This window comes from Eptesicus fuscus, chromosome 9, assembly GCF_027574615.1.
Source record: "Eptesicus fuscus isolate TK198812 chromosome 9, DD_ASM_mEF_20220401, whole genome shotgun sequence".
Classification (NCBI taxonomy): Eukaryota; Metazoa; Chordata; class Mammalia; order Chiroptera; family Vespertilionidae; genus Eptesicus; species Eptesicus fuscus.
The window spans coordinates 71,034,212-71,178,390 of NC_072481.1; the positions used below are offsets into that span (position 1 = coordinate 71,034,212).

At 49.1% G+C, this 144,179-nt stretch overlaps 1 protein-coding gene and 1 pseudogene across 7 annotated transcripts; both read right to left on the minus strand.

Annotated features, from left to right (window-relative positions):
- Window positions 1-4,053: 4,053 nt before the first annotated feature.
- LOC129150321 (60S acidic ribosomal protein P1-like) lies at window positions 4,054-4,461 on the minus strand (annotated as a pseudogene).
- A 3,538-nt stretch (window positions 4,462-7,999) lies between these two features.
- On the minus strand, window positions 8,000-121,418 carry BCAR3 (BCAR3 adaptor protein, NSP family member). 7 transcript variants are annotated; one of them, XM_054721384.1, is made up of 12 exons: window positions 121,189-121,418; window positions 110,784-111,111; window positions 86,316-86,355; window positions 36,245-36,373; window positions 33,351-33,793; window positions 31,004-31,107; window positions 29,279-29,934; window positions 23,817-23,932; window positions 18,663-18,834; window positions 15,596-15,707; window positions 12,809-13,021; window positions 8,000-8,629 (listed from the first exon to the last, which is right to left on the minus strand). In XM_054721384.1, the coding sequence occupies exons 2-12, from the start codon at window positions 111,098-111,100 to the stop codon at window positions 8,451-8,453; spliced, it is 2,481 nt and encodes an 826-aa protein (XP_054577359.1). In that variant the 5' UTR covers window positions 111,101-111,111; window positions 121,189-121,418; the 3' UTR covers window positions 8,000-8,450. The 7 variants fall into 7 exon arrangements, with proteins under 7 accessions (XP_054577359.1, XP_054577364.1, XP_054577360.1 ...); XM_054721389.1 differs by lacking the exon at window positions 121,189-121,418 and adding an exon at window positions 120,157-120,310; XM_054721385.1 differs by lacking the exons at window positions 110,784-111,111; window positions 121,189-121,418 and adding an exon at window positions 102,552-102,617.
- Window positions 121,419-144,179: the final 22,761 nt, after the last annotated feature.

The window sequence follows — 144,179 nt, forward strand, 5'->3', positions numbered from 1 at the left end:
TTCAAACAACTCTTATAGAACATCGATTAACATCTAATAGACACAATTTAAGAAATGCTGATGCACAATAGGAGGACATTTTACAACAGAATCACAAAATCTTAGTTCTGGAAGGATCTTAGGAGGTCATCTTATCTTTTGGACAGAAGCACAACTTAGCCATAACGAAAGAAGGGAACATGCTTTTTTCAAGCATGACCTCTTCCTAATTTCACAGGTTTGGTTTTTATTTATGTACTAGAGGCCCAGCACGCATGCCCCACCCACCACTCTGTCGTGCTCGCACCCTGCCCACCATCCCGCCACACTCCCAGCCCCACCGACCTGCCTGGTGTGCTCACAGCTGTGCTCACAGCAGCGCCTGCCTGGCCTCACCCACCTGCCTGCTGCCCCACCAGCCGCCAGCCTTGCTGCGATCAGAGCCTTTGGGCCACGGGAGAGAGCTCAAGAGATGCTTCATGCACCTCATGGTGACCGGTCATTTGGTCGTTTTGGTCGTGACGGCCTCTTGGCCTTTTATTATTATTATTTATTTGGTAAAACATTCCATATTTAACAATTTTCTTTTTTAGAGTTACCCCAAGTGCTTCTTCCAATAGTGTATTACTTTTTTCTTTTCATTATAATACTTTGTTTTCTCAGGAAGGAACCTGGAGTCAGAATGCAATAATTAAATGACTTAGAATGTTTTTTTCTTTGTCTTAGGTGTACAGTGTAGTGGTTATATGGTTATATAATTTACAGAGTGATTCTCCTGATAAGTTTAGTACCCACCTGGCACCAATATTATTGACTATGTTCCCTCTGCTGTATTTACATCCCCATGACTATTTTGTGACTTCTTACTCCCTTCGCTTTTCTTACCCATCCTCCCACCCCATCCTGATAATCCTCAGTTTATTCACTGTGCCTGAGTCTGTTTCTGTTTTGTTTTGTACACTTATTTTGTTCTTTAGTTTCCACATATAAACGAAACTATGGGGTACTTGACTTTGACTCATTTTCACTTCGCATAATACCCTTTAGGTCCATCCATGTTGTTGCAAATTGTAGTAAATAACTTTTTTTTTAAATAACTGAGTAATATTCCATTGTATATATGTACCACATCTCTGTCTAGTGATAGGCACTTGGGTTGCTTCCATATGTTGGCTATTGTAAATAATATTGCAGTGAACAGAGGCATGCATATATCTCTTCAAATTAGTGTTTTGGATTTCTTCAGATATATTCCCAGAAGGGGAATTGCTGGATCATATGATAATTCTATTTTTAATTTTGGGGGGAACCTCCACACTTTTCCATAGTGGGAGTGGCTGTACTAACAGTGCACGAGGGGTCCCTTTTCTCCATATCCTCGCCAACACTTACTTTGTTGATTTATTGACCATAGCCATTTTGACAGGTGTGAATATATCATTGTGGTTTTAATTTACATTTTTTTGATGATTAGTGACATTGAGCATGTTTTTATATGTCTGTTGGCCATCTGTATGTCCTCTGTGGAGAAATGTCTATTCAGGTCTTCTGCCTATTGTTTAAATTTGATTATTTGTGTTTTGGTGTTGAGTTATATGAGTCCTTTATAAAATTTGGATATTAATCCCTTATGGGATGTATCATTTATAAATGTGTTCTCCCATTCTGTAGGTTGTCTTTTCATTTTGTTGATGGATTCCTTTGCTGTGCAAAAACTTTTTAGTTTGATATAGTCCCATTTGTTTATTTTTTTCTTTTGTTTCCCTTGCCTGATGAGATATATCAGGAAAAAAATATTACTAAGAGCAATGTCTGAGAGTCTGCTGCCTGTTTTCTTCTAGAAGTTTTATGGTTTCAGGTCTTACATTTAATTCTTCAATTCATTTTGGGTTTATTCTTATATATGGTAGAAGGTGCTCTAGTTTCATTTTTCTGCATGTATCTGTTCAATTTTTACAGCACCTTTTATTGAATACACTGTCTTTACCCCATTGTAAATTCTTGCCTCCTTTGTCATAGACTGATCGACCTTATAGGCGTGGGTTTATTTCTGGGCTCTCTATTCTGTTCCATTGGTCTGTGTCTGTTTTAATGCCAATGCCATGCTGTTTTGATTATGGCCTTATGATATAGTTTGATATCACATATCATGATTTCTCCAGCTTTGATATTTTTTTCTCAAGATTGCTGTGGCTATTTGGGTTCTTTTGTGGTTCCATATAAATTTTAAATGTATTTGTTCTATTTCTATGAAAAATGCCATTGGTATTTTGATAGTGATTGCAGTAGTCTTAAAATGTTAAACTTTTTTTCTATCATGAGTACAGTATATGCTTTCATTTATTTGTAATTTCTTCAATGTATTGTACTAAGCGTTAACCTCCTTGGTTAAATTTATTCCTAGATGTTTTTTAAAATGCAATTGTAAATGGAATTGTTCTCTTAATTTCTCTTTCTGATAATTTGTTTTTTGTATATAAAAATGAAAACAATTTTAGGATATTTATTTTGTATCCTGCTACTTTGCTGAATTCATTTATCAGTTCTAGTAGTTTTCTGATGGAACCTTTAGAGTTCTCTATAATATTATGCCAGCTGCAAATAATGACAGTTTTACTTCTTCCTTCCAATTTGGATGCCTTTTATTTCTTCTTTTTGTCTGATTGCTGTGTCTAGGACTTCCAGTACTATGTTGAATAAGAGTGTTAAAAGTGAGCATATCTGTCTTGTTCCAACTCACACTTTTAGTATGAGTTGAGTATGATATTAGCTGTGGGTTTGTTATGTATGTGGTTCATTATGTTGAGGTATGTTCCCTATTCCCACTTAGCTGAGAGTTTTTATCATAAACTAGCAGCCCGTTTGCACGAAGATTCGTGCAATAGACCTTCATTCACCTGGCTGCCTGCACCAGTTTTCTGCCGGCACCGGGGACCCAGGCCTTGGCTGTGGCCACCGCCTTCTGCCTTCTTTCAGGGTCGGGGCTTGGCCCCGGGTGGCGGCCTTGGGCTCTGCTGCACCCCAGCGTCCCTGCTACGGATCTTAGGAGCCGACCCCCGGTGGTTGCCTGCGATCCGTGCAGGCCCCCTGCTGGTGCCCAAGGCCGGGAAAGCCTCCGGCCGAGGCTTTCCCGGTCTTGGGCTCGGCCACACTCAGCGTCCCTGCTAAGGATCATAGGAGCCGACCCCCTGGTCGTTGCCTGCGATCCGTGCAGGCTCCACTGCACCCCAACGTCCCTGCGACGGTTTCCTGGTGGGCGTGGCTGGTGGGTGTGGCTGGTGGGTGTGGCTGGTGGGTGTAGAGAAGGTATGGTCAATTTGCATATTACTCTATTATTAGGTAGGATGGGTGCTGGATTTTGTCAGATGCCTTTTTCCCTCTATTAATATAATTATATAATTTCTATCCTTTGATTTGTTTATTTGTTATATCACATTATTTGTGGATATTGTACCAACCTTGCATCCCAGGAATAAATTGTACTTGATCATGGCGTATGATCTTTTTAATGTATTTCTGGATCCAGTTTGCTAATATTTTATTGAGAATTTTTGCATCTATGTTCATTAGGGTTATTGACCTATAATTTTTTGTCTTTGTAATGTCTTTGTCTGGTTTTGGAATCAGAGTAATGCTGGCCTTGTAAAATAAGCTTGGGAGCCTTCCCTCCTCTTGAATTTTTTTGGAATAGTTTGAGGATAGATGTTAATTCTTCTTCAAGTGTTTGGTAAAATTCACCCGTGAAGCCATCCAGTGCAGGACTTTTGTTTGTTGGGAGTTTTTTTTTATTACTGATTTGGTTTGGTTGGTAGCAATTCGTCTGTTCAGATTTTTGTTTCTTCTTGATTCATTCTTGGAAGATTGTATGTGTCATCCAGATTGTCCAATTTGTTGGCATGTAGTTCGTAGTATTTTTTTTTTATAATCCTTTGTACTTGTTTGGCGTCAGTTGTCACTTCTCTTTCATTTCTGATTTTATTTATTTTTCTCCCCGAAGGACTGAGCATCTTACTGGCAGCTGGGGAAAGGTTCAAATTTACCCCCGCCCTCCGCTCCCCTAGCAGAGATCAGCTTTTTATTGAATGTGTTACAAGAGAGGTTTAGTCAAAAAGACCAAAGCATTTGTCATTACCAGACTCCCCCAGATTCTTTCTTTGCTTCCACTTTCTTCTCCTCAGCTGGGGCAGAGGTGGTAGAGGGGGCAGGATCTCTAGCCCCAACACCTGCTGGGGCAGGTCCACCAGGCCTTACATTGCTGATGAAGCTCCCAATGTTGACATCGGCCAGAGCCTTTGTAAACAAGCCTGGCCAGAAAGGTTTAGATTTACACTAGCTGCTTTTAAGGAGGCCATTGATCATATCCTCTGTGACTGTTATCTCATCATCATGCAGGATGAGGGCTGAGTAGATGCAGGTGAGCTCCGAGACAGAAGACACGGTATGGGCGAGGGCTGGGCAAGTGCTTCTGGGCACGATGCTCATTGCTGGATGAGGTGAGGGTCTCACGTGGGCTTAGCTTCCACCGAAGGACTGAGCATCTTACTGGCAGCTGGGGAAAGCACTCTTTTTCCTTGGTGAGTCTAGTTAAAAGTTTATCAATTTCAAGTTTATGTTTTCAAAGAACCAGCTCTTGGTTTCATTAATCTTTTGTATTGTTTTTTAGACTCTATTTTGTTTATTTTCACTCTGATTTTTATTATTTCCTTTCTTCTACTCACTTTGGGCTTTGTTATTCTTTTTCTAGTTCCTTTAGGTGTAGCATTAGATTGTTTATTTGAGATTGTTCTTGTTTCTTGAGGTAGGCTATAATGCTATGAATTTCTGTCTTAGGACTGCTTTTGCTGTGTCACATAGATTTTTGGGTCATTGTATTTTCATTTTTATCTGTCTCAAGATATCTTTTGATTTCTTCCTTGGTCTCATTGTTAACACATTCATTGTTTAGTAGCATGTTATTTAGACTCCATGTGTTTGTGTGTTTTTTCAGTTTTCTTAGTTTCTAGTTTCATACCATGGTGGTTGGAGAAGATGCTTGATATGATTTCAGTTTTCTTAAATTTATTGAGACTTGTTTGGTGGCCTAACATGTGGTCTATCTCAGAAAATATTCCATGTGCACGTGAAAAGAATGTATATATTGCTGCTTTATGGTGAAATGCTCTAAAAATATCATCTGTTCTGTGTCATTTAAGGGTGCTATTTCCTTGTTTTTCTGTCTGGAAAAATATACCATTGATACCTGTTGATATCAATGGTATATTAAAGTCCCTACTATGAATATATTACTGTTGATCTCTCCCTTTATGTCCATCAATATGTTTTAAAAATATATATTTTATTGATTTTTTACAGAGAGGAAGGGAGAGGGATAGAGAGTAGAAACATAGATGAGAGAGAAACATCGACCAGTTGCCTCCTGCACACCCCCTATTGGGGATGTGCCCACAACCAAGGTACATGCCCTTGACCGGAATCCAACCTGGGACCCTTGAGTCCGCAGGCCGACGCTCTATCCACTGAGCCAAACCGGTTAGGGCAGCACCTTGTTTTCTTAATCATTCAGATACTCTATGTCTTTTGATTGGAGCATTTAGTCTATTTACATTTAAAGTGATATGTATATAGTTATTGCCATTTTTATTGTTCATATTTATATCCCTTTTCCTCCTTTTTCTTAAGTCCCTTTAACATTTCTTGTAATACTGGTTTGGTGGTGGTGAACTCCTTTAGCTTTTTCTTGTCTGGGATGCTCTTTAGCTCTCATTCATTTTTAAATAAGAGCCTTACTATGTAGAGTAGTCTTGATTGTAGGTTCTTTCTTTTTATCACTTGGAATATTTCATGCCAATCCCTTCTGGCCTACAAAGTTAATGTTGAAAAATCAGCTGACAGTCTTATGGGAGTTCCCTTGTAAGCAACTGTCTTTCCTTTACTGCTTTTAAGGTTTTCTCTTTATCTTTAATCTTTGGCATTTTAATTATGATGTGTCTTGGTGTGGGCCTCTTTGGGTTCATCTTGTTTGGAACTCTCAGCAGTTCCTGAACTTATATGTCTACTTCCTTTGCCAGGTTAGGGAAGTTTTCAGTTATTATTTCTTCAAATACTATTTCTTCTCAGTCCCTTGCTTTGTCTGTTCTCCAGCATTGTTACACTGAATGTTGTATCATAGGTCTCTTAAACTATCCTAATTTCTAAAGTTCTTTTAGCTGTTTTGAATGGGTGTTTTCTGCTACATTGTCTTCTATTTAGATGCTGATTTGATGCTCTGCTTCATCTAATGTACTGTTGATTCCTTCTTGTGTATTCATTTCAGTTATTCTTTGTTTCTGAGCATTTTTATAACTAGTGTTTTGCACTCTGTATCTGATAGACTTCTTGCCTCCATTTAATTTAGTCCTTTTTTTCTGGAGATTTCTCCTATTTCATTTGGGATACGTTTGTCTCTCCACTTTGTTTTATCTCTGTGTTTGTTCTATGTATTAGGTAGATCTGCTACGTTTCCCAGTCTTGGCAGGGTGGCCTTATGTAGAAGGTGTCCTGTGGGACCCAGTGGCACAGTCTCACTGATCACCTGATCCAGATGCTCCAGGAGTGCCCCTTCTGGGGTTGTGTGTGCCCTCCTGTTGTAGTTGAGCCTTGATTGCTATTAGCACTTCAGTATGTGGGATTAACCCTCAGGCTGACTGGCTGTGAGGATTGACCACAGAATATGAGATGCTGTGTAGAATCTGACCCCAAGGAGTCGGATTTACCCCAGTGGGGTCTTGTGCCTGCCAAGACCTCTCTTTGGGTGTGCCACTTATGGAGCTAATCAGGTGGTGGCCTGTTTTGGTCTGAAGCTGGCCACCCAGGTGTGTTGGTTCTGGGGCCTCTTGGGAGGGGCTGGTGCAGGTCAATGTCAGATGCTGCCTTTGACCAGCTACCTGTAGGGAGCTACAAGGTGATCTGCAGTTGGTAGCTGCCTGTCCTGGGCCTGGATGTTCATGGGAGGGGCCACACTGCAAACTGAGGGTGGTGTCACCTGGGCAGGTCAGCAAAAGGCCCAAGGCGCCCTGATACCCACCTCTGCCTGCCAGCTGCCCAGAAGGCTCAGCTGCTGACAGACCCTTGGGCAGAATGTGAGTTGGGCGAGGCAGGGTCTCAGGGAGTTGTCAGGGTGGAGCTAATGGAGTTCACCAGGCTAATACAGAATCAGTTTTAGTTGTGTGTGTGTGGGGGGGGCGGGGAGGGTGGTTGGGGGTCAGAGGGCTCAGCACAGAGACAATGGTGGCTGTCCCTCCAGCTCTCTCACTCTGGAGTCACACAGTTAAGTTTCTCCCTCTAGGTATCTGGCATCCCAGGCCCCCACCCCAAGCCTGACCAGAGGTATGTTTTTTAAAGATACACTGCAGCTGGTGGAGGAGGGCAGCATAGGGGCAAAAATGAGGGACATCTGCAATACTCTCAACAACAACAAAGACAGATTGCAACTTGTTGGAGAAAAGTTGGATATAAAACTCTTGTGTATGGTCTCAAAATTATTTAGAAGATCAGAAGAAAAACCAAATTGGTGTTTGACAGTTGGTGGCAGAGTGATTAAGTTTATTTTGTAATCTTGTATTCCAAATTTTCTACAATAGAAAAACTTAAGAGGGATACTGATAAACTAGAAAGTACACCCTTTGGGAAGTAAAAAATCTAGAAAACTTCTAATAATCAGCTAGAGGAAAAACAAGAGTCGACTGTTTTGAAACACTTGTGATGGCATGAAATATACTGGCTTGTGGGTGCTCACTCTGTGCCCGGTGCTGTGCGGCACACGGGGCGTGGGGAGGTGAACTTGCAAGCCCCACAGCTTGATTTTGAGCCTATGTCTTCCTCTTTGTATCGCTAGTCACTGTCTCCTAATTGTCCACATCAGACCATTATTTTTTGTTTACTGTCAGAATCTAGTGGCTAGGGAGGAGGGTGACCCAGCAAGGTTAGGAGATAAAGTTATTGTACTATGATGGTTGTTTAATAGTAAAGAGTCTGGATACAGTTGTTTCACAAAAAGATATATTTTCATATGGCTATTTACATTTTTTCATAGTTAAAGAATATCATACAACTGATACCGTCTGAAATGTTTCATGCTTTTAAATTCTTTTCTATTTACACTTTTCTGACATGGAATTAAAACTAAAATGGTTAAATACCTCGGTAATAGAAAGCAACCAGTCAACGTAGCTAGTGTCTTCTCTTAAATTTGCTGATCAACATTAGCAATAGTTACCTTAATAATAAATTATCTTTCATTTAAAAATCAGTAGTAATTTTAAACAACTCATAAATAAGTGTGCTCTGTGCAATTTACATGTTTAATATCCTGTGGATACTAAAAGCCTGTATGTTGTCAGATTTGCACGTTATTACTTCTTCAAATGATAAGCTTTTCCAAAGAAGAAACTGGAGAAGCTTGAAGCAATATCTGAACGTTCTCTGGAGAGTCATCAAAGCTCTGCTTGCTTTACAGGAGGAGGCTCCAATTTACGTGAGAGGGCAGTTAAAATCTGGTTGAATTTCTCATATCTCTCTGCCTGATTGACTTGTGCGCCTTTGCTGCCCCATAGCAATCGCATTTGAAATTCAGTCTTGATGATTTCACTCATTTCTTCATCTGGTTGAAAACCTAATATGGACAAAACAAAACAAAACGTGTTTTTTTCAGTTCTGCCTAAAACAGTGTAGAAAACAGACGGAAAACTCGCTCATTTAAAGTAGGATCAAAATGAACTTCATCTCTCAGAACTTTTAAACAATCCCCCCAGGAAAAGCACAGGATCTGCTGTATGTAAGGGAGGGCAGAGTCCCACTCTCACGGACCTGAGCACCTGTAGAGAAAGGGTAACAAGTAAGCTCACTAAGCCACTGTGGGTTGTGCTGTGAGAAGGAGTGGTCCAAGTACCTGTAGGCTTGTACAACTTCATTGATGTATCATGTACATGTCATGATTCACCCATTTTAGCTGCACCACCATCACCACTAGTTAGAGAACACTTCCGTCACCTAGAAAGTTCCCTCGTGTCCCTGTGCAGTCAGTCCCCATTCCTACCTCAGACCCCCACCAACCACGAATCGGCTTTTTGTTGCTGCTGTTTTGCCTTTTCTAGAAATTTAATATAGACTTATATAACATGGACTTTTCTTTGTGTCTGGCTTCTTTCGCCTGGCATGGTGTTTTTGAGATTATTCCATGTTGTTGTGTGTTATCACTGATGCATTCCTTTCTATTGTTGTATTCAGTTACATGGACATGTGACATTTTGTTTATCCGTCCACCAGCAGGTGGGCATTTGGGTTGTCCCCAGTTCTGAGTATTATGAATAATGTTATGAACATTTATGTATATGTTTTTGTGTGGACATGTGCTTTTCATTTCTCTAAGAGTGGAAACACTAGGGGAGTGGTCGGCAAACGTATTAGTCAACAGAGCCAAATATCAACAGTACAACGGATTGAAATTTCTTTTGAGAGCCAAATTTTTTAAACTTCTTCTAACGCCCTTCTTCAAAATAGACTCGCCCAGGCCGTGGTATTTTGTGGAAGAGCCACACTCAAGGGGCCAAAGAGCCGCAGTTTGCCGACCACGGCTAGGGTATATGGTAAATATATGTTTACTTTTAAGAAACTCAAACTCTTTCCCAAAATGGCTCCACCATTTTATATTCTAATCAGTAACACGAAGGTTCTATTTTCTCCACAGGCTGCCAACCTTTAGTATTGTTATTCTTGCTAATGACTAATGCTTTGAAGATCTTTCCAGGTAGTTACTTGTCATTCCATATCATCTCTGGTGTGTCTATTCAAATCTTGTTTGTCTTCTCATTGAGTTCTAAGAATTCCTTATATATTCTAGATATAAGTCCTTTATAGATATAGAGGGGCAAAAGTAGGTTTACAGTTGTGTATGTGAAACAGTTTATTCTTGTATTATTATTTATTAATTATTATTTTCCATATGAACAACTATAAACCTCCTTTTGTCCCATCCTGTATGTTTGTCAAATATTCTCTTCTAATCTGTGCATTGCTGTTTCACTTTGTTACCAGTGTTTATAAAGAGCAAAATTTTAAATTTTGATTTATCAGTGTTTTCTGTTATGGTTCATGCTTTTTGTATCCTAAAAAAAAATCTTTGCCTAACCTAAGGTCACAATGAGTTTCTCCTGTGTTTTCTTTCTTTTAAAAAATACATATATTTTAAAAAATATTTTAAAATTGATTTTAGAGAGAAGGGAGAAGGAGAGATAGAAACATTAATGATGAGAGAAAATCATTGATTGGCTGCCTCCTGCACACCCCCCCACTGGTGATCAAGCCTGCAATCCGGGCATGTGCCCTGACAGAGAATCAAATCGTCATTCCACTGGTTCTTAAGTCGACACTCAACCACTGAGCCACACTGGCCAGGCCCCTGTAGTTTCTTATAGGAGCTTTCCACTTACTTTTACTTTACTCATATTTTGGTTCTATGATCATTTTTTTATTAATTATTGTGTATGGTATGAGGTGAAGATTGTTTTTTTGCATATAATATTCAATAGTTCCAGCACCATTTGCTGAAAGACTATATTTTACCCAATGAATTACCTTGACACTTTTGTCAAAAATCAAATGACAGGCCTGGCTGGGTGGCTCAGTTGGTTGGAACATCACTTGGTACACCAAGAAAGGTTGTGGGTTCGTTTTCCAATCAGGGCACATACCTAGGTTAGATTCCCAGTCAGGGTGTGTGCGGGAAACAACTGATTGTTGTTTCACTCTCACAGTGGTGTTTCTTTCTCTAAAAAACCAATAAACACAACCCTAGCTGGTTTGGCTCAGTGGATAGAGCGTCCGCCTGAGGACTAAAGGGTCCTGGGTTCGATCAGACAAGGGTACATGCCTGGTTTGTGGGCTCGACCCCCAGTGGGGGTGTGCAGGAGGCAGTCGATCAATGATTCTCATCATTGATGTGTCTCTCTTTCTTTCCCTCTCCCTTCCTCTTTGAAGTCAATAAAAATATATTTTAAAAAAATCAATTGACTAAAAAAAGATTGAAAAAAAGTCAGTTGACAACTATATGTGTAAGCCTATTTCTCAACTCTCTCTCCTCTTCTCTAAAAGAGAATTATCTGGTCTACTTAAGGCCAAGGATGCTCAGTCAACTCTTAGAGAGGGGAAATCTCTAGCCAAAGAGTCACACAAGCATGTGGTTCTCATCCTTATTTTTTTTTCTTTTGAGAGAGAGAAACATGGATGCAAGCGAAATATTGATTGGCTACCTCCTACACGCCCCAACCCAGGATTGAGCCCGCAACCTGGGTATGTGCCCTGACAAGAATTGAACCAAAAACATTTTGGTGGATGGGAAGACACCAAATCAACTGAGCCACACTGGCCAGGGCCCTCATCCTCGATTATTGCTGGAGTACTGCGCTCTGTCATTAAATATATTCCCACCATCTAGATCAGAGGATCTTGGTGGATGAGGGGATAATAGATAATTTTTAGTCCATCTTTCCCTGCGATGCCAGAATATCTTTGACAGATAACCAACCAGAGGGCAGGTGACAACTTCCCTTCATTCAGTTAATATGCTTTGAGTCCCTATTCCGGGCTGGGTGTCGGGGATATGATGGTGAGCAAATATCTACCCTTAGCGGGTTCACAGTCAGGCCCAGCAATGGGAACTTGCTCTGTAAACCTGTAGCAGGATCAACCAAGAAATACCATCAGACACCTTTAAAGTAATGTGCAATAGAACAACTTCAAGCACGCTTTTGGCTTAGGCACCATCCAATGTAATACATTTATTGGCTTTATATAAGCAGGCACTATACTATCTGGTGAGTTATGTGCTTTTACTGTTTGAATTCTACACTGCTAATCTTGGAGAACTTTCTGAGGGAAAAAAAATGAAACAGGTATATAATGCTTACACCTCTATCAGGCATAGTGCAAACTGTTTAGTCCTAATTTCTGGTTCCGAGGCGACAGCTTTGTTTTAGGATGAAATAATAAACCTCTCTCACCCCATTAAGTTCTTAACCTTGTGGATCAAACTGTTGGCTCTTAAAGAATTTGGAAAAATTATCTGGTGAGGATGAGAACCTAGTCGACCCTGATAACTGCCTCAGTCAAGTCCTTGTTCTTGCATTTGCTTCCTAACTGGTCTTTTTGCCTATAAGCCTTCAGCCCTCCCACCTTCCTCCACGTAGACGCCAGATCTGAGGCACCAATGTGACCATGTGATGGCACCCTCCCACCTTCCCTGGCTCCTCTTCAGCCACAGACGTACATGGAGGCCTCCCCACTTCCTTCGTCAGCCTGGTTGGCCATTCCTCAAGACACACTTTGACCCAAACCCAAGTACTTGTGTTTGGTACTTTCCCCCACGCTCTTCTAGTGCCTTTGCTTGTGTTGGACCCTTCTACGCTAAGAGCAGGGAGCTCCGTTCCCAGCGTGACTGAGAAGAGGCATGCAGATAAATGAAGTCAAGTAAAACTCTGACTCCTTAGGTTGGCCCATCATGTTTTCTAATAGTAATTATTAGAGGTAGGCAAGCTGACCAATGCTTTCTTGACCTTTTCTCTCTGTTTATTCTATGCCAATGACTCAACAGAATACTTACAAAGAAGAGAGAAGCAGGATCCTTAAGTCAGTTAGGAATTCAGAGGAAGTAATGACCAACCATGGAGGAAACAGAATTCCCATGCCTCAATCTTTCCTACTTGGTCTTTTCTAATTGAGAACATCCATGCTCTTGTATTCCTTCATTCCAATGACTATTCCGAGTAGACAGCGGCTTATAAAAAGCAGCTCTTACCTTCCAGGATCCTCTCGGCGTTCATCCGGTAACTGTGTGCAGCCTCTGCCATGCGTCGGGCTGTTGTCAAATGGTTCATCATAATCTCACAGCTTTCGTTGTTTTTTTCCCACGTGTCGGTTCCTTCAAAAAGGACAGCCTGTCGTTCCATTAAAGTCACAAGAGGCATCAGCAGGGGGACTGATATATTGTTTGGGAGGACGCACGTGGACTCTGAAAAACAAGGGGTAACATTTTTTTCCAGATCATTTTTTTTTCTCCCAAAGTTAAGATGGTGAGGTAGGAGAATCCTAGTCCCACCTCCTCCCTGGACACATTAAATCTGCAGCTAAATATGGAACAACTTCCTCTGGAAAAAGGAACTCCTACACATCAGGCCAATGAGAGAGGCCCACGTGGAAGCATGTGGGAGAGGCTGGGACACAGTCTCATCATAAACCCCAAGCCCGGTACAGCGACCCACAGTCTGGAGGGAACTCAAAACCCAGAGCTTCTCCCTGAGGAGCCAGGGGTTTGACCCCCACATTGGGCACCCCAACTTCTAAGACCTGTGCTGAGAGTCAAGTCTTCAAAAGCTCTAGCTTTAAAAACCAATGGAGCTCAAGTCCATGAGACCTAGAGACTATGATGATCTGAGAAATAGCTCTTAAAGGGCTCACATGCTCTGAGTCACCTGCCCCGCGCTCAGCGAGAGGGCTGTCATGTAACTGAGCCACATCTAGGGGCCTGCTAGCGGACAGCCACCATCTTCACACTCGGCCTCACTCTAGCCAGCGGGTGCCTCTTTATTTTTAAAATACCAGGCTCCTCCTCCTTTTTCTTCTTTTTTTTCTTTCTTTTAATCTTCACCCAAGGATATTTTTTATTGATTTGAGAGAGAGAAACAGCGATTGGTTGTCTCCCTTACGTGCCCCGACACCCTGGGTATGTGCCCTGACCAGGAATTGAACCCACCACCTCTTGGTGTACGAGATGACCCTCCGACCAACTGAGCCACACTGGCCAGGGCTTTTCTTCTCTTTTCTGTGGGAGCCATCTATAAGCTCCTCCGCAGCTTTGCTCCAGCTCACTGGTCTCTCTCAGAAAGGAGCTCACATCCTTGTCTGGCACCCGATGTTTACGGCTGCTGCCAGGGGACACCTCTGCATTGCCAGGCTCTGGTGGCCAGTGGGACTTATGCCCATGGGTGCCACAGGACTGTAACCGAAGGAGAAAGAGTTCTTAAACAGCTACTGCCCCCAGAGCACAGCAAGAGGCAACAGTGGCCTAGGAGCTTATCATCATAACTGCAGCCCGAGAGGCAGGTTTTTATTAAATATACATCTGAGGGTTGATTGTAATCCTTTGCAGAGACCTCAAAGGGTGGGCACTACTTTGTGCTCTCCCCCTGCTGTGGACTAGAGCACCGTATCTCCCAGAGGAGCCTTAAGTCAGTTAGTAATTCAGAGGAAGTAATGACCAATCATGGAGGAAACAGAATTCCCATGCCTCCAATAGCTGGAGCCCTGGTTTTTGCAGCCGCCACCCAAGGAATTCTCCCTGGTCACGTGACTCAGGGGAAGTTGTGTTCTTGGGTCCCATCGGATCGTAATAACTGGAGAGGGAGTGCTTGGCAGGCTCCCCCTTCCCCGCCCAGAGAAGACTGGAAAACAGCCCCATCTTTCTGTGAAAGAGGCCGATTTGCTTGTCCTGGAGCTTCACCCTGAGGGATAGGTTTCGGGGGTGGCACACGACTAGGAGGTGTTCTCCGGGAACACAGGCTGGTGGATAATACCTTTGCACTCTCTAATACGTCCATACGACCCAAAGCAAACTACAGGTTCAATGCAATTCTAATAAAATTCCCATTTTTCACAGCAATAGAACAAACAATCCTAAAATTTGTATGGAACCACAAAAGACACCAAAAAGCCAAAGCAATCTTGAGAAAGAACAAAGGTGGAAGCATCATGCTCCCTGATTTTAAACTACGTTACAAAATGATAGTAAGGAAAACAGTATGGTATTGGCATTAAAAACCCACTGCAGACACATAGAGACAGGAATAGAAAGAGAAAGCAGAAATAAACTCGCACACAGATGGTCAATTAATTTACAGCCAAGGAGCCAATATTCATACAATGGGGAAAGGACAGTCTTCAATAAATGGTGCTGGGAAAACTGGACAGCCACATGCAAAAGAATGAAACTCAACCACTATCTCACTCCATACAGAAATTAATTCAAAATGGGTTAGAGACTTACATGTAAGACCTAAGACCATAAAACTCTTAGAAGAACACGTAGGTGGTAAGCTCCTTGACATTGGGCTTGGTGATGTGTTTTTGAATCTGACACCAAAAGCAAAGGCAACAAAAGCAAAACTAAACAAGTGAGACGACATCAAACTAAAAATTCTGCACAGCAAAGGAAACCATCAACAAAGTGAAGTCAGCCTACAGAATGAGAGGAAATATTTGCAAATCATGTATCTGATAGGGATTAATATCCAAAATACTAATAAAGAACTTACAGAACTCAATAGCAAAAAGACAAAAACAAAAACACCAATCTGATTTAAAAAAATAGACAGAGGGCCTGACTGAATGTTTTTTTAAAAAAAAGATATAGATGATCAAGGGATACATGCTAGGAAAGAATGCTATCCTCCATTCGGGACAACATGAATCCTGCAGGTAACGCCGGGGCTCAGAACATGCCCTGCTCAATGCTTTGACCAAACCAGAGCAGACACGACCTGTGGTCCTATAGGCACCGATGGGGCAGCTCAGCTGACCCTGCGCTCACCTCGGCCCTCGTGCAGAGTTTTGCTGAATGGCTTCAGTTGCTTCTCGTAGAGGATGGCGGTTTGGGTGTACTGGCGCCGCAGGGCAGTCCACGTTTCTTCTAGCCTTGTAATCTGGAAGAAAGAAAGGTGTTGCTATTTTGTAAAAGGTCCTTTTTAAAAAAAATTTTTAAAATACATTTTTATTGATTTTAGAGAGACAGGAAAGGAGAGGGGGAGAGAGAGAAACATCGATGTAAGAAACATCGATCTGCTGCCTCCTGCACACGCCTTAATGGGGATTGTGCCCATAACCCAGGCATGTGCCCTGACTGGGAAGCAAACCAGCAACCCTCTGGTGCATGGGATGACGCTCAACCAACTGAGCTACACCGGCCAGGGCTAAAATGACCTTCTTGCTTAAGTTTTAGAATGGATGATAGATGCACATGTTAAAAAAGTCAAAGCAGTTGAAAGGAGCGTACAGAGAAAAGTTAATTCCCCACCCTTGTCTTTGTCTGCTGTGCTCTGAAGGCCCATCCCAGGGACAACTCCTCTCATCAATTTCTTGTATGTGTATGTATGTCTGTGTAAACACATACACTCTACTTGCAAATAAATAAATGCACGTCATACTACACATATTTTTTGTTCCTTATTTGGAAATCTCTCGTATAAGTACATAGAAAACACCATAGAACAGTCTTATTTTGTTCAACTTCTGTATTATGTTCCACTTTAAGGATACACTACATTTTAACCAGCCTCCAGTTTTCAATTACAAAATTCCCTCGTGAAGATTTTGCAAATGTGCACACATGTGACAATGTGTGGAGGATACATGTCCGGAAGTGGAACTACCGGGTCAAGGAGTGCAGGCGTTTTAAAGGTGGAAAGGAGCTGCCAGCTGTCTCCCCTGGAGGCTGCACCGAGGAGACGCTGTGGGGAGGCGGGGCCAGCATGTCCATGGAACTCCTAAGTAGTGACGTCTGAGACACAGGGGACTGCCCAGGCCACTGCCCAGGCCGCCTCTCATTCCTTCACATTTCTTGGAATAATGTAGTCAACACCAACATGAGCTCCTGACTCTGACTCTGCCCTGAGTCAGACGGTCCCCCACGCACCATGACACCGCAGGCCTAAGCGTCTGAAGTTTCTACATGAAGCCAGGGAGGGAGGAAGGGCGCTAATATCTAGGGAACGAGCGCCAGCTCAGGCATCTGAGGAATTTCATCTGGTCCTCGCAATACCCTATGAAGCAGGTATTCTGGCCTCAGGTTACAGATCAGACACCAGAAGCGATGAGGGCGCTTGCTTGAGGTAAGGGACAGAGCCGAGCTTCATGTTACGGGCCTCTCAGAGCGCCTGCGTGTTCCAAGTGAAGGGGAGCAGGGACCACACCAGCAGATTTTCTGGGAAGGAAAGGATGTGGGCTGGTCTTCCTCCGGCCACCCACCACGCTGCCCTCTCCCCCCACCGCCCCTGCTCCTCCTCGGCCTCACGCTTCTCCTTTCTGAAAGAGCCCTTGTCTCCAGGCCCAGCCCATCGGCTGGATGCGCTCCTGTGCGAGAAGCTGGGAGAGAGAGCGGCCGTGCGGCTATGGTGCAGCGGCGGGCTTGGATGGTGAGACACAGACAGGATGGGATTCCTCTGGGGTTTCCGCGGGGTCTACCACTTCCCTCCGCAATCAGTGCTGACTCACCGGGGCCCTGAGCACCTGGAGGCTGTCCCCTCATCGCTGAGGTGCCCCAGAAGGGGAGGGCGCCGCCTACAGAGGCCTGGTAACGTGCTCCGGGATAAGACCCTGACCGGGGAGTTTGATGTCACGGACAGCAGCCATGTAATGCCACCAAACGCCCTCTTTGCCACTCTCTGAGGGAGCTCTGGGCTGGAGGGCGACTCACACAGCTGAGCTTGTTGGCTCGGCTCTCAAAATTGTACGCAGGTTCGGATAAAGAGGAAATAAATCTCATGCCAACTGAAAGCACCTGAACGAAAAATTAGAACTCCTGATACTGCGGAGGCCAGTATGTCATGAAAATATGGCTGAGCCTGCCTATTCCCAGCATCAGCCCTACCAAATCCCAGGGCCTCTAGAGAAGTTTGTAAACTCTGGGAATATTACGTTCTACTTGGAACTGACACCCCCTCCCCAGTGTATACGACGAAAGAACCAAGTTGTTCAACTTCTTGTTTCTCAGGTGACCTTGCTTTCAAGCAGGAAATCATGTTCCTAACAAGCCCCGCCGGACACGTGTCCGTAGCTGCCTTCCCGGGGGCGACGCTGGGCGTCAGCGAGGGCCCGGGGTGTCCAGGGCAATCGGGCTCTGAGCAGCCACGCTGGGTGGCGAGCGGCTGTGGGCTCCTGTTTGCAGACGGGGCTTACAGGGCTGCAGAGGGGGTCCCCCACGCACCTAGGGCCGCAGAGCACAGCCGGGAAGCGGGATCTGCGCGAGCAAGGCCACAGGACCGTGCTCCTCTCTGCGGTCCGTTTGATTTCAAACACACGTTTGCAGTTTTGAGACACATCCTAAAAACAGCCCGTCAAAGCAGATCCAGTCAAAGCGCCCGATTTCAGAACCTCTCCCTAGGGGGCTATATGGCAGATGGTTCAGAAATCTGGAGTTTTTAGTAAGAGAGGCTGTTTTAGGTAACCTGAGGAACATTCCAGGAGATAAAGCACTCTGGGGATTCTCGGCTGTAAGCTCCCCGCGTGGCTGTTCCCCAGTCACTGTCCCACACTGCCCGCGCGCTTGGCGACTCAGAGGGACGCAGTCTCTCCCTTACCCGGCACACCTGCGCCAGGCGCGTCAGCCAGGTTGGTTCTTCAGGAACCCGATGTTGAGGGTGACTCTTCTTATTGTGCATCAGAGAGAAAGGGTGGGCTTTCGGCCATTACCCACTGTTTTTAAAAACCGCCAAAATACGTAGGACCCTATTCTTGGTTGCCCCCTAATCAAAGCAGCTTTCACTAGGATTCCACTTACCCTTTGAGACGGACTGACGCCCTCCGGGATTTGCTGAGCCCGGGCTCGCGAACAGGAAGTACACACAGGCCCGCGGGGCTGCAGGAAGCGAGTGGAAACGTACCTGCGGCATCTCCAGGGCTTTCATGATGGCCGAGAAGGAATAGAGGTCCCCCATGGAGTCCTTCAGCTCCACCGCCACCTGGATGACCCGATTGAGGGTGGCTGCTCGGTCCTCCAAAGTGCCCGTGCAGCCCAGAATGTCCACTGCAATGCCGATGGCCATGGTGCTGTGTCTGCGAGGGAGGAGATCGGTGGTCAGCCCCAGGGTCCACAGGAGGAGGAGGCAATGAAACCAAACCAGCTAGGAAACAGATTGGCTTTGCACCACGAGCTGCTCTCGCCCTGAGATGAGCCGGTAGCTCAGAGAGTTTGGCTGTGATTTCTCCGGAGAGCACCCCACGGGCTGAGAGGGCGCTACGCAGAGTCCAAAGGACAGATGCCCGGGACCTGGCCTTGTTCAGGCTGGATCTGGGGCGGGAAGAGGGCCCTCCTCAGGCAAAGTGCACGGGCTCCTTGTACCTTCCGCCATGAGAGCTCTGAGGAGATAGCAGGACCCCCCAACACACCGGGGACTCCCCTCCTCAGGGAAGCACCGGGCCATCTCTGCCGAGCCCCCTGCATGGGAAATGGAAAGGACAGGAAAATGAGAGAATATGCTTGATCCAGGATGACGACAAGGGTGTCAGAACAAAGGAAGGAACAAGGAGCTAAGAAGAGAGTGTCTGCGGCTCTGGTCAAGAGGCCAGAACGTGAGTGGGGATGTGGACGGAGACGGAACAGAGGACTGGCAGGATGTCAGTAAGGTCAGGCTCTAAGAAAATGGAAATCTTGTTTGTATCTGCCAACAATGCAACTATATAGGTTGACCTCACAGACCCAGGACAGGAAGCAGCGTGATTTTTTCTCTACATGACAATGGGGCTCAAAGAGATGAGGGGTCACACAGAGTCTCCATGGGCTGATGAGGGGTCACACAGAGTCTCCAGGGGCTGATGAGGGGTCACACAGAGTCTCCAGGGGCTGATGAGGGGTCACACAGAGTCTCCTATTGGTGGCAGGCAGCACAGACTGAAGTCCCTTTCCTTCCCTCTGAAAATCAGGGTTGTGGAGTTGACTGCACTGGGCCAGAATGGCCTCAGTTACATTTCCTCCAGGCTGCTACAAGTGCTGGAGGTGAGGCCCCAGTTCATAGTATGGTTACAAAGATACACGTTTGAAAGTCCGGGCCACCTTGTCCTGAAAGCTCACAGCTGAGGATGCCACTCCAAGGCCAAGCTGCTGTCTTGTGCCCGCAGGTGTGGGACCCTCTCGCTTTCCTTGGGCAAAGGGTGGCATGATTCACCTCGTGCCTAGCATTACTAGTTTCCCTTGTTGGCCAAAGTCCCGCCTAGGAAAACGTCTTAGAAGATTTATTTGAGCCAAACTGATGGCAACGGCCAGGAAGAGAAATTTCAAAGGATTGAGAAAATGCTCCAGAGAATGGACAGTTTTGCATCTTATTGTATACATTAGACTCAAAGGAGGAGGTGTAAGAGGGGTTCCATGAAGTCCACTGGTGGTAGATTAGGGCAGCAGGAGAACGCAAAGCGGGCAATCACCGGGATTAGATAAAAAGCAAAGTGAGAGGCACATGCTTCTCTCACAGGGGTGGGTAGGAGACAGCTGACATTTACAGCACAGAGAGACGGTATGTGGGCAGCAAGATAACAACGTGTCTCCTGCTGGTGCCAGGGGCTGTGCCTTTGAGGGGTCGGGAAAAGAAAATTACTCTGACATTTCAAAGGTACGTTATCTTAGATGCACAGCGATAAAAACTTCCAAGGTAACTGCTGACCTTTGTCAAGGAAGCTACAGGCTTAGGATGTGACTACCCACTCTGACCCGCTTTTAGTTAGGAATTTTTATGGTCAGACCATCCTGTGTGGCTCCTTTAGGTCTCCGGGTGTGTAAGGCCGCCACGGAGCTCATCCTCCTCCACACTCCTTTTCGTCCACACGCTAATGTTTGTTATATAAGTAATGAGCCCTGTCCTAACCAGTTTGGCTCAGTGGATAGAGTGTTGGCCAGCGGACTGGAGAGTCCCAGGTTTGATTCCGGTCAAGGGCGTGTACCTCGGTTACAGGCTCGATCCCCGGCACCCCGTGCAGGAGGTAACACAATTGATGTGTCTCTCTCACATCAATATTTCTCTCTCTCTCTCCCTCCTTTCCATGCTCTCTAAAAATCAATGGAAAAATATCCCTGAGTGAGGATTAACAAAAAATAAAAATAAGTAAAAAGTAAGTAACGAGCTCTGCCGTCTCTGTGTTTGTACATACTCAGGGTGGGGCACAAGTAGGTACGCAGTTGTGAGTACGTGAAACCGAGTTTTGGCTTGTGTCATTTATTAATTATTGTATTATTTTCCACAGAACAACTGGAAACCTCCTTTTGCCCACCCTGTAGGCATGTGTGCTGCTTACTCGCAGTGTGGCCTTAGGGTGTTATCTGACTGCTCCATGCCTCGATTTCTTCATCTGTAAAATGGGGACAGGAGCAATTGTGAGAAATAGAGACTGTGTGTGGGTATAAAAATAATCCAAGTGCCTGGCATTGGCAGGCACCCAGCAAACAGTACTTGCTACTACGATGATCTCTGTGGGTACATCTTTCCCTCTGTGTCTTGGTCCATTTTTGCCTGTCTCTTTCCTTTATTTATCTCCTTCCTGGTTTCTTGTCTTTCTTAATTAATGGATCCTAACATAGAATTAAAGCCTATTTTTATCATCTGTTGTTTATTGAAGAGTTTTGTTACCATTTTCAAAAAGTTAAGATTGAGCCAAACATCTTAGATGTTTCTTTTAACAAATAGTAAACTAATGTTTCATGTTGCATTTAGTCTATTTTTTATTCAGTGTTTCCCCCCCCCCCTATGTTTTAATAGCCCTTAATAAAAGACATATTTTCTACTTCTTTAAGACCTGGCATTACACCAATGGTTAATTGGCTAACTCTATCCATTCATTCAACCAGCATTTGCCCAAAACCTCCTGCGTGCACCACTATGGGAAAGACACCCGCCTGGAGCGTCTGCTCCAGGGGCCACAGGGGCTGGCAGCAGGGGCACTGACTGTTATACGAAGGGTATGTCCACGCAGTAGGCCTGGGATGGGCTAATTGGTAAATTAAGAAATAAAGGGTGGTTTCGTATTTGATTCTGAAACGCAGGAAGATGATGTAATTTGGCCTTCCAAGGCCACTATACCCTTGACCTTTGTTTAAACACATTGTAATGAAGAAACCGGCTCCCCAGACCCACAGGCTAGCCATGGGCAGGAAACAAGCAGGAAGTGAGAGCAGAGGCAAGTGGCCATCGGGAGAAAGAGGAAATGGATGTAGACGAGAGTGGAAGTCTGAAAATCGCCAAAGGAGAAGCCCCAAGCCTGCCGACCTCAGCCTGGGCCGCACGCCCAACACACCTGATGAAACCGATCAAAGGAGGCCGGGAGCGTGGGGAGTTTTCAGACTGAAAAATGTGCCACAGGAGAAAGGGGGAAGTTGGTGGCACCGCTCAATTCTGCTGAAGCCGTGACCACTGAGCCCAGACAGCAACAGAGGAGAAGTTAGTGGACCCGAGACGCCAGGCCCTGGACTTGGGGAGGGAAGAGGACACCAGGAGAGAGAGGTTAATCTAGAAAAATCTGATCAGGAAAGTAAAGAAATTCAGAAGTCAGACCTACAATTGCCCAATGGCAGTGGTCGGCAAACGGCGGCTCGCGAGCCACATGCGGCTCTTTGGCCCCTTGAGTGTGGCTCTTCCACAAAATACCACGGCCTGGGCGAGTCTATTTTGAAGAAGTGGCGTTAGAAGAAGTTTAAGTTTAAAATTTGGCTCTCAAAAGAAATTTCAATTGTTGTACTGTTGATATTTGGCTCTGTTGACTAATGAGTTTGCCAACCACTGGCCCAAAGGCATTCGACAACAAGGATGCCTGAACAAAGTCAGCGTCTCTGGTCTCCTGCCTCCCAGAAGCCTCCCATTCGGGTTCTGGGGTCTTCTGTGGGATGCATCTGTGGCTGTGAAGCCAAAACAATAGCGGCATGGAGCCATCTCATCTGCTTTGAAGCCGGTACCCCTGAAGGCAGTGGTGTGGAGCCCCGGGGCACCTGAAGGCGGTGCTTCCTTTCTAGGGCGGACATCCTCGGACCACACTGCCCACTGGCCACGTGTGGTTACTTACACTTAAAACGCTGAACAGCGGAACAAAACGTTTTGTCCCTCCACATGTGGCTGCCATACGGAGACCAGAACAGGTCAGCCATCACAGAAAAGGCTGGGCAGGGGCTGATGGACTCAGGGCCTGGCTGACCATTACAACCCACACATGTGCCGTGGCAATGGGAAATGGGTTGGAAAAAACAGAAAACTTAACCAGATAGTCTTGCCCAAATCAACTGTCTTTTGTGTGTCAGAAAGGCCAACTTCTACGCGAATACTAGAAGTGCTTCTTTTCTTAAAAATATGCCTTGCGCCGAGACTGGTTTGGCTCAATGGATAGAGCGTCGGCCTGCGGACTCAAGGGTCCCAGGTTCGATTCCGGTCAAGGGCATGTACCTTGGTTGCGGGCACATCCCCAGTGGGGGGTGTGCAGGAGGCAGCTGATCGATGTTTCTCTCTCCTCGATGTTTCTAACTCTCTATCCCTCTCTCTTCCTCTCTGTAAAAAATCAATAAAATATATTTTTTAAAAAATGCCTTGCTATTTCCGTCTTTCTAATTTCTAAACATCTGACGTCCGTGTGTGTGAGTTGACAGGGACAGCCAGGGCCCTGTCTCTTCATGAGAAGAAGACAGGGATTCTACAGGGGCCGGAGGGGAGAGGGTCCGTGTGCCCTCACCCTCGGACCTCTGATCCCCCATCTGTCCACCCGTCAAAGAAAATGTTCAGACTCTGTTCTTCCCAGCCTGTCCCACAAACTCCCACTTGATTCCGAAAGCAGTCCGGAACAGACGAACGTGTTCTTTGTTCCCTGACTTCCTCTGTGCTGTCTCTTTGTACGTCTCCAGGAATTCTCTGGCTGAGCTTCTGGGGAAAGTTGGCCCGGGCCACACACACCCCCCCCCCCCCCCCCCCCCCCGAGGGGAGCGGCTCTGGCGTCAGTGCTGGGCCTCTCCCGGCTCTGAAGAGAGACGGGGGACTGAGAGGGCCAGGAATGCAGAGGACAGCGCTGCTCACCTTTCGATGATGTCCAGACGCAGCTGGTGGCCGTACGGCAAGGTAATGAGCTCCAGCCCTGAGCTCACGCCCATGTTCTTCCTCATCTCCTCCGAGACTTCAAGAATCCTAGCGACCTGTCGAGAACACAGTTGAAATACACGGCATCAGGAAGTGGGCTCGCTGCGAACAGGGGGTTAGTGTGTGAAAGGAAAGACACTGAGCTGGACAAGGGGGATGTGCTGAACTTGCTGCAGTTCTATTTGAGCAACAGCCTCTGCAAAGACAGTATTTTTTTGTTTTTAAAAATATATATATTTTTATTGATTTTTTACAGAGAGGAAGAGAGAGGGATAGAGAGTTAGAAACATCGATGAGAGAGAAACATCGATCAGCTGCCTCCTGCACACCCCCCACTGGGGATGTGCCCGCAACCAAGGTACATGACCTTGACCGGAATCGAACCTGGGACCCTTCAGTCTGCAGGCCGATGCTCTATCCACTGAGCCAAACTGGTTTCGGCTGAAAGGACAGTTTTAAATGTGATATTTGGGGGATTTTAAAACACATACTGGAATATAAAACCCGGGAGGAAAGAACCAAAATTGTTCTGCAAATTTGGTGTTTCTGGCCTGCGAGAGCACAGAGCCGTTCCTCCGGCTTTTGTGTAAGGCAGGCTGGTCCCGCTGTGACGCTCGGCTGCGGACAGCAGCGTGGGCTGCAGTGGATCCCCTGCGTGGGAAAGCGGAAGTGCGTCCCAGCGGCCCTCTCTGCATGCCTGGCCATTCATGTTCTCACTTACGGGCAGGCTGGCTGCTATTACCCCTAATTACGCCTCTCCGGGCTCCGTAAACGCATCGTACGTCTGGAAACCATTAGAAAAGCGTACAGAGATTTGAAACCCGAGGCCTCCCCGAGAGGGCTTTTCCTTCAAGAAAATCTTTGTTTGTTTGTCCCAGCCAGCAACCCCCATCTCAGTCCCAGTGTGTAATCACATTCATCAGAACCAGGTATTAGCTGGCCTCTTGCAGTTATTACATGTTACCTCAACAGGTTGCAATGGAGTCGGTGCCTCTCTAAAATGGGAACCGCGATGCAGCGGCACCCTGATGCGAACAGCGCAACCCGCCAAGCAACGGTCTCACCACGCCTGGACACAGGGCCCGTGCGCGGGGCACTTCCTCCCTCGCTCTGTGGAGCTGTCCTCCAGCGCAATGATCCTGGGCACATGAACAGTCCAGATGCCTTCGTAACAGGCTCCAAAACACATCTGGAAGTTCAGCTGTTATTATTAACCCTGACCCTTAACTTCTGTGGTTGAGCAAGGATCCGCTGTCAGCCCTGGGAAACGAGGCTGTGGGAACCAGCTGTCCAGCAGTGGGCCCCAGAATAGGATGCAGGATTCGTACCAGGCTCCCCGAGCCTCAGTTTCCCCTTCTCTAACAGAACCGCTAAGTTCACCTCTCTCACGGACTTTTTGCAAAGGCTCAAGTGAGCTTAAACCCCCAAAGAACTGTTTGAAATCGGCCACGTAGGAGGGGGAAGAATTCTGGCTCAGTCTCTGGAAAGAGATTTACACCTTGACCATGGCAAGGCAGCCCAGATGTGCACACCAGCCACCTGCGGTCACACACACTCCGCTTGCTTATTTAGACAGCTGCCCTGTCGGAGGCTCCAAACCCAGCACATCTGTGGAGCGTCCTCCAATCCACACACTCTGTGGAGCGAGATTCAGGGGCCCGTCCTGGATTCGGTTTTGTTCTGGAAGCACCAGCATCCGGAGCGATCCCTGCTCTGACAGAGAAGGCTCTGGTCTGTTTTCCTTCCGTGTAAACCTTCAAATCCCTGGTCACCTTCCCGGGATTTGATCAGAAAATGCCTACACCCGCTTGCCCTGTGGCTGAGCTATGGGACAAGGGGCCCTGCGCTCATGGTGCAGGGCCTGGGTCAGGTGCCCTGGGAAACACCAGGGCAGTGCAGACGGAGGGACAAGCAGTCTCGAGCACTGACTATGAGCTGGACCCGGCAGGACGCCATCAGAGCCCCATGGTGAGGTGCCCCAGCCTCCCTCTGCTCTTCAGATCCGAGCCCCCTGGTTCTCTGAACGCTGCCTGCTCCTCCTGCTCCTGCTGCCGGAGCTGCTGCAGTGACCCAGGGAGCCCGGCGGGGCACGCCTGGCCCTCCTCCCAGCTGCCTAGGGACCATCTGAGCTGCAGGGAGAGCCCTGGCTCAGCTCACCATCAGAGGAATACTGACGGGCACTGCGTCCTCGCAGGCCTGTCGCCCTCACTGAACTGCAAAGTGCTTTGAAGATAGCAGCCTGGCGTCAACCCCGAAGTAGAGACTTCAAAACATGGATGACCTACCAGGACTCTCACACCCCCCCTCCCCCCGCGACCTTCACTGCCCACACAGAGCGCGTCTTCCCCACCACGGTTTCTGACGTTGGAGTTTCTGCATGTGGGTGTCGTCTGCCGCCTGGAAGACGCTATTTGCATTCTTCATCCGGCCAACTCCTATTCAGCCTTCAAAACTCGTCTCAGACATCCACCTGACCCCCTCGCTGCCCCATGCTCAGGACCCTGCCTCAGGGGCCCCACAGCTCCTGTGCCTTCCCGTACAGAGCACTTCCCACCTGCATTGTGGTCTGAATTCCTGTATCACTGTCCCTCCCGCTCTCCCGCCGTGACCTGGCCCAGCCCAAGGGAGGCACTCTATCCGTGTGAATACGTCACACTGCTCAACACTTGCTTAGCCTCATCCTGGCCAGGCCTGGCATGGAGGGCAGCTGGTTTTATTCTCCTCCTTTTATCGGCGGGGAGAGAAAGATCAGGAGAGGGAAAGAGGCAGGATTACATTCAGGCAGCTCATCCCCAGAGGCCACGCTCTTAACCACCGTCCCTCACTTCTAGCCACTGCGAAGACAAGTGGGTGGGAGAATGGTTCCGGTGACTGAGGTCAGGGCGGTCAGTGCCCATCTGCAGGCTGGGGGTGGGATGTCTCAGTGGACGCCCACCCCAACCCCGGGAGTGGGGTGCAACATTGCCGGGCAGGCAGCCTTGAGGTGCTCAGGACCACCTACTGTCCCGATGGCCTTTCTGGGTGTCAGCCTGGGCTGTGTGCACGGGTGGGGACCAGCTCTCAGGGCTCAGTGCTGCCCAGCACGTTCTGAGCTTTGGGGTGGCCCTGTCTGGCTGCCGCTGCATTTGGGGTGGGTAGTAACAGCCCGTGTTTATTTCCCTCAGAGTCACTGATTGTGCTGCTTTGTTGGCAAAGCCCTGGTCAGTGGTTCCAGGAAGAGGATAAGGAAATGACGTGGACTCAGGAGGGAGGAAGGAAGACTAAACAGCCTCGCCCTTGGGGAGAGTCAGGCAGGCTCCTGCTCCCCTCTTGGCCATGGGGGCTCCGTCTTCCAGGGGTGACTGAAGGCAGACGGGGGAACGGGGACTCACAGGACAAAATGCAGAGAGAAACGGGACAAGAAAGAGGGTGGCTGCATGTCCCTTCTGTTGCAAACAGACACAAGGTCTAGTTTCATGGCCGCCAAAGTGGGAGAAGGTTCTAGACCCTCCTGCATCAATGCTCAGCGTCTCACCTCCCACGTTACCACCGAGCCCTGCTTGAGGCCACAAGGAAGAGGGTTCATTTCCTCGGGGGAGTTAGGCAGTTATGTGAATCCAGACCTGTTTCTGCGAGGAGCTTGCTTTCCCGAGAACCTGGGCCGGTTCGTGCCAGGCTCAGGGCGAGTGACGTCCTGGAGCAGGAACTCTAAATCCTCTTACTGTCCAAACAGGTTTAGCTCGCTTTAAAGTGAGAGTCTGACCTGGTGATTATCCGACCATTTGTGAGCACTGCCCAGGGACACTCAGCCAACCACGTAAGCTCCCCGAGCAGCCCCCTCCTGGCTGTCCTCTCAGGGCCGACACGCGCAGGCACGACACACACGCACACACACACACACACGCACGCACACACACACATGCATGCACGCCACACACATACCCCTCCCAGGCCTGGCATGAGGTCCACTGAGTGACCCCTCAGCCCTGTTTTCAGGAAGGCGTTTGTTACCCCAGCACAGCCAGGCAGGGAGGCTGCCTGCCGGCCACGTGAGCCCTCAATCAGTTAGGAGCTCCCTGGGGGAGGGGTGGGGGGGAGGGGTGCTCAGAGACCACTTCCTGCCATGACTTATGGCCTTAATAAAAGGAAATTTATTTTGGAAAAGCCAGTTCCTAAATAAGCCCTGACCTTGGAAGCTAATTGATTTCACGGAGCTGCAAACGAGAAAGGGCTGCAGCTCTCAGAAAGGCCTTATCTGTTGCTCAGATGCAGGGACCTGTCCCTTCTGCCGCGGAGCAGGCTGGGCCACGCCGGCCGGAGACACCTGCTTTCCAGAAATCTCTCCCTGAAGGGTGAGCCTGCCCTGGGCCACCTCGGAACAAGGGACGCCCATGACTAGAAGACACGCTCCCTTTAAGGAATGAGGGCGATGTAAACATACACCTGTGTGGTCACATGGAAGGACAGGCACAGAGTGCTGGTGGGAGGGAGACTCGGGGTTTGGAACCGTACGTGCAGACGGTGCCGCTTTTGTGGTGAGCGACCAGACCTGCGCGCCATTATTCCCGTGTCTCTGCTTGCAGAGTAAATGTTAGCCAGGGCGATCCCCAGAAAACTGGATTCTGTGTGATTTTAATCTTTTCTCTTAATCTGTATTTTTATAATTTTTCTAAACTGAGCAAGTGTTACTTATTTTAAAAAAATCAAGGTAACTTTTAAATGTTTATTAGCCCAAAGACCATTTAGTAACAATAAATATATAATGTGCGTATATATATATATATAAATAAAAATAACCAAGCTCTGCTCCTCCAGAAACTACACTTTCACCTCCATCCTCTTTCCTTCAGACTTGGCTTTACCAGTTCTGGCAGACGTGAGGTCAGGGGAGAATTCGGAAATCAGCCCCAGCCGGGAGGCTGCGGTAGCAGCTCCACACACCGGCAGGGGTTGGGGAAGGAGGCAGGCGCTGGGCAGCAGCCTGCCATCCCTCTGTCCCAGGTGAATTTTATGAGCTTCCTGCCTGGGCAAAGGTTATCTTGGCCGGTGGCTCCCACCCCTAAAATAAATCCCCACGCTGGTGTGATCTTCGGACTTCCCGTATGAACAAAGCACTTCAACTTTGCAGGGGTGGGGAACGTCCGGCCCACGGGCCGTATAAAGCCTGAGAAATCATTTGGTCTGGCCCTGCCAAGGCATTAGGGGTGCGTTAATTAAATATTTGGCCAAACAGAGCAGAACTAATTTTTAGGTTGATGATTTTGTATGGCCCTTGAATGATGTTATAAATATCCAAATGGCCCTTGGCCGACAAAAGGTTCCCCACCCCCGACTTACAAGGGTAAGGTGGAGTGAGGCGCAGACAGATGCCCGCTTCCAAATGTTCGCCAGTCAGAACAAACCCCACCCACCCGGGCCCCTACCTTGCAGTCCACGCTCAGCATGTGCCGGGCGATGACCTTGGGGTCGTTGCTGGTGAACAGCTCCTTGGCTCGCTTCAGCATCGCTGTTTCCAGGGGCTTGTTCTCCGGCGGAAGGAGCTTCGACACGAAGTCGTTGGGCCTGAAGGAGGAGGCAGTCTCCAGGAGGGGCAGCGCAAACTCGGCCTCGGCATCCTGCCCCTGGCCCATCTGCGCCGCTGCCGGTGGCGCCCGGGGCCTGGCCCTGTCACTGTCATCAAGAATCAGGTAGTTGGTGCCAGAGTTCCGGGGACCCGGCGCCCCATTCTGCTTGGCCTTCAGCAGCTCCACGTAGCTGTCCTGGGCGCAGAAGGGCGGCCTGGCTCCCCGGTCACAGCCTGTGGCCGCGGCGGGGTTCAGTTCACAGTAGTTGGCCTCGGAGGGGAGCCAGGGGGATGGAGACGGGGGAGCCTTGAGGAGGGGCGCCTTGCAGGGCTTGGGGGGTGGCTTGGGGCACAGCTGGCTGTCTGAGCCCCTCAGCGCCTCCCCTGCCCTGGCGTCCGAGGAGACCCTCCGAACCACCGCCGGGCTCAGCGTGGGCTCGCTGCCCGTCCTGAAAACCGGGGAGCTTGGGCAGGGGCTTGTGTCCACACCCGAGGATTGAGGGGGCATCTTACAGCCTGTGGAGGGTAAGACAGGGTCAGAAACAGCTCAGCTGTGGGGAGAACACACAACAAACAAGAGTGACGGCGCCCCAGCTCTCAATTCACGCCCTTGGCCATGAGTTTTCATCCCCAAAAGGTAACTCAGTGCGACCACCCATGCCCAGTCTAGAGACGTCTAGGACATTCTGAGGGCAAAGTTGGCCCCACCCCACAGTTCCGGGGGAACTGAAGCCCCAGGGACTCCCGGCAGCTGGGCTGTCACAGAAAGTTAGGCCGGTCAGAGCCGGAAAACACATGGACTCTGGCAGCGAGTCATTGAACCGTGCCCTCAGAGACCCGTCTTTAGCCACCTCGCACACAGGTCTCTGCTCCCTCAGCACCAGGGCGGGCCCAGCCTGCTCTAAGGGAGAGCTAGACACCCACTGGGAAGGGGGGGGGGGAAGACGGTGCAACAACCCGCATCGAAGTAGTTTAAGGAGCATTAGGAAAATCACCTTGTGGTCCCAAGGAAGGTCAGGTATAAAAAGAATGAGAGCTAACCCCACGGCTACTGATATAATTGCTTCCTCGGTTTCCCCACACCCCACACCTCCGCACTCCTCTGGCTGTGAAAGGAGAACGGAGAGGAAGAGGGGTTGCTAGGCAGTTGCTCCTCCACGCGCCCCGGGGCCAGCCCACCCGCTCTGGCCTGGGAGTGGACCACTTAGGCAGGCGCACTCGTCATGAAGACCCACGTTCGCGCATGGGCTTGGAATCAGAAAACCTGAGTTCAAATGCTGGCTTACCCGCTTACCTGATCGATGCCTCGGGACAAGGCACTTAACCTCTGTGCCTCAGTTGCCTCAGCCTCGAAAAGGGAATAACCACGCTCGCCTTGTCACGAGGCTCAAAAGCTAGTACATGAAGCCCCCAGCTCAGGGATTCGCATCCGGATCTAGTCCTACAAACCTCTGCAGGCAGAGCCCTATGTCCTTCCCAAAGGAGGTGACCAGATGGAGCAGAAAAACAGCCTGAAGGAAATCAGGGGAACACTGTCGCCCCCCCGCTTCCCCCCCCCCCGCCCCCGACATTCCCAGTGACCTACCAATCGGCAGGTAGCTCTCCGATTGGTGGGCTTTGAGGGACAAGGCTCTTCTGTCCTGCATGTGATCCAGGCAGGCGGGCTGGCTGCCGCTCTTCTCTTTATTTCTGGAGCAAAAGACAAGCCGGGCAGAAACCTATCATTAAGTCATAGAGCCTTTAAGCAACGCCGCGGAACGATTGCTCAGAACCAGAGAGCCTCCGCATACCCCAACAGGCCAGGAATGTCTGCGGGTGAGAGCACTGCTGATGGGGCGATTATGACATGACTGTGCCGTGGGCTCCGTCCCGCAGCCCCGCCACCCAGCCAGCCAGGCCAGGAGGCCTCCTCTGGGCCGTCCCAATCAGTTGATCAGAGCAGGGTAAAAGTTTCAGAATATTCTCAGGAAAACCTGACAAACTGAAACGTGCACTTTTTACAGAGCCTAACATTCTTACCAAGGAGGAGCGACTTAATTACCTGCCATTCCCCCATTATGTAACAGTGTCACAGTTTCCACTTCAGTGTAAACCTCAGGTCCCCCAAATACTCCCCAGGCCCGCCCGGAGGCCGTCACACCCACAGCCCCCTCCCTCGGGCTGGGGGTGGCAGCTGGGAGGCGCAGAGCGCAGGCCCGCAGGGGAAAGGTGGGATACACTGCACACAGCTGGCTAGCGTTCTCCAGGCCTTTGCCAATTCAGGTGGGAATGTCTCCAGCACCGAGGAACAGAATCTCCTTTTTGCTGGAAGAGAAAGCACTATACAAGTTGTAATGACCTTTCCTCGGCCCTCCTACAAGCTTACGTTACAGAAATCGCAACGTTTTTCCTACCTTTTCAAGCACCAAAGAAAAAAAAAAAAAAACCGATTTTTTAAAAAAAACCACCACCCCAAATTCCCAGCAACAGAGAAATTCCAGCAACCCCTCAGAGATAAGGCAGGGGCAGAGGGCAAATTCCAAAAGGCAATGGCTTCTGAAAAGTGATCCTTAAGCAGTGATCACCGGGACAGTCAGACTCCGCTGGCCACACACCAAGCTGGAATGCAACCTGGCTGGGCACACACCTTTGCCCAGGTGGCGGCCCGCCAGCCAACCAGCGGCCGGAGTCAGGGACGCGCAGGAGCGCGGGGGGGGGGGGGGGGGGGGGGGGGGGGGGGGGGGAGGGGAGGTGGGCAGGACGCTGGTCATTACTGACGTTGAGCCTACCCCACCCCCACGGCCAGACACTTCTGCGCCCGCTGCCTGTGCCCAGAGGTGACAGAGCTTCGGAGCTCTGCTCTCCAAGGGCGGGCGGAGGAGTGCTCTGCTAGGCCTGTCTCGTTCACGTGGAGGCTCTCCCAGGCTTTCTTCCATTGCTTACCTTAAAAAAATAATGTATTTTAAAGCCCGGGCTCCGAAGGCAGACCAGGGGCCCTCCTCCCAGGGCCAGACTCAGCGGGGCCTGTGTGTGTCGACCACCACCCGCTGGCCCTGCCATGGCATTAACTCCCTGCTTGTCAGCTGAAGAATCCCCAGAAGGAACAAGAGAAGAGGACCCAGCACTTGAACATTTTAAGGGATCTCCAGTCTAGTCTTATGACCATGGGAAGGAGAATTCCTAAATACCTTAGATAAAAGTTCTTCCTCCCTGCCCTGCCCGGGTGGCTCAGTTGGTTGGAGCATCGTCCCGTACGCTAAAATGGTTGCCGGTTCAATTCCCGGTCAGGGCACATGCTTAGGTTGCGGGTTTGATCCCTGTCAGGGTGTGTATTGGAGGCAACCGACTGATGTTTCTCTCCCTCTCTCTCTCCCTTTCTCTCTCCCTTCCTATCTCTCTAAAATCAATAAAAAACATATTATTGGGTGAGAATTTTTTTAAAAAAGTTCTCCCTCCCTTCCTGCAACTGCCCTCAGTCTTGCATTCTACTTCCCTCCAGAAATAATAATCATTATGATTAACGCTTGCCTAGCACTTATGTGCTGTTCTAAGCACTGTGCACACTGAAACCATTTAACCCTCACAAGCCCCATCTTCCCAGGTGAGGCAAGTGAGGCCCAGAGCAGGCAGGCAGCTTGCCCAGGGTTCACCAGGTGAGAGGCGGGCCAGCATTCACGTCCAGGCAGGGGTGGGGGTGGGAGGGGGCACAGCCAGATGCTGACTGACATCTACTAGAGCTTCCTAGTAGCACAGCTGTACTTTGTATTACTCAGAATCCTGTGTTTCACTTGTGAACTTTTGAATTCAGGAAATTACTGTTTATGACATTTCCTCCTGGTCCATCTGATGAGTATCTTTCCAAGGAGGGCGAGCTCCTTGTCCGCCTCACCAAGCCCGGACACGGCCGGAGGGCCCCTCCGCGGTCCCGACACCACCCGGAGGCCCTGACCCACCTGAGCAGGTTTCCTCTGGGCAAGCTCGGCTCGCGGGCCTGGACGCTGCCCGTGGTGAGGCTCAGCCTCTTGGCCACGTCTGGCCTTCCCTCCACCAGGCTGCCCTCCCGGGCCAGGCCAGGGGGCGTGCCGTAGCGCTCCTCCAGGCACCGCAGGGGCACCGTCCTGTTGATGGGCTGGAAGATGATGGCTCCGCTCTGCTGGGAGATGGGCCGCCGGTTGCCCACGTAGCAGCGCACCAGGCCGGGGATGGAGTCGAAGCTCTCCATCTCAAACTGGTACTGCACGCGGCTGTAGGCCTCGCTGAGCCGAAGGACTGTCCGCTGGATCTTGAAGTGCTGAGCGAGGTTCTTCCACTGACAGGTCAGCACAAAGTTCCCGGGGCTGGACAGAGAGTCTCGAACCAGGAAGTCGCCATCTCGCTGCACGAGGTTTTCTGACACCTTGGGGGCAAAACCGTGAGTGAGGAGCAGGAAAGCAAGGCCAGCTTACATTCCTTTTAAAAACTGTATTTCTCCCCCCTTCTTTGGGCCAACGGAAGACAATGCCGTGTTGTCTCTACTCCCTCAGTTGGCTCTTGACTTTTCAAAAGTCTAATTCTTAGAAGACCCAGCCATTCATGCTGGCCACTCAGTATGTGCCAAGTCCTGCTGTAGGCTCCGGGTTCATAGCAGTGACTGAGGCAGACTGGAGACCCCACTGCATGGAGCTTCTATTTGGAGTGGAGAGCTTCTTTTTAGTGAGGAGGGTATGGTATGTCAGATGTCATAAAGTGAAGGAAAAAGTACACTAGGAGGTAAGTGCCTGGGAGGGGATCGGGCGATCGCCGTCACAAGGTGGCGCATGATCAGTTCCCAATTGAGTTGGTGCCACAGGTAAACGACGTGGTTGCCGAGGAAGGGGGCTTGGCCAGGAGAGGTTTTAAGGAGGAGGCAGGAGCCCCGCTGGTCTGAAGGCGAGGGAAAATTTGGATGGTGCAAAGGCAGTGCTCCACGTGGGGCTCAGCATGAGCACAGGGTGGGGCTAGCAAGGGGCAGGGTGCTTGGAGGAGGAAATGATGGGGCTGGAGCAAAGGATCTGCGAAATGGGCGGGCAGGGCTGGGCTTGGACAGGACCCTGGCCAGATGGAGGCCCTGGAACAAAGTTGGGAGGAATATACATCTGCATCCATAATATATGCAAAGCACAAGTACAATGGAACACAGTATTTGATAAAAAAAAAAATCGTTAACTATGAGGACGCTGACGTTTATAGAAAAAGGAGAATGTACACTGCGGTGCAGCACGATCTGATAGGCAGTTGGCCCGGGTTTGCATTCTGGCTCCGCTGTGTGACTCTGGGCAAGTTACCTAATCTCTCTGTGGCTCCGTTATGGGACCTGAAAAGTAGGGATCATGTGACTACAGAGCAGCAGTCAAAATGGAAAGGAGTGTTAGCTATAACTATCATTATTATTGTTACAGTGTTCAGTTATGCAAGCTGGAATGATGCGGAGCTGAAAATTTACACTCACGGCAAGTGGAAACAAATTTTATGGTCGAGATAGGGAGAAGCATGGCAGCGACAGTCACAGATTTTATAAAGTTTGATCATTTTTCCAGGCCATTCCAACATTTGATCAGTTAGCTTAGAACAGTATGCCACCATGGCTACTTTAAGTTGCATCTTTGCCTTAAAAATATTTTTTGTCACCCCCCCCAAATTTCCATTTCTTGGAATTGAGCCTGAGGAAATAATTATAGTTGTGAACATAGCAGTTATCTTACAGGATGTTGGTCAGCATGCCCAATAAATAATGGTGCATGTGTACAACGAAAATGCACACAATGTAGAATGGGAGTATTTGATAGCTGGAGAAAATTCTCAGGGTATGCCATTAAGTGGAGAAAGTGGGCTTCCAAAAAGTATATGTGGTGTGATGTCATCCTTGATTTAGAAAAGTCTGGGAGGATTTATATCAAACTATTCACAGTGGTTATCTCCAGGAGGGAGAATTATGGGTGAGGGGGTAATTTTCTCCCTTTTTTGCTCCCTGTATTTTCTACAATCAAATTTAAACTTTTTAAAAAAAGAGAGAAAAAGTTAGACTAAGGATTATTTCTTTGATAAGGCTGAGAAATCTGCTTCATTAAAAAAAATAACTCATGACATGATGCCCTTCCCCTCACCCCCACCCACTCCTTTCCTGTCATGTTGTCTTGGGTAAATGACTGGCGGGTCAGGTTGTCATAAAAGCCCAAGGAAAATTCTGGACCTTGGTTCTGTACTTGTTTTGTTTTCCACTTTCTATATTATTAAGCAAACAAAACCCCATTATTTATGGCTGTCGCTCAAACAACAATCACAAGGTACATTCCAGGCCATGAATCTGTGATCACTGATCTGGTCCCTCTTCTCCCCCATCCCTGGGCCAGGGGTCGGGCAGTGCACAGGGGGCGTTGTTGCTCTGCGCCGCTGCCTCAATGATACCCCTCTCTTTATCGGAAATTAAGCCACTGCCTCAGAAAGGAAGCAGGCTCCGGAGGCGTGAGGCTGCAGGCAGCCAGCCAACAGTTCAATCATCGGCACCACAGCCCGGCCTTACTTCTCAGGTACCACCCTGCGGTGGCTGCCTCCTGCCTGCCCCGTGTTTGCAGACCACAGAACACCTGCCTTTTCCGCATCCACTCGCTGGGCGTGTGGAAGTGTACTTTGGTTTTCTGACTTTCGCTTTTCCCAAGGTGTCCTTAGAGGCAGGCCGAAGTTAAGCCACGGCAGGCCGTTTTATAGTATTTGTTTTTGGCTAAACGGGGGCTCTCTCCTACACGGCCTTGGTGCGTGACCCTGCAGGGTCATCGGTCTGGGCACTGTTTGAGAACAGCCGGGTGTGTGCTGGCAGGGAGGAGGCAGGTACCTGTCGGGGGATGCGGCCGTGGTACCAGGCGTGGCTGCGCAGGTCCTCACTGCTCAGCAGCAGCTCCTCCTCCAGCTCCTTCTTCAGCCTCTCAGGGGTTCTGTCCATGACGTGCCTCTCCTTGGAGAACTGCAACACAGAGTCCACACTGACCTCCCGCCCTGCCCACGCCCGCCAGGCCAGGCCAAGCTGGCGACGACTGCCCGCCTTACGGTTGGCTGCTCTGCTGATCAAACCTGAATATGCCCAGAGCCCTGTCCAGGTAGGGGAGCCTGGATAATGATTACAATTAGCTGTGACCTTTCATTTCTCTGGCTGTAAGTGTGCAGTATAATGTCCACCTGCACATGGGGACTGTGATAGGAGAGATGGCCACGTTGTGCCTTTATCTACTCAGGTAGCAGTTAAAAACGTGGAGAGCTGGGCAGGGGCACCAGAGAGAGATGTGCGGGCATGAGGCACACTGAGGCCGCAGAGAGCTTCCTCAGCGCTGTCCTGGGAACCGAAGCCGGGAAGGACAGCCGTCCCCAGCTGGCTGGTGGTGACAGCTCTGGATTCGCTGCTGTTGGCAAATCCAGGCCAGGAATGGAGTCAGCCTTAGAGAGACTTTCAGAGCAACTGGACAGAGTAACTTTACGTTTCTTGAATCTAATAATAGAAGTCGACGTCTACATTTTGTATGCCTTTTTAATTTCATTTTTCTAATATTTTATTTTTAAGTCAGATTGGAAGTTGAAACTTTAAACCAAAACAGACAGCTGGTCCTTCACCTCAGATAGTCTGAGTCTCTGCTCTGGGTCATCCCCAGGCGGCCAGGGCAGGAGGTCTGGGTGGGCAACACTGGCTTCCAGTTTAATTTAGAAACCACACCCACTTACGACCTGTGAACTGCACTGGGACATCTGCCCGGTTCCCAGCAAAACCAGGCTCAGGGACGGCTGGCTGAAGGTCATGGGAGCAGGAAAAGGCTGTGTCCTTGTGTTTTCCCAAGTTCCCCTGCTTGGCCTCAAAAGCCCTAAGGAACTAGCAAGCTATCCTTATCACACTGCTCGGTCCCTGAGCGGGGACAGGGCCCAGAGGCCTCTCCACCGCAGAAAATGAAAACAGACAGGGTTTCCCGGCTGGATTCTTATCCCGGTCTTTCTGAGCATGTGAGCCCGTGAAGGCACTGGCCTCAGAATGACTCAGGGGCCACTTTCAAGGTGGGGCTCTGGCTTACTAATTGTTTACTTCTCCCTCCTCCTCTCCCCCACCATTGTTCTTCCAGTGCAGGCATGGGAGGGTTTGATAAGCTGAATTCACATCAGAGAGGCTGCCATCGGCTGCCTGATGCCCGCAGGCGTCAGCAGTGCTGTGGGTTCTGTCGGCTCGGACCACTGATCATGCACAGGTGCCCCTGAAGACAGCTCGCTGGGAAGACGGGAGTGTAGAATGTAGACGGTCCACTGGGCCACGTCTACTGTTAGTTTAGTGTCTGTCTCGCTCCCACTAGATTTTAAGCTTCACAAGAGCAGGGACCCAAGTGCCTTCTTCCCATCTACCCCCAAGCAAGGCCTGAATGTATTAGGCACTCCGTCCTCCCTGAATGAACACATATGCCAAGATGAGGAACCTCTATGACTTTCCTTAGTTATGAAGATCCTCCTCTTCTCTCTCCAATGATCTGAAGCCCTAGTCTGGCTGGGCATGTTGACACAGAGCTAACGGATGACATCTTCAATCTCCCTCTCTCACAGGGAGATGTGATGACTCAGCTCTGGCCAAGGAAGGGTCCACTGCAGTGCTGGTGGGACATCGTAGCTGAGCCGTCATGGCGGGAGCTGCAACACCATCCTGAACCCCGAAGAGGAAGCCACACCCTAGGGGAGCACAAGGCGTAGGCTAGCTGGTCCCTCACACTGCGGGGTCAATATCCCAGCCCCGGATTGCCCGCCTCCAGGTCTTCCATGTGATCGCCTGTCTTGTTTAAGCCTGTTATTTTGGGTGTTCCTGTCACTAGCAGCTGAACTAAATCCCAAGGCTACTGTGACCCTGGCCCCTATTTAGCCACCCTGACAGTCTGTATGCCCAGCTTAAATCCCTCGTGCTGCATCCTTGGTCAGAGCTCTGAGACATGTAGAGATCAGCAGAGCCTATCCTCCATGTAACCCTCCGATGAAAGTGTACTCTCTGTATTTCTCCGTCTTCTTCCTCTCTGATAGCCAACAACCAGATTGCTGCTCACTGTCCCACCCACTCTTTCTTTCCCAGCATCTCTCATAAATTGTAAGGGTGTTTGTTGTTGTTGTGAATCCTCACCCGAGGATATTTTTCCTCTTTTTCTTTGGAGACAGTGGAAGGGAGGGGGAGAGACAGAGAGAAACATCGATGTGAGAGAGACATAATGATTGGTTGCCTCCCACATGTGCCCCAACCAGGGCTGGGGATCGAGCCTGCAACCCAGGTACATGCCCTTGACCAGAACCAAACCCAGGATCATTCAGTCTGCAGGCCAATGCTCTATCCACTGAGCCAAACTGGCTAGGGCTGTAAGTTTTTGTTGTTGTTGTGTTTTTTAGCATTTTATGTGCAATAATCTTTCACTCCAGTTTTTGAGATAATACTGTTTTATACTCGCTACCAAAAATATAAAGTCAGCTATCTTATTACTTCTATCTTAACTCCTTAGAGGAAAATCCACAATTACTGTTCTCTCCCTGTAGACTCTGTAGATGGGGCACTATAGGAAAGTACACAGAGAGGAGAGAAACAGAGACCAGTAAGACTGACCTTCCTAAATAATTCAGGAGGGAAGACCAGACTTCAAAAAATATGCCCTTGCCCAGCCAGCGTAGCTCAGTGGTTGAGCGTTGACCTATGTACCAGGAGGTCACAGCTCAATTCCCAGTCAGGGCATGTGCCTGGGTTGCAGGCTCAATCCCCAGTGTGGGGCGTGCAGGAGGCAGTCAATCAATGTTCTCTCTCATCATTGATGTTTCTATCTCTCTCTCTCTCCTTCCTCTCTGAAATCAATAAAAAATATTAATATTAATTTCTTGCATAAATTGTGAAAACTTAGGAGGTTACACAATTGCTCAAGTTGTATTTGAAAGAGAAGGGAGGGGAAGATACAGGGAGATGAAGAGGAAGAGCAGGAGAGGAGAGAGTGGGGAGGAGGGGGTGAGGGAGGAGGGAGGGAGGGAGGAGGGAGATAGCCCCAGAGCACAGGAGCAATTGGAAAGAGCTCTTCATTTCCAGCCAGTGGGGGCTGGCTCTTCCGCATTAAACCAGCTGGGTGGCTGCTGGGCGCTTCCGCCTCAGCAGGTGATGTGGGCACTTTCAAACTGAAGAAGGCAATTCACCCACAGGTGGTCATGCTCCTCATTAAACAGTGGTTTGATGTGGTTCCTTTGGGGATGGATGCCTGCTAGAACTTTCACTTACTGTTTTAATCACATATACGAATGCAACTTTTATTGTTTTTCCCAGTGCCTATGTTTTATGAGGCCTTGACCTTGCCAACTATGATTTTGCTGCTATAGATAAGTCCTTTGATGGGCTGTCAATCCCATGGTTGGTGAAGGGTGACCACCCACCGTATTAGAAAATTGATAAAATGTACCCACTTGTCTCTTTGAGAGCGCCGTGACTGATATTTGTGCTCCCTGGGGACCAGGAATGAGATTCCTGCTTCATGGGACGGGTCACACATTTGATCCAATTCTGTTGGTTTTCCCCAAACAACCAAACTTTTGCTAACAGTGACCCTTCCACTTACCGGCTGCCCTCTGGGAGGAATCTGAATTTCTCCCCGAGATGCAGCCGTTTCAGTCATGGCCTAGACTACCGTAGTTTGAGATCTTCTGGACCATGAAGTACATTCTAGCAATTAGAAGTAACACAATAGCTCCTCTGCCTTCGGCAACGGTTTTATTCACCTGTGTGATCATCCGTGTCCTCTGAAATTCTGATTCTACTCATGCCAAAGACTCCTCCCGCCCTTCCTTAGGCTACCTTCTGAGGCAAGGGGAGGAGAGAGGTTTGCACTGACGTAATATTCACATGCATTGTTATTTTATGCGTAGCCCAGAATTAAGCAGGAGAAGCGACAGAATAAGAGGCAGGACTCAACACTCCAACAGCTTCCAATTTTGGGAAAATAAAGAGGACACAAGCACATCATGCAGATCCGGTCCGGTTCCCCATAGCCTTTCCTCCCAGCTCGCACTTCCCCACTCCTTCACGTTGCTTTCTGTAGACACCTTCTGGATCCAGTGGGCCTCAGAGACTGGCCGGACCCAAATCATTCTCCATTCCTCTGTCGGCATGGGATGTCAGCATGGGGCGTAGGCACGGGGCAGTGGGCATCTGGGACAGGGGCCACCGTGACACCAGAGCAAGTTTAATACAGCTGTGCTCCCTCAGAAAATTTATACCGAATGGACACGCAAACTCACTGGCCCTTTGGAGTTGATGTTCTTCCACTACCAGACCGAGAGAGACAGCAAGACAACTCACGAGGAATCAATCCTTCACCCAAATGCCCTACATGCTACTAATGACCACATTATAGCAACAACTTTTCTCCAAACTCAAATTCTCTATTTGCCCCTAAATTTGAACGTCATTCCGAGAAGGCGAGTCTGACTCCTTGTTTCAGAGTTTCCCATGGTGAGGGGAGCAGGTCACAGAGAGGGGAGGATGGAGACAGGGTGGGTTTGCTGCCCCAGCACGGGCTGCACCCTACACAGCAGCTGAGGCACAACCTCCGGAGGAAGGGAAGTTGCTGGGCTTTGGATCAAGAACGCTCTGCCCACAGGTCTTGCCAGGTTCATTCGGGGACCAAATCCACCCACAGCCACCGTGAGAGAGAGATGCAGGCAAGACCCACATCTCCTACTCCAAGGCTTGCCTGAATTTGATCCATCAGGAATGTGGGAGTGGCCCTTTTGGGGTGGGGTGTAAGAAAAGGTGCTATGTATATAGATTAAGTCATAAGCCTACCTTGAGCAGGAAAGAAAAGAAGAAAGGGGGAAGAGAGGGCAAGAGGGTAACTATGTATCCTGGTTACCCACTCGCATGGCTCCCAGTAGCTTTGGGCTGACGAGGAAGGGAAGTTGGTAACGAGGGTGAATGTGGAGGAGGCCCACACTGTCACACCAAGTTGAAGGTTAGTTAGGAAATTCGTAAGTTGCTATAATTGTTGCTTTTCATGGCAATCCGAGTCTAGCTATACCTTTCCCATGGCCAGCATTTCAATGACCCTGTGCTGTTACCATCCGTGTTTAAGAGCGTGGCCAGCCCACCCCTCCGCCCCCACAGGCACTGTGCCACTGAGGGCCTGAGTGACGGTGCACAAATGAGTTCACCTCTCTGTGAAGCCTCAGGCCCCTGGTCTGCCAAATGGGCATAATTCTATGTGCTGAGATGTTACTACGGGTGAAACGGGTCTGTGGCCGTAAAGCACTGAGGACACAGCTGGCACGCAGCCCGCACTGTGAACCGTTGTTACAGGCTTGCATCAGACTGCGGCTCCTCTGGCTACACACATGAACAGCTCGTGTTCCGCTGTTTGGTCCGATGCGTGGAGGCACAGGGGGCCCTGCTGGAAGGGAAGCAGTTCGGGAGAGCAGCCTGGCACTTGTCTCGGTGCCCGCCGGCTGCCGGGCAGAGGTCTCCTCAATCCTCTCAAGGACCTTGCCACCGCCTGCCCCAGATCTCTGGTTCAGTGACAAGGCCAGGACGGGTCCTAGCTTGCCAACGTTGGCCGGCTCAAAAGATCGTGCTTATCTCTCTGAATCTGGAATGAACATCTCTGCAGCCCCGTGTGGCCCCCAGCAAGTCTGGCCTTGACAGGCAGGAAGAGCCGGAGCCCAGGAAATGGTTGGGACACACATGCCAGAGGCTCAGAGCCAGCTCCAGGAGCGTGCTGGGAACCTCAGCGCACACAGAAAGCCACGTTTCAACAGCCCTCCGAGGAGGGAAAAGCCGCTCTAGCCTGGGAGGAAGGGGCTGCGTGGCATTAGAGCCTGCATTTCAAATCAGGCACAACAATGGGCCCGAATTCATGGGAGGCTAGTGCTCCTAAGTCCCGGACGAGGGAGGGAGTGCACGGAGCATCTGTGGGAAAGCCCAGAGGAGGCTGCACACACTCATTTGCATGTTGGAGACAGTTGAGGGGATTAGAAAAAGATGGCATCTGCATTATAATTAATATTGATTTTATTCTGTCCCTCCAGGAAGAAAAGCTTCCCAGTTCCCACAGAATTTTAAATCGTGCACATCACCAGCAAAGACCCAGTCCCCAGGCCCGGGAGTTGGGGGGTGCAGGCAGAAAGAGAAAGGCTTGGGGGGGGGGGAGGGGGAATCAGGACTAAGCAATTAGCCAGCCATCGGGCCTCCAGCGGGGATGACAGCCCTGGTCCCTACCCTCATGGAGAGCCAGCGCGTCTGGGAAGACCACACACAGAGGAACAGCTCAACCATCCCTGAGCTGGGGAAACACACTGCCTGGGTCTCATCCCTGCCTCCAGCTCTGCAGCCTGAGCAGCTCACTCACTTCTTTGCCATTTTGCTTTCTCTTGTATCAGAAGAGAAAAGTCCCTGTGTTCCACCCCCACCCCCAACCCCCCGCCCGCGAGGGGAGGAGAGGATGAGGAATCAGGGTTAGCCCTTGAGGATAACCCTTGAGAACAGGAAGGGTATTTGGCGCATGTGAGGTCAGAGGAGCTGAGCTTGGCTGGATGGAGGTTCTGGTTGGGAGGAGGGGGTTGAGGCACACAGAAGCACGACAGTGAGTGTGTGCGCATGTGCATATGATATATACATATCACCTCTCCTCCCACAGGAGAGCTCCACACTTCCTCCAAGCCTGTGATTAAGATTCATCCTTCTTGCTTATTACTGGTTGACCTGGGTAAGGGCCCCTGACCCAATCTGTTCTGGGATTCAGAGTTCTTTCTGGGGTTTTTCTCAGTGGAACCGAGTAAAAAAGACACTCCACCCACTCTGCTGACAATGTCACGAGACCTGAACTATGCAGGTTGCTTCACCTCTTGTTCCCTGCCAGAATGTGCTGAGAGAATGAAGTCAGGATGCCGAGAGGAGGAGGAGAGATGGAGTGTCTGGTGGCACGCACATGGCTGAGCCCCAGCGGATGACATCAGCCAGCACATTCCCCTTGTGGCCTAAGCTGGTCTGCACTGGACTCCTGTCACCTGTGACCAAAGACGTCCCGATCCAGGAAGGCAGGGACTGGACAGAGGAGCCTGAAACTGCGGGCTGAGGGGTAGACGTTCACACTCCAGAGAGAGAACTGGAAAGCTCTGCCTGGTTACTGGGTGATCACTTACTCCGTAAGTTACATAAATGTCCAAAAACTATGTGGCACACGTGAAACTAGTAGAATATTGCATGTCAACTGTAACTGACAATTTTTTTAAAGAAAAAAAAAATCTCTGTCCGGGAAGGCAGCAGGTACAAAAAAGATGCTTTCAGACAGATCAATCGCACCGCAGTGAGCGGGATGGACTGGCTGGAGGTGGGGCTGCCGACAAGGCGACTTAGGAGTCTCCTGCCAAGTGCTGCTGCTGAAGTCTCCATCTCCAGACCTTTGGGTTGGTGTCCAGGTAAGAATATTTACCAGAATCCACTTCGGAGCTTGGATGTCAGTGTGGATGAATGGAACTCATCTTCCCTGCCAAGCCCGTTCCTCCCTCTTCTGCTTTCCCTGAGCTTCTGTAGTAGCTTACTAACAATGCCCTCACCCCCATGTCTGGTCCTCAACCCGCCACCTGCAATGCTCCGAGTTATCCTGCCCCCCTGGCTCAGACACTCACGGGGTGCCCAGCGAGGCTGACAGGAGTCTCTTCCAGCGCCCCTGCAAACAAGTGAATGGGCTTCGTATGCCTAGTCCCCACTCCCCCAGACCTGGTCCAAGGGGGACACAAACCCCCAGCCTGCCATATCCTCCCAGAGCCCTGAGCTTTGAACACATTTCTCGGAGCCCAGAGAGCTGAACCCCTGTCCTTGCCATATACTGACATCTCATGTAGGAATTCAGGCCTGAATTCAAGAGGAGGACCAGACAGGAGAGGGCCATGGACCCCCAGAAATAACTGGTAAGGGAGCCGAGCAAGGTTCTGTCATTATGCAGTGGTGTCCATGAGTCAGCAGATTTGGGTCATTTACATTTTCAAGCCTTTATTTGGGCCCACGGGTTGCTGAGGTGTAGGGAAATATTGGTTATGTTCTGAAGGGCTCGCAGTCACCCACAAATAAAACCCAAAGCCTTCATAAGGCTTCTCTATCCGGCCCTGAGCTCCAATCCTAATTAATGCACACGGACACAGAACCCCGACGGCAGGGACCTCACACAGCTCCCGGAACACACGGTTCCTGTGTCCCTCCTTCATGCCTCCGTCGCATGGTGCAGGCTGGGGAACGGGGAGAGAACAGAAGAGAGAGTGAGGCAGGCAGGGGCCTCGAAGACCACAATAAATTAGTTGGATTTTATCTAAGCGGGCAGGGAACCCACCAACAGACTCTACACAGTGGGCAATGCGTCTGCTGCCACAAGCTCTTTGAGGACAGAGGCCATGTCTTTGTCTCCCAGGGTCTAGCTCAGGGACTAGCACACAGCAGGTGCCCAGCAAACACTTACTGACCAGAACCAAGCTTGCCTTCCCCATCCTTGTCAGCATCCTTGTCAATGAGTGGGAAGAAGGTTGATCAAGAACAGGTGGCCTTGGTTAACTTTCTAGTCTCCTCTTGTTTCTTTATGCACCTAGGGATAGCAGTACCCACATCCTGGGACTCCTGACCCAACGCACAGAAAGCACCTGGCACACAGTAGGCTCTTGTTTGGAACAATGTGGAATTTGAACCCCCTTACAAAGATGACGCCCAGCCACAAAAATTGCTTCACTAATTTTTTTTTTTAAGATTATGAAATCTATTAAAAGGCCTTTGATCATTTAATTTTGATGGAATAAAACTAGAAGTTGGAACAGTCAATTTCTACTTAGGCATAAATTTGTTTATTCTGTTCATTTCAGTTCAAACTCACTAGTTCTTGGGATTCTGAGAAGCACTAAATGGTTCCATCTGTGCAGGGTGACATCGACCACCTGTAAGAAGGCACTTTCCCTGGGTGGCAAGCACTTTGCATGCATTTGTCTCATATTAACCAGTACACGTGGTTACAGTTAGCTCCAGCTGACTCCCACGCCCTCAGCACATGGGTGACATAGAGTCGCAGTGTGAGAGCGCAAGAAAGTTTCACGTCTTTCACAGGCTCACAGGCCCTAGTATGGGGATTAGGTGTCCTTCAGGGCCTTGGAGGCTTAGTCAGAAAGTTTTTTCTTTTAATTCTTAAAAAAAATTTTTTTTCAATTATAGTTGGCAATCGATATTATTTTATACTAGACGCCCAATGCACGAATTCAGCCAGGGGGAGGGACCATGGGAGGTTGGCTGGCCACGGGAGGTTGGCTGTGGGAGTGCACTGACCACCAGGGGGTAGCTCCTGCATTGAGCATCTGCCCCCTGGTGGTCAGTGTGTCATCACAGCAACCGGTCAAGTGGTCAATCGGTTGTAACGGTCACTTAGGCTTTTATATATAGAGATTAGTTTTGTGTGTACAGCATAGTGGTTTGACAATCATACACTTTACAAAGTGTTGTCCCCAATATTTCTAGTACCCACCTGGCACCATACATAGTTATTACAATATCACTGACTACATTCTCTATGCTGTACTTTACATCCCCATGACTATTTTGTAAGTACCAATTTGTGCTTCTTAATCCCTTCACCTTTTTCACTCAGCCCCCACGATTACATTTTTTGTTGAATTAAAAAAATTATTTTCTAGTCATTGACTCTATGATCGAAGTGGGCAATGAACTGCCTTGAAATAAAAAAGAGGAAGGGATTGTGTGCATGAAAAGAGAAGGAGAGAAGAGAGAATGTAGAGGGAGGGATGGAGAGAGGGAGCTTCTGGGCTATGTTATCCGAGTTAGGGGTGCTGGGTCACAACACCCAGAATGCCATGGGCTCTTGAACAAAGCCTCTTTCTTCTGCCCTGGACCAGCTTATCAACGGAGGGAGAGGTCAGCAACAGTCCAGACCTCTCATCACATCGTACCAAACAACCCCACAGGCCACGTGTTTCTAGAAATCTCATCCAGAACTTATGATCACAAACAAAGTTATGCCTGCCTGGCGTTGTGGATCATCATGTAAAATTGCTCTAATTTCAGAGGCAAGCCCCTGTCCCTGATGAGCTGGTGGGAAAACCCTCAGGAGTGTGCTGTGAACAGCCAGCAGGTGGCCCAAGCTTGGGCGGGGCGAGAATTCAGAAAGACAGACTCATCTCAACCCACTGAACGCTGGCGAGACCTGCCCTGACAGGAAGCCTACGTCATCGCAGTTCCTAATAAACGTTGTAAACATAAGAAAAAAGCACACTTTCGATAACCATTCCACAACGTGTTCTGATGCCTTGCTACGGTTGCCTCGTCTGGGATCATCTTGCAAGTAAATCCACCTAAGAATGAGATTCTTTGGAGATTCAGAAACTCGGCCCCTTTGAAGCCTTGCTTTGTGTTGAATCTCAAGCAGTGGGCCAGGGTATAGACAAATTCCAAAGTATATCCAGGGCTTTGAGAGCGCCAATTGGTCTTTTTTACCATTGAAAAGTTGCATAAATCGAACCCCCAGAATGAATAAAACTCAGTGACTTCTGCCACTCTTAACCCTGCCCACAGGCTGAAAAATGAAAGTCCAGTTCTCCCCAAGTTTCAAGTCCAGCAACTTTAGTACAAACCCTTGTGTGTTTTAATCTAAGGTCACATGGAAGGAAAGGGGATGGCACTTGTGGCGATCCTAAACCTTGCAAAGAAACAATCACATATTGAGGTCTGTGTCACCTTTCATCGACACTCTCGGGCTGTGTGGCTTACCTAAAATATTTTCTTATAATCCAAAGATAAATGAAGAAGGGCTTCAATTTCCTAATCCAACTTACCCCACTGGGGTGCCAGGCTAGACAAATACAGTTTCTCATGCTACCAACTGTGATGAAAGCCAAAGTCTTCACTTAAATAGACAATTAACTTTGTAAGTAAGAGTCCAAAGAGAAAAGAAAAAAAAAAAGGTAAATCCCAATTTTCTCTCTCCTATTTGGTAGACACAAGAGCGGATGGTGGCAAGAGCAACTGGGCAGTTCAGCCTGGCTCAGCCTCGTGGTGGTCACCATGGCCTGGCCCCTGGTCTGGGACCTGCACGTGGCACTACATTTAAGGAGGCGTCCTTCATGCCCAGCCTTTAAAATTTTGTTTGATTAAAACAGTTGCCTGGCAGGTGGCAAGACAGTGTCTTGAGGAAAGGGTGCCGTATTCCAATTCGCACAGAGACACTCTGTGCCAGTAGGGAGGGGACCCAAGGGTGTCCCCGGGGCCTCTGCCTTTTGGGTGTGGGCTCCTGGCAAATGGGGACTGCTGGTCTCACCTGGGTCCCTTGCCTTGAACCTGCTCCTTTCTTTTTTTTTTTATATATTTTATTGATTTTTTACAGAGAGGAAGGGAGAGGGATAGAGAGTTAGAAACATCGATGAGAGAGAATCATCGATCAGCTGCCTCCTGCACACCCCCCACTGGGGATGTGCCCGCAACCAAGGTACATGCCCTTGACCGGAATCGAACCTGGGACCTCTCAGTCTGCAGGCTGACGCTCTATCCACTGAGCCAAACCGGTTTCGGCAGAACCTGCTCCTTTCAAGCCTTACATTAAAGCTCAGCGCAGCGGCCTTTGTAGGCAGCTTCCTAACTCATACGTACACCACCTTGGTGGCCAAAGTTCTGCTGAAATAATCAGGAGGCCAATTTTAATCAAGAGCCTTCCAGGCGCTGGAACACTGTGCCTCTGATTAAGCTCAAGGACTTCCTGAGAGCCTGCTGTGGCCCAGCCTCGTGGGCCAGATCTGAGGGAGGTGCAGGCGTGGGAGAAAGGCTCCAGGGCCTGACAGGGTGACCGCCTCTCTGAGAGACAAGACATCTGGGGAGAATGTACAGCAGTGAACCGCAAGCAGCTCCGCCGAAGTCCTGGGTGTTCTCTCCCCCTTATCGGGGCAGCGAGGGGGCCTGGGCCCGCTGGAGAGAAATGAAGCAGTAGCAAAGAAATTTCATAACATCACACTAAGTTTCAGGTTTCTGATGCTCATGTTTAAGGGCCTTGATGATGTAAATTTCGCTTCTTCCAAATCCTAGAAAGAATCTCATCTTCAGCAAAGATCTGCAGATGGGTTTTGATGCCATTTGCCACATTTTAATTAAATCCATGCAATTTATAACTTTTATATGAGATTTGCACTCCAGTGCCATTAAAAACTGATTTGCCATTTGCTGCTAAATTAAGATGTTTCGTTTTCCTACTATATGTGTTTTTTCTTTTCATAGACAAGTGAAGACCCTGCGCAGATGGGGAAATGCCATCGAAACCCCTCGAGAGCCAAAAAACTGAGAAATTTCATTTTGTTCATTATCAAACCTTATCAAAGGCTTATCAAAAGAGGCTCAGAGGCCATGGATGGGAAATATGGAGAAGATATCTATGGAACACCCTGCTTATTGAGATTCTGAGAAATTCCCATTAAAATTCAGCTCTCTGTGTGTGTAAATGAAAAAGACTCATTTAATTTTAATTTGTGCAGATTGAAGCCTGAAAGCAGCGCACCCCTAAGCAGGCAGCAGTAAGTTGATCCTCCATGCTAACCTAATTATATCAGAATCCCTCTGATGGGGACCCACGGCTGCCTTTGATGTTAAATTCCTGTTGCCTTTTATCCCCAGTCATTCTCTGGGCAAGGTCTCCTCCACACCTTCCCATCCTTCAGGATCATAAAGCGATTGCTTTTGAAGCTCGGTTTTATTTTGATGGAACACCAAGGGACTGCAAATTATTTTTCACTGAAGGAGGCGGATTTCGGTTTGAAAACTGCTGGAGGAATTCTAAGTTTGACACAAGGCAGTACACCCAACACCAAAATGGCGTCGTTCCTTCACAAAGGTTTCCCACGTGTGGGAGAACCTGCTCCGCGCACTCATTACACCCGAGCTCCCCGCTCCCCTGCCCCAGTGGGTTTGCCCATCATGTTCCTCACCCTCTTGACAAAGCATTATTTACCCCTGGGCTCACTCAGGGCTCAGCTCCAAGGGGGTCTCACCTTTCGCTGGTCACAGATAAAGTGAAACACGATGACATTTTCAATAGGCCATTTGTTAACATCTTGCTGTGCTGAAAGCTGCGGCCGGTACCTTCTCCTCTAGATCAAATTTAGATGATGGCTTCCTGGAGCAGCCCACAGAGGAGCAGACATCCGAATCACCCCCACGAGGCCATCCTCTGCTCTGATTCCTCCCAGCGAGATGTCGAATGCACCACACTTAAGATGAAGGCCGAAGGTCACCGGTTCCACTTAAAGGTTTATTGGGCGGGTGGAACAAAGGGCTTCAAGCAAAAGCTAAGTACAAGTTCGACCACTTTGCTCCCTTTAACCATGTCCTCAAGTGACTTCCGTTAATACCTCTCTCTCTTACCAGGTTGGCACACAGGCTTATTGAGACAATGCAAGTGAAATATTAATCACTGGGTCTGTCGGTAAGATTCCATTCAGTAATAGTCGTGCTTTGTTAACATCTATGGAGAGAGGAAAAACAGAGACTGCCCTGGCTAAGGCAGACTTGAAGATAGGGGGCTAAAGACCAGCTGACCAACACTCAGAATGCAAGGAGATCCAAACCAGAGATCTTTTCCACCGGTAATGCTACCTGGTTAATTCAACAAATTCATTCAAAGTATGAGAGATTTGATACATTCACCAAAATAGATGCCCTATGTGCTCTTCAATAAGAATATCAGAAAATCAAAATCAACTTAATTCATCCTTTTTCCTAATTCCCCTCAAATGAATGAGGCAATATTCAACACAATGCATGCCATTGAAAGACAGTAGGAGAAGTAATTGGAAGAAAAAATAAAAGGGTTATGCAAAACACACAGAGGAAAATCTGAAGATTCAGGGAGCCTTCCAGCACGGTGTGTGGGATAAACAACTTCCCAAATTCCTTCTGGCCAAAACAGTACCATGACTAGCAACTGGCTCAGAAATCTGCTTTGGACAAATTGCATCATATGTCAGGGCTAAGTGCACAGTAGGTTAACAGAAAAAAAAAAAAAAAAGATTCATCATAGCCCTGGCCGCTGTCTCAGTTGCTTGGAACGTCATCCATACACAAAGGTTGCGGGCTCAATCCCGGTCAAGGCACATGCCTAGGTTGTGGGGTCAATCCACTGTTGGAGCAGGTACAGGAAGCAACTGATTGATGTCTCTCTCTTACATCGATGTTCCCCCCATCCCTTTCTCTAAAATCAATAAAAAGATATCCTCAGGTGAGGATTTAAAAAAAAAAAATTCATCATAAGATAGGTTTTGGCCAAGCATCAACTCCACCACTTCCAATATACAGCTCACATGTCACCTCAAAGGTATATTTCCTCCAGAGGAGTTCAAAACTTTTGCACCTCATGTAACAAGCTTTTTTAAAAACCACAAACACCGTGCTAGATGTCATGGGCAGAAACACAGGAATAGCAACTGGACTTGGAGAGATGAGACACCCAACACAATGTAACTCACACCTCATGGATCTGTACATCGCCCCTGAAGTTAAGTAGGTAGCAAGAATATTTATATCTCATAAGAGAAAATATGACCAAGACCCTGAATTTTCCTAATTTGTTCAGACATACTGATCAAGGGATAGACTGATAACCAGAATCTAAGTCTCCCAAAGTACATTGGGACTGTTCAGGCTGCACAGAAAAGACTTCAGTGGACCGTGAGGATGGTGTTGAAATGTCTGAAGGCTTGGGCTGTTATTGTCCCAAGATGACAGGTCAAATAGTCTTGGTTCAAATCCCTAGAGAATGAATCCAGAATTCATCCCGTCTTATTTCAAAGTGCCCACTCATACCAACTAATCTGACATGCTCGAAATAAACATGGTCACAAGCGGAGGTCATGGATATGGATACAGCTGTAGCTTGTGGGGGCAGGAGTCGGGGGAGAACACATGCATCTGAAGGGCTGTTATGTCCACTTACCTGAAGAATAAGGCGGACATTGCAAGGGCACTGATTTTGACTCAATACAAGGAGGGACCTTCTAGCAATTAGAGCTGTTCAAATGTGGGAATGTATTGCCATAAGGACATAGTTCCTCTCCATCTCTAGAAATGTCAAGTAGAAAAATAATGAAATGACTTCCTATGAAGATTTAGGAGAGGATGACCAGTTAGGTAGCTACTAAAGAATTCCAAGCAAGAGAAGGTGAGGCCTGAATTAGTACAGCACTGGTGGTAGAGAGAGGAAGGAAGAGGCAGATAAGGGAAATGTTTAGGAATAAAATCATGAAGACTTAGTGACTGAGTAGACATGGATGGTGACTAGGCTGAAGAAGAGGCATGCAGCTCCTAGAAGATGACTGAGCCACCAACTCCCAATATAGAAGCACGAGAGGGAAGCAGGTTTGTGGAAGAAGACGTAGCGCCTGGGATTCTTGTGGGCCATCTGGATGGAGTGGCTCTCCAGGCTACGGGATCCAGGTGCCATGGAAAGAGCTGGAGAGGAGACACAGCTTGAGAAGTCTCTGTATAGAGGGCGTATCGTCTCTCAACAGTCACCTATGAGATGCGTACAGAGGGTTTAGGAGAAGAGGGCTAGAGGATGCGGGCTTTAAGAGGTAGTCTAGAAAGAGAAACAGGCATCTTAGTCTGTTCGGGCTGCTATAACGGACTGGATGGCTTAAACCACAAACACTTATTTCTCGTAGTTCTGGAGGCTGGAACACTTAAGATCAATGCTCTGGTGGATTTAGGCTCAGGTGAGAGCCTGCTCCCAGGTTCACAGATCGACCTCCTCCTGTTGTGTCCTTACACAGCAGAAGGAAGGAGAGAGCTCTCTGAGACTTCTTTAATTCAGGCCTTAATCTCAGTCATGTGGGCTCTACCCTCACGACCCAATCACCTCCCAAAGAGCTCGCCTCCTAATGCCGTCACATAGGAGGCTATTCACATGAATTTGGGGGGACACAAACATTCAGTCCACAACAGCAGGGTAGGACTGGTCAGGAGGGATTCAGGAGAACAAGTAGAATGTGGTGTCCTAGAGGTTGAGAGCAGACTTTCAGGAAGGAATGGCCAATAATGTCAAGTGCAACAGAGACTTCCAATAAAATCAGCGTTGGACAGCATCCACTGGACTTGGCAAGGTTGCTGGTGGGGTAAAGGGGTTGAGGGGCCAATGGGAAATGAGTAAGCAGAGGCTGTGTTGACCCGCTTTGAGAGGAGGCAGGCAGGGACCAGGAAGGAAGACACAGAATGAGGATTATTTTTAGGAAGGGGAAGACGGGAACATGTTTATAAGCTAAGAGGACAGTGTTGGTCGAGAAGGACAGACTGATGATCCCTGAGGAGTCTTTGAGAAGAGGGTGGTCATGGGCACAGATGGCAGGTCCCGCCTTGGTGAGGGAGAGGGACTCTTCACCCTTGGAGGCTGGAGGAAGGAAGCGGAGGTCATGGATATGGATACAGCTGTAGCTTGTGGGGGCAGGAGTGGGGATGGGAAAAACAGCACGCCTGATGGTCTTCGCTGGTGCTGTGAAGTAAGAAAGAATCTTATGAGGGTTAAAGAAGATAGGGCTTAAAGAGAAGATGAATGGGGGGGAGGGAGGAGTGAGCAGAGCAAGGACAAGCAGAGGTGATGGGAGGTTTCATGAACATGGGCATGAGTTAGGGAGATGCTGTTTATTCATTTGACACACAAAGGGACCAATCTCCAAATCCTCGCCCCATGTCCCATCCAAACTGTTCTCTGCCCCGCACACAGCCTGCACCATCTGTTCCCCCACCGCCTCTCTGGTCTCATCTCCTCCCACTCCTCAACTTCAGCCAATGCCCTTTCTCTCTTCCTCATGCCTCCTCTACCTACTGTTCTTTCAGTTGCTGTTCAGAGTTACCTCCTCCAGGTCCTTCCCTGGCCCAGGACCGAGTTAAGTACCTCTGCCCGGGGTCTCACAATAGGCCGTGTGTTCTTTGCTTTGCACCTACCACGTACCTGGGAGAGAGCTGCCTGCATGGCCGTCTCCTCCACTAAACCCAGAATCGCTCCTTCAGGGCAGGACCTCTCACGCTGTCTCCCCAGCACTCAGTAGGCCCTCAGTACACATGCCGGGCGAGGGGCGGTGGCGGGGAATGAGCAGGTGAATTCCAGGTGGGAGGCTGGCTGCGTGGTCCCTCCAACCCCATCTTACTAAGAATCTAGGATTCTAGCTTGTTGGTTCTTTGTGCATTACTGCTTTTGTAAAAACACACATGTATTAGAGTGGACATAGGGGAGAGCTGTTCTCCATACAAACTAGAAGACTAATCATAACTCTTTCATTAGCCAGAAAAATAAGCTGTGACATTCTCATGGTCAGAGCCAGATTCCTCGGCAGCTCCCGGGGCTGTGGACAGACCTGAGGACAGAGATGCCTCAGTGGCGTCCAACCCCATGAGCCCCTCCTCACGCCTCCGCCCCTCCTGGTCGGCCTGAGTCTCCTCTGCTGTCCTGGGGACATCCAAAATATACACCAGCTAGAAGGCCCCCGCGCTGTCCCTGACAGCATCTTAAACACAGAGATGGCAGAGGTCCTCAGGGTGCTGCGGCCTCGCCCAGGGCGGGCGGAGCAGGAAGAGCCTGTGGCCTGAGCGCCCGGCTCTCCAGTGTCCTCCCCTGTGTCTGGCACAGGCCCACTCCTCCAGAGTCCTGGAGGTGCTGAACCCGCTAACAGACTTTTCCCAGGATCCCAGGCTCCTCTCTGCTTTCCACCCACATCTCTCCAACAAAAACAAAAGGCCTCGGCCAGGATCCAAGCTCCAGGGTCTGTGGGGAGGGGGCCCTGGGACACAGCCCCTGTCCTTCCCTGATGCGGAAACCAGATCCCTGAAGCTCCCAGAGGCCAAGAGCATGCATGCAGGTCTCTTTAAAAAGGCTGTGCCGGGCTTTTGATGGGAGGGCAGGAAAGATAACTGAGTGACTAGCAGCCACCAGGAGGAAAGACGATTCCCCAGTAGCTTTTCCCACCTTGCACAGCTCACGCTGATGGTGCATCAGCCCCACTGACAAAGGCAACTTGGGCCACTTTCCGCACTGAGATGTGACACTATGCCCAAGCTGTCACAACAGCAGACAGACTGAGGGACCCGTCACAGGGAGGAGAAGTGGGACCTTTGCTCCCCCACATGCACCCCAACAGGCAGTTTCTAATAAAAACAAGTTCCAGGGACCTAACCCTCTAGGGATGGGCCGATGGGACACCTGGGTATTCAGAGAGGCTCCAAATATTTTTTTCAGGGGCAAGGAAAATGGTCTCAAGTTAAACAAAATAAAACAACAGGAACAGGGCGGTTTAAGCTCTTCCCACGATACAGCACTTGTTGGCTGCCAAGGGCAGTGAAATCTACGTGTAGGAAAGTAGATGCTTAAATCCACAGCCTCCTCACCATGCCTTCTCGTTGCCAAGACCACTGCCTGTGGACTTAACGACCGGTTAGCCGAGACTTGCTGATTCCCTTAGCCACAGACTCCATACGCTAACTTCATGCCCTTTCAGAAAAGTGGCTATTCTGCCCCGGGAAGGTGATTTGTGTCTCTGAGGTTCCCTTGAAGTTTCCTGACACAACCACACCAACCTTCGGCAGGAGGAGCCAACCATAAGGTGGCAGATTTCAGCTCCCATTCCCCTGCCCCTACCAAGAAAAACCAGACACACGAGGGAGCAGAGGAGTGCGGTTTGTTCCCCTCGCCAGCTCGGAAATGTCATACACTGAGCTTCTCACCCGATTCCCGCGGCAGCCCGCCGGGAGCTGCAGGTGGTCCGCCCACGGCCCGCAGCGGGGTTCCCTGTCCCACCAACCCCGGGATCCTAGAGCTTCCCTCAAGTCTCGCCTGAAAGCCAAGATCCACACTGTTCTTTCCCAACTGACCTGCAAACGAAAGTATTAATACATCACCTTGCTTCATGTTTCTCTGTGTTACCATGGTATCATAGGAAGAAGACGGGGCTTGAGGCCAGAAAACCTGATTTCTATTCCTGGCTCTCCATTAAATGATTCTGGTCAGGTAGTTCTTCTGAGCCTCCGTTTCTCTTCTGTGGAAAGGGGTAAACTGCTGCCCTGCCCGGTCCAGGGAACCGGTTTTTCACACTCCAGTGAGACAACTTGGGAAGGAACTCAGACACTGGGAAGCCTTTTGCCAACACACAGATTCTAGGAACCCTAACTCTAGCCCTTACCCTAACTACAACCCTAATGCACGGCAAGTCCTTCAAAGGCAGGGACCAGTTGTCACTCACTTGTCATTTATCACCCCCTTCAGCAGAGTGCTCACGCGTGGGTGGTGCTACTGCATTTGACATTCGGGGACTTTGGGGCTTGACTGTGCTCCCCTAACGTTATGGATCAGGAGTATCTTCATTTCAAACTCTTCCCCACTGGGCATAAACAGAATATCCTTTCCTTTTCTCGCCCAGGTCCGGGGGTCCTTCTGTGCAATGACTGCCACTGTGAACCTGCCTGGGATGCTAAAGTCACGGCCTCAAAGTGGCTGCAATATCTCGTCTCTGACTCCACTCCTCGAGGGCCAGCAACGACTAGGTACCCTTTCTCCTTCTCTCCGTTCTTGGCCTCCCATTTAATTCCTTCCCAGGGCCTTTGTATACATGTCCACACGAGGCCCCTAAATACATTCTAAATTTTGCAAAATCTCAGCTACAAAGATCCTATTCCCTGCAAGCACCAGCGTGACTGGTCTCCTATGTAGCGAAGGAGCTTTTATATTTTTAGTTTTTCTTCCCATACAACAAACACTATTAATAACATTCTACTTTCTCCAGAGATGATATAGATTAGAGCAAATGGAAAGTTACCATGGCTACCGCAGTGTTATTTTGGGTCTGAGAAATTCATGCCGGGGAGGCAACATCCACGGTCAAGAACTGGAGCTTTATTTCCGCTTTGCTATCAGGCAATCAATCCCAATTTAATTTGGAAACTAATTGCAATGGAGACTAATTATGAGCAGCAAGACCCGAAACCCCTCATTACAGTGGAAGTCAATAAAGTGAGGCGGCATCATCATGGGGCAATGTTGGCAGGAGGAGGGATTTGGGCACAGGTGGACTTTCCTTCCCATGCAACTATCTAAGCAAAACCAGACAGGCAAACACGTCTGAAGGACCAGTGGGCAACCCTAAGCTGGGTTTGAAGGCTTCAGATTCTGGTGAGGGAGCAGGTCAGGCCCTCTCTCTGGCTATGAAGATGCAACAAACTGGGGCAGGGATAAAAAGCCCGGCTGGAAAGGAGGCATTTCTATCGACAGTCAACCACCAGCGAGGCCGTGGTGGGGAGGCGGGGAAGGGCTAAGCGGAAGGAGGCTGGTCCAGACTAACCCCATAGATTACTGCGTCTCTATCAGGCCTTGGAGGGCACACAGCAGAGGAGCAGGGGGGATCCAAACAGAATCGCATCACTCAGACCCGGATATTTATGGGCTGTTTCCTCACATACCAGCTGCTGAGTCACACTTTTCTGAATTAGCAGCAGTTGGCTTATGAAAGGCCTTCTATGAGAGTAAAAACCTCCTGCCAGTCCCTGAAGTGCACGCGTCCCTTTGGGACCTCCCGGTCTATGTTTGACAGCTTTAAAACACTGCTAATGGCATGACTTCATCTGCCCCAGGCCAGGACGATCCATATTTAGGTCAGAAACCACATGGTCCTCACATCACCCCCCAGGCTCCAGGATAGAAAGGGGCTCTTACATCAGGGAGAGAGCACTTCTACCCAGTGATTGATTCCTCACCCGCCTCCAAATTCCATGACAGAGGGACAGAAATGAACTTTGCTGCGAGGCTGAAAGCGACTCGGACCTCTGCAGCAGCGCAGCAGCTCACTGAGGGTATGTTTTCCTACAAAGGCCCCTGTTACAGGGTCTTTCTCCCTTTTACACGTTTTCCTGTTAAATTTTCCTGATTTTTTAAAAAGGCATTTTTGAGAAGAAAGCAGCAGAAGCTGGTAACCCTGCTGTAGCTTTTCCAACAGCACTGACTGCGGCAGTCCCTCCGGAGAGGGGCTCTGCGTCAGGGTGGGAGAATTCCTTGAGAGCTCCCAGGCTCAAATCAGTGGGAGCCTATATTCACCCCAATTCTTAGCGTTGTCATAAGCGGGCAACATAGACATACAGGCCTCGTCTTCAATTAGTCAAATGAGGTTCGTTGACTATTTTCATCGAAATAGTGTATTGACATATTATGCAAAACCTTTGGCACTGCTCTTGCAACCAAGGTTAAAAATGGAGCAGGAAGAAAAAAGACAGCTCTGAATACAGAAATGTTTTGAAACCTGGCTGCAATAGGAAAGGAGATAGTTGGCAGTTTCTCTACATTTATATGTGTTATTGACATAATGGATCCGCAGGTTAAGCGTGGAGAGGAGCTCAGCCACCTCACATTTATGATGAGCGAAGGGAGAGAGAAACAAAGAGAAAGAAAGAAAAATAGCTTGGTCTCATTGAGCTACTTTGGTATAAAATTTCAGCCCAAGGAGACGGCAAGTGTCCTGAAACACAGAGCTTCCTCCCATAACACAGATAAGGAGCCCCCTTCTGCCTCCAGGGGAGACATACCCCAGGGGCTCATGAAGATCCCTCAGTCAAAGAAAGCGCCTCTGTTTCGACAGCCAGGCCGGCTGCAAACTTTCTCTCGTGCCCTTCGGAAAACGAATGCTTTGAAGACCCCCAAATAGTTTCAGATGGACCTTATCTCAAAGCCACACCTACCTTGACTCCAAGGAAAGACTTGCGGTGGTAGAAGCAGCACAGAGCTGCCGAGAGGGCGTGGAAAGCACTGCATTCCTTAGGCATCTCTGTCTTCAGTCCCTGGACCACACACTTTCTTTAGGGTTAAAAGAAAGGGGGCTCCGGGCATCAGAGCCCCGGTCCGCTCAGCAGCAGCTGTGCTGCGCCCGCCCGCCGTCCGTCCAGTGGCCGGGGGAGTGAGCCAGCTCCTTCTCCCAGGCCAGGCTGGGACTTTTCCCCTCTGCTGAAGCCAATACGATCCAGCCTGCCATGCACACAGTGCCAGAAATTCTCATGTGACCAGACTTGCTTTCTGATGAAATTCTAACCTCTCTCAGAAGAGGCTTTGGGCTTTCGCTGTCCCCTCAATGTGGAGACCTGGCAGGAATCGTTACCCCCTCAGCAGCCTTTCCTTCGGGGCTGGAGGCACCAGGCCAGCTGCTCCGAGGGGCTCTGTCTGCTTGCTTGTCACCCCAGCACCTCGGGGTTCAGGAAGCACACACCACACCTCCTTGTGATGGGACAGAGGCTCCTTTGAGAAGAGGACCTCGAGGTGGCCAGGGTGTGACTTTCCCCTGGGAGCAATCTTAGAAGTCCTAGGAACCCAGGCAGGATCCCTGTCCCCGCTCTGCCAGTCCCTCCCAGAACTGTTTATTTTTAATTAGGATGCTCCTGGCGGCCAGCTTGCAGCTGATAATGTTGGCACAGCCCTCACTACTGTCAGAGCAACAGTGCCTTTTGGTGTTTAATTAGCAAGTCTGTCAGCAAACATCCCGAGCGCCCCTTGCCCTCCCTCCTGGCCGGGCAGGCTACTGGGAGGATGGGACAGGCTGTGTAGACTCTTCTGACCCAAGTGTCTGTCTCATTCCCTTCCTTCACTTTAATGGCCCCCTCTCAGATCCAGCACATGAGGCTCACATCCAACCTGGCCAAGCTGGTTTCTTCTGTGCTCAGAGGCCTTTGTCCCCACCAAGAGCCTCCTAACGCCTTTAGGGGAAAGTAATTGCTTTTCTCCTTTCATTCCACTAAGAGTGGATGCTCCATGACTCTGGTGTTTTTGTTTTTTGAATCTAACCCAGGTTTCTGCCTGTAGCTCTTCCTCTCCTGCTGTTCCAAGTACTAACTTTCTGTGGCTCTGGCCACTCAAAAAATGGAATGTGTCCTGAAGCTTTCTAAAACTTCGCACAGGCAGAAACCTGCCACAGGGAAGAATCAGAGCCCATTCAGTTCAGAAAACGACACGACCAGAGGAGGCACGAGGGAGGTATGAGCACACCAGTGGGTCCGTGTCCAAGAGGAGGCTTCGGCCTTTGGACTGGGTCAAGTTGGCCTGTACAACTAGGGAACTGTTTGTTTAATGCCTGTGAGCAGCTTCCATGCTGCCGGAGTGCTGTGGAGAGGGACAGGGCAGAGTCCTTCCACGTCCACCATGAGGACAGACCTACAGAGGCTCTGGCGCCACAGGAGCGACCAGGGGCTGACTCCCGTCCTGCTCTCTCCGTCCCCCTCCTCCATGGCTCTGGAGGTCGGATGTGCAGCCCTGGGAACTCCTGGGTCTGGGGGAGCCCCCCTGAGGACCTGGAAACATGCACCTGAGGAGTAGAGCTCACGGTTGGTGTGTGTTTAGCTGGAGGGGCCCTGGAAGATGGTCCAGTAGGTGGGCCAGTACCGTTCTCCACGGTCCTGTACTGTACCTACGAGGAGGCATTTCTCTGCCAGGGCCCATGACCCCAGCAGTCAGGCCAACAGCCACCAGGTAAGGGGCCCAGTGTTCACTTGCTATTCCCCTTTCCCTCAGGCTAAGAAAGTCCCCAAACGGCTAAAAAACAACAACAACACAAAAAAAACACAGCCTGGAAGGGGAAGAAAAGCAGCTCCTTCAATCCTGCACAGAAATTCCGAGAGGTTAGTTAGCCAAAGCCTTTGGATTCCAAAGCCTTTGAATGCCAATACCCTACCCGCAGAAAGCATGAATGCAGTGCATTCCTGCAAGGAAATACGCAAATAACTCAGTCATGTAAATCACATAGCATCACGCAGTCAAGTGCTCCAGAGCCAGGGTGAAAGCAAAACAAAGGCCGCTCAGGCCAGGGCAGGCCCGCAGCTGGTCACCTGAGGCTGTCCCTGTTTATTCTAAGAAATGTCTCCAAAATGCACCAAAACTGGTTCCGTCAGGATTAAAGGAATGGCTAATCTCATTAGGTATTTCCTACGCACTTTTTTAAAAAAATATATACAGTATTTTATTGATTTTTTTACAGAGAAGAAGGGAGAGGGATAGAGAGTTAGAAACATAGATGAGAGAGAAACATCGATCATCTGCCTCCTGCACACCCCCTACTGCGGATGTGCCTGCAACCAAGGTACATGACCTTGACCAGAATCGAACCTGGGACCCTTCAGTCCACAGGCCTCTATCCACTGAGCCAAACCGGTTAGGGCGCCTACACACTTTTTATTTCTGTGTTCCACACCAAAAATCTTTTCGACGCAAGGGTCACAGGTTTTAATCAATTTTCTCCTCAAATGGCGGAGGAGAGACTAAAATAACCTGTTCGTTATTGCAACTAAAAATGGTAATTGCATGAATTCACTGACTTGTTAAGCTTTTAAATGTCTCCCATCCACACTGATCAATTCCCCCACTTGCATCCCACAGTGATTATTCTATTCTTGTTACAAAGACACAGAAGACCAGAACTGCGTGTCACTCAGCGGAGAGCAGACAAGGCACCAGGGAATCCAGCCTGTGACTGCAGAACCTGGTGTCTGATCACATGGAAGCAAAAATAAGATTGTTTTAAACGTCTTATAAGTGAACCTGTCCCACAGCCCCGTGGAAAGGCTGTGATGTGCTACCCTGGGGCAGGGTGACTCTGATGGTTTCGTACATGTGATTGAGGACCAGTCAAATCTGGATTCAGGGTTTTCTAAACGCCATGCCCTTCTGTGGGCAGAGTACAGGGTCGCTAATGCAACTCCAGGGACGACGGACAGAGGCAGCCACATGGAGCTGCGGGAAAGGTCTGCGCTCTCCAGCGCATCCCACCCCCACTACCACACCTGGATCTACGAGGAGGCATTTCTCGGCACCAAGGGAAACCCCTGTGAAAACAGCCAGGGCGGGGTGGCCAGGTGGACCCTTGAAGGAAATCCCTGTTACCTCAGGTCACATGTTGCCCAGCCAGCTGGGAAGAGGCTGAAAGCAGGCTGGAGCATGGCCTTCAATGCCATTGTTCCCTTGGGTAGCCCTAATACTAACCTGCACTACTTAGTAACCATGGAAACAGGAGCTGCCTGCCAGCCATATTCACAGACACGTGCATGCTTCCTCTCCTCCGCAGCCCTTGGGCTAAGAGAGGCTGGAAGAGAGTACAGAGTCTGTTTCCCAAAGTGCCACAGCCCCCGTGAGGTTGCACATCCCCGTGAGGTAGACCTGCTCCCTGAGACGGCATGGGGTGAGAGATCTGAGCGGAGGGAGAAAGATGTGCCTGCCAGGTATATGCTTTTCTGTTTCAGGGCGACAAGGAATGTGATGCTGCCCCAAACCCTCACTCCCCTCCCCAAAGCTAGCCCGGAATCACGGCCTTCAGCCTTCCATGCGGTGAGGAGCTTAGGCCATGTCAAGCAGCCGCAGGGACGGTGCGTGCTGAGACCAGAGGGCACTGTGCTCTCCAGCACATCCGGGCTTGTCCTGGCTTGTCCCTGCCCACGGGGACTCACTCAGAGCGTCAGTGACCACCAGTCATGGTCCAAACAGCTCAACCTCTCGTGGCAACCATGACACTTCGCCTGTCCAGAAACATCGATCTTTCCTGGCTTTTTGTCTCCATCCACCCCAGTGGCTGGGCTCCGGGGGAACAAAGACCGCGTTCATGAGATAGGGAGTAAGGCCAATGCTCCGGATTCCGTTTCTCCTGCTGTCCTAGGAAGCAGGGGAGGAAGATTAACGTGGACGGCCCGATCCTAAATCGCTGAGGATGCCCTCTGCAGGCTCAGCAAGAACCTAGGAAGCTGTGGGCCAGAGAAGGGGCAGCCCTGCTCCCCAAAGCCTCCCAGCCACCTGGCCTGTCTGTGTGATGAGGAGGGGGGGGGGGTGAGGGAGGAGCTCTTCGTAGCAGAGCACACACCCTCCCATCACAAGCAACAGGGCTGGGGCAGCGGAGCTGGAGGCCATGAGAGCGAGCGAGGAGACGCGCTGGGGAAGAGGTCACCTCTCAGGCCAGGCTCAGTCAGAGATGGCTCTACACGTGTTTCCATATGCAAGTGTGATTTATTTCTTGCTCCAAAAAGGAATGCAAACTAGACTGGGAGGGAAGAGGGCAGGAAAGGCAGGCCAGCGCTCTGGCCACCGTGTGTGTGGCTGCGGGCAAGAAGCCGGCTCGCGCTGGTGCAGCAGAGGGGTGTTTACGAGTGTGTGCTGTACACCTCCCGGCCTGACAGGCCCCCGATTCCTCAAGGGGAGGAAAGGGGAGGCTGCTAAATGGTTTCTGTCGGGAAATGGTATTGATCTGCCTAGCACATAAACAAGAAGATTAAGGCCAGTATTCACACACAGATTTCTCTCCACTGGGCCTTTGTCCTCCCACAAATTTCTGTCCCTTTTACCGTATTTTCTGGAGTATAAGATGGCTTTTTAACCCAGGAAAATCTTCTATATGCCCAGTCGTCTTATACGCCGGAAAATATGGTATTTAACTAATCATGTGAAGCAAAACTAGGTGAGCACCCAGGCCCGACTACTTTCTTGCACTATCACATTCAATTTCACCTCATATGTCTCCCTCCCCCATCACCACTTCCTGGTATTCCTATTGTCGCAATTAGCTGGTTAATATTAGTAATAGGAAGAGAGCAAAGGGGAGGCCAGGCATTATAAGCACGGTCACCTGGGCAGCTCCACCAGGAAGCTACAGCTTCACGCTCCCCCGGGAAGCACGGTCCGTTCCCTGCAGATCACTGGGGGAAGGGATCAAAGAAAGGGGGAGATGGGTGCATGTGCAGTGAAGTCTGGGTGACACGGGGGAGGTGCTTGCCTGAAGTCTAGCCTGGGGAACAATGGATTGACCCCATCAGAAGTGCATGAAATGTTGAAGAGTTAATTGGTCAGTTTAAAGAAGCTTCTGGTTAAAATCCCCAAAGAGTTCCTTCCCTCTTGTTCTCTCTTGCTCCATGCCCCGCACTCGCCCACGCGCTCGCGTGTTCTCTCTCCAAAGCCATGTGGCCTTCAGCAGCCACTTGGTCCATGGCTGTGTCGTCCACACGCGATGGACAGCATCTGGGGACGCGAGCTAAGCTAGGCAGCTGCTGGAACGGACTGGACTTTAACATGGAGCAGAAACTCTGGGCAGCGGCCTTAACTCTGGCCCTGCTGATGACAAGACTGGACTTCTTCCCTGGAGAGACAGACAGAGATGGGACCTTGGACGGGAACCCCTTTTACATCATCAGTAAAGAAGCTTTCCACGAAACCCCATCATCCCGTGGGGGCCTCAAGAAATTCTTTTCCTCACGGCACCCCAAGACCTCCGCTTCCACCGATAACAGTATCACCCAGAAATCCTATATCATACAAGCTTTATTTTCTGTTCCTGGCATTAAGCTGAAATTAAAAGAATGTGCACGGGGCATAATTCCAACCTTTCAAACAGTAGTCGGACTTTCTGGCGGTCCCAGCCTTCTTTGGTAGTCTATGGAAGTCATGGACCCTCCTCCCAGAACAAAAGGCACATAGTGTAATGTTTTTAATTTCAGGGATTCCTCTGTCTCCAGCAGCCCACCCGTAGATCGCGGGGAGTCTTACCCACACAAGATGGTCCCCCACCCGCCTCCCCAGCTTCCTTCTGTTCTACACTCACTATGCAGGCATCATGGCTCCTAGGTTTTCTTGGCTGTACGCGTTTCTATTTCCCCTTCCTTCCATTTTTGGTGCGTGTGAGCTATATAAGCAACTAATAACAGGGACCCACAAGCCCCTCTGAGGCCCCTCCCATGAAGAGCTAAAGAAATGGGCCCAGGGGCATCTGCAGGGCAAGAACGGTGAGGGCTCTCAGCAAACACCAGCGGCCCTGCCCCATCTCCGCTGCTACTAGCTCCCCCCTCACAAGCACTTCTGGAAAATGACATCTTCCCAAATGAAGCTGCAAGACACATATTTGCATGTCTCAAAAGCCACGCTGGGAGGTAGGAGGGCAGAGGGAGAGCCAGGATGGGTTCAAGTCTTTTTAAATATTTTTAAAATTGATTTCAGAGAGGAAGGGAGAGGGGATAGAGAGAAACATCAATGATGAGAGAGAACCATTGGCTGCCTCCTGCATGCCCCCTACTGGGGATCAAGCTCGAAACCCAGGCACGCGCCCTTGCCTGGGAATTGAACCATGACCTCCTTCCTGGTTCATAGGTCAATGCTCAACCAACTGAGCCACACAGGCCAGAGCAGGGTTCAAGTCTTTACTGTACTACCAGCAAGCTGGGTGACCTGGGGAAATGTCTTAACCTCTCTGAGCCTCAGTTTGCTCCTCTCACTTACTAGTATTTTTGTGAGGATTAAATGAGATGACAAAGAATCTGGCACCCAACACACAACAGGCACTCAGAAATGTGAGCTGCCCTTCCATTTTCAAAGAAAAAGACAAACCCCATCTGCCCTGCTTGTTTCTTCCACAGGGCACATGCCCAAATGCACCCTAAACCTCACTCCAACGCCAGGCTACAGGAACAGGGTGGCCAGTCCCGGCCTGAGCCAATGACAGGCCCCGGCTAGTGCTACTGCAACTCTTGGACCTGGAAAGCCAGGAAAAAAATGGGGAGGAGTTTAAGAGTTTTTTAGCCTTAAAACATTGCTTAGCCTTTAAATTTTCAGACCACGTATGAAAATGGCACATATGCTCAGATGTCTCGGATGGTTTGCTACTCCAGAATCTCTGTTGTTAGGGGAGCGGCTTGTTTTGACAGCCTGTGTGCCCACAGCGGCCGCCCACTTGGCCTGCACCCAGGGGGCTGCTGGGCGCATCACAACTACTCAGCTCCCAGTGCTCACCCTTGTTCCAGCCAGTCTGACTGGGGATTCCATGCCCCCGCCGCAGGACCTGGGTCGCACCCCTCTTTCCCATGGTCCCACACCACGTTGGCCGCAGAACCGGGTTTCGGCCTGGACTGCCGCCTGGATGCCTGCCTGAGGCTCCTCCCACCACGCCCCTGCGCCTTGCTCGCCCTCTGGGCTCCGGCTCCAGGAGATCTCCCAGTGAGCCTAGAGCCCCCAGAGGACCACCTCCCATGCGCCTGGCTCCTTCACACTTCACTGGCCCGCATTACTGGACACTGACACCAACCATTCCTAGGATTAGAGCTGTGCCCGGGACAGCCCTTTGGACACTGCTGGCTCACCCAGCTCCCCTCTCTCTGCTTCCTGTGTCCTCCCAGATGCTGCTTCCTGCCTGCACCTCCTCCTCTCTAGTCCCTAGTGGCAGGAATTGCCCAAGTTACAGTGTACTCTTCTAATGCCACGCCACGCCCGTCGCCCACCTAGCAAGGCTACCCAGTGACTGAGCAGATGAAGCAGGCACGGAGGAATGCTCCAGAAAGGCCGGAATCTGGGGCGCAGGGCAGGTCGGCACCAGGGGAGTCAGGACTCACTCCCCTCGTTTCAACCTTGAAAGCTTGCCCAAGTCAAACAGAAAGTGATCTTATTAATTCCTTCTTCTCTCTTTCCAAGCAAATTCTAGCCACCAGAATGAAATATTTCTGTAGGAATCTCCTTCTTTCATGGCTGTGAACCAAGCATGTCAAACTCAAAGGCTAACACGGGCCACATAAACAAGGCATGCGGCCTGCAGGCCGCGAGTTTGACATGCTTGCTGTAAACTGATTGCGAGCATTAGCATCTGGGTGACACACTGGTTACTTCTGCGTCATGTCCTGCCCGAAGAGCTATGAGAATCAGCCCAGACCTGGTGGTTCAAAGGGCAGTACAATGCCTCGCCCTCCAGTTTTTAACCTGGGGGTGGGGCGGGGCTCCCAGGAGCCACTGGAAATTGTATATAAACTGTTGAGTGAGAGAACTGGCGTTCACCAGTTCTCAGAGTCATGTGAGCTAAAATCCCCACTCATCCAGAAAGACTTTCCGTGGCTCTTAGAGATGTGGCTTCAGATGGTCTCACTTGATCTTTTTTTTTTTTTCTAGTAGAGAGAGAAGTGCAGAGAACACCCTGGTCGTCATGGACATGAGCAAAGACAGAGAAAGCCCGCCGGCCGCCGTGGACACAGGCAGGCATCGGCAGGGCTGTGCTTGGTGAGAGCAGCTAGACAGACACGGAAGCAGGCAGCGAGCCTTTCCTTCCTGCTGCTGGAGTGGCTTTTCACACCGTGAAGGGGAAGAAACCTGCCCTCACCCAGCTGGTAGAAGGGCCTGGTTTGCATACCGTAGTTAACATTACCCCCACAGGCAGAATAGCTGCCAGTCTGACTCTCAGCAACCCCTCCCCAGCCACAGATTTGAGGGATGTGTTCCTCGAAGACTGCAGCAGTCACAGAAACCTTTCTGCCTTTCGGCCGGCGACCCCCAAAGCAGCCTCACTCACCCCGTGTGCCAGGCCCCCGAGAGCCAACATTGACACAGAGAGCTTTTACCTTAGTGTCTTATTTAGTTCTCTCACACCGGGAGACATGTATTATCAGCTCCATTGTACACTGGAGATCAAACAGTTCTTAGAGTTAATAATTAAAACCACCATGAACCAGAATGGCTGGATCTATGGGATGTGATAATGGGAGCATGGATTCCACCTGGTTGCCTGGAGTAGCTTATCTTGTGCAAATCCAAAAGGCAGAACTGTGGCTCCTGCAACAACCTCCTCCCTCCAACCCAGTGACGGATATTCTTGGCAACATAGACAGCAGGTCCCTTCAGAAATATCCCCACTCATTGCTGATGGAAATGGCAGGGACAGATGGATGCTGGGGCCAGAATCTGAGAGCCAGGACGCAGCAAAGCCTCTAGTACAGGTGATGGCTGGAGGGCTAGGGCAGTGGTCGGCAAACCGCGGCTCTCGAGCCACATGCAGCTCGTGAGCCACGGTTTGCCGCTCTGTTGACTAATGAGTTTGCCGACCACTGGGCTAGACCCGTGGTTGGCAAACTGCGGCTCTCGAGCCACATGCGGCTCTTTGGCCCCTTGAGTGTGGCTCTTCCACAAAATACCACGGCCTGGGCGAGTCTATTTTGAAGAGGTGGCGTTAGAAGAAGTTAAAAAAATTTGGCTCTCAAAAGAAATTTCAATCGTACTGTTGATATTTGACTCTGTTGACTAATGAGTTTGCCGACCACTGGGCTAGGGGACCTGGTTTGTCTCACACAGAGTCACCAACGGGCCCATTTCTCCACAGTAAAAGGCAGAGGCTGTGCTGCAGGGGAAGGGTCATACTGATTACCAGCCAGCTTCTTCACTCCCTCAGGCAGTCAGCTGCCACGCCAATGCCACCCACAGAGGTGACATCAGATGGTCAACACCCCTGGTGCCCAAGGTGCAGACAATGAGTTCCTTTTGCTGGTGGTTCAAAGGGCAGTACAATGCCTCGCCCTCCAGGTTCTTGCCCCAGGACTAGAGATCTCCCACAGGAGTCTATCCCATGCACCTGGCTCCTTCACACTTCACTGGCCCACGTTACCGACACCAACCATTCCTAGAATTAGAGCTGCGCCTAGAGAGAGGGAGGGCGGGGTGGGGGAAGAGAGAGTTACCGGGGAGAGCAGCCTCTCTGCCCTGCCCCCCTCATCCCTACAAGCTCTCTGTAACGAGGTGGATCTGACCATTAAACTGGGAGGCAATGGGGATTCAGCACATATATAAACCAGAAGGGAGAGACACTAGAGGAAGATGAGTATAGGATGTAAAAAATAAATATCTATCTATATCTATATCTATATCTATATCTGTCTCTCTGCAAAACCTAGCATTTATATGTCAACATTTTACATGTGTACCCTTAGTAGACAGAAACAATTAGAAAATATAATCTAATATACTTCTGATCCTGAAAAGTCAGGGGGAAATTACTTAAATAGCAGATATGGTTATTACATTTAAAAGCTTTGCCGAAACCGGTTTGGCTCAGTGGATGGAGCGTCGGTCTGCGGACTGAGGGGTCCCAGGTTCGATTCCGGTCAAGGGCATGTGCATTGGTTGCGGGCACATCCCCGGTAGGGGGTGTGCAGGAGGCAGCTGGTCGATGTTTCTCTCTCATCAATGTTTCTGGCTCTCTGTCCCTCTCCTTTCCTCTCTGTGAAAAGTCAATAAAATATATTTAAAAAAAATAAATAAATAAATAAATAAAAGCTTTACCCCACGGCATGAGTGTTCATGCCATGAACACCTGTAATGGGTGTGCGAGCCAATCAGAACACTGAACACTGAATGGTGCAGGAGTAGACATATGACCCAGGTTAGACCAATAAGACTCTTTTCTTGTGATATTTCAAACCAGAGTAGAGGGAAAGATCCCTTTTCCCTGTGTACTATAGCTTTAAGATTATAATCTACCCCTGGCTGTTGTGGCTCCGTTGGTTGGGCATTGTCCTGTGCACAGAAAGGTTGAAGGTTTGATTCCCAGTCAGGGCACATGCCTGGGCTGCGGGCTCTATCCCAGGTCGGGGGCGTGCAGGAGACAGTCGATGGATGTTGCTCTCACATTGACGTTTCTCTCTTTCTCCATCTCCCTTCCTCTCTCTCCAAAGATCAATAAAAAAAATCTTTTAATAAAAGATTATAGGCTAGAGCAGCCTACAGGCATGTGTTCCCATGACATGTAGAAGCTGATGTGAGATAACGCAGTCAATGTGCCGAGAGGAGCAGACGCAAGGACTGAGAACACGGAGATGTTTTCCTTCCCCAGAACAGTCATCGGCCCAGGCCACTCCACCCCTGCCCTTCCCAGTCATAAATCTCCTCGCTCACATCACCAGTTTGAGAGTTTACAGGTTCACTTTATCAGTGTGAGGTTAGGTAAAACTTGAGATCAAGATACGATAATACATTTTGTGTCGGCCTCTACCGGAGTTCACATATACTAGTATAAGATGTGACCCCCTATACCTAAAAAAAAAAAAACACGCTAAAAAAGAGCCAACCTAAACTGATGTTACATGAAAACATGGATAATATACACCCATTAATAATAGGGTTGTACACTCATGTTTCAGTGACGGGTGGAAACCTACAGCGTTCACAGCCTACTCCAAGGACATTATATTAAAGAACTGCACTGTTTCCAAGAATAAAGCAGGCATGGATTTGCCTCTAGGACAGGGAGAGGGACTCATGGAGTTGGAATGTTCTGTGCACTGACGATAGGTGTGTGTGTGGCTCCCACACCCAGGACCCCTCCCAGGCTCATGCAGCAACAGCACCACCCTAAGGTCCTGGAAGACGAAACGAAGGCTAATCAGTTTTGTGGAAAAGCAGAAACCTGTTTCAGAGGTACAGGCCGGGACACTCCCTCGCTAAGGCCAGGGGGACTTTACCAGGTAAACGGATAACCTGGGAGAGCAACTCTCATGACTTCTTTCTAGGTCAGGGGAAGGGAATTTGCATCACCCCCAAATTACATTTAGATCTTCCCAAATTAGCTCCTTGCGTGGTCTTTCGTGGCACACGGCCTGGAAGTAGGCTGGGAACCCTGATCGGCTGCCTCATGGAGCTTCCTTCCCCCACTGCTATTGCTCCGTTCACCTCGGCGAGGAACCCTAGCTCCCATCCTGCCTTCCAGGGACCCGCTACTGAAACACTCATTGCAGTGAGCTCCGTCCTTGTCTGCTGGCCTCGGGGCCCAGTCTTACTCATCGCCACCGCGCCGATGCCCAGGTCAGTGCCGGGCAGGGGAGGGGCCAGTGGACGTTTGGTGGTGGCACAGGGATTCTCAACACACACGTGGGAGTCGTTTCCACGAAAGTGTGTTTGCATATTTCTAGGCAAAGGGTTCTTATTCATCACGTTCCCAAAAGGACAGGGACCTCCCCCCTCCAACACAACGGTGTGAGACATGACCTGCTGTACGAGGGTCAGGTCCTCGTGGGGCGAACCAGCCTTGCCATCCCCTCAGAAGAATCTCATTCCCTCAACTGTAAACTCCCTGGGTTCCCAAATGGGAGCGGGCTCCCAGAACACAGTGATTCTTTTTTTTTAATCCTCACCTGAAGATACGTTGGTGGTTTTTTTGTTTGTTGTTTTGTTTATATTTTATTGATTTTTTTTTACAGAGAGGAAGGGAGAGGGAGAGAGAGTCAGAAACATCGATGAGAGAGAAACATCCATCAGCTGCCTCCTGCACACCCCCCACCGGGGATGTGCCCGCAACCAAGGTACATGCCCTTGACCGGAATCGAACCTGGGACCCTTCAGTCCGCAGGCTGTCGCTCTATCCACTGAGCCAAACCGGCTAGGGCTGTTGTTGTTTTTTATTGAGAGAAAGAGAGAGAAACCTCAATAGCCTGCCTCCCACATGCGCGGCCCTGTTCTGCAAAGACTCTTTCCAGTAAAGACCACGAGAAGACAGAGGAAGGAGACTGGGCCATCATGGACTCAGCTGGGCCACTCAGACACTTCGAAAAAACACCCACCTGGGCCTGGGAAAAAACAAGAATCTCATGGGAGACCGGCGGCCACAGGAAACAAGTCCACCAGCCCCATCACTTCCTCTGCACAAAAAGCTCCTTTGAGAGTGTGAATGGGGGCTTTATGTGGCCAGTTCCCATCCACAGGCTAATAAATATGTGCAATGGCCTCTCAGACCAGGTTCCTGCAGCCTGGACACTGAGGTCACTGGAGAAACAATGAGATGCCATCTGGAGAGCGCCGGGGCTCCGGGGAAATGGCCTCGAAGGGCCAAGCAGCATGTTTTCATTCCCAGGGTCTGACACATCCTTATCTCCACTGACATAAAGGACACATGGAGCGCAGCCAGCCAGCCAAGCCACGCTGGGAGCATGAACGGGCAAATGCGGCGGCAATTAATAAAAGCTTAAGGGTCGGGAGAGTGCTCCTTTCCAGCCTGCCACAAGCCAATTTATCCCTCGGCTGCACTTTCCCATCCAAGCGGAGCACCGAGGCCATACACCAGGCCTTGGCCTCACCACGCTTTGGGTTTTCACAGTTTTCACATAAAGCAGTGAGAGCAGAACCGCAATGCTTCCGGCCCAGCTCCGGACGGTACACAGGGAGCAACGACTTGATCGTGTGAAGGAGTATTGACTGAGGCTTCACGAGCCACTCCATTGTAGAGAGCAGGCCCACAGCTGAGAACTCTCGTCTCTAGGCTAGGTTCTCAAGCTCTTCTTATTTTTAAATAAAAATTTAGTGTGTCTTCTCTATTAAAAATCAGTATCTTTAGATGTAAATGCAATTGTTGAGCAAGCGGGTTTTGAAAAAACAACTTAGCTAGAGGAAAAAATACGGACTTCGATAGCAGGCGGCGCTGATTCGTGGCTAAGTGTTTCTGCAGCTGACAGCTCCGAGCAGCAGGAGACCCTCCAGGAGGGCGCTGCTCAGCGTGGGGCTTTTCAGGGAGTCTGTGAGGTCAAAACTATTTTTTAAAATATATTTTTACTGATTTCAGAGAGGAAGGGAGAGGGAGAGAGAGAGACGTCCATGATGAGAATCATCGATCAGCTGCCTCTTGCACGCCCCCTACTGGGGATCGAGCCCACAGCCCCGGGCATGTGCCCTGACCAGGGAATCCAAACAGCAGCCTTTCGGTGCTCTGGACAATGCCCACCCAACCGAGCCACACCGGCCAGGGTGGCCACCATATATATATTTTTTAATATTAAAAAAATTGAAAATATATTTCACTTGAGAAGGCCTTGGTGAAGCAGTAAGAATTACTCGCTTCATGACATCTCGGCCCCTGAGTCCCTGACTCTGTAATGTTCTGCCGAGGCAGGGAGCGCACGCAGCACGTGTCCCGCACGCCCGCGCACACGGCTGCCCTGAGGGAGACAGCTGTGCGGCTGCCCGTGAGCGGAGCCAGCTGCTTTTCCACGAACACCATTTTACTGCAGACCATGTCCGACCAACGGTGGTTTCCAGACGTGGGCACTTATTGGGCAGACAGTTTCTGAAAAATGAACGAAGTGAGCCTGTCACTTTGAGGCAAACACCTGGCAGTATTTGTTGCCAATGATAAGACTTGAGCTTTCAACTGGAAACTGAATTTTGGGAAACTTGCATTCACCGCCTTGGAGTGTGACAGCTTCCCAACGCTTGAATGACTTTTCCTGATGAGTGGCGATATTAGCAAATGTGAGTTTTGTATATCGTAGAGTGAAATGTGTTAGCTTCGGAAAGATCTGGATAACTCAGTAAACCAGTATTTCTCAAATGACTAAGGCAACAAGGGTGCGAAATCACACACGTGTAGACGTCCTATTCAAATGGCCAGATGGACCAATGGATTTTTAAGGAAACAGAGCAAGAAAAAAAAAGTTCATTGATATGGTTTCAGATTCCACATTAACTTTATAAAACTACAACTTTTTGGCATAACATCAGAGAAGGTATGTCGCAACTCATCTGAAAGGGATATTAAAATATTCCTCCCCGGGGGGTGAGGGGATGGGTGAAATGGGTGAAGGGGGTCGAAAGGTATAAATTTCCATTATGAAATGAAGAAGTCAGCATGGTGACCATCCTATATAACAAGAGAGGAATATGCTAATTATCCGTTACACCCTGAGGCCTAACGACCAACCGCTTAATGACCTGATCGAGGATCTGCTGGGGGGTGGGGCAGCAGAGAGCTACAGGAGGGGGCAGGGCAGCAAGCTATGAGGGGGAATGGGGGGAGGGGGAGCTACAGGAGGGCGGGGCAGCGGGCGGAGAGCTACAGGAGGGAGGCAGCGACCTACTGGCCCACAGATTCGAGCGCAGGGCTACTAGTAGATAATATTACTGTGTTGCCTATTGGAAAGTAGCTTGGAGAGTGGCGCTTGAAAGTTCTTGTCACAAGAAGTAAATTGTGACTGTGCGACAACAAATACATTGTAACTGGGCTGATTGTGGTGATCGTTTTGCAGTACATACAAGTATCATTACATTATACCCCTGAAACGAATGTAATGTCATGTCAATTGTACCTGAATACAAACAATGCTCCGTCCCTCTTGAGCTACATATCTGTGTAAGGCCAGATTTTCTTCAGACTTCAAACAAAACAACATAACACAGCAGACTGAAAGCTGATGCCAATATGAGACTCAAGCTGTGTTCCTTTAGACCAGTGGTTCTCAACCTTTCTAATGTCCGATGGTCTCGGGCTCAGGTTGAGAACCGCTGGCAGGCGACCCACGGGTTGAGAACCGCTAGCAGGGTCGCCTAAGACCATCGGAAAACACAGGTATTTACATTACGATTCATAACAGTAGCAAAATTACAGTTATAAAGTAGCAACGAAAATAATTTTATGGTTGGGGGTCACCACAACATGAGGAACTGTATTAAAGGGTCGCGGCATCAGAAAGGTTGAGAACCACTGCTTTAGACCAAACACTAAAGAGATTTGCAAAAACTGTCATTCTTCTCACTAGATTTTGTCTTGGAAAATTATTATTTTTCATAAAAATAGGTTATTTGTATCCACATAATGGGTGGTTATTATTTTAAGATGAATTAAATAAACATTAAAATTCCTACATTTTAAGTTCTGACACAATGAACCAATAGTTAAGACTCACATAACAAAAGCTCTTTTGAGGCCGTTCATAATTTTTAAGAATGAAAAGGGATCTCGAGAGCAAAGAGTCTGGAACTTTTGCGCTAATGCAGTGGTCAGCAAACCGCGGCTCACGAGCCACATGTGGCTCTTTGAGTGTGGCTCTTCCACAAAACACCACGTGTGGGCGCCCATGTACAGTGCGATTGAAACTTCGTGGCCCATGTGCAGAAGTCGGTTTTCGGCCTGGGCGAGTCTATTTTGAGAAGTGGCGTTAGAACACTCAAGGGGACAAAGAGCCGCATGTGGCTCGCGAGCAGCAGTTTGCCGACCACTGCTCTAATGCATCTGAGCAACCTGTTTTACATCATTTTGATTGAGCCATAGTTCTTAGCCTCTTATCTATGGAGCAGACTAAGGGGAGATTTTATTTCTGTGAGTAACTATCATAAAAGCACTGGTGCTTATCAGAGAAAATTTGGGAACTGAGAGACATGTGAAAAACAAAACTCCTTAGTTGCCAGGAAGTTCATTTTGACCTATTACCCAGCATTCGGTAGTCAGCCCACTACAGATTTCTATCTTACAGAAATTCCCGCACAAAAGCATCTCCGTTGAAGGCCACACCATCTTTCCAGGATCGGGCTTCACTCCTCTTTGCTCCCACCCCACATCCAGTCCATCAGCAAATCCTGGCGTCTCTGCCTTCACATTCTATACCCAGAACCCCTTTCTTCACCAACGTTCTGCTGTCACCACTCCAAACCAGCGTCATCTCTCACGTAGAGCCACAAAGGCCCCCCTGCGATCTCCGGGCTCCTAGCCTTGCGCCCGGCAGTCTGCTGGCAACACGAGGCCGAAGCGATGCTGTGAGGCTCCCCATCTCCCTCCGTAAGAGGCAGTCCTTACCCAGACACACAAGCCCCTGCCATCTGCCTCGCCCCCGCCACCGCTCTCTTACATCAGCTTCAGCCACTCCTCACCCGGCCCCAGCCCCTCTGGCCTCAACGTGGTCCTCAGGGGAAGGGGTGAACTCCAGCTGAATGGCCTTGCCCTTGCTATGTCCTCTTCTCTTACGACATCACATGTGACCTGCCCCTCCACTCAAAAGTCGCTGTTTCATTTAAAATTAGTGCTCCCATTTCGTAGTTTCTTTCCCCGACGGAGCTTTCCTGCGTAGCACTCATCACTGCCTGACGTGGTTTACACGATTGTCTTCCTTGTCCTCTCACTCCTCTGCCCAGAATATAAGCCCCACAGAGGAAGGGACACGGTTCTGCTCACTGCTGGTCCCCGGCCCCTGGAACAGTGACCAGCAGATGGCAGACACTCCATAAATAATTATTAAATGACTAATACCCATAAAACAAATATGTCTACACTTGTTTAATAATTGAAAAACTGTTTTCAACAAGAAAACTCTGAAAAGAGCCCATCTGTCAGTAGGTTAAGTCTGATAGTATCGTGTACAGTGGAATACTGGACAGCCATTCAAAAGGAACAGGTGGACCCATTTATCACGAATGAAGTCCAATGAAAAAAGGAAGCTGCAAAGCAATATGTAGTTAGGTATTATTTTTTGCATCAATGAACACAGCTGTTCCCCAACTCGGCCTTCCTGATCTCATAACAGTGTGACCATCTCAGATCTCCCAAGAACACCTGAAGCTTCCTCTCAGCATTCAAGACACATGCGTGCCTACTCCTCCCGTCGGATCCTCCTGCTGCCCTCTGCTGCGCCAGTCAGCCTGGGCACACGCTGTCGCACACGCGTGGGGTCTCCCCGCGGATCTCTAACATGCCGACACCCGCCTTCTGCCTCACCTAATATCCACTTCCTTCCTGCCAAGCTACCATTTTTAGTCGTCAAATCACAACTCAGATATAATTTTTCAGAGGAAACGTCTTGGTTACCACAGGTAAAACTTCAGATCAATGCCAACCCCCCTACAGAATCTACATATAGTATCCTAGTGTCTTAAAGCTTTTTGTCTAAGAATGTTAGACAATTAATTCTAATAATAAAATACGTTGAACATTTTAATGTCTTATATGGAGTCAATTAAAATCACTTGCCCTTTTATACACTTTAAACACAGCCCTTAGTTCTGAGGTTGTAAATATAACGTTATGGTACACTATTACATTTAATATTAAAAGCTCCCAGAATATTTAGAAACTGAATAAATGCTGCACTGTTGTGACATGCAATGACCACTAGAGGGCAGAGCTTAACAGCAAATGCTTTCAATATTTAAAAAGCCTGGAGGTTGAAGAATTACTGGGACCCCATAACAAGATGGTAACAAGATCTGCACGTTTGTTTTCACTGCAGCGTTATTATTATTATTATTTTTTTAAATACATTTTTATTGACTTCATAGAGGAAGGGAGAGGGAGAGAGCGATAGAAACATCAATGATGAGAGAGACTCATTGAGAAACATCAATGATGAGAGAGACTCATTGATCGGCTGCCTCCTGCATGCCCCACACTGGGGATCGAGTCCACAACCTGGGCATGTGCCCTGACCGGGAATTGAACCATGACCTCCTGGTTCATAGATCGATGCTCAACCACTGACCCACACTGGCTGGGCTGCAGTTATTTACAGCAGTCAAGATCTGGAAACAGCTCAAGTGCCAATCAGTAGGTGAGTGGATAAAAAAGCTGTGGTACATTTACAGCTCGACTGTTAAAAACGAAAAAAATCTTACCCTGTGGGACAGCATGGGTGGACCTGGAGAGTAGTATGCTAAGTGAAACAAGCCAGAGAAAGACAAATACCATATGATTTTGCTTATATGTGGAATCTAATGAACAAAATAAACTAACAAGCAAAACAGAAACAGAATTCTAGATACATAGACAGACTGACAGCTGTCAGAGGGCAGGGGGTTGGAGGCTGCGTGGAAAAGGTGAAGGAATTAAGCAAGAAACCAGACCCACAGACAACAGTAGGGTGATAGCCAGAAGGAAAGGGGGTTGGGAGGAGGTGGAAGAGGGCAAAGGAGGGATAAATGGTGGTGGAAAGAGACGGGACTTTGGGCGGTGAGTGCACGATGCAGTGTGCAGATGACGAGTCAGAGAGTTGTACACTTGAAACCTGTGTGGTTTTATTAGCTGATGTCACCCCAGTAAGTATCTCTGCCTAAATGTGTAAGTATTTAAGGTAACAACAGTGACCTCACAGTTTTTATTTGATACCAGGTTGGCCAAAGAAGGTAGACTGAGGTTAGGTGTGGGGACGTCCTTGCTGTCATGAAATAAAATCACCGAAGAATTCCTGGAAAACTTTTAGAAGGTACAAGTGTTATTTGCTCTGGGAAACCTAAAGGTCTTTGGAAGAACCTCATTTCCTCTTCTCTCCATTTAAACGCCCTTCGCTTGCCTCTGGTTGTAGGTGAGCCAGGCAGTTACTAAACACAGGGTGGGGCAAAAGTAGGTTTACCGTTGTGAGTACGTGAAACACGAAGTTTTTTTCCTGTAGTATTATTTATTAATTTCTGTATTATTTTTCATACAAACAACGGTAAACATACTTTTGCCCAACCTGTATTTATTAGGACAAGAAAAGCTCCGTGCACTCAGAACTCACATTCTAATGAGAAGTGAAGTTTTTTTTTAAAGTAAACAAATAGGAATTGGGATGAGTGCTGTGAGGACAGTATGCAGAGTAACGAGACGAGGCAGGCCGCTGTCAGCAGAGGCGTCAGGGAAGGCGGGCCAGCCCCGGAGAGAGCGAGGGTGACGGTTACTGAGCTAATATTCAGTGAGTACTAGCGACATGCCAGACACACGGGTGCCAACACCTTTATGTGTATTAACTCCTTTAACTCCTACATCCTCCCATTTCCTGCTAAGAAAACCGAGACCCAGGGAATTTCAGAAACTTGCTCAAAGTCACAAAGAAATGGCTAAGATGGGGCTTGGCATCTTACTGGAGTCCTAGCGATGCTGTGACCAATCACCACGAACGTGGTGGCTTTAAAACAGAAATGTATTCTCCCGTGGTCCTGGAGGTTAGGAGTCCAAGGTGCCGCCACGCTCTACCGGGGGGCTCTCGGGGAGGACCCTTCTCTGCTCCTCCTGGCTGTGGGGTTGCTGGCAACCCTCGGTGTTGTGCGTGCATCAGCCCCAATCATGCCTCTGTTGTCACATGGCCTTCTCCCTGTGTGTCTGTCCAAATCCCTCTCTGCTATTGAGGACACCAGCCATTGGATGTGGGCCCACCCTAATCCAGTATGACCTCATCTTGATTTGATCATATCTGCAAAGACCTTATTTCCAAATAAGGCCACATTCACAGGTAACTGGGGAGTTAGGCCTTCAACATTATCATTTGGGGGAGACATAATTCAACCCACAACAGCCTCTTAGCACCCACTTCAAACCACTCCGCTACTCTACCTCCAAAGGACCTGCTAGGCCAAGGGAAAGGCAGAGACCCCGGGGCAGTGGGGAAAGCGGCGTGGAGGAGCCTGGGACTAAGGTGGAGGCAGGAGATGAGGTCAGAGGTAGACAGGCCACAGGGGAGGGCTTTGAAGACCGATTATCAAGCTGAGTCTGATCAGAGCCAGAGCCTCAATTCTTGCCCGCATGTTAGTTTTCTAGTCTCTGCACCACCTCTCCGAAGAGTCTTCTTCGTTCAGCCCAGGATACCGGCTGCAGCACAGAAAACGAACGTGAACCTGGCCTCATTCCATTCACAGGCTCCTTCGAGCACCTCCAGGGGCACAGCTGCAGGGTTTGACCTTGATTCAAGCCATCCGTTTGAAGAGGCCCAGGAAGAATTCACTTCTGACTTGGGACACAGAGACAACTCATCCAGGCTGCACAGGCAGAGCAGCATCTGGCCTGAGGAGGCATCCCGGGAGCCCCAGGCCCGAGCAGGCAGGATTCAAGCACCCGCTCCAGGAGGGAGATGCGGATGCTGGACGTGATGGGCCCAGCAGAGAGATGCTGCTCGGAGAGGCGGGTCTTCACGAGACACTGCGATGCGTCCAAACAGGGCAGTGCTGCAACAGCACTGAGTCTGACCGTGGGAGATCACACAGCCTGCATGAGGGCTCCCCGCTGGCCTACCGGGCAACGGGAGGGTGATGTCAGCGATGCAAGGCTGCATCATGGGAGTGTCAGCATGAAAAGATGGAGTTTTTGTTGAAAGCCTACCTACTACTATTTCTATTATCCCCAAAAGTTCTCCGTTCCCTTTCGCACTGGACCTCTCCCCTTACCTTTTTGGGAGGAAAAACCGGGACAATGTACAGTCTAGAGCAGAGGTCAGCAAACCCTTCCTGTAAAGGGCCAGAGAGTAAGTATTTTAGGCTTTGCCACCCATTCTGTTGCAACGACTCAACTCCACCATGATCGGGGCAAATTGTAAATGAACGGGTGTGGCTGTGTTTCAACCACACTCTATGCCCACCGAAATTTGAATTTTACAATTTTCGCAATCTTTTGATGTTTTACAAAACCATTTAAAGATACAAAATCTACTTTTGCCTTGTGGTCCCGTACAGTAACAGGTGGCAGGCCAGGTTTGGTCTGGGGCTGTCGTTTGCTAAGCCCCACCCCCAACCCCCTCAGTCTAACGATCTTCCCACATGCTCATAAATTAATTCTATGTCACTGTGGTACTGGACATTTTCTTTCCTCCCCTGAAACTGGCTTCTGGTGAGATGCCAGGCACTCGTGTGTGAACGCTGGAATTGCCCCCCGGCTCCCTCTGCCTCACCCCCTGCATTTAAATCCCAACAGGAACTGTCAACTCACGTAATAAAATGGCTCTTAACTCTATGCCGAAGAGGCCTCCTGCCCCGACTTCCCATTCCCGCTGCCACTGTGTCTCAGGTTGGGCTCTCGGTAACACTTTCCTCCTACACACGTGACTTCCCTGAACGACGGCTAACACGTGGTACGTGCTCAGAACTCTGTTGAATGAGCCAACGCGGTAAAATACCCACAGCTCAGCACTTCCTCTGTCTGGCCAGCAGCCTGATAAGGCCCATCTGAAAACCAGAAATTTCCCCTTCTGTGGTGGCAACACTGAAGGGCTAAAATATAAGGTTTTAACTTATGTTTAAAAGTCAAGCTCACTGAGGTGTAATTCGCATACAGGTCTATTAGCTGTGAAACAACCACATTTAAGGCATTTCTATTAACCCCAAAAGTTCCCCGTTCCCTTTTGCACTCGACCTCTCCCCTTACCTTTTTTTTTTTTTTTAAGAATAGTTTACTGATTTTGAGAGAGAGGGGAAGGGAGAAGAGAACAACATCAGTTAGAGATGGGTTGCCTCCTGCACGCCCCCTACAAGGGATCCAGCCCACAACCGGGGCCTGTGCCCTGACCAGGAGTTGAACCAGCAACCTCTCGATGCACAGGATGATGCTCAACCAACTGTGCCACGCCAGCCAGAGCATCCCCGTGCCCTTTTAAAACCACTCATCTGTTCTCTTTACTACCCGTTTTTATATGTACCCTACAGGCCATTCCCTTTGGTAGCTGAGTGCAATGCCATTGTATGGGTGTACTACAGCTCATCCTTTCACCAGTTGAAGGCCGTGTGAGTTGTTTCCAGTTTTTTTCTATTAGAAATAATGTCACGGTAAACACTCACATGCAGATTTTCATGATAAGGTGTGTGTTTTTTTTTTCATAAATGACCATCTTTTCATGGACTGTGAGATAAGATTCCATTGAATGAGGGACTCATTCAATAAATGTCCTCCATCCCTATTCTTGTCTTCCCACCCTGCCTCAGCAATTTTTAGAAAATCGTAGTAACATTAAACCTCCCAGGAATATTAGCAGAGAATGGTTCTGGGTGGAGTGGGAGGAGGAGGAAGTTCGTGCCTCTGAACGAGAGCCCCAGAGCGAGCCAGGGCTGTCTGTCTCGCATTCAGGCGGAGTCTGACCCCCGGGTCCCCGGGGCCGGGGCTGGCTCCCAGGATGTGCACACTCAGGCAGAGCCCCGCAGAGCCAGCCAACCGGGCCCTTATTGGCCTCACAGAACTTGCTAAAATCTCACGGCATGTACAGCGTGCCATTGTTTTTGTAAATCCCTTTCATGACTGTGCTAGCCGGCTAATTCGGAGCAGACTGGCCTGTTGGGAGAAAAGACTCTCCTCAAAGACAGCTATTTAACCGTGACCGTGGCTGCGCCATCTTGAGCACAAAGGGGGAGCTGAAGTCATGTCCCCCCTTCCCCCAGGACTCCCACAACCAGGGCACTTATTCTTGGCGCTGGAATTCGCATAATTACTCCTCTTTAATCTGCTGGGTGACCTCATGCAGCCCCAGCGGCTGCAGGAAACGCAGGCCTTGCGGAGAGCTGAGCCTTGGGCAGTCAGTCTACAAGACCCTCTTGGAAAGAGCCTTTGCCAAGCCTTAACCCCATACAGCCCGGTTTCTAAGCGGCTCCAGGCTCTGTGCCCACGCTGGGGGAAGGAGTATCGAAAGGTGCTGGTCACACTCAGGATAACGGCTCCCGTCCTGTCCCTTCTCAGAAACGGCAAATCGTTTTGTAAAAGCACACGCGTGGTTCCAGCGAGAGTCCACCAAGGCTGACTAAAAAGGCAGGGTTTCATTCACGGGGAAGCTAGCCAGGAACAAAGGGCGGCATTCCCTCTCACACTTGCTAAGGGCAGCCGCCCGGAGAGCAGGCCTTTGTCCACAGCCTGGCCGCGAAAATGGACTGCCGAGGTCTTGGCTAATTTGAAAAAAAAAAAAAAAAATAGTCACTGCAGTTTCCTTTATAATAAACATTTCTTCTAAAAGAAAAATCCTCCAGCTCTGCCCTAGTTAATCACCTCCACCCCAAAACATATACTTTTAAACCACTCCCAGAAAACAGGCTCTTTATTAAAATGACTGTAAGTCTTGTGTATAAAGAAGCTACAAGAAATTAGAATCTTTGGCCTCAAAGGAAGATAGGTGTAAAGGGAGAGGGGATAGGAAATAAGATAAATTTATAAAAGTCAGTGTGGGGTAGAGTAGGAGAGGAGGGACGTTTCTGAGGCTTCAAGAGGTAGCCCCAGGAAAAGAATGACAGAGTAAACATGAAAGTAGCTTTCATGGGTTTAAGAAGGGCTTACAAAAGTAAAAGCAATTGGAGGAGTGTTGGGGGTCAATCTCCAGTCTTTTGAGGTAACATGATGGGTGGGCAACTATCAGTCAGATCCTTGGTCTTCATGTCTGAGACTCAACATGAAAGGCCACCCCCGTTCTCTCGCTAGGGCAATTTTATGACCAAGAGCGGCAGGTTAATAAAGAACCCCTTCCCACTGGCTGAGAAACCTGCCCCTCCAGCCTATCACAGGCAGAGAGGATCCCAGCTAGGTTGCCCACCCCTGGTTTCTAGTTGCCGGGAAGATGGAACCCACGGAGAGAAGGTGGTGGGTCTAGGCCTCCTGCTGTTGGAACTCGGTGTGGGCCACGGGCCCCTCCGTGGGATCCTGAGGGGTGGTGTGCCGTGGAGTCTCCTCCCGGAATGGAATGCTATCTGGGAAGGCTAGCACACTGAGCTATTACCATTTACTCACATTTCAGTACAATAATTTCATCAAATTTTGATGGGGGTAAAAATGTGGAAAAAACCAAACGGGGAGCAATAAACAGGGAAAGCAACGCAGAAGGTGAACTGTACTACACAATTTTGCCTAGAGCTATTTCCCCATTAAAAAAAAAGAAAAAGCTAGTTTTATCTAGGGTGAGGTATGCTAGGTACGCAGAGGAAAATTCCAGAGCTGCACACCACTCGCCAGTCACTCACAACTAAAGAGCAGGAGGAAGGTGGAGCTGCTGTGGAGGTTTCTGTTTTTGTTGTTGTTGTTGGTTTTTTTTTTTACCTGGAAGGAGTGGCTTCAGATTCTGCCGAAGAGAATCAATTACTATGTTACAGAGAGGGAGCTCGTGTTTATAAAAACAGTTAAAATCAGACTTGCAAGACGATCTGCTTTGAGTTACTGTGAGGAAAAAAATGTGGGAGAGGAGAGGGCTAGGAAAACAAGGAAAAGGTAGAAAAAGGGAAACAAAACTCCCCCCTCTGATGGTCAGAATTAAAGAGGGAGAAACAGTGGAGAGTGAGATTCCTAAATCGCCCGCTCCCGCTCCCGTGGACCTGCTCCAAGGTCTTATCACATGGGACCTGGAATTCAGCGGGAGGGTCTGATGCTGCCCGCTTCCCAGCCGCACATCCCCCTCCATTCACAGGGAGCGACCGGTAGCCTAGCAACCAGGCCAGGCCTTTCCCGCTGCATTGTGTGCTGCGATGCAGCGTGCGGGGAGTGCCAGCAGGACCCAGAGCACAAGCGGGACAGAAACCAATTTTGGATTCCTTCTCTACCCAGCGTTCTCCTGCCACAACCCGCAGCCCCGTCATCCTACTTCCACGCTTCAGCGTCAGTGCCTCCTCTGCCCCGGACCCAAGGAGGCAAGGCGGCCCCAGACTGCTCTCCTACGTCGGGGCACTGGGAAAACCAGGGGAAGTCAGTTAGCAAGTCTCCAATGGAAAGAGGAGAGGCCTCTGAAGACCCAGAGAGAAACTGGGGCCAGAGCTCCGACAGGATGAGCATTGCTGTCTGTCGGCTACCCCGGGTGCTTCCACTGCGGAGTCCAGACTCGGCGGCCACGCACACGGTTCTGAGGTCACAGGAGTCCCTAAAACGTTGGTGTCTTGACTCTTGTTCATTAGGCGATAAATCTGACCGTGCCGGGTGGCTCCCACAGGATGTAACTTTTTTTTCATAGAATCTCTGCTTCTCTCCAGGCCCAAGAGGCAGGGCGTGCACAAGGCGGGTGTAGGGGACAAACAGCTCCAAGTCAGGAAGGCCACCTGGATCCCACCTATCACAGCTCCCTCGCCTCGCTCCATCACCTTCGGCCCCTCCAGTCTCTAGGCACCAGCTAACACGATCGATCGATCGATCGGCAAGGCTCAAGGGGGCACTAAGCCTGAGAAATGGTCGGGGGGCTGAGGGCCCAAGGAGACTGACACAGGGAGCCACTCGGACCTGGAACGTCCTCTCAGAGCTTCAGTGCCCACAGAAGCCAACGGGAATAGGCTACATCCACCCAACGAATAAATCTCAAGCCACCCCTCCAAACCAAGGGCAAAGTCAGAAAGAAAGAAACCTGTGATGTATCCAGGAGGGACAGAGAGACCTCATTTATGCAACCAGATTCAGACACAGTTAGGAGCAGAGAGCAACCTTCTGAACACCTCAGCGAGTCCTTGAAAAGGAGAGCCCCCTGGAGCCACCCAGAGCCATTCCCTCATGTCTCCTGGCTGGGGAGGCAGGGAGAGCCCAGCTGGACAGAAGCCACTGGCCACCCCAGTGCCTCCTTAGTCAACCGGACTCGAGTCACAAAGACCGACATTCACGGGTCACATGCGAGAGCTTAGATAACACTAAAACAGGTCACACCAAAAGTCTATGTTTAGCTTTAGAACTCATCACTGGATTATCTTAAAAGGTTTGGACCTTCGTAAAAGAAAAAGCGGAGTTATTGGAGTAGGGGGAGGGGGTGTGCTCGCTGAGCACGGCCTGAGTGAGCCTGCAGTGGAGACGGCCAATTTGTGAAACACGGCAGGGAGTGAGTCGTAAGGGCTGCTGCGATGCGCACGCTGCATAATTGTGGGGCAATTTGGGCTGCGGCCAAGTCAAATCTCAGTCTGTGAGCAGGGTCCCCTCACGCTTTGCAGAGCACAACCTGCAGGAGAGCATGTGGGAGGCATCCGGGAGGGAGGGAGACACACCTCTGACAGAGCTCCGGCCAGATTCCGGATTCTGGTTCAGGATTACACATTTGCTCCTGGGACACTGTAGTTCAGACATAGACCCATCCCAACACCCTTCATGATGACTGCCTCACGTGACCCAGTGGTTCTACTACAGTTCCCCCCTGTACTGCCCATCCTCTGGTCCAAGGAACAACACGCCAAAACCCTGGGGCAGGCACAGGCCCACGGAAAAGCAACAGGCGGAGTACTCCCCACGTGGGATGCTGCTCTTGGAACAATGAAGGTGGCTGTGGCTCCTCAGAGGCAAGCCCCTTAAATCCTAACTCCTGCCATGATTTCTCCTAAAAATTAATCTCTTTCCTTGTGCTCTCTGGGCTAGGTTTCCACAAGCTTCCTTAAGTTCTCTCTTCCATAAGCTTCTATTTTGCTTAACATAGATGAAATGGGGTTCTGTGCCTTATAACCAACAACTTCCCACAGCTGCTAATTTCTTTTTTTTCTTTTTTTTTTATAAGAGTTCCTACTTTTTTTTTTTTTAATATATTTTATTGATTTTTTACAGAGAGGAAGGGAGAGGGATAGAGGGTTAGAAACATCGATGAGAGAGAAACATTGATCAGCTGCCTCTTGCACACCCCCTACTGGGGATGTGCCCGCAACCAAGGTACATGCCCTTGACCGGAATCGAACCTGGGACCCTTGAGTCCGCAGGCCAACGCTCTATCCACTGAGCCAAACCGGTTTTGGCTGCTAATTTCTTTTAAGAAAATGTCTGTTTTCCTCCTTCACATTATAATTAAAAATATTATAAGAAAAATTAATCATGATGTCATAAATAAACTAGGTGTGACAAATCGGGATTCTCTTTTCTGTAGTAGGATTCCAGATTTAATTACAGTTCTCAAAAATAAAATAGAGCAAACATACACACCCGAAAAATGGGGTGGGGGGCAGAGGGAAGAAGTGAAAAGCCCCCTTTCTTTCTGCTCAGAAGGAAAACATTGTTTAGAAGCATCAACTATTTGCCAGCACGGAATGTCGGCCCCACTGGGAGGTGTGAGCACAGCTCACGGTTCCAGATTCGCCGCTGACAGGGGTGGCCGTGGAGAAGCAAAGGACGGCGCAGAAAACCTCAGGCACCTTCAGTCCTCGCCGAGGATAAACACGGTTCACAATTCCTCACCCACCATTCCCAAATCCAAAATTCCCTGAAAATTGGGACCTTAAAAATAATTCATTTGGCTGCCAAACAAACCTGACCTCATTTGGTGGCAAAACATGACCTGAACTACATAAAATCATTTGTGGCCTATTTATCCCATTTAGGGTGAAATTCTTCCATTTCACTGCTGAAGTAATGAGTTTGGTAAAGGGGAGCTGACCCTTGAGCCCTTTGGGGTGATAAAAATATATCTACCATATTACATTTCTTTAAAAATTCTGAATTTTAAAACACACCCGGCCCTAAGAGTTTCAGATAAGAAGAAAAGACTGTAGACTATCCTGGGATGAGGTAAGGCCCCTACAAAGTTTACTAAAGGCCGGAAACAGTCCAATTATCTCCTGGTTGTTTCCATCTCATCAGCTTCCTACACAAGCCAGACAGCAGTGTTACTTGGCAACACTGTGTTAAAAGTGGGAAATCCACTGCACAGGGTCCCGATTACATGTTAAATCCTGGTTTCCTACCTTCACATACTCCAGAGTTGGGTCCAGAAGTTGCTGATCCCTGAAAAGAGAAAACAAAAATATGAGAACCATTGGGAACCGTGCATTCCTGCGCTGAGTAAAATGCATCAACACTATCTCACCCTACTCATCCAAATGATAAGGACGGGCCCACCTCCCAGACAATACTCAGGAAGTCAGCGCAGGCACCCATGCCTGCCATGGTGTGTGTTGGGTGGGGTAGGGGCAGGGTACCACCATGACCTCAGTCTAGCAGCTCTGTGTATTCTGTCACATTCAGTCCCAACGTTGGCCTCTTTCCATGTGGTGATTCTAGGTTCACTAGAGCATAATACTTAGCCTTCAAGTCTGAAGCCAAGAGCTTGGAGGAGGACGGGGTGGGAGTGAAGCAGGGCCGGATGCCCAGGCGGGCAGCAGTCTGACCCAGCAGCTGTGTCACATCCACCTTGACAGAAGTAAATGGAGGCTCCGGTAGGCGAGGCGGCTGCCCAAGGCCACCCAGCACCCAGCAATGAGAGAGAAAGGGGCTTGTGCCCAGTTCTGCTTCTAAACCACTTTTTTTTTTTTCTTTCTCTCTCTTTTTTATGGCTGACTTGATTGGCCACCCACTCCTGGTGTCAAGCTGAGCAATTCACCCTAATTTGCTTTGTTGCTCAATTATTTGTTTCTCTCCCCCACCTAATGTCTGCTCGTGTTTATCATAATAAAACGCCAGGGCTGACCAGACAAAGTAAACAGCAGCGATGGCACTGAGGATGCTCTCATCATAGAAAGCGGAAGAGGGTCTGACTAAGGCCAAGGGAGACTGATGCTTTCAGTGCTTGCAGAGTTACGGCAAGGCGGCCCCTCAACGAGGATGTGCAGAGACAGCTGCCTCCGGAGACCTAAACTTCGAAACAACTCAGCCCTGCACGGCGCGATCATTTTGAAAGGACACGATGGCTCTGAAGCCTGTACAACGGATCTTCTTAAGGAGGAGACTTGGCATTTCTCTATCAAGAACGCGTCCACCCGAAGGCAGGGGACACCCCAACAAGCAGCCGTCTGCAGGTCTGGCTGCATCCGGGGCTTTGGAGAGACGCCGGGAGCCGGCAGGTCTACTCCCTAGAACAGCAGCAGCAAAGCCACGGCTCAGACACACAACCCGTTTGGGGGCTGGAGGCCATGCTTGGCCTGGCCTGACTGCCCGGTTAGGGCAGCTCACGGGGCACACGGCAGAGGCAGGCTGGCACCGAGATGCTCTCTGTGTGCGGACAGCTTAGGTCCTGAAATGAGTCCCTTTGTAGAACCAAAGGACCAGAGAAGAGCTTAGGCTCACGGGTCCGGGGTGCATTCCCACCAGAGGGGTATAAATCACTTTCGGGGCCAGGCACTCACTTTGCCTGCACGGGGGCGTTTTCCCCAACGCTGCTGAGTCTGCCTGCTGGGCCCGGCCCCCACCTCTCCGGCCGCACTCTGGGCATCCTGCAGATGTAAATCTCTGTGGAACGCCCCCGGCCAATGACGAAAAACGTTGTTGGCGGAACTTGGGCCATGGTGCTCCCCTTTATGTTCTTGAACCCCTGGTTTTCTACTGAAGTGACTTTTAGGCTAATAGGCATTCAGTCGTATGCTAATTACCTGAGCCCAGTGGTCAGGCGCATGCCTGCAGAAAGATGTTAGAACCACTGAAATGCTACTTCTCATCTTCTTCAAATTTCTATTAATACATACGTGTCCTGATCCTGGATAAATAGTACAGGATGTGTGCTGTTTAAATCAATGGTTCTCAAATGATTTTGGTCTCAGGATCTCTTTATGCTCCAGGTTACTGAGGATCCCAAAGAGCTTTTGTACTTGTGGATTATACCTACTGATTACTGGCCACAGAAATTAAAATTGAGAAATTTTCAAATTTTTAATCAACTTACATTTTAAAAGTAAACCCATTATATGTTTAAATAAGTAGTATTTTTTTTGGTCGAGAATATGTTTGTATATTTTCAGAAAACAACTCCGAGACCATGTGGATTCCTGCAACAGAGAGGAATTGACAGGAGTGCTCCAGCCATGAAGTCAGAAGAGAAACAGTCCAGAGATGGAAGACGCTGACGATGCCTTGCCATACTAGCAGTCAGCAGATGTGCATCACTGCAGATTGCCCAGGACCAAACCAGAGAGGGTCGGACCTGCATTACCACCAATTGTACACCATCCAGAACTGAAATATCATTGCTGTTATGAACACATAAACAACTGTTGGACATAGAAACCGGGACTCAAAAGAACTGTTGGCCCAGAAAGAAACTCACTATAGACTGATTCATTTGCCTCTCAGCATAACCATTATTGCTTGTCTCATTTTCGGTTCCTATAAGTGTATTCCTAGTATCACATGAGCTCACTCATCTAGGGGAAAAGATGAACAACATAGACTGAAGAACAAGAACAGCATTGATCAGACTGTCAGACCTCAGAGGGAAGGTAGGGGAGGGTGGGGACAAGGGAGATAGATCAACCAAAGGACTTGTGTGCTTGCATATGAGCCTAACCAGTGATCACGGACAACAGGGGGAGGGGGGCATGAGTGTGGGGGGGTTTCGGAAGGGAATTGGGGGGGGGTGTTGATGACAAATATGTGATACCTTAATCAATAAAGTAATTAAAAAAATAAGTAGCATTTTAAATAAATAATGGATATGTTTTTCGTAACAGAAATTCAGTGATAAGAAGAGTGACATTGTCTCACATTTTTGCAAATCATTTTACTGTCTTGCTTAGTAGAAGCCAGATGAATTATCCTATCTACTTCCATATTCCAGTACACGCCTTGGTTGAAATAAATGAGGAAAACCCATCCTCATACAGATATGTAATTGGGAAAGGGAGGGGAAGCAGGGAGCACATGGTGGAGGAGATAAGTGTTCCAAAGTTCTCGTTTTCACTTGAAGGCTTGAATTTGTTCATTGGCAGCGAACACTGTCAAATATTTTTTTTGAGCTTCATTTCGCTCATTTTGGGGGGAATATCTGCCAAACAGCAAGACCAAACAGTCATGATTTGCAATTCTAACTCTCTTTTTTAGATGCTCAAATGTCCTTCTCTAGGGAAATTCCTTTCAGAATTTTGTCCAGGACCTGCTCTTCTCACCAGATTTAGCTGTAAACTCCTCCTGCCTTCCCATTTGAAAGCTGAAACATTCCTCTCTCCCCTTCTCTAGAGTTACACCTGAAAACTCTCTAAGTTCCCTCAGGGTAACCCCTCACACTCTCCTGGGAAGGGAGTGGGATAACCCACTTGGAGCAGGCCAGGTGCTGTGCCGGGGGGCTCCTGAGGATGTGCAGGGTCCCCACTCAGAGACGGATGATCTCACAGCAGGCCTTCCCACCACCCTACTCTCCCGCCCACAGACCCTGTGCCCGAGAGCCTGGGTGTTCTCCCAAATGCCCCTCCTCCCTTGGATGAACTCCCGGGTTCCTGTTTGATCCCCCATCACACACACTCTTGGCAGAAGAGAAGGAAACCAAAGGCGCTGGTCAAGGGTAAACTGAAGTCCCCTTTGGACCCTGCCCCCAAATGAACTCCGCTAAGGGAGCCCTGTTCCGAGAGCAGAGGGGAATCCAGTGTTCTCAGGTTCTCGTTCAGGACTCCCAGGGTCCTCGTGGGTCCTCATATTCTCCTCCTCGTCCTTTTCAGAGACGCAGGGGAGGGGATGTAAGGAGCGTAAACAGAACCGAGTGGGTGTGTTACAAATCCAAAAGCTTTAAAAATAATTGCCTCAAACCAAACTAAAATGGTATTTAAATGCAGAAGTGTTGTGTCTCCTTCCTCAGCCTGCCCCCGATCACAGCTAACCAGGAAGACATGCGCTAGAAAACATAGCAGTTGGCCCTGTAGCCCCAGACACTAATTTTAAATAGGATGGCCAATTATTCATGCAGGACTGTGCAGCAAACACTCCTCGAACCACAGATTTATATTCTCCAACAGAGACCACTGGAAAACAAACAGAGGAACTTGGCAATATAAATAAAAAGTGTGTGTTTTTTTTTACATCGTGTTTTTTTAAATGAATCCCCACCCATGTGGATCCATGATGCTGTGTGCATCTCTCTTTACAACTGCAGTCTGGCAGGCGTCCCCAGTGGGCCGCCCCCTCCCCCCCGCCCCCCCCCCCACCTCGTGAGGCCTGCGGCCCCTCACTGCATGGTCCACAAACCGCAGGAAAGCAGCAGGGTGAAACCGGACTCGCCTGTTATTTTGTTAAGTGTATTGAGTTTTAAGTAACATCACTGTGTTTATTCCAGTTAAGTCACTCTTTCCACTATCCCACTTTCTTAAGTGCATACCGAGGGATGTCTAGTTGGGATATATTTATTATTTCAGCTTGTTTCTCATCTGTAACCAGGTTAATGATTTTCTCCCTCTTAAAAGGACACTTGATCTATAAGTGTTTGCTGCTTTGAGCGAAGAGGTTCTCTATCTTGAATACACAAGCAAAACTTCCCTAACAGGGATCTTTCCCAAGTGGTCGGAATACAGATAGGGAAGGAAGTACCCTATGTCTGTCTTAAGTGACACAAAGTTTTAAATGAATGGATGTTTAATTCTTTAAATAGTATAGAACAAAGTAATGGCTAACAAGTTGCCAAACAAATGTCCTTTTAGATATACATAAAAAGGAATCGCTGGTAATAAAATGATTACTTCATGTAATGGGGGAACGTGAGAAACTAGATGCAACCTTTTAGGCCGAAGAGGACAAATGCTCCCCCTAAAATCCACACACACGAGGAATTCACAGAGTTGGCACATGTGGCATCGTGTTTGCATCCCAGTTCACTACATAGTATTTATTTACACACGGTCTCTCCCTCTACAAGGTGAGCTCCCCAAGAGTACTGACCTGTCTACGTCATGCCCAGTATCTTCCATACTTCTTACATGCATCCCACCAACATCACCGAGCATCTATAACATGCCATGCACCAGGCCAGACCATGGAAACACAGGAATCCAAGACAAAGGCCCTGTCCTCAGACAGATCTCAGGCAAGTGGGGAAGACAGAGCAAAAGATCCAAACAACTCAAGTTAGAGAGAGGGTGTCAGTGAGAGAAAAACACCAGGAAGAAGCCTTTCTACAACATCCGCGCCAAGTTTTAGGGCCGAGTAGGGCTTGTCCCAGTGAAGAAGCTGTGGGGTAGGTGGTGATGAGAAATGCCCGGGCAACAAGAGAAGCATGTGCAAACACATGGGGCCATGAGACAATACGGTGCATTTGGGGAACTGTAAGTGCTCAGGAGTTAGTGCCACCTTAGTCCAGGCCACCGTCACCTGTCACCTGAACCCTGCAAGGCCCTCCCAGCTCCACTCCAGCTCCACCATCTCCACACAGCAGCCAGAGTGACCCTTACTCATATGAGGTCTCCCCTGCGCCCCCACCCCCCACTCAGAATCCTCTAACGGCTCCCATCCACTCAGAACAAAACCCCGAAGTTCTCACCGCAGCGGTTGAGGCTCTGGTTGGCATGAGCCCAGCCAGCTCTCCAACCTCACTGTGATAGGTAGATTTCTGAAGATGCCTCCTCCCAAGATTCCCATCCCCTGGTGCCGTGGTCGGCAAACTGCGGCTCGTGAGCCACATGTGGCTCTTTGGCCCCTTGAGTGTGGCTCTTCCACAAAATACCACGGCCTGGGCGAGTCTATTTTGAAGAAGTGGCGTTAGAAGAAGTTTAAGTTTAAAAAATTTGGCTCTCAAAAGAAATTTCAATCATTGTACTGTTGATATTTGGCTCTGTTGACTAATGAGTTTGCCGACCACTGCCCTAGTGAGTCAATCAAGCACTAAGAATGCTGTGAGGGGATTTCGCAGATGTAATTAAAGTCCCAAATCAGCTGACATTAGGTATGACAATTACCTGAGTGGACCTGACTTGAAGAGTGAGAGGGATCTGACATAAGGAATCCTGTTGTTGGTGTGACATTATGAGAGAGCCTGTGAAAGGCCCATGGCATGGAACGTGGAGTGGCCCCTGGCAGGCAGCCAGGAAATGGAGACCTCAGTCCTGCAACCATAAGAAACTGAATTATGCCGACAAGCTGAATGATTGTGGGGAACAGATTCTTCCCCAGAGAATCTGAAATTAAAAGGGGGCATAATCACAGGTACAAAAGAGCATAGATAGAGAATGCTATGAACATCTTGATGCCTAAATTTGAAAGCTTAGGAAAAATTAACAAATTCCTAGAAAATAAAGTAGAATTAAAACTCAAAACAAACAGAAAATCTGAATAGTCCTATGATCATTAAAAAATGGAATCAGCAGTTCATTATCTTCCCACAGGCCTATATGGTTTTTTTTTTTTTTTTTTAATTTCTTTATTGATTAAGGTGTCACATATTTGTCCTCATCCCCCCATTCCCATCCCCCCCCTCCCCACGCATGCCCCAACTCCCTGTTGAACTTAACCGTTGGATAGGATCATATGCATGCATACAAGTCCTTTGGTTGAACTCTCCCCCTCCCCCCACCCTCCGCTATCCTCCCTCTGAGGCCCGATAGTCCGATCGATGCCTCCTTGCTTCTGGTTCTGTTCTTGTTTCTCAGTCTATGTTGTTCATCATTTCCCCTAGATGAGCGAGATCATATGTCACTAGATATATACTTATGAGAACTGAATGTGAGACAAGCAATAATAGTTATGCTGACAGGCAAATGAATCAGTCTGTAGTGAGTTTCTTTCTGGACCAACAGTTCTTTTGAGACCCAATTTCAATGTCCACCAGTTCCTTATGTGTACATGTCAGCACTGACCCCTCAGCTCTGGATGGTGGACAAATGGTGGTAACGGAGGTCCGACTCCCTCTGGTTTGGTCTCGGCTGGACCCAGGGGCACGGCTTCACCCGGACTAAGGGGCACGTGGCCTCACCCGGATCTAGGGACACATGGTCTCACCCGGACCCAGGGACGCTTGTCCTCTCCCAGACCCAGGGGCACGTGGCCTCACCCGGGCCTCGGTGCACGAGGCCTCACCCGGATCCAGGGACACATGGTTTCACCCGGACCTAGGGACGCTTGGCCTCTCCCAGACCCAGGGGCACGTGGCCTCACCCGGGCCTAGGTGCACGAGGCCTCACCCGGATCCAGGGACACATGGTCTCACCCGGACCCAGGGACACTTGGCCTCTCCCAGACCCAGGGGCACATGGCCTCACCCGGGCCTAGGTGCACGAGGCCTCACCCGGATCCAGGGACACATGGTCTCGCCCGGACCCAGGGGTGCGTGGCCTCTCTCAGACCCAGGGGCACGTGGCCTCACCTGGACCTAGGTGCACGAGGCCTCACCCGGATCCAGGGACACATGGTCTCACCCGGACCCAGGCGCGCTTGGCCTCCCCCAGACCCAGGGGCACGTGGCCTCACCCGGGCCTAGGTGCACGAGGCCTCCCCCGGATCCAGGGACACATGGTCTCACCCGGACCCAGGGACGCTTGTCCTCTCCCAGACCCAGGGGCATGTGGCCTCACCCGGGCCTAGGTGCACGAGGCCTCACCCGGATCCAGGGACACATGGTCTCGCCCGGACCCAGGGGTGCGTGGCCTCTCTCAGACCCAGGGGCACGTGGCCTCACCTGGACCTAGGTGCACGAGGCCTCACCCGGATCCAGGGACACATGGTCTCACCCGGACCCAGGCGCGCTTGGCCTCCCCCAGACCCAGGGGCACGTGGCCTCACCCGGGCCTAGGTGCACGAGGCCTCCCCCGGATCCAGGGACACATGGTCTCACCCGGACCCAGGGACGCTGTCCTCTCCCAGACCCAGGGGCACGTGGCCTCACCTGGGCCTAGGTGCACGAGGCCTCACCCGGATCCAGGGACACATGGTCTCGCCCGGACCCAGGGGTGCGTGGCCTCTCTCAGACCCAGGGGCACGTGGCCTCACCTGGACCTAGGTGCACGAGGCCTCACCCGCATCCAGGGACACATGGTCTCACCCGGACCCAGGCGCGCTTGGCCTCCCCCAGACCCAGGGGCACGTGGCCTCACCCGGGCCTAGGTGCACGAGGCCTCCCCCGGATCCAGGGACACATGGTCTCACCCGGACACAGGGACACTTGGCCTCTCCCAGACCCAGGGGCACATGGCCTCACCCGGACCTAGGTGCACGAGGCCTCACCCGGATCCAGGGACACATGGTCTCACCCGGACCCAGGCGCGCTTGGCCTCCTCCAGACCCAGGGGCACGTGGCCTCACCCGGGCCTAGGTGCACGAGGCCCCACCCGGATCCAGGGACACATGGTCTCACCCGGACCCAGGGACACCTGGCCTCTCCCAGACCCAGGGGCACGTGGCCTCACCTGGGCCTAGGCGCACGAGGCCTCACCCGGATCCAGGGACACACGGTCTCACCCGGACCCAGGGACGCCTGGCCTCCCCCAGACCCAGGGGCACGCGGCCCCACCCGGGCCTAGGTTCACGAGGCCCCACCCGGATCCAGGGACACATGGTCTCGCCCGGACCTAGGGGTGCGTGGCCTCTCTCAGACCCAGGGGCACGTGACCTCACCTGGACCTAGGTGCACGAAGCCACCCGGACCCAGGGGCGCGTTACCTCTCTCAGACCCCTGGTCGCGTGGTCTCACCCGGATCCAGGGGCGCACGGCCTCACCCGGACTCGGGACCCAGCCTTACCCGGATCCAGGGGCCCACGGCCTCACCCGGACCCAGGTTTCAGCTTCACCCGGACCCAGGGGGACGTTACCTCTCTCAGACCCCTGGTCGCGTGGTCTCACCCGGATCCAGGGGCGCACGGCCACACCCGGACTCGGGACCCAGCCTTACCCGGATCCAGGGGCCCACGGCCTCACCCGGACCCAGGGTTCAGATTCACCCGGACCCAGGGGCACATGGCCTCACCCGAACCCGGAATCCAGCTTCACCTGGACCCAGGGGCGCGTGGCCTCACCCAAACCCAGGGGCGTGAGGCCTCACCTAGACCCAGAGGCGTGTGACCACATCTGAGCCCAGAGGCTCGCATGCTCGCCTGGACTCGGGTCTCAGCGGGGTTTCGTCTTCTTGATCCCAATTCCTGTTGGTCAATTCCCTCTCAGCAATTCCTTCGGTCATTTTCTCAGAGCTCCAGGGCGGCTGCCGCAGAACTCGTTGGGCGGTGGGCTCGGCAAGGCTCCGGTGTGCCTGGTGCACGGCGGTGGGCTGGTCCGGTGTCGCTGCGTCGGCCCTTGGGTCTGCAACGGTGGCCGGTCGCTGAGCGTGCGCACCTGGCCACTTCGGGGCATTGAGATTCTTGAAGGACTCGGAGGTCAGCAAGCACGGAGTCTCCCACCCCATGTCTCCCAGGGGCTCGTCTGTCCGTGCTCGGCAGCGAGTGGAGCCGTCCCCTCAGCCGGAGACCGCCGGGGGAACTGCGCCGAGCACGTTCCAGGCCGCCATTGTGTCGCCTGAGCCATAGTTCTTAAAGAGTGGACTTTGGGTCACCGGCATCAGCATCATCCTGCGTACCCCTCTCTTTTATTCTAGTTGTAGAGCATCTGCTCAGCCAGCCCCCCGGTCTTTCTGGCTGGTGTCTGCTCTGCTCTCCCGTCGTAGTCTCAATATTGTTGTGGTAGGCAACAATCAGGCTGCCGCCCTATGTCTCCATCTTGGTCCTCCTTTGTACAGTTAAGTCTTGATTGTTGTTGGTGTCACTGGGAGGAATTGTCCTCCAGGCCAATTGGCCGTGAGGACCCTCTTTGTCTATATAGGAGGAGTTGCTGTGCAGGAGACATGTTTGTGGGCCGGGTCTTGATGCAGCAATGCCTTGGTGCTCACTGAGTCTGCCTCTAGAATGCCTCCCTTATGCAAGTGATTGAAATCTGGTGTCATCTCACACCAACCACTAGATGCCCTCGTTTCTGGGTCTCCAATGTAGTGTGGGTCAGCCACTACCTGAGGCACTCAGCAGGAAAAAGCTTCTGCTCAGCTTGGCTGGGGCGGAGCTACAGGGTGGAGCCTACAACCTTGGCTTCCTGTCAGCCCCGCCCTATGAGGCTCCTGCATCTGTGTCCCTCTGTATTCCTTGCAAACACCTCTGAGAGAAACGCGCCCTGGAGTTTCGCCCACTGCCAAACAGTCCAGTCCCTCCCCTAATGAATCTGGACTCCCAGATTCTCGCCTGGAACTGGGTTTTAGTGTAGTTGGAACTGGGTCTCAGCGCAGTCTGGCGTCCCTGTCTCCTTCCCAACAGGGCCACCCAGTGGCGCAGGCAAAAGTCCGTCCTCTGCGCACCTTCCAGTGCGCGCGTCTGGAGCCGCCGCTTCTCTGTGCCTCCGCCACCACAGCCCAAATTCATTCCCCCAGCGTGCGCCTGGCTTCCCAGGGTTTCGCCCGGAACTGGGGTTCAGTGCAGTCGGAACTGGGGTTCAGCACGGTCCTGAGCTTATGTCTCCTTCCCGCTAGGGCAGTTCAGTGGCGCAGGCAACAGTCCGTCCTTTGCGCCCCTTCCCGTGCGCGCCTCTGGAGCTCTGCCTTCCCCCGCTCCTCTGTGCCTGCGCCCCACAGCCCAGATTCATTCCCCCAGCCTGCGCCTGGCTTCCCAGGGTTTCGCCCGGAACTGGCGCTCAGCGCAGTCGGAGCCGGCGCTTAGCGCACTCCGGAGCCTTTATCTCCTTCCTGCCAGTGAACGCTGGCCAGGCCGTCAGCCGCCCCTTCCTCTCCGGCTCCGTCCTTCCCGCAGGCGCGTATGCTCATGTCTCCGCCAGTTTCTCCATACCTCAGGCTTTTACGGCTCCCCCGATTGTCCCCGTGGCCTTCTCCTTCCCCCCAGCTGTGGGCATTTCAGTCCGCCAGCTCTCCTGTGGTTCTGGACGATGTCCGTTCTGACCTCTAGTTGTGCCTTTGAAATTGTTGTGCCCGGCTGCAGGTTAGGTGTTTAACCTATGCCGCCATCTTGGTTTCTGGCCTATATGGTTTTACTATCTAGCAAGTTCTGCCAAATTTTGGAAATATTTGTTACTTGAAAATTATAAAAACTCTTCAAGAGATTTGAAAAAGATATTATAATCTTGATACAAAAAACAGACAAGGTCAATAAGGGAAAGGAAACGTATAGGCTAATCTCACACATGAACAGATATAAAAAATCCTAAGCAAATACTGACAAACCAAATCCAAGAATCTATAAAGATACATCATAACCAAATTGGGTTGACTCAAAAATACAGGGCCAGTTTAACATGAGAAATTCTATTAATATAATTTATCACATTAACACATTAAAGGAGAAAAATCATTTGGGCATCTGATTGATAGGGGGAAAGGCATTTTTAAAAAACCATCTTTTCATGATCTTTGCAGGGAGAAAATTAATTCTCCACAAACTAGATAGAGAAAACACACACACCTCCATAACCTGACAAAAGGCATCTTTGTCAAAACCCCAAAACCTCAGCAAGTATCATTCTTAATGGTGAAGTACCAGAATCATTACTATAATCAATCAATCATCAGTCAGTCAATTATTCAGAAACAAGACTAGGGTATCCACTATTACTGCTTCTGTGCATCACTGTCCTGGAGGTCCAAGCCAGTACAGTTAAATAAGCAAAAGAAATAAAAGGTGTAAGAACTGGAAAAGGGAGAATAAAACTGTCATGATTCACAACTAAAAACTGTCAACATAGAACACTCAAAGAATCTACACGGGCCTTATAAGGAAGTAGAGCGAGGTTCCTAGATATGAAGCACTGTGCAAACACTTTAGAGATTTAAAATTTACTGGATGGGAGGGACTAGGGAGATCTCGCTTTGTGGGTGTTCATTCATCACAAGTGTATGCATTCCTAGAACACTTAACTGAAACGTAAGATGAAAAGGCAGGGTGTGTCTGACCAGTAGGCCGTCTGTTTACCTGAAGTAGTGGGGCCAATGAGGAATAAACACTGCAGCCTCAGGGTCTACTGGTTTACCATTCTTAACCGACCCATGCACCAGGGCATGCAACACCATCAGGAAAGGAGAACCCAACAACCAGGAGAAACTTTGCCCTCCACCAGCAACCTTGTGGCTGCAGCCTTTTTACATGTAAACATGGTTTTGATCTAGTGCCTTCACCTTCCATCCTCCACCTTGAAGCTCCATCAATATCTCAAAATCTCAGCTGGGGAAAAGGGGGTGTGGAGGATCAAAGGGAGGAAGACGTAGTAACAGGCTTTAAATCTGCTAAGAATTTGAGTCCACTGGACAATAGTCCTTACTGGATCACATGTTCTTTTGGGTAAGATTAATACATGGGACAGTCCACCATTCTCATTTTATTAGATGATATCCTTGGTTCTAAGGCCTTGCCCATCTCACCAGCCTCATCTTTCCTTGTCCCTTACACCCCAACACATCCAAACTACGGGAATTCCCTGAACCAAGAAGCCTGGAATCCCCATGTCTCCCCACTCATTCCCACCTTCTCTGACCACTCTTTCCCCTGCTCCACCCCCACAACTCACAGAATTAATGAAATAACATCTCCTCAACACGTCTTTTCTATGCATTCTAAAACTTTATAACAACGAATGGTAAGTCAGCATAGTATGTATACTCTTGCCTGTCTCCCTTCTTGGACCATGAGCTCCCTGAGAACAGGGACCATATTTTACTTTATCCTCCTTTGTAGCCCCAGGGCACAGTTGCTCCATAAACGTTGGCTTGAAGGAATGAATGAATGTGTGTGTGTGTGTCCTCTCCACTGTGTAGGAGACCTAGACCCTGACCTTTCCCTTCCACCACACACCATGGGTTCACCAAGGGAAGAATAATGTGGTAGGAAGAGAGGGACCCAAGAGCGAAAGGTCCTTCTTGGACTGATGGGATTCTTCCTTAAGGAGATAACATAGCCATGGGCCGTGACTGGACTGTGATGGCCTCAGGCATCACTGTGTCGGGGCGGTGTGGCTCCCCGGCACCACTGAGACCAGATGTTTCCAAAGTGGCACTGACTGAGAGGCCCGCTGCTTCTGCTGAAATTGAGCCTCTCTGGGCATATCTGAAATGCCAGGGAGGAGGTTAATCAGGGAGATAACCAGGACAGATAGCGTTTACCACAGGGCCATCTGCTTATGGGAAGATGAAAAGAAATAGATGCTTAAGACAGGGCTGGCCTGGTGAGTGGAGAGATGACGTCTCTCGGAAAAGTATCAGCCAGTGTGCGGTCAGATGCTCAGGTTCTTACAGATACTGACAATCACGTTGAAGTCCCAATGAAGAGATATTTCTTGCTCTAGGTGGGGGCATATTATGTGGATAGCCTTTGCTAATTTAAAAAAAAAAAGGATGTAGCTTTAAAAACAGAGAACTATAACACTTTTAGATGTACACTTACAATACATTTTGTTTCATCACCTTAATGCATGAGAAGAGATTCATTCTCTTACACCTCACCATGTGTTTATTGACCTTTGTTAACACAGGCTTTTTCATTAGTAGTTGATAGGATGAAGGTTGGTGCTTATTTTATATTGTCCTCCCAGGTTTCACACACGACATAAGAAGTTCCTTTTCACAAGTAGGAAGAACCTTAGGGATAGGTCTTAATGATTAAACCAACAGATATGTTTTAGAGCAGAGGCGTGGTCTAGACAGAAACTCACTGTTCTACTGCAGTGGGGGAATTCATCTTCCATTTCTGGTGTCTAGAGCTAAAAACATTTACCGGATGTGATCTGGGCAGCCACGTGTGACCACTGCTCTCAGTCTCATTATTAACCTGCAATTAATGCTCCTAAAATCATATTAGCCCTTTTGACAACCATAGCATACGGCTGACTCACTCTGAGGCAGGAGTGATCTAAATTCTGGAATGTTGTTCACATGTGGCTATTGAGACAAACCCCATACTTTTGTGTTTGGACTCTAGAGAAAGTCTTTGCTTCTCCCTACAGTCTTTCCAGTTAGATTTGGTCTGTTGTTTGAAAATGCCAAGATCATTTTTGGATCTCGTGTCTGTCATATTTTGACATATTAGCTATTCCTCCAAGATTCATGTCAATGTGATCTGTATGTCAACATTACTGTCTAAACGAGTTTTTAAATGGGCTAGAATGGGGCTGAGGACACAGCCTACAGCATGCTTCATGCACTATCATCTAGCAGGGATCTTGCTCACCCCAAGGACATCACCAATGACTGGCATTTGCATGCACACCTTCTCAACATTCCTCTAATCTACCATCAAAGTAACCCTAGGAAGGAGAGTTAATCTGGTAATGACTTGCTTTTGACAAAGCCTTGTTGCTTCCTAAGGTTGCTGCTTCCTTTACCAAGTTTTCAAAAGAAATCATTGTCTTAAAAACCCACTCTCTCCCCTGAATTTGATGTCAATCTTATCGTTGTAGAGGTTAACTGTATCTCCGAGTTCTTTTTCGGAAACTGAAGCATCTCTCCGCATCTTTCCTGTAGCTCCTGGTTACAGCGCTCGTGTGATGGTCTCAGCCACAAGCGCTCAGTCTTCGGCGGCCGTGGGGCTTCATCTCACTTGGTGGCATTAGAGCCTCTTATCATGGCCTCATTCTCTTCCTTCACCTTTACTCTACCTTTTCTAATCACAGAAGTCATTTCCTTGACCAAAAAAAAAAAAAAAAAAAAAAAAAAGGCAAGCCGAACAGAAGCTCAGCAATTTGGTTTCTCTGTTTCTCTCACATTCCCCCTCTCTTTGGTCTTATTGTTCCAGACATAACTTCTGAAAGGCCTTTTTGTTATCCTTAGCATTTCTCACAATCCTCTGCTCACTCTGCACTCTGGTCCTTTTACAGCCAGTGCCACCCTCTAACCTGGCCCTTGGTGGCATGGCCTGACCTGTTCTGCGTCTGGGTCTGAGGCGAGGACAGCACAGAGGAAGCGTTGGCACAGAGAAGGCAGGCCTGAGGGAAGGGCTAGCTGGAAAGTACAACCTGCAATCACCTGGTCGAGGAGAAAAAGTGACCTGCTACCTGAAAGATGTTAAGGTCAGAGGTCAAGAAAACCAGACTTCTCATTGGCCTAGTGAGATGATACAAAGGGCTACACTGTGAATGGGGAAGTCAGGTCAGTTAGGTCAGTAGCTAAGATAGAGAGAATAGGTGTTGGTGGGGTCAGATGGTTCAAAATGGGCATCCCCTTCCCCTAGGGCCATGAAGTCCTCAAACGGGTTGAGGCCCTGGCCTGTCTTTGAATATCCAGCACCTGGCACAAAGCGTCAGGTTCAGCGTCCTTGTGAGTGAATCCATCGGCATGGCCCTGGCCCATCGCACCACAGTGGGGATCCGTACAGGAGTCGGTCCAGGCTGGACCAAGTCCTTCACACACACACCCTTCAACCCTAGGTCCCTGGGTGATCACGTTTGTCTTCCTCTTTCAAACTGTGGCTTTGTCCTTCATTGTTTTGAACTGTTTCCCTTTCAGAGCCTCAGGCCTTGAGATCTTCTGTATCCTTTCCCTCAACCTGGGGAGTCTTCCTTCCTACAGCTCAGAGCAGACTGCCGGCGAGGGCACATTTCCCTCCCCAGTTGTCAGAGACTGTTTACTTCAGTAACTCCTGCTTCTTTCACTTCAACAGCCGATCCCTGCTTCTGTGAGTCATCTCGATCTCATGTGAAAATACGGCAGTGTCCGATTAATGTATTCGTGACGTGTGTTAAAAGAATGGCAATTAAACCGTCTCCTCGGGCAGGCTCCCCAATCGTGTTAAAACGGTGCCATTTCACCGTCCTACCTATGACACTAGGGTGAGTCTCCAGGAATCCAAGACTGACACAAAGTGGTCTGGGTTGAGAAAGCCTTGACGTGGCCATGGGTTAACCTGTGCTCAGCAGAATCCCAGTGACAGCAGTGAGCTAAAAGCCGCTGCTGCAATCTTAACTTGGCAGCAGTCCGTCCAACTGAATAGAGTCAGAACAAGAAAAGCCGTATCAAGGCCAGTATGTCTCTTGGCAGGCACAGAGGGTCTGGCATCAGCGGATCAGGCTTCAGGCTGTCTAAGCCCAAACACAGCACTTTTGATAAAAGCAGATGCTTTGTTTGGCTGGTATCTCTCTGCCCTTCCTCCACTCCCACCAGCCCCATCCTCTCCGCCCCCCAACATTCCCCATCCCCTTCGAAAAAAGCGTGCTTGTAAAGGTTTCTTCTCACTAATTCACAGGCAGAATAAAAGCGCTATAGTTTTGAGATAATGTCCTCAAGGCCTCTAAAAGGAAAGATTTCACCCAGCCAAACAGATATAGAAACATATACCTTAGATCTGTCTTCCAGGGCAGGCACCCCGCCTCCGGGTGGCTGCTCCCCAAAACCTTGCAAAAGCAGCCGTCACCCCACAGGCAAAAGCCTGAATGCCAACCGCAGCTGTCCATTCACCGCTGCTGTCCACAGTGTCCTTAGGAACACAATCGCCATGCTACCGACAGGCCACAGGGAGGGGAGCCCTGGGGATGTGTCTGCTTTAATTAAACCAAAACACTGTATTAAAAAAATCATGTATATGAAAAAAAAGTGCTTTGCTTTATTACATGCTTACGATCTTTCATATTGAATTTTGTCTCTCATGTTAAAAAAAAAAAAAAAGGAAACAAAAGCCTTCCTTTGAACAACAAAGCAGCTCCTGCCTCATTTCTCTGCTCCCCACCAGGCCAAATGCTCAGCCTCCTCCGCCGACTCCCTGGAAGGGGAGCCCAGGATTCCCGGGGGCTCGCCCTACGGTCCTTCCCTTATGCTTTACAATCTCTCCCTTGGGGATGGCATCCATTTCATTTCTACGCAGACCCCTAACTTTGTAACTTTTACTCAGACCTCTCAGAGCTCCAGGCTCATACTACCAAGTGGTGGTGCACATCTCCACGTAGAGCTGCATGCATGTCAAACCAGCACTCAGAGGTCTCCACTCTCTGCCACCTGCTATCTTTCCTCCCCCAAGAAAAAGCAGCCAGCCCACCCAATGGAGCCCTGCTCCCTTCCCAACCTTCCCCATCACGGTAAACAGCCCACCCCACACACTCAGCGGCCGAGCCACCCCACCACATCCAGGCCTCAGTAAGTCGGCAGACCACCTGCATCCCCCACCGTCACCTCCTCCACCACCACCCTGGAGCCACCACCATCTGTTCCCTGCACTTTTGGAATCACCTCCTGCCCTCCCTCCAGCCCCTCTTCCCCCATCAATCAATTCTCCACAGAGAGACCAAACAATCTTCTGAAAACTAAATCAGATCAGACTATTCCCTTAGGTACACCCTTTCAATGTTTCCCTTTTCCCCAGGGAGAAAACCTAAACTCCTTAGCAAGGTCAAGACCGGTGCTGTCTAATAGAAATACAATGTAATTTTAAGTTTTCTGGTAGCCATTGAAAAGAAATAGGTGAAATTAACTTAAAGTATTTTCTTTAACCTATTTCAAAATTATCATCTCAATACATAGTAACATAAAAATATTAATGAAGTATTTTGCATCCTCTTTTTACGTTAAATCTTTAAATGTTTCCTCCACCGGAGAGGCCTTCCCTCCCCCAAATCCAAGGGGCTCTCTGATGTCACCTTCCTCGTACCCCCTCCTTTTGTTAAGTATCTGTTGATGTGTTTGTCTGTGTGCCCCCTAATCTGGGCACTCCCTAAGGACAGGACCCACATCCATTTCATTCTCCATGGGAACTTGGTACCCAGCACAATGCCCGACACAAAATAAGCTCAATAAACATTCACAGAAGAATAAACAGTGAAGACACTGACATTAAGAACAAGGACGAGCGAGCAAGGGCTGGGCCAGACCACTGGAAACAGGCTCTCTTTTGAGTCCTGGCACAATGGTGTGCTGGTCTTTCAGTGCAGAGCCAGGTGGTTATACCTGTAACCACGGGTGGTGGCCAAGACGCACTGCTGTAGGGCAGCTTAGGGCAGACTCCATTGAGCATTCCTGCCAGACTCTGTCAACATGTGGGAAACCTTCTTCCCCAGGAGGGCCCCCCCCCCCATCCCCACCCCATTGAACGTGATCTCAGGTTACACTTGAGGATTAGGAGCCTCCCAGCTCCAGCTTTCCAGGAGGAAGGAAGGATGAAAACCAACATCCGAGCCCTTTCTTCATGCCAGGTGCCTTCACATGGGATTGTACTTGACCTTAATGCTACCCTTGGAGGATATGGAGATTCAGAAACATATAGTAGCTTAGTATGCAAGGTCACAAGGCTACCAGGTTTGGTTGCAGGGATCAGAGTCAAGGTCACCGGCAGCTTTCTCTGATAGCCGTGGCCACATCAGTGTCCCAGCCAAGGCACCGAGGCCTTCACGGTCAGGTGTCACTCAGCAGAGTTGAGGCAGGAGAAGGATCAACTGCTGGTGACCAGGTGGGAGCTGAGCAGTGACCTGCTCCACCCAGACCTCGGAAAACTCGTGTGAAAGTCAGTGCTGACATTCAGTGGAGCCTTCACATGTAGTGCAACACTTCTCAGACAGGGGTATTTCACCCCCACTTTATAGTTTAGAACTTGCCCTAGTTCACACATCTACTAAGTGGAAAAGCAGGGACATGAACGGAGACCTCTGGGTTGCATGCATTGCGTTTCTCCCTCTCCCCACAGCTGGAGTTATCTTACGTTTGGACACTATGTTTGCAGGTGAATCTGGACCACAGATAGCCCAGGCTGCCCAAGATTGGGTCAATTATGAAAGGTTTCTCACACTTCTATAATTTGTAAATAACAGTACAACACTTAAAACCAGGAGACCACGAGTGCTTATCTTTGAGACCTCCAAGAAGAGCTTGAAATCCTGCATCCAATCCAACAGCCAGTCTCTCAGGGGCAGACTGGGTGGTGACAGCACTACAGAGCTGTGAACAGCAGGGTGGCCTGAGGGCTTATCGGTCCTGTGGCTGCAGTCCCAAGCCCATGGCTGCGGCCTCCTTCCAATCAACAACAGCAACTCCAGCTTCTCCAGCTTCCATCCTTCTGACTAGTCTGGGATGGAACCCAAACCCACATGTAATAAGAGCACAAATAATTTGTACCGACACAGCACCTTCTGCTTGCAATCCGTTTTATTAGGTACTGAGGGATGCAAAACACTCGCATAGTGTCTGACTCTCAGAAGACTAAAAACCCCAACTTTTCCCAAACAGCTTGTAGGAGGCCTGAAAAATCATGATTGAAAGCAGGTCTGTCTAAGAGGTGTGTGTTGGGGGTTGGGAGGTAGAACCCAGAAAAAATGTTGGGCATGACGACATTGTGTAATCTCTGATTGTTTTCTTGGTTGTGGTTTGCAATCAGTTTAAAAAAAAAAAAAAATCCTTTCATTTTCCCCAGAAGAACAGCTGAGAATGCACAGAGCCCGGCCTTTAGGTTCAAATCCTCCCTGTCGGTAGAGGGTTAGGACCACAGCGGGCAGCTGGGGGACATACAGGCAGTTCCCATTTCCTGGGCTCCCTCAACCCTGGGATGAGCACGATGCCCAGCAGGGGCCGAGCGCGCCCCTGACCCAGCTGCTCCCGCCTCAGCACACCATGCGCACGGGGGCCTGGACACGCACATTCTTCAGAATTCACTAAGCCACCCAAGGCAGTTGCATTCAAACACCACGCGGCATTTCCAAATGTTGGTAAAACTCAACTTTGAAATTTTAAGAATAAAAATTCAACACATGGACCACTACTTCATAGATACATTCTTGGCTGTTAAGCCATTGCCATTCTGCTAATTCATTCGATGACCTTCTATTAAATAGAATCTATTCATCTATTACATAGGCTTTTTTCAACTCTAAACCCAACTTTTCTTCCGTTCACGAAAAGCTTCCAATTTGCAGAGAGCAGACATGCCCACGTATAAATAAAATGCAAGTGTTTGCATGTGGATCTTCACATTTAGATCCTGCTGCTTAACTCTGAACCAAAAGACTGATTTATTTGCATGTCTGGGGGAACTTGCTTCGTTGAGAAGAAAGCAGTGGTTATAGAACTTGGTGGCTCTGAAGAGGAACAAATGAAACGATTTTTCACGGACGGTGCTGACACAGCCCAGAGCGAGGTCTGTACTTCCATGTTTAGAGAAGCGTTTGCACGGACCCCGTGCCTTACTCCTTTGCTTCAGCTTTGAAGAGCTGACACTGTGACATGGTAGGTTACTTACTACCAGATTTTAACTTGGGATAATTCTGCAGACTTCCTGGCCCCTGTCGGTTAAAACACTTGTGACTAGTCAGTCAGCTCCATTCATGCAAATGAATGAAACATCACATTGTCCGGCCACATGCTCCCACAGCCCAAGGGGCAGAGGGAATTAGGCCCTCCGCAGCTGTTCCCAGGAATGCGTGCCTCCACGTACCCACAGGCGGGAAAAGGACCCAGAACATCTCTGAGCGTTGATCCTCAGTTATCCCAGCAACACAGATATCCCAACAACAGGAACCGGTGCCCTCTCCGTCCAGGGAAGGTCCCGGATTCAAATAAAAATTCATCCTTGAAGATAAGTGAATCAAAGGGATGCCAGCGAGCAACGCTAATGTCGAGAGGAAATCCTGTCTGCAGACCTGTCGGCGAAGCCTTGCTCTGCCTGCGAACAAAGGCTCCCTCTGTGACATCGAGCAGCAGGTTTGAGAGCGCCCCGGCTCCTCGCGTTGGCCACCTTTCAAAACCACAAGTACATCCAAGGGCGGCCAAGGCAACAACAGAGCCAAGAGATACAGTCTCCGCGTGAGGAGACCCACTCCCCTCCCGGGCCTGCCTGCTGCCTGGCTCCTGGTGACTGAGGCTTCCTTCTCCCCAGCGGAGGCCGGAGCCCTGGGCATCAGGATCATGATAAAATCTGCTCTGTCTCTCACACAGAGGTAGGATGTTCAAGCAAGAGAATTTATGAATATGTGCTTTAAGACATTTTAAGACTATAAAGTGGAAGAGATAATAATTCACGTGAACGTGACACGTTTATATCGCAGTTTAAAAACGCAACGTTTTAGGTCAAAGGGGAAACTTCCTCTGCTTTGCTCGGGATCTCACGGGGTGGATGGTCAATGAACATTCCATTATAATAAAAGTGACCTTTTAATGATTAGTAAGGTAAGCATACCTGTTGGGAAAAGAGCAAACGTGCATAGCCAATACACAGTAACATAAAAGATATGAATGTTCGGAGTATTTCACAAGACCAGGAGTGCTGCTTGGAGAGCTCCCTCTGCGTGGAGGCGGGGACACCTGAGGAGCGAGTCCAGACTCCTCGTGATGGCCCTCCCATCGTCACGCCAGCACCAGATGTGACACAAAGGGAGGTTTTCACATTTGACATCCAGGCAAGTCATGAAATCAATGCCTAAATTCACTATGAAAAGAAGCAAGTAAGGCCAAAAAAGTTTACCGGAAACAAACCCTGTAAAATAGCAATATTCCCATTATAAGTAGACCTAACTAGTCTTCGGTCCCTGAAGACAGAGATCCAAAACTCTAACTTTCAAGCAGACGTGGCTCCCAGCTTCCCGGGCTGAGTGAGCCGGAGCAGTGGGCGGTGAGTGTCACAGCTCCTTCTAGGCTGTAAGCGATGAGTTAGGAACAGAAATGCTGTCCCTGCTCCCGGTAGCTCCCTGTGGCACCTTAGGCAAACCCCTCTCCCTGGAACCCCGGGGTCTCATTCAGTCTGCTTGTCTCTCATTTTTCACTCGCACAAACTTTGTTTCTATCACGGCTTGTTCCTGAAAGGAATGGAGACAGCTTATACTCTTATTAGGATTCCTTAAAGGGATTAAAAAAGAAGAAGAAAATAAGGAACTTTAAACTCCTCAAAACTGGGATCACTTTTGAGGATGAAAAACAATGTGTGTTAGGTCATTAAAAATAATACTGAGACTGATGAGTGGGGAATAGGACTTTGTGACCCTTTGACACACAGCCACATGCCTGTTCAGCATAATTGTAAAAGATACGCATTTGTTGCTTCCTGTATTTGCCGTTAACAATAAGATATTTTAAAGTGAGGAAAAAAGATGTGACTTAGGATGAACGCAGCCCTGAGTCATAAACAAACTCACGCCAGCCGTGCTTGCTAAGTCTCCCACCACCCGGACTTCAAACTCAGGACCTGCGCCCAGTCCCCTGATTAGACCTTTTTACAGAGACGGGACCTCTCCGTCCAAGTCAGTTGTCCAATCAAAAAGCTTTGAAGTCCTGGCAGGTTGACAGCCTGGACCCTGGATGTTTATCAAGAACTTCCTCAAGAGAGGAAGGGGGCTCCGTGACCACCCCAGCCCCTGGCGTGTCCCCCTGTAAGGGCTGGCACCCCGCCAGGACCTTAGAACTTCAAGAAATGAGTTTGTGAGTTGTCTGCGTGGGGTAATGAGTAGATACCCAGCTCACTATAAAGGTTAAGTTGAAAGATAAAAAGTGGCCACAGGAAGCCGGGTTGACAGTTTGCTTTGAGTCCACATTGTGGAGCCTGGCATCTGTGCTTCTTTTGGGGTGACCAGAAGTTATTTTCCTTTGCTGCCTCATCGCTCCACGAGAGGGAGGAAGGACGGCTCCCCTTCTGCACCCCACCTGCTGCGTTCCAACGATGCGACATGAGCAATGCTGTGTAGAGGCGGGGCCCCCGACTTCACCTTCTCATCAGCAGGCTCTCGGGGTGGGGAGGCCGCCCACCTGGGTTTTATCGGAGCACGTCCAGGCCTTCTAATGGTTCTCCCTGGGGAGCCTTCTGGTCTGATGTCGGAAACGTTTCAGAGCTCTCTGATGTTTTCTACAGAGAATACCTGGGCCTCTCCTTAATTTCTTCTTGCACTCCTGCAGTACTGAGACGAATTCTAAACTCTTGCCTGCCTAGCTCTCTCCCAGCGTCTATACTATTGTCTCCCAACTTGGCTACACTCCAGCCACAGGCCACACCAGCTTCGTTTACGGTTTCTCAGACATCCCGAACGTGTCCCCCTGATCCTTGCACTTGCTCTCCCTGTACCTGGGACAGCCAGCCACTGGTTCTCCGCACTATCTTCTCTCATCATGCAGGTCTTAGCTTAAATATCACCTACTCAGAGACCTGTCCCTATAAAACAGACACAGCCCCAATCTATCTCCAGCATATTGCTCTATTTCCTCTGTAACACTTACTATGGTCTGCAATGTACTGTTTACGTAATTGTATTTATTATCTGGGTCTCTCACTAGAATATGGGCTCTGGGAGGAAACTGTTTCAGATGTCTCATAGCTATCCTGTTAGTTCACATATTTCTCCACCGTGTAGAAGGGCAAGAGCAGATTACTGAAATATTTTGGCTGCTAGAATGTCTTCAATGTTGGACCAGCCCTTCAGTTAGATACCCAGAGGAGCTGGGCAGAGTTTTCCAGGTGAAGCACAGGTACTTATAAAATCAGAGTGCTGTAATTAAGGTAGGTACTCAGTGTAGAGATACTGAACAAATCAATGAGCCAGGATCAAAGTGGCCTTCTTTGCTACAGGGCTGGACAAAAGGAGAGACACCAGGAAATATAAGAGAAGAAACCACTCCCTGTCTTTGCCCAACAGCATCACAGATTGCTTATCTTCCAACAGGAAAAGGAGTGCAGTTTCCAAATGAGCTCCGAACAAACAGAAACCAATCACAGCCAGGCCCCTTACAAACCCAGAGGAGAAGCCTTTACAATCATAAGGCTTATTTACCCACATCCTGGTGGACAGAAGGAGAAAAATTCTACTGTGTTCTGCAGCTGACCTGATGATGCGTCCACACAAAATTTTATTTCATCATATTACAACTAAATACAAGGAGATACAGGTCCTAATTTATAGACATCCTGGCATCTCTTTAGCATTGGATGGATGTAGTTTAGAATCTGATGTTATAATAAGAAAAAAAACACAACACCAAACTTCTGCTTCTCTTTCAGAGACTCAATCATTTAGAAAGTTGGCTTTGAAAATACTCTCAAATATTAGATACTAAAAATGGTTCATTTGCCTGGCAGGTGTGTGGCTCCGTGGTTGAGCATTGACCTATGAACCAGGAGGTCACCGTGCGATTCCCTGTCAGGGCACATGCCTGGGTTGCCAGCTTAATCCCCAGTAGGGGGCATGTAGGAGGCAGCCAATCAATGATTCTCATCATTGATGTTTCTCTCTCTCTCTCTCCCCTCTCCCTTCCTCTCTGAAATCAATAAAAATATATATTTTTTAAAAGGGCTCATTTTAGGTGTTACAGTTTTTAGTATTATGATCATATACATATTTTAAAGTAAGTCCTTATCTTTGAAAGACACATACCAAAATATTCACAGATAAAATAAAATGAGGTCTGAGGTTTGTTTCAAAATAATTCCAGAGGAAGGAAAGTGGGTGGGGAAACAGAGCAGAGCAGGCCATGAGTTGAAGCTGGGTGATGGGCCCATGGAAGTTCATTCAACTACTTGCTCTCCTTTGTACACGTTTGACATTTCCCCTCAGAGGATGACTTTTTTAAAAGCTATTTAAGACAAGTCATTTTCCCTCATGAAATGCAAGAAGTTACCTGGAGGTGAAGACTTCGCCTTTCCAGTCCTGCCGTGGGTGCTCCTGGATGATGTCCTGGGTCAGGGGTGAGTTGTGCCGTGGCGATTTGGAATGGGGCAGGGTACCCGCGTGACTGAAGCTATCACAGGACCTGAGGGGAGGAGGGCCTTTCTTCTTCCGTGGCAGGGTGCCGTGTATAGACACGTCCTGATAGGCATCTGTGCGGTGATCGGCGAGAGGAGACTTGCTGCTCAGAAGGTCCATGGACGAGGCCAGAGGAAACTGGTGATTCACCGACATGTTTCTGGGAAGGCTCGCGAATTTCCCCGCAGCCATGATTCTCTGCTCTAAAGGGAAATGAAAGGAGTGAAGGTATGAATCTAAGATAATCCCAAGAACTGGCTTCCTACTGACGAGAGGAAATGGAAATATACCACGTAACAAAAGAAAATGTCCAGGGCCTTACAAGACAAACACTGAATGGCACTACTAGTGAAATTTAATACAAACAGGAAGTTTACTCATGTCCTTTTTTGATATTACAGAGGAATTCTCCTGGGTTGGCAGCAGGTCGGCCAATGGAAAAGGGCAAACACACTTCAGAGACTCTGAGGCACATGAGCTGTTTTATTATTTCAGGTGACTGAAGCTGATGGAAATGCATGACTAACGAAAAGCTTATTGAGGAGGGACTCAAGGTTTCAGTAACAAGTGCGTTACAGAAAATGCAGTAGATACGTTAGATAACGAGCTCACGTTTTCCTACCACCCTGGGCACGAAAAGGACAGGCGGAGATTACTGGAATTCCTCAGCTGCTAGAACTCCCGCAGTGCCAGACCAGCCCCTCAGTTGTGCTACCCACAGCAACGGGGCAATTTTTCTGTCAACGACCTGGTGCTTATAAATAAATCAATGTGCTCTAATTAACGAAGACAGGCCAGGGTCAGGGGTCAGGAGGTGGCCACTGCTCCCTACAGCAGTGGGCTCAGCTGCAGAGGGAAGCCACTGAGGTGGGGGCTCCATGTACACTGTCCCCCAGGGAGAGGGGTCAGGACCCGCCTGCCACCGGCAGGGTAAGCCATGAGCATGGGTGTCTGCATAGTCAGGGAAGAGAAAAATAAAAATAAAAATAAAAAGGGAGGTATGGGAAGAAAAGGAAAATGATACCTGAGGTTATATGCAAAAGCAGCCCCGACAATTGTTCCCAGCTTTGACCACCAGTAGAAATGTTCACTCTGAGAGAGTCAGCACCCCCAACGCCCCCAAAACAAACGATGGTTTTGACCTAAGCCAAATTATATGACATTTTTAAAGCCAATGTTTGAGGAAAAGAAACACAGGCCTGAATGAAAATTAGGGCCAGTGCCTAGTCCTAAGGATCCAGACTGTGTCCCACTAGTCATGCCATCAGCCTGGTGTGGACGACAGCAGCCTGGCTAAGCCCGATGCACGGGCCTCTGCAAGGCTGGTCAGCAGAGCATCCCCCTGCTCTGCAGTCTCCTCTCAGACCCCGCAGCCCCCGCTCCGCGCAGACAGCTCTTCCCACAGCTCTGAGTGAACATCGTCACTTAATAGAACCTCTGCAGAGTCAGTTCCACAAAGGAACTGGGGATTTGGGACATGGCTTGACGACTACCAAGAACACAGCCCTCCAGAATCTCCCAGGGCAAGAGATAAAGGGGCAGAGTGTGCAAAGAAGACAACTGACAACAAAAACACAGGATCCACAGCTTCTGTGTGCAACAGAGAGAGGCATGTGAGTGCTGGGGCTGTGGAAGGAGACCCCTCACTCAATTCATATCCTCCTAACCCTGGCCTCAGTTCTCTGCTAAACCTGGTAATTCTGGGGCTTGTCTGCTCCGTGTCTAACTAGGACCACACAGAAGGCCCGGCTCATAGCGGGTGCAGAACAATAGAACGGTGCAGGCCCTTCCCCTGGGGGCCCCGCCCGGGGCTGGCTGGTGCCTGGCACACTGTCAGCACTCGCTCAACATTAATCACCATTATTAAAAAAGAAACCAAACTCCCTGGCCCTCCCTGCCTGACCACCAGTGACGTAAACTGACAAGGACTCCCTCACCCTGCACACAGACCCCACAGCTGTGCACGCTCACCTGTCGGAGCCATCAGCGCCGGCTTTCTCCAGACAGGCCTGCATCATTTCAAAGAGCCCTGTGGGGAGGCCTGAGCAGCCACAGCACCTCGGTGTGCAAAGGGCCACACTGTCGGCCAACTCTACTTCCAGGCCAGTGTGATGGGCCAGAGCTGCCCTGGCGCCAGTGATTCTGGCAGCCTGTTTCCTCTCTGCCTACCAAGACCCATCTAGATTTCCAGATGGAGCCAAAGTGTGCGAGAATGCCCCACACTCCGTTTATTCCTGGCTATAGAGGGATATTAACACCTGCCCTTTCTACTTTCAATTCAACAAACATGTACATGCCTACTCCTTATAAGATACGCAGAGAAACAGAGTCGTAAGCCCCAGTCCTTGAGAGAGAATAATATAGGGACATCAACAGGGACTCATCAATAGGGGCCCTTAAAATGCTGAAGGGAAGAGCAGTTACTTTTTTATTAAACTTACTAGAGGCCCAGTGCACGAAATTCGTGCACAGGGTGGGGGTGTCCCTCAGCCCAGCCTGCACCCTCTCCAATCTGGGACCCCTTGAGGGATGTCTGACGGGGCCTAAATGGGCAGTCGGACATCCCTCTCACAATCCATCCAGGACTGCTGGCTCCCAACTGCTCGCCTGCCTGCCTTCCTGATTGCCCCTAACCGCTTCTGCCTGCCAGCCTGATCACCCCCTAACCACTCCCCTGCCAGCCTGATTGATGCCTAACTGCTCCCCTGCCAGCCTGTTTGCCCCTGACTGCCCTCCCCTGCAGGTCTGGTCACCCCTAACTGCCCTCCCCTGTAGGCCTGGTCACCCCTAACTGCCCTCCCCTGCAGGCCTGCCCCCCCCCAACTGCTCTCCCCTGCAGGCCTGGGTCCCCCCCAACTGCCCTTTCCTGCAGGCCCGTTTGCCCCCAACTTCCCTCCTCTGCCAGCCTGGTCACCCCTAACTGCCCTCCCCTGCAGGCTTGATCACCCCCAACTGCCCTCCCTTGCAGGCCTGGTCCCTCCCAACTGCCCTCCCCCTGCTGGCCATCTTGTGGTGGCCATCTTGTGTTCACATGGGGGCAGGATCTTTGACCACATGGGGGCAGCCATCTTGTGTGTTGGAGTGATGGTCAATTTGCATACTACTCTTTTATTAGATAGGATTGGGAGACATTGGTTAATGAAATTATATACTTTGATTTCTATGATATATCATCTGTATATTAAATTGTGTGAAGTCAAATCTTCTGTCACCATATATTTGACCCCCTTTACCCTTTACCATTCCCTCACCCATTGGTAACCACCATAATATTGTCTGTGACTATGAGTTTTTGTTTGTCCATTTGTTGCTTTCTGTTTTATTTTAAACACTTTTTCTTGATTTCACAGAGGAAGGGAGAGGGAGAGAGATAAAAACACCAATGATGAGAGAGAATCATTGATCGACTACCTCCTACACGCCCCCTACTGGGGATCAAGCCCCCAACCTGGGCATGTGCCCTGACCTGGAATTGAACTATGACCTCCTGGTTCATAGGTCAAAGCTCAACCACTGAGCCACACTGGCTGGGCTGTTGCTTTCTGTTTTTACATCCCACAGAGGAATGAAATCCTATGAAGAACAATTAATTCTGGTGAAAGGATTCACGGAGGATCTCAGAAAGGGCCTCACTGAAGAGGAAGGGTTGTGAAAGGTGGAAATCGTAAGGAAAAGCCTTCCAAGAGGATGCTGTCAGGGCAGATGCATAACGGCAGGAAGGGCCCCACAGGCTCAGGAAACGCAAGTCGCGTGGTGGCACTGGAGCGGAGAGGATGAGAAGCATCTTCTGGAATGAGCACAGCTTAGGGCCAGAGTTTGATTCTCAAAGGCTTTGTCAAGGTGTCTGCACTTGACAGTAAGCTCTGGGGGAGATCTGGAAGGGAAGGACAGATGCCGGCCGGTGGCTGGTAATTCTGAAGGAGGGGAGAGGAGGGAGGCAGGGAGGTCAGTCCAGCTGATGGCAACAAGCCAGCAAGGAACAATGAAGAACTTGGCCTGGGGCAGGGGCCAGGGGGAGGGAAAAGAGGGGCAGAGTGAAGAGCTGGGAGCTCAAAGGCCTCTGGCTGGGGGGCCACCGCCATGGAACGATGGTGCGATGCGGTAACACACCAAGGAAGAAGGGGCCCCCGCAGGAAGGTGGGTAACAAGCTCACCACTGGAGCCGTTCGGTGTGAGGTCCCAGCAGGACAGTTTGGTCTAGGAGGGTAGATACTGGCATGTGCAGTTAGGAGCCAGGATAGAATGTAGATTTTTAAGAGTCATCAACATAAAGGGAATATTTAAACCAGGGAGTAGATCCCTTAGCATGTTATTATCAGATGTGATAACAGATGTGAAAGCACCTCTTACACTGTCAGGAACCATACAATACCCATGAATTACATCCCTACTCTCTCTCTCTCCCCGTGGCTGCTTCGAGCCTGTAAGGACCAAAGCAAGGAATGAGTTCTGAAAATGTACAGTGGGGGTCCTTAACCGAGCTGCACATTAAGAAGCCTCCAGAAAGCTTTTGAACCCCAACGCCCTGCGGTGAACCAGACGGATGGAACCAGAATCTCAGTGGGTAGGACCCTGGCAGCAGCCTGCCTGCAGATTGGCCAATGTGGAGGCAGGGTGGGCAGTCACTGGATAAGTGAGTCTCTTGGGTACAGAGCAACTTATACTCAGATATTTTTACCTGGATGACAGAGGAGAATGACAACGAGGAAGTATCCTTCAGTCAAAAGAAACGTTCATTCATTCTCCTATTTAACACTCATTTATGTGGTGAGCACTTGTGCCGGGTGTGGGACAGCGTCAACTATCCTCGTGAGGTTACTCCTCTATGGAGGAAGCAATGACCATTGTTGGCGATCCCCAGTGCTATGGGGGCACATAAAGTGGGGACCGGGCTCTAGCGGCCCTGGGAAAGCTTCCATGAGGAAGGGCTGCTGACCTGAGGGTGTAAATCAGAGGTTAACAACTGGAAGGAGAAGATCATCCAAGTTGAAGATTCCAGAGAGTTCTCAGCTGCAGACAAATTGGAAAATCACAGGCCAAGCTCTCCTTTACAACTCCCTGCCTCTAAATTGGAACTCTTCCCCATTAAAATACAGCCTTGTCCTGTGTCTAGTCACTTGGAAAGACTGGCTCAACCCTGGGCCCTGTGTCAAGTTTGAATCAGTCCAATGGTGGGGGAGGTGGGCCCAGCCGGGAAACATAGCCTTGAAAATAAAACAAAATAAAAGTGGGGCAGGGGATGGAAGGGGAAGTATGGGTGGGAGGAGCTCATTTGCAACCTTTGGGTTGCTCTATTTCTTGAGTTTTATTTACTTTTCATTTTTCCAGACTCCAGGACCCCAGGGGGATATCTAAGGGATAGAAGTGCATGGTGTGTAGTTGGAATCTAGGTTCAAGGTTGAGTGCTTTCTGTTTTGACAGAGAAGCCACTTACCACATCTGATCACTAGGCAGAATCTCAGCGTGTGATATGTAGATGGGATCTCAGAGCACCAAGCCCCTTCCTTTTTCCAGATAAGCAAATAAATGTTCACTCATTCAATATATATTCTCTGAAGGTTTACAATGTACCAAGGCTGAGGATATAATAAACTAGACAAGGTACTGCTCTTACAGAGTCTACTGTGATGGGGGAGTCCAACCAACACAGATAAGAAAACAAACTAGGTCATATCCCAGTCACAAGGGCACTAAAAAATGCAAAACGGTGAAATGATAGAACATACTGGCTGGGGATGGAAAGCTATTTCAGATTAGGATGGTCTGGAAAGACCTCTCTGAAAAGGAAATAATGACATAAGACCTGAAAAAAAAAGAGAGAGAGAGAAGGAACCAATGAAGAGAAGAGCAGAATGGAGTTGCAGGCGGGGGATTCTGCACATGTGAAGGCTTGAGGTGGGAACACATGGTTGGAAGAACACTGAGAGACTCAAGTCAAGTCTCCAGCCTCTGGCTCCATGTTTTCTCCACTTGGAGATGTTTCTGTCTTGATGTTTCTAGTCATTATGTGATTCTTATATACTATTTGATTTTTAAAAATCAAACATGGTCTGACTCAGAACCTAGGCTTGCTTTGGAGTCAGACACTCAAATCCCTACTCTGCCATTGACTTACTAGCTGTATAGCCTGGGACAAGCTACTCAACTTCTCTGAGTTTCTCATTTGTAAAAATGAATGAATAACTATTTCATGGGGTTGTTGTGAAAAGTAAATGTAGTCGTTTATGGAAAGCCCTGACATAGAGCAAGCACTCAATAAATAAGCAGACCTCCAGGCAGGGCGGGGACCATGTCTGTCTTGCTTGTCATGGTATCTCTAGTACAATGAGAGTTCACAAACGAAGCCACCACTTCTGGGGAAGCCTGGGCAGGAAGGATGAGGAGGGAAATATTTTAACCTGAAGCAATAGATGTAAACACACCAAACCAAGCAGGACGTAGACAGACACACACACACACACAGGCACACCAAGCGAGCAAGTATGCAGTCTTTAAAAGAAAAGCCCAGGTGAGACTTTGGCCACCAGACTTCACCTCTCTCCATGTGCAAGTAAACAGACATAGTGTCCTGACACAGTCTGATGCTAGATCTTGAAATACTTAGTCACGCACCATATAATGACAGTTCAGCCAGTGATGGGCCACATACATCACAGTGTTCCCATCCTATATAATAAAGAGGTAATATGCATATTGACCCTCACGCCCTCGCATCACAATATGGCCACCCCACATTGTCACAAGATGGCCACCCCAACATCACAAGATGGCCGCCCCTACATTGTCACAAGATGGCCAGCAGGGGAAGGCATTTGGCGGGGGGGGGGGGGGGGGGGGGGGGGGGGAGGGGAGGGGAGCAGTTAGGTGTCAATCAGGCCAGCAGGAGAATGCTTAGGGGGCTATCAGGCTGGCAGGCAGAGTGGCTAGGAGCAATGAGGCAGTCAGGTAGGCAAGTGGTTAGGAGCCAGCAGTCCCAGATTGGAGAGGGTGCAGGCTGGGACTGCTGGACACGCCCACCCACGCATGAATTTTGTGCACCGGGCCTTTAGTAAGATTATAATAGAGCTAAAAAATCCCTATCGCCTAGTGATATATTAGCCATCATCAGGCAACACGTTACTCACATGCTTATGATGATCTGGTGTAAACAGACCTACTGTTCTGCTAGTCATATAAAAGTATAGAACATACAATTATGTGCTATAATTTTAAAGTGTACTCTTTCCACTTATTAAAAACCTAAATTTGCTGTAAAACAGTATACCATGTTACACCAGCATAGCCTATACATCTCATGCTTACTCCATCTCTTGATTACATCATCTTCTCGTGCGCTTGGTTTAATCTTGTGTTGTTTTATAAATTTAGTGTTGCCTAAGTGTACAGTGTTTATAAATCTACAGTTGTGTACAGTAATGTCCTAAGCCTTCACATCCACTCACCAGTCACTCATTGGCTCGCCCAGAACAACTTCAGTCCTGCAAGCTCCATTCATGGTAAGGACAGGGCACTTACCATGAATGGTGGATCATTTTTTTAAAAATATATTTTATTGATTTTTTACAGAGAGGAAGGGAGAGGGATAGAGAGCTAGAAACATCGATGAGAGAGAAACATCGACCAGCTGCCTCCTGCACACACCCCCCCCCCACCCACCAGGGATGTTCCCGCAACCAATGTACATGCCCTTGACCGGAATCGAACCTGGGACCTTTCAGTCCGCAGACCGACGCTCTATCCACTGAGCCAAACCGGTTTCGGCTGGATCATTTTTTATACTGTACTTGTACTGTACCTTTCCTATGTTTAGACACATAAGTACTTAACATTTTGTTACAATTGCCTATAGTATTCAGTACAGTAACATGCTGTATAGGTCTGTAGTCTAGGAGCAATAGGCTATACGATATAGCCAAGGTGTAAAGTAGGCTATACCATATAGGTTTGTGTAAGTGAATTTATATGATGTTCCCACAATGATAAAATCACCTAACAAGGCATTTCCCAGAACGCATCCCTGTCAAGTGGTGCATGACTATACAAAGGTCAAACACTCTATATCTTGATATGAAAATGAGACTCATGTGAATGTTCAAAGAGCTGAAATCTCAGTAGGGACATGAGCAAGCCTGACAAGCTCCCAACCTCTCTGGCTGGGCTTTGAAATACTTGTAAATAGCAGCCTGACTCACTTGCTTTACCAAGATGTGTCAAAGAAACTGATGATCACATGGAATCAGGGCAGAGATAAGCAGCTCACATACTTGAATTTTCCTATTTCACTTCTAATATGAGATATTTCCAAGTCAAACTCATAGATGGTCATCTGATATGGGCTTTAAGATTGTGTCTATATATACATGTATATAATTCTTACCTGAGAATATTTTTTCCATTGCTTTTTCAGAGAGTGGAAGGGACAGAGAGAAAAAAACATAGATGTGAGAGAGACACCACTGGTTGCCTCCTGCAGGTGCCCCCACAGGGGGCAGGGAGCGAACCCATAACCCAGATACATGCCCTTGGCTGGGAATCGAACCCGAGATACCTTTGGTGCGTGGGCCGACACTCTAACCACTGAGCACACTGGCCAGGACCAGAATTGTGTATATTTTAAACTCTGGAAACGAAACCGCCTTCCACTGCCTTATTATGACCTTGGCAGAGAATTTACAGTTTGAATATGTACTTTTGTATCTTCTCTGCAGAGTCAGACGGGGAGAGGAGATGGAACAACTGCACAGATAAAAGCGGCTTATCCACCTAATGTGAAGTTTGCTTGGGTTTAAATATGAAGAGTATGCCTTTATTTTTGAAGTAAACTCAATGAAGTCTAGCCAAATGATTGAAGTGTGAATAATGCTCCCCTGGATTGTATTTCAAGCACCCTAGCACAGGATTTACATGATAAGGTTAGGATTAGCATTGGACAAGCAGTCCTTTCTACATGAACCGGGGGAGATCCAGATCTTGGTTAGTCATCCTGGAAATGTCAGGCTTAGCAGCAGTTGGGAGAAAGGTGGAGTGAGGGTGGGGGAGGCCCTGGCGTGGCAAGTTATTTACTTTACGTACCACATACCCCCCTTTCAACCGCGTGCTCTGTGGCCTCCCCTGGATCTACGGGGAGCCCTTTCCCACTTGAGACCCCGTTCTGCTGAGCCCAGCCCCCAGCCCCGAGGACGCCCCCTCTCCCCCATTCCTCCCAGTCCTTGGCAATACGCAGGGAGATTATTCCCTCTCAAACTGACCTTCCCTCCGCCGATGTATTTTCCTTGGGGGAGATCTGCGTAGCCTTGGAAGATAAGAGTCAAGGTTTAAAGGAATCTCTGGCTCATTTTCTCTCTCTGCACATGACTTGAGGTTAAGGCAGACACAAGCGCTGGTCTTTCCCCTTCGCACCTTGCTTCAATCGAGTTAACACCAAAACCAGACTTTTCCACCTCCTCCAAGTCCCAGCCACGACCCGCCGCGATCCCCACGGAACAGGCGCCTCTCCAGCTGCCTCCCAGCTCACTGGGTCTCTCCCAGACGAGTGAGTGGCTACACCTGATCAAACTTTTAAAGTGCTGGCAGCCTAAGCCTGCAAGGAAAGATGGTTTGATAGGAACCTCCTTCCTGTAGCTCCCACCGTCATTCCCTCCCTTCCCCGCTTCACCTCCCCTCCCCTCCTCTCTCCTCCCCTCCCCTCGCCTCTCCGACGCAGAGGGAGCAATACAACCAACTATTCATTCTTTCTCAACAAAGGGAGAGAGGGAGGGAGATGTTGTCAACAGTTACACGGCAGGCTCCTTCGCTTTCTTTGCAAACTTTCCAAGAGATTAGTGGAGAAACTCGCCTCCTCCAAGCTCAGTGCGCCCAGCGGAGGCCCCGGGCCCCGCGTCCCCTGACCCCCGCCGGCCTCAGGGCCAAGAGGGACGGGACGGGGAGGGGCGGCTGGCCGAGCAGCCCGGACAGGCTTGGCCCCAGCGCCCGGAGAGATGCCCCAGAAGAGCCAAGGGCAGAGATGCTCGCCTCCCGCCGCGGGCCACTTGGCGAATCCCAGCGGGTTCAGAGCCCCCGAGGGCGCAAGTCCCGTCCCCACTTCGGCCACTCCCGACCCCGGACGCCAGCGCAGCCGGGGGTTGGGAGTGGGGTGAGGCGGGAGCGCCGGCTGTTTTCCCTGCTGCCTAAACTTTCCCAACACACTTCCCCGCCCGTCCTCCTGGGGAGGAACAAGGCACCCCAGGAGCGGCGGCACCCCAGGAGGCGCGGCACCCCCGCGGGACGCGCAGCGGACTCACCTCCCCGCGCGGCGCGCGGCGCCCGTGTCTCCCGCAGGGACTCAGACGCTCCGCACCGCGGGCCCCGCGCCGCGGCTGCTCCCGGAGCTGGGGTCGCTCATGGTCCGCGGGGCGCGCCCGCCGAGAAGCCCGCGCAGCCCGCCCGTGCCCCGGCGCTGCGGCTCCGGCGCTCCGGCTCGCGCTCCCGCCGCGGCAGCTGCAGGCGCGGCTCTGAGCCGGCGCGCACGCGGGCCCTCAACTGGTGACTCGAGGCTTCGCGGCCCCACCCCGCCGCGCCGGTCCGCGCAGCCTGGCCCCTGGCGGAACCCCCTGCGACTTTTGCAGGCGGTGACCTCGCCTTGCACTTCTCGGCCGGGATTTTTAGAGTTGAGCTCTCCTGGTATTTCCCCCAGAAGTCAGTCCTCAAGTGTCGATAGACCACTTCCTCACGGTACCCCTCTGGGTAGACAGCCCCTCCTAACTCACTCCTCCCCCTTCCCCGCGTTATTTAATTACCCAGCAGATCTGCTTTGTTCGACTGCAGACACCTGGCTGGCTTTCAGTTGAAAAGCCTTTGATGGGATAAAGATCCAGGTAACCACAAATAACCAAGCCATGAGAGCAGGCAAATCCATCACACCCGCCTGGGTATATTGACAGCAAGGTGGGAGGTAAAAGTGGTACTAGTTGGCTTGGTGGGTGAAAAATTAGAGCCCACTGGAGGACTTCCATCAGACACCAACACCTATCATAAAGCTACTGAAATAGTAATTGGCAACAAGAATATACTCTCTGACCAACAGAACAGAGAGTTCACCCACTTCTAGGACTAGATCCCAAGAAACCAGAAACACCAATCAGAAAGGACATATGCACCCCTATGTTCATAGCAGCATAATTCACCATAGCTAAGATTTGGAAACAGCCTAAGTGCCCAACAGCAGATGAGTGGATTAGAAAACTGTGGTACATCTACACAATGGAGTACTATGCCGCTGTAAAAAAGAAGGAACTTTTACCATTTGCAGCAGCATGGATGGAACTGGAGAGCATCATGCTAAGCGAAATAAGCCAGTCGGAGAAAGATAAATACCACATGATCTCACTCACATGTGGAATATAATGATCAACATAATTTGATGAACAAGAATAGATCCAGAGACAAATGGCAGGGGAGAGGGGGTTAGAGAGCAACCAAAGGACTTGTATGCATGCATATTAGCATATGGACACAGACACTGGGGCGGTGGGGGCTTGCCCGGGTGGGAATGGCTGGGGGGGGGGGGGGGTCTAGTGGGGAAAAAGGAGACATATGTAAAACTTTAGACAATAAATAAAAAATAAAATTAAAAGTTTGTGTGTGTGTGTTTTTTTGTTGTGTTTTTTTTTTAAAAAAACAGAGTTCAGAAACAGATCTACATTTTGTGTCCTTGACGTATGTCAAAGATGCTGTTGTGATGCATTGGGAAAGGAGGGTCTATCTTTTCAGTAAATGATGCTGGATCAACTGGAACGCCCACATGGAGAAAAAAGGAGAAGCTTGACCCCTACCGCATACCATACCAAAAAATCAATTCCAGATGGATTTCAAATCTACATGTAAAAGGTAAAACAATGAAACTATCCAAAGTAAATATAAAAAAATATCCCCATGACCTTGAGGTAGGCAAAGACTTTTAAAGCACATAGAGTACTAACTATAAAGGAAAAAAAACAGATCATTGGACAACATTTAGATTAAGAACTCCTGTTCATCAAGACACCATCCGTGGAAAGGCAAGCCACAGAGTGAGAAAAGATAATTGCAACATGTCCAAAACAGAACGTGTGTGCAGAATATATAAAGGACACTTACAAATCAGCAAGAACAAGGCAGAAAATCCAGTTGAAATTGCCAGAATATTTCAACAGGCATTTCTCAAGAGGAGTAAGTCGGATTTCTTTAAAAAGCCAACAAACATATGAAAAAGTTTCCAATTATTAATCATCCCAGAAATGCACGTTGAAGTTACAATGTGATTTCACCCACCAGACTGGCTAAAATTTAGAGAACTTGCATAACACTTTAGAAACCTGCTTCGCATTATCTACTAATGCCAAATTAACAGGTAGCCTGTGACTTTATAGTAACAATTCCCTCCCTAGGTATATACCCAATAGAGATGTATGCACATATTCTCCAAAGACAGGTTCAAAAATGTTTATAGCATCTCTCTTTGTAACAGCCCAAAGGAAAGAACCCAAATGTCCATCTACAGAAGAGAAATAAGTTGTGTGGAATACTATACAGTAAGAAAAGTGAATGAACGACATCTACACTCAACAAGATGCACAACTGTCACAAATATGATGTTGAGTGAAAGAAGCTGGACTCAAATGGGTACATATCTATGATATTGAAGGTGAAAATAGTGGTTATCTTGAGGGGTGGTAGTGATGGAAAGGGAACCCTGAGGGGGTTCTAGGTGCTGGTACTACAGTTGTACCTCAAAAATATTGTGGGCTGCCCTAACCAGTTTGGCTCAGTGGATAGAGCATTGGCCTGAGGACTGAAGGGTCCCAGGTTCGATTCCGGTCAAGGGCATGTACCTTGGTTGCGGGCACATCCCCAGTAGGGGGTGTGCAAGAGGCAGCTGATCAGTGATTCTCTCTCATTGATGTTTCTAACTCTCTATCCTTCTCCCTTCCTCTCTGTAAAAATCAGTAAAATATTTTAAAAATATATATTGTGGGCTTGGTTCCAGACCACCACAATAAAGTGAGTATCACAAAAGAGTGAGCCATAACCTTTTTGCTTGCGGAGGGTCTTGCCTCCAATTTGTAAAAGCAAACAAAGACACAAAAAACACCCACACATCTCTGAAGCAATAAAGTGAAGTGCAATAAAACGAGGTCTACCTGTATTCTATTTCTTGATCCAGGTGCTGGTTCCATACAAGTGTCCTACTTTATAAAAATTAGCTGTCCCTCACTTTATAGAAACTTAATTGGTTTGCACTGCTCTGCATGTATGTTTTACTCTAATAAAAATTTTTCTAAATAGTGCCATGTTGAGTATATTTTGTATCATTTTTATCCCCTGAGAAAGAGCTGTTGGCAAGTCTGCAAGCTTCTAATTGCATTATACTTAAGAATGAGTTTCTCCATTTTCTGTGTGAGTATTTTTGTAGCTTGGTTTTTATCTTCCCTAACTCATTAGAAGCACAAGCTTTTTATTTTTGTTGGATTTCCCCAAAGTGCTTAGTGCAGTGAATGTCAAACAGGCCAACTGGTACATTTATTTATAAACTGAATTGTCAGAAATGCATTTACTGACTTTCTGCTACTCTGGGGTGTCACTGATAACAGTGGTAATACTTGCTTTGGTTGTTCTTGATTTTCAAAATTCCCTCATGCACCTACTTCGTGGTGGGTGCATCGTGGGGAAGTAGCAATAAAGAAAGACCAGGAGACAACTCACACCCAGAGAAACCGTGGGCAGGTCACTGTTCCCCTCAATCCTTCTATTTCCTCATGAGTGAGTGGGTGGATAACTGTGAGGAGGCAAGAAATAATGGATGTGAAAGTGCCTAGCATAGCGTAGTTACCATTAACTGTTACCAGAATTGATGACACATTTTATCATTTGTCTTTATAATACCCCTGTGAGATAAGAAGCATCTTTATGCCCATTTATATGGGAGGAAACAGACTCAGAAAGATTAAGTAACTTCAACCATAAATTCATTCAACAAATATTTCTTGCATGTGTAATATGTATCAAGACCCATAGCTAGTGAGGAGCAGAATCAGAATTTGAGTCAGGTATTTTTAACTTCGAGGTCAATGGTATTTTCACTCCATCACAACTACTTTCACATTTGTTTCCCAAGTGCCTAGCACATAGTAGGTACCCAATACATTAATAGGAGTATTTTAATATAATCTTTGGATTAGGGAATATTAAGGACCAAAATGACCAGGTTGTTACCAAAGATTCACAACTTGCAATATAAATGTAATCGTATAACAGTAAAAAGTCCCCCTCTTAACTCTGTCTCCCATCTGACTGATCCCCTCCCACTATAGGTAACAACTGCTATTAATATTGTGTATGCCTACCAGAGCTTTCCTGTGTGTATGTGTGTTCCTCCCCCATCCCTCCACAAAAAGTAACATACTAGCCCTGTACCTGCAGTTCTACACTTGGCTCTTTTTTCACATATTGGACATTTTCTCATGTTAAATGCATGCTACTCCTTTGAAGAGATGTACTATAATTTATTCAACCGGTGTCCTATTGATGGACATTTAGGTTGTTTTCAGTCTTTTCCTACTACAAATAATACTTGTACATATGTCATTGGTATGTGCAAGTATATCTGTAAGATAAATTTCCAGAGACAAAATTGCTGTCAAAGGGTATATACTTTCGAAATTTTGGTACATAGTGCCAAATTGCCTTTTTTAGGGATTGTATCAATTTATGCTCCCCAGCAATAAAAGAAAATGCCTATTTCCCCATAGCCTTGCCAGAATGTATTATGAAACTTTTGATTTTTTTTTTGTCAACCTGATAAGTAAAATGAATTTTAGGGCAATTTTGATTCTCATTTCTCTTATAAGCGAGGCAGCTCTTCCTTTCATGGTCAGTAGCCATTTGCTTTTCCTTTTTGTAATTTGTACTTCCATTTTTCTATCCATTTGTAGCTCTTTTTATATCAGTTTTCTAGGACTTCCTTTTGTATTAGGAAGCTCAGCTCTTTGTGGTATGCGCTGCAAATATTTTTTTCAGTGATAATATTAAAGAAAAGAAGTGAAAAATGCAAAGCACTGTTATTTTAGGGAAGTCCTGCTAGAAGCCATGTAGAATGAAAGAGAGAAGTGCCAAGGCTGGCAGACCATGGCAATTGTCACATGACAAGGGCTTGACTGGCTGGTGACAATGGGAATGGAAGGTCTAAAATGACCAGGTTATTACCAAGGACTAATTGGCAAGAGTTAATAATTAGCAATGACAAAGATGACAATAACAGTAGCTAACAATAACAAGCCACATACTATGCTAAGTGCTTTATTAGCTTTAAGCCACGAGCTAGCTGGGACTCCCATTGCCCCCACTTCACAATGAGAAAAGTGAGTTTTAGCAGTTAAGGAACTTACTCAGATTCACACTAGATAAAGTGGCAGGACCAGGGCTAACCCCAGGTCTCTCCGACCCCAGCGGCCTGGCAGGGTGAAGGCAATTGATCAAAGGTCTGCAGTCTACACGTCTGAGTCATGCCTGGCTTGATGACAGGGATAGAAGCCAGGGAACAGCTGCCTCTGACTGGAGAGCAACAGGCTCTCCTTTAGGTACACTGAGCATTTTTCAAAGCCTTTCATGTACATGATTACTCTTCCCACAGTGTCTCTGTGAGTGGAAGGAGGTGGTGTACCCCCATTTTACTGATGAGAAGACCGAGGCACCATGAAATTAAATAACCAGTCCCAGCTTAGAAGTCTGTTCTCTGGGAAACCTTCCCTGAAACCCAGAGCAGGTCACATACTTCAGTTACATGTGCCTTACCGCCTCCTTTCTTTCCCGGCATTTGTCACAGTTCTCAATTACACATTTATATCTGTTCTTTCCTTTTAATTTCTGTTGCTCTATAGACTCTAAGATCCATATCTGGTTTTGCTTTTGTTTTGTTCCTAGTTTGGGGCCTGGCACATTATTTGCAGTCATTACATATTTATTGAATGACTGAATTAATGAATGGATGAATGAACTCCAGGCTTTTAGACCTTTTGCCCTTTTATCTTTGTATTATATCACAGAGCTCCCTATCTATAATAATACAAGTGTAATATGCTAATTAGACTGGACAGAGGTGGTTAGGGGCAATCAGGCAGGCAGGCGAGTGGTTAGGGGCAATGAGGCAGGCAGGCAGATGAGTGGTTAGGAGCCAGTGGTCCCAGATTGCAAGAGGGTGGAGGCCGGGCTGAGGGACCACCCCCCTCCCCTAGCACAAATTTTTTGCACTGGGCCTCTAGTAAGCTAAACAAAATATAATGCCATGGATGTGGGCTGTGCTATAAATAATTTTAGGATTCAAATCTCTTCAAGCCAGCTTTCATATTAATGCTTAAACAGAAAAACCCTGGGCCACTTCATCCAAAGGGACATATGAAAAGACAACATAATCAGTGATATGGAGTTGATGGCTTTTGGGCAGTGCAAGAGGCCTTGTCAGGGAGCACTCAACCTCATGCTGATCCCCTCCTGCCACAAAGTAATTTGTTGAGTCCCACCTGGTAATATCACTAGTTAACAGGCAAAAGGGGAGGCATTGGGCAAAATGCACTTTAAGGAAGAGTAGCTTTTCAAATTCCAGGTTTGCCCAGACCTAAATGCTAACAAGCCAGTCCAACCCTTGTCACATGACATTGCCATGGTCTTCCAGTCAGTGTCCTGCCTTGGCTCTCACTTCTCTATTTCATTCTACATGGCTTCCAGATGTTCAAGCTATAATCGATGAAGACCAAGCAGAAAATCTGAACTTCAACAATTGTAGACAGAGAGACTGAGAATTCCCTGAAGTTAATAGGTAATATACCATGGATATAAAAGCTGGCTGCTCTAATATGGACCGTAGCAGCAAATGTTACAGTATTTTTGAGAGCCTTACCCTCTAGTGCCTGCTCTGTGAAGAGCTAGCCATGGACTTGGTCATGGGAATCCCCTGTCTACCAAGCAGGGAAATCAACCCAACTTCCTAAACGCCTGTATGAGGGCTGTCATATCAGCTAGAGAAGTCATTGTAGGAGAGCTACAGCTGGATAGAACCTCGATAAACATTTACTGAATGAATGAATGATGAATGAATGAATGAAAAAGAGATGGTGTTCTTGACAACACAGGATCACTTTCAACACAAGGTGCACCTCAACCTGATGGTCTACATCTGAACAACCCGTTTCAGGGCTTGCTTTTATCACCAAACTCTGGACCCCCCATTACTTCCTTAATCTGATGACCAGATATTCATTATTCAACAATTGGAAGAAAATACTCCAAAATGTCTCTGGATAGTTATGGAATTCCATATTATTTTTCATTTCCTTGCGGACACGGTTCTTTTTATTTTGTTTAGTAAGCATGCATTATTTCATTATTAACAACATCACTTAAAGAACAAATTCCTTGAGACCCTACCATATGGAAAGCCCTACCATATCGCCAGCCTAAGGAGCCATGAAGGTGAGTCCATCCTCGGGAACATACATCCTGGAGGAGAACACAGCATAGATACAAAGTGAGAGAAAGACTGGCTGCAGCAGAGGCCCCTGTGCCGGGGGAATGCAGAGAAGGGAGTGATTAAAAGTATTAGGAGACAGACTATTGATGCTGCTGAAAATAAAGGAGAGGGAGGAGTTTTTTGGGGGGTGGGGAGAAGCTTTACCATGGAAATGAAGAGAGGAAACACATGTATGTAAAACTAGCGCCATGGCCACCTGCTGCCATTTGAGTTAGACCAGGAAAGCGTCCAGGCTGCCCCAGAAGCGGGTGGAGGTGAGCCACCGAGCACTACTGTTCTAGAGCAGAGGAAGGAGCCTGGGCAGCTGGAGGGCATGAAGGGAACATGAAGCCTACCAGCTCCCTTACAGGGAGGAGCCAGGCGGACAAGAAAACCTAACTGGCTCGGATGTACTCATTCAACCTTTGAGAGCAGACTGGCTTTCCAGTCAAAGACAGCGGTTTTCCCCCGGTGCGCCGCAAGAATTCTAAAAACATGCAATACCTGACTGTTTAGTCTGGGGCACTGACCTCTTTTCCCTTGGATTGTTACATTTTAAAAATATGGCAACAGCCAACACAACAATAGCTATCTGGTGTGAATGAATCAGAACTATACTTCTTTATTTTGTCAGATTGGCAAAAAAGAACATATTTTTTGGTGTGGTGCAGAACTTTAGTAATTAGTTTATGTGTACTATGAGATGAAAAAGGTTGAAAATCAGTGGTCTAAGACCGTGGTCGGCAAACTGCGGCTCGCGAGCCACATGCGGCTCTTTGGCCCCTTGAGTGTGGCTCTTCCGCAAAATACCACGGCCTGGGCGAGTCTATTTTGAAGAAGTGGCGTTAGAAGAAGTTTAAGTTTTAAAAATTTGGCTCTCAAAAGAAATTTCAATCGTTGTACTGTTGATATTTAGCTCTGTTGACTAATGAGTTTGCCGACCACTGGTGTAAGAGAATGGTTTGTGAGATGTAGGTAGGATTCAACCACCATCTTAGGATTCACCTACCTTAAAATCTCCCTAGCAATGTTTCCTTTGTGTGAGGCACTGACCCTTCTCTATAGGTTTTCTTTTTTTTCTTCCCAAAAGCAATGTTAATCCTTAATGAACGACTAAACAGAACACTAGCTCAGAATGCGCCCTTTGCCCAGCAACTCGACTTCCGGGAACCTTTCCGAGGAAAACACTCACTCTCATGTACACACTCTAAGATATTCGTGGCAGCACTGTTTGCATTTAAAAAAAAAAAAGAGGATTTATCCACAGAGGGATGACTAAGTGAGAGATTAGAGCATATCTACACTATGGCACACACTTTGTAGCTAGAGAGAATAAGGTACCGACCCAGGAAGGTATCTGTGAAATATTAAGTGAGAAAAGCACGTTGCTCCATGACTGTAAAAATCACAACCATATATTTATGTAGGATGATGTGTAAAAATATGGCAAAAAAATGTCTGAGAGAATTTCCTCCCGTTAAACTGCTGGAGAGGTGGGATGGACATGTGAGCAAGAGGGGACTTTGCTTTTTCCTTCATGTTATTCTAAACTGCATTTTTTCCCAATGAGCGCTGGTTGCTTTCATAATCCTACCTAATAATAGACAAATATGCAAATTGACCATACCTCCGACACATCCACAAGCCACGCCCACCATCCAATCAGAGTGAGCATGCAAATTAACCCAAACCAAGATGGCTACAGCCACAGAGAGCAAGGTTTCCTAGGTAACAGAGGAAGCCAAGCTTTCCGCCTGCCCTTGCCAGGCCTAAGCCTCCACTCAAGCTACAAAGTTTCAATTATAGAAGGTAAACAAATTCAAACAAATGGCGGCAGAATGGAGCTTGAGAGAGCAGGCCAGGGTTGCCGCCGGCAACAGGGGAAGCAAAGCTTTTCGCACACCCTGGCCAGGCCCACCCGCTTAAGGCAACAAAGTTTCAATTATAACCCCAACACAAATGGCTGCCGGCCTTGGAGGGAGCCCCAGCCTTGGCTCCGCTCCAGGCTACAAAGTTTCAATTGTAGAAGGAAAATAAATTCCAGATACCAGGGCCTCCACTTGAGTTGCCAGGGGGTGTGGCCCGCCTGCAAACCACCACAGGCCCCTCGCTCAGGCCGCCCCACACCCCAAGGGAACCCCCACCTGATCCGGGACACCCTTCAGGGCAAACCAGCTGGCCCCCACCCCTGTACCAGGCCTCTATCCTATCTAATAAAAGAGTAATATGCAGATTGATCATCACTGCAACACACAATATAGCTGCCCCCATGTGGTCAAAGATCATGCCCCCATGTGGACACAAGATGGCCACCACAAGATGGCCAGCAGGACAGGGCAGTTGGGAGGCACCTGGCCTGCAAGGGAGGGCAGTTGGAGGTGATCAACCCTGCAGGAGAGGGCAGTTAGGGGTGACCAGGCCGGCAGAGGAGGGAAGTTGGGGGCAAACAGGCTGGCAGCAGAGTGGTTAGGGGGTGATCAGGCTGGCAGGCAGAAGCGGTTAGGGGCAATCAGGAAGGCAGGCAGGCAATCAGGAGCCAGCAGTCCTGGATTGTGAGAGGGATGTCCGACTGCCCAGTGGGATCGGGCCTAAACGGGCAGTCGGACATCCCTTGAGGGGTCCCATATTGGAGAGGGTACAGGCTGGGCTGAGGGACAACTCCCCTCCGTGCACGAATTTCATGCACTGGGCCTCTAGTTAAAGATAATTTACATAGTGCTTACTCTGAGCTTAATGTTTATTAATGCACTGAGCTCCAACCATAATCCTGTGAGACGGCGCGATTCTTATCCTCTTTTATAGGTGAGGACATGTCCCTGCCCAGGTCACACAGTGAAATGTAAAGGTGCTGAGCTTTGGACCCAAACCATCTGGCTCAGAATCGTACCTTCTTAGTCATTAGGCTATAGTGCCTCAAAAAGGTCACATTAATGGACAAATAGCCTGCGTCTAGCATCGGACACACCTGCGTGTGAATCTCAGCTTTTGCTGACTAGCTGCATGCTTCTTAGCCCGTGTCTGGCCTGTAGATCAGCTTCCCCAGCTGTAACATGGGGAACGATAGTCACATACCTCATGAGACGATTGTGAGAACTACGCAGAATGTGTTCAGTCCAGGCCCTGAGTGAGCATTGGTAAGCACGGACTACTTCCTCTATTGAGATGAAATGACCAGCCCTTTCATGTGTATAACTTTCACTGGCTGTTTTCTTGGTTGGCTGTGTGGCAGCATCTGGTGCTTCAAGGGTAAGCGGAGGAGGAGGACTTGGAAATAAGCGGGAATTGGCTTAGACCGAGAAAATAGAACACGTTGACGTAACCACTTTCTTCACAGTTTTGCCTGACAACTGGTCCAGTTAAGAGACTAATATTAATAGCATTTATATGGGCTTTTGAAGATTCTGGAGTAAAATATCTCATTTTTAGAATGAGGGTATTGAAGTCCAGGGATTTGCCCAAGGTCACTGAACCAATGAAACGACGGAGCCGGGACTGAAGTTTAGATTTTCTAATTTCACATTCCACCCTCTTTTCCATGACACACACTGCCTGAGTTGGGGGCAGGATATCAGGGTTGGGAAGCGGTAACTGCAGCTGCACAGAAGGAAAGCGCTACAGAAATGTTAGGAGGATGGTCCTAATAGTCACCCCCTGGGGGGCGGGGATGCTCCATCAGTCCGCGCGCTGCTGCTTCTGCGTCATGGCCATGGCCTCCCCCATACTTTAGAGCTAAACTGATTCACTGGCAAGTGTGACAGAGCCCCTCCCTGTGGGGACTAGGCAGCCCAAGATCAGATTACCCTGTCCCTTTCTCTCCAGCTGTTTGTGGTCCTTATCTTCACAAGAGTCATTGTTCTACGAAACAGGACACAGCATCCTGGAGGAGACAGGGGACCTGAGCAGGCAGGTGGCTGCAGGCAGGTGGGAGGGTCCAGAGTGAGCCTTGCTCACTGCTCCGGGCTCCACAGCCCCTCGCCTCTGCCTGATCCTTCCTCAGTCTTGACTCAAGAGCTCTGGGGGTCTGGCTGGAGCCAAGGAAGGACTGTCTGTTTGTGAGGCTCCTACTGTGCCACCCACTTCCAGGCTCAGTCGGTCGCTGCCAGGCAGGGGTCATTACCATTCTCCAGAGAGAAGAGAAGACAACCAGAAATGGATCAGAAAGACCCAGCATTCTCGGCCTTTTTTCCAACAAGACACACACGTTCACTCGCATGTGAGTGCCAGGGGTATGTGATCCCGGGGCATGAGCAGGAGGTGTGATCCCACAACTTTTTCCTTTAGTCAGAGACCCTTTGATTGCTAAGTGTGGATAATTAATAAAGCTGGGGTTTGTTACAATGTCCTCTCTACTTTGGTGTAGGCTTGAAAAATGCCATGATAAAAAGTTAATAAAATTTTAAGTAGCCCTTTGGAATGTAAATGTATGAAAGTGGTATTATACTGGAGAATCTTATATCTGTCAGTTTATTTTAAAAATAAAGTTATTTCCAATCTGTGCTGCTGCATTATCAGTATTGAAGTGCTTGCCACACACCTCAATCCCCATCCCAAGAGCAGCTAGAACTGCAAGTTGAGGGCTGGGCAAAGTCATCAATTTGGCTTTTTCCTCCCTCTCCAGCACACACACATTCTCTCTCTCTCTCTCTCTCTCTCTCTCTCTCTCTCTCTCGCTCTCGCTCTCTCTCTCTCTCCTTCTCTCCCTCCCTCCTTCTCCCTCTTTCCCTCCCTCCCTCCCTCCCTCTCCGTTGGTGTGGAGCATTCCTCTTGGATGGTGACCATTTGAAACTCCTTCAAATGACCCTATTGACAGAACCTAGGTTACCAAGTAGTAAGAAGACAGTCAGGCCTCTTAGAATTGGTTCAGTGAGGGGCAGGGCACCAAAGAGTCTGTGGAGGAAATAAACTAAATTTGAATAATAGCTATGTCTACCTGTGCTGGACTAAGAGCTTTACACACATCATCTCAATTAATCCTTTCAGCAACCCAGACAGGTGGAGGTTATTAAGCCCATTTTACAGGTGAAAAAACAGAGGCAGAGTAACTAGCCAATGTCACACAGCTAAGATGTGGAGGCCCCTCGACTGGACTTCTGACTCTACTATCTATATCCCCTCCCAGCATGAACCCTGTTTCTCAGAGAGAGCAGGGGAGTTTGGGTGGAGTTGCTTGAGCAGGGCCTGGAATAGCAAAGAGACTTAAAAAGAAGCATGCTAGCTGGTTAACGCAGTGCCTGGCATTCAACAGGTATTTGTGAACTGGACTTTTGAAGGGAGTTTCAACCCAGGGTGGAGGTGGGGGAGTCTGCGGTGGGGGAGTCTGCGGTGGGGGAGGGCTGGAAACCACAGTCTGGGCCTCCGTGCACACTTGAATTTCCCCCTTTGAGGAAACCACGCAGACAGGTTCCTAGGTGTGAGCGTTCCTAGGTGTGAGCCCTGAGGTCCACACACCCTGTGGTCTGGGAGTGGCAGCCTCGCCATCCCCCGGGGTGTGTGTGTGTGTGGGGGGAGGGGGGTGTCAGAAATGCAGAACCTCCACTCCACCCCAGACTGACTGACTCAGAGCCCGAATGTTCACTAGCCTCCCAGGTGACGGGTTGGAGAGGCCCTGCCTGGCTCAGCAACCCTCCGGCAGGGAAATGCGCCAGTCATCACCTCCTTGGTCTGAGGGAGAGATCAACCAAAGGACTTGTACGCATGCATATAAGCCTAACCAATGGACACAGACACCAGGGGGGTGAGGGCATGAGTGGGGAGGTGGGGAGGCAATGGGGCAATAAGGACACATATGTAATACCTTAATCAATAAAGAAAAAACATTTTTTTTAAAGTGCCTTTTCCTGTTCTAGGCTTAAGGGGCTAAACCACATGCCGCCCTAACCTCCTTCTGTTTAAAGGACCATCTGAGGGGAGTGGGAGGCAGAAGGCTTGGTTGTCAGCATTTCCGGGAAGTTCAGCGCCCTGTGCGCTCCCCGCGTGACCTCCTCTGTGTCAGGACTTACGCCCTGACTGAGGGCGCCGGGGAGCTCTTCCCCCTGCGTGACCAGGCAGTGACAAAGGCGCCACGTGGAAGGAAATCAGTGAATAATTCTCCATATTCTGAAGTGAGTCATGCTGGCCTTTCTTGGAGACTGTGCTCCAGGTGACTAGACTTGTGGTTTCTGTTCTTAATTCAGAGCATGCTGTTACCGACACCTACAGCGTGCCCCCCGCGCCCCCCCCCCCTCGCCCAACCAGACAAGGTGCTAGGGCAGCAGAGCAGGTGGCCTGGCCTTGAGGCACTGGATGCAGAAATACTACTATACTGTTTCCAGCTTTGGTAACAAAGGTAAAATAAAGGGCAGGTAAGGTGCTTCTGTAAACATGTACTCTGCTGACTTGTTAACTAATGGGGTCAGAAACTTATCACCCTTCGCCCCAGGGACTCTCACCCCTGCGCTTCCCTCACTGACCCTTTCCCATCTGCTCTGGGCTCTCAGTGCAGAGAGTAGCCCACAGTGACCCAGGGTGACCTGGTGACCAGCCATGCCTGCCTGTTGCTTGAGCACCTACTGGTATTATTGGCACTGTGTGTGCTTTACCTGTGTTTGTTGTTTTTTTTGTATATTTTTATTGATTTCAAAGAGGAAGGAGAGGGAAGAGAGATAGAAACATCAATGAGAGAGAGACATATAGACTGGCCGCATGGGCTCTGACACCAGGCCCAGATACTGAGCTTGCAACTGAGGTACATGCACCCAACCAGAATCGAACCTGGGACCCTTCAGTCCACAGGCCAACACTCTACCCACTGAGCAAAACCAGCTAGGGCTGCTTTACCCGTTAATCCTCACAACAGTGCCTTGAGGTATTATTTGCCCTACTTTATAGATGAGGAAACTGAGGCTCTGTGAAGTTAAGTTGTGTCTAGTAAGTGTCAGAGGACTGCAATACAGATCTGACAGGGACTCTAAAGCCCAGGGTCCCCCCCCTCTGTACCTGGCTGCTTCAACCTCACCGCCTCCTTATGGAATTTCAGGTGAGAGACATACTCAGCTGAGTGGGGGAGAGGGTGGCAGGGTGTCTTTGGTGCCTCTAAATCTCACCATGCTGGTGCATGGCAACTCCAGTACGAGTCCGTCTGGAGCCAGCTCCAGGATCAGGAGATGCTCTACATGAATCACCAAGGGGCGAAAGAGGACCCCCCTCCCCCCGCCCCCGCACTCCCACCACAGTCCTGGAGGATTATCTAAGCCCATCAGGTTTGGGGGATTGTGTAAACTCCATCCTGTTAGCTTTCCATTGGCTCTGTTTGGAAACAGAGATGAGGGAGCTTGATAAAGCACCTCTGCGTTTGAAACTGAGACAAGTTGGCCATTTGCTCTTGGGACCCGCCCGGATGAGAGGCAGACACACGGGCCTAGGACAGGAAAAGGAAAGCCAGTCAAAGGAAAGGGTGGCAGAGGAGCTGGTCCAAGTTTCAACCATCCTGCTATTTATAGGTGAGACACTCCTCCGAGGAGAGAGAATCCAAGCCCAGACCCACAAATGATTCAGCACTTAGTTGTTCCAGGGCATGCTGCTCAGTCTTCCCTCAGGGCACCGAAGTTGGCTACAATCCTTTCACAGTAGAGCTCCCTGGGGGAAGCTTTGCTTCAGCGAATCTTTGTTGGACATCCAAAAAGTGAGCCCTCCGGGCATGGATTCTCTGCTTCACCCCTCTGCACACTTCTCTTCTTAGCTGGCCCAACTCTCCCTGCTCCCTTCTCAGGGCATCTTCCAAACCTTTCCTTCATCCATCCTTCTCTAAAGCTTGCTTCGGCTTACCCTGATATCAATGTTCTCCAACTTGCCTAAGCATGACAATCATCTGGCGAACTCTCCTACATGCCTGGATTGTAAAGATCCAGGGGGAGAGCTAGAGACCCAGAGTTTAATAAGACCCCACATGTCCTTACAATCCAACATGTTTAGGAACCCTGGGCTGTACAACCCTGCTGTCATATACTAGGAATTCACCCCAGAGCTTGCCACAGTCCTCAAAGCCACCTACTCCTATCCCGTGACAACACCCTCAATGCTCCAGCCTCAAAGTACACTGACCTCTGAACTCCAGCAACCTGTATCTATGCTCCACATCACCTGCCTGCTCCCTGACCCCACGGGGAACTCAGCTTCCCCTGACATAGTACACAGCAAAGAGCTCCTTTCTACCTATACCCACCTCACCTACCCACACTCTCACTCCCTGTCTCCTGGCCCCTGACCACTGTCCTTTCATGCATCCACATCTTCCTGGTCTTTCTGCCCCTCCTGAGCTTCATTCTTTTCTCCCAGCACATCTGGAACCATGGTTGAGCATATGAGCTAGTGTGTTGACAGTCTGAATCTGAGCCCATATCCTTCTGCTATACTTACTCAACAGATCTGATATTAATTCACCCACCTTCTTCTTTTCTATACCTAGGGGGCTGGAATCTGAGATCTTCAGAGAAACCCCAACAATCCTAAGGCTCACCCCACACAAACCCACGACCTTCAACCTTGGCTGAGCTCACCTTCAACTAAAAGTTGAAGCCATGAGGCCATAAGATTTCAGCTCCCACTCTTTCCCTACAATAGGATTGACATCACAGTCACCCTCTCTACCTGTCTCTCCAACAGCAGAGGATTGGGTCCCACTCTGTTGTTCACTATGAGCCCATCAGGTGTGTTCCTGACTCCATCCATTCCATTCCTTCCCTCACTCTATCAGTCACCCTCTTTCTCTTCTCAGTGTCTGTAACCTCTCCCTCCCAGCTGGTGGTTCTAGCTCAGCCTATTAAGTGGTTAAAGTTTCCCTCCTCTGAGACATCTTGCTTGACTTTATGCTCCCCTTTACCATCTACCATCTGATCTCTCTTATTTCTTTCTCCAAAGGCTCTGTAGGTCTCTGTGCTACTGACCTTTCTGCTACATTTGACATTTGTGACCACTTCCTCCTTCAGAACTCTTTCTACTCCCTTGACCTCTGAGACACCATTTCTCCTGACTCCCCTTTCTCTTTGAAAGTTTCCAGTCTGGCCGTATATGACAAACCTACAGCCAACATCATATGCAATGGGCAAAAACTAAAACGATTTCCTCTAAGAACAGGAACAAGTCAGGGATGTCCACTTTCACCACTCGTATTCAACATAGTACTGGAATTCCTAGCCACAGTGATCAGAAAAGAAGAAAATATAAAAGGCATCCAAATTGGAAAGGAGGAAGTAAAACTCTCATTTGCAGATGACATGATATTGTACATGGAAAACCCTAAAGACTCCACCAAAAAACTACTAGATTTAATAAATGAATTTGGCAATGCAGCAGAATACAAAATTAATACCCAGAAATCGATGGCATTTTTATACATCAATTATGAATTCTCAGGAAATAAAACCTAAAAAAATAGACCCATTTACCATTGCAACAAAAATTTAAGATAGTTAGAAATAAACTTAACCAAGGAGGTAAAAGACCTGTACTTGGAAAACTACAGGACATTGAAAAAAGAGATAGAGGAAGATATAAACAGTGGAAAAGTATAACATGTTCATGAATTGGTAGAATTAACATCACTAAAATGCCCATACTACCCAAAGCAACCTATAGATTCAATACAACCCCTATTAAAATACCAATAGCATATTTCAAAGATCTAGAACAAATACTCCAAAAATTTATATGGAACCAAAAAACCCCAAATAGCCTCAGCAATCTTGAGAAAGAAAAACAAAGTTGGAGGAACCACAATAGCAGATATCAAGTTATACTACAAAGCCACTATAATCAAAACAGCCTGGTATTGGCACAAGAACAGACATATAGATCAATGGAACAGAACAGAGACCCCAGAAATTGACCCAAGCCATTATACACAATGAATATTTGACAAAAGAGGCAAAAACATATAATGGAGTCAAGACAGTCTCTTCAATAAATGGTGTTGGAAAAATTGGACTGGTACATGCAAAAAATGAACTAGACCACCAACTTACACTATACACAAGAATAAACTCAAAATGGATGAAAGATTTAAGTTTAAGCCGTGGTGAAACCATAAAAATCCTAGAAGAAACCATAGGCAGCAAAATCTCAGCCATCTCTCATAGCAATATGTTTATGGATACATCTCCTTTAGGGCAATGAAACTAAGAAGAAAATAAGCAAATGGGACTACATCAAAATAAAAAGCTTCTGCACAGCAAAACAACAACAACAAAACCATAAAAAAAAAAATGAAAAGAGAGCCCACTGTATGGGAGAACATATTTGGCAATGCTACATCTGATAAGGGGTTAATATCCAAAATATATAAGGATCATACAACTTAACAAAAGGAAGACAAACAATACAATTAAAATGGGCAAAGGACCTAAATAGACACTTCTCCAAGGTGGACATACAGATGGCCAAGAGACATATGAAAAAAATGCTCAAAGTCACTAATCATCAGAGATGCAAATTAAAATGACAATGAGGTATCACTTCACACCTGTCAGAATGGCTACCATCAACATATCAAAAAATGAAAAGTGCTGGTGAGGATGTGGAAAAAAGGGAACCCTAGTACACTGCAGTTGGGAATATAGACTAGTGCAGCTACTATGGAAAACAGTATGGAGTTTCCTCAAAAAATTAAATATGGAACTGATACCACTTCTAGGAATATATCCTACGAAATCTGAAACACCAATCAGAAAGAATATATGCACCCCAACCCTATGTTCATTGCAGCACAATTTACAATAGCTAAGATCTGGAAACAGTACAAGTGACCATCAGTAATTGAGTAGATTAAAAAGCTGTAGTACATTTACACCATGGAATACTCTACAGCTGTAAAAAAGAAGGACCTCTTACCCTTTGAGACAGCATGGAGGACCTGGAGAGTATTATGCTAAGCAAAATAAGCCAGTCAGAGAAAGACAAGCATCACGTGATCTCATTCATATGTGGAATCTAATGAACAAAATAAACAAATGAACAAAATAGATCTGGAGACATAGAAGCGTGGGACAGACAGATGAATCTCAGAGGGAAGGCAGGTGAGTGGGGAGAGAGATTAATCAAAGAATTTATATGCATAACCCATGGACACAGACTATAGTGTGGTGAAGCCCTGGGACAGGGCAGGGGGCTGGGTGGAGGGGGGTCAATGAGGAAGAAAAAGGGTACATAGGTAATACTTTCAACAATAAAGATAAATTTAAAAACAAGACAAAACCAAAAAAAAAGAAAGGAATTTCCCAGTCTGTCTTCCCTTTGGGTCCTCTTTCTCCAACCATCTTGAAAATGGACATATTGGGGTCCTGAACTCCTCCTGTTCTCCCTGATTTTGAGTCACACACCCTTCCATTATTTTAATGCAACCTGCTTCTCAAGCTTTAGTTTTTATATCCAAATGGTCTGCTAAATTTTGGCACAGACAGTTCAAAATGAGCACATCTCAAACCTAACTCACTCCAAAGCCAGCTCCTCCTTCTCCTGTATCACATATCAAATGGTACCTCCGTCTAGCTGGCCTGGGAATCATCCTGCATCCCAGTCTCCATCACCGCCCCACATATTACACACACAGCCAGCCATTCAGCAAGTCCTGGGATCTTATGTCTAAACAGTCTTCAAATTCATGTGACCTCTCCTTCTCCTACCACCACTCCAGCAAGGTCCTCATCCTTTCTCACCTGGACTCTCCTAGCCTCCCAGGTGGTCTCTCTCCCTCCCAACCTGCCCTTTCCAAGCAGTGTTCCACTCAGTAACCTGAGTGGCCTTTCTAAAATTCAAGCCTCATCCCAGCTCTCTATCATTTAAAGCATCTCAAGAGTTTCCTGCCACCCACAAGTTGAAGTCCAAACTCCTAAGGATGGCTTCTCTAAACGTATTACTTTATTTCATCCCTCCATGTTCCTGCTCACAGTTTCTTTCCTCCTTTCTCTAAACAACTCCCGTCCCTTCTTCCTCCCTCAGCCCAGGCATCGTGTCCCCACCACTTCTTTCCTGGCTCTATGTGACTGGATTAGTGCTCCCAAAAGTGCTCCTGTAACACCCTTTCACTGACGTGTGTAACACCTATCACACCTTACACTTACCAGATGACAGTGGCCAATTCAGCCTTTAAGTGTGGAAAGAGAGAAAGCTTGAGGATTGTTTTACAGACTCAGCCTCTCTCCACCCCTAGCTGTTACCACAGTGACCGAGAGCTGGCTCTTCCTCACACAATGAATGTGTCTGAAGCCCGCTCTCCCCTCCCTCTGCCTCTCGGGTGAAGCAGGAGGACCACCCAGGGATCAGCCCACCTCTATCTCTGCTCTTCAACGGGAGTGGCCTCCCCTGGCAATTGGCAAAGCTACCAGAAACTTGGCTTTGAACCATTCACATCTAGCAGGTGGTCCAGATACTCTGGCAGAGACGTGGGTTTAAAGAGGGGGAAAGATAGAATCACAAAATTCATGTTTTGGGACCACACTGACCCCTAAGGGCCAGGTCACTGGTGAGGGACACTGTACTCATGGAGAGCCACACGGGAGGAGGACACTAATCCACATTGCTGCCCCTCTCAGGAATCCTGAGACGTCAGAGCTGGCCTTCAGGAGGGGTTTACAAGCCACCTGCCAGTCTTCTGGGAGGAAAAGTGAAGAAGCTGAGACGAATCCCAGAACCCTCAGGACCCCAGGGCGAACTCTCTTGAACAAAGTAGAGGGGGCACTGCCCTCAGCCTCCATAGGAGCTCCTTGGGTCAGCAGGGGATGGACTGCTATAGGAGATGGGACAACCTGGGCCTGCAGTGCTGAATAATGTCAGAAAAACGACTGTTAAACTGGGCTCCGTGGAGCCCTTCAAATGTCCTCTGACCCAGCCCTGGGGGGAATGGGCCACAAGCTCCTTCAAAGGCAGGGCTGGAAGCACTGGCCGTGCCAGGCTGTCTTTTGTAACCTACCGAGAGCCGGCCGTGCTGCGAAGGCCTGCGGTGGAGGCAGGGGCAGCCCGTTCAGAGGAGACAGCAGCAAAAGCAGCCTGGCCAATCCCGACCATGAAAGCAAGGACTGGAGAACAGCACTGCATGTCCAGGTGTGCAGGTCGTTCACGGTGCCCGGAGCAAATGGGGCTGAAATGCAGCCTGGGCACCCGTCTGCTAAGCTGCATATCCTGGTGCAGATCTGCATTTGCTGGTGAGGTGCCTGTTTGTAAATTGCAAAAAGGCAGCATTTGGGATTATAGTGACATTGATGGCAAAGACACTGGCAGCAGCAATGAAAAAGCTCGGGAGAATGCAAGAGAAACCTGGGATCTGGCAGAAGATGACAAGGGTTTGGGGAGCCCCAGGGCCCCTGCTAGGTAGGGAAACAGAATTCCAGCTTATAGAGACGCTGGGACTACCACTGTGCTCAGCTGTTAGCAGAGCCTTCGGCTGCAGAGCCAGGCCACCAGTCTGTCGCGGAGTGCCAGGTGAGAAGGGGCTGCTGAGTCTTCCCTCTTTGTTCCTTTACTATTTATAGCTCCACCTTAACCGCATCCAGTCCTGGCGACAGCTCACAGGTTCCCGCCTGCCAAGGGAACTTCTAGGAAGATTATAGCCTTGTTCCCTTGTAGCACACAACCTGAGGGAACCTGGGCATTGCCTCCTGCCTTCTGTCTGGAGACAGGAGGTGGACCCACTCAGGCAGATATGGAAAGGGGGCCAGGGCAGGGGGAACTAGCTTTTCCGAGTCCCTATTTTGTGCTGTATGTACATGATCACATTTAATTCTCCAACGATCCTCGGTACTTAAGGGTGGATATCATTATTTCCATTTTACAGATGAAGAAACTGAACCTCAAAGAGAAGAAATAATGCTGGCCTGCTAGCAAACTGGAGGAATCTGATTTGGATTTCCAGGTCTGTCTGGCTCTGACACAGGGTTTTTGTTTTTGTTGTGTGTGTGTTTTTTTTTAACCTACATTGTGACACCTGCAAAAGCGTCTCCCTTGGGGAGAGAGAAATCAAAACAGTGAAAAGGAGCAGAAAAGCTTGAGGAGTTTTGCGTTAGCACCTGAACCCAACCTCCCTGTAATCTTCCCCCTTTCTCTTCCCACTTCCAGGACACTCCCAGGGGGAAATGATACCCTCGGCCTCCCCCAGGGGTTTTTACACAGGTGAAAGCACGCACTAAAGCTGCACCCTTGGAAAGGGGGGAGGGGTGGGTAGAAGATAATCATGACCTGATTATGCAGGAGCCAGCCAGCTCCTCAACGCACTGCTCAAGCAAAGCACCATCTCTCGGGGGTAACTGCCAAGACCCACGTGTAGTTAATAAAATGCGAGAGCAGGAAGGGGGCCTAAACAATGATGTTTACTGAGTGGGTGTTGCGTAATAGCCAGGCTCTGCTCCAGGGACCCGCTTCACACACACACACACACACACACACACACACACACACACACACACACACACAGTACAAAGGAGGAAACCGAGGCCCAGGAAGGTGGCGGAACTTGCCCGGTCTCCCAGCTGCGATGAAGGGGACTGGGAATCAGAATCACACAGCCTGGCTCCTAGACGCTGCCCTGCCTCTCAAGATGGTCTCTCCTGCTGCCCGCCCCTGAGTCCCGGTGGGAGGGCAGGGGAACTGCCCGCCGGCCCAGGGCAGAGCCAGGCCTGATGTCGGGGCCTCCTGCTCCGCAGACCCAGGAGTCCAGGACTGTGCTAAAGGCACTTCACCGAGCTCAGGTCCCGCTCAGTTCTCCGAACCTGAAAATTCTAAGTACCTATTAGCCTGTCTGACTCTGCTGTGTGCTTGAGCATCCCTCATGGTCTCCGGGACGGCTAACTATAGCTCCCACGGGCTCCTCTGCCTCTCCCCCTCAGCAGACAGATCCAAATAGAAGCCGGGCAGCGTGCCTCCTCTCACGTCCCGCAGTGCTAGGCATGGCTCTAAGCACCGCCTGCAAGGCCGGGAGTATTTGGATAACCTCCCCCTACAGGAGTCTCCTGTGGAGAACAAACGCACCCAGGAGGGTCTGTCAGCAGAGTCCACAGGAAGAAGCAGCACCTCCGAGGAGGGGATTCTGACTCTCAGACCTTCGGAAGGAAGCAGATTGGGAGGCAGGGGCTGCCTAGACCTGCTGTGCCCCCGCCCGGGTGGGGCCGGCTGTGGGAGCCCTCCGTGGGAGGAAAAGGGGGTCAAAGCACAGCCTTCCGTCAGTCACGCCTGGGCTTGAGGGCGGCTCTGGGCTTAGGGCTGTGTGACCGAGGGCAAATCCCTTCACCTCTCTCTGGTCCTCAGGCTCCCCACTGTGAAATGGGGAGAAAAAGACACTCACCTCTTGGATCGGCCCCTGAGACCCAGACACAATACTGCGGGGGAAGCACTGCGCACAGGGCCTGGCACGGGCAGGGGCTCAAAAGTCACAAACACTTTCCTTGCAACGAGCTCACAGGGTGTGTTCTCCGCTGTCACTTGTCCCCTTTATTGAGCTTCCCTTAGAGGGCCTGCCTCTCCCCCACCCCCACCCCAAAATGCGACTTCTGGGGAGGAGGGAGGGAGAGCCCTGAGTGATGGGGCTGCCCTGGCCACAAGCTCCATGCTGGAACTGGACAGCCATTGCCCCCACCTGTCAGGTTGGCTGGGCAATGGGCAAAGCCCCACAGGTTCCTGGCATGGGACATTTCTTCACAAAGGCATATTATTTTGAAAAAGATAAAGCAAAATTAATACATGTTTATAAAAGCAAAGCGATATAAAACCCTCGGGACAGGAAAAGGCATGGCA

Coding starts and splice junctions, on each gene's coding strand:
- BCAR3 (XM_054721384.1), bottom strand. CDS start 111,100: ATGGCTGCGGGGAAATTCGCGAGCCTTCCCAGAAACATGTCGGTGAAT. Junction 33,794..36,244: donor ACGGCCGCATCCCCCGACAG/GTACCTGCCTCC, acceptor TTTGCCCCCAAG/GTGTCAGAAAACCTCGTGCA. Junction 23,933..29,278: donor TGCTGAGCGTGGACTGCAAG/GTAGGGGCCCGG, acceptor TGTTCTCGACAG/GTCGCTAGGATTCTTGAAGT.